Consider the following 132,019-nt stretch of genomic DNA (forward strand, 5'->3'; position numbering starts at 1 on the left):
CCTGCATACCTACCATACATTTTCATTTTGGACATGACATATTTACTGACTGGTGACTCCAAATTATTTAGATATATAGAATACATATCATTGCGTTATGTGCCGTTTACCCTAAAGGTAAAATCACTCCAAAAGTGGTATGAGGATATCTATTATAATTTGGCTTTTTTTTTTGTCATAACCGACCAACAATATTGTATAGAAAACATGAGTTATCTCCTGTAGATTTGGAGCTTTTTTAAACATATCACTAACATTGACGGCACTAGCCTTTATGATTATAATATTTGCACTTAACCTTTATGATTGTTGTATGATAGAATCTAGGTGATAAATATTATTACCTAAATTCTATAACTGCATGAATTATTCCTATTCTAATAGGACAAAATACGGCAATTCTTTTGGATCGAAGGGCTCTAGGTGAAAGCAAACATTTGTCGTTCCCGTATTTAAAGACACTACTAATATTGAAGTAAAAGAACGGAGAAAATTTAACTAGTGATATGCTTAAACTATTTACAATAACGTACTTACTTAGATAGTTTTGGATGAATTTAAATAATAATCTTACTTATATGTAAAAACAAATATTGGCTTTTAACAAATTTTATCATCGTTTGTTTATGATTCCTTGTTTTGATGACAGCCTAAATTCACCGAGTAGTCTTAGAGATGTAGGAAGTCCGGGGCACCAACAGCTGCATCATCCCCAATTCCACACAAACTTCCCAGTCATGAAAAAGCTTATATAACAACAAAAAAGAGCAAAATGCCATTAAAAATTCAAAACATGAATTTCCAATCAATTAAAAACAAAAAAGCTGACCTACTAGAAATCATTGATACTGTCAAACCATATATCATACTAGGTACCGAAACATGGTTAGAACCAAGCACTTCTTCTTACGAGTACTTTCCGTCAGACTTATATAATGTGTATCGCAATGACAGGGCAGCAAGTACCAACAACCAAAGCTATGGGGGTGTACTTATAGCAATTACAAAAGAATTCATAAGTTCAGAGGTAAAAGAACTAGAAACTGAATGTGAAGTAGTCTGGGCAGAAATCAATATCGCTGGCTCAAAAAAACATATTAATATCATCCTATTACAGACCACCATCTGACACAGGCTTGTCTCTAGAGCAACTCCATCAATCTCTGAATCGTATCAATAGTCAATCAAATGCAACCATCATCGTGGGGGGGGGGGGGGGGGGGGGGGGGGGGTGATTTTAACTTGGGACATATTGCTTCGTCAAAATCATGCACAATACCAGGCAAACCTGGCATACAACTTCACCAAAATCTCTTAGATATGATGAATGACACAAACGTACATCAAATTGTCAATACACCAACAAGAAATGACCGTATACTAGATCTGATAATGATTTACAACCTAACCTACATCAGCAAAGTAACCACACTACCACCAATAGGTTCAAGCGACCATGATATTGTCTATGCCGAAGCAGACATCTGGCTTAAGAGAATAAGAAAAACCCCACAAAAAGTATACAAGTACAATAAAGCCAACTGGGAGGAAATTAAACTTGACATAGGTATCATCCATAAAACAATCATTGACACCTATGATTCTCTAGACACCAATGAGCTATGGGAACTATTTAAAACTAAATTCATCAGCTCTGTCGAAAAAAAATATTCCATCAAAGATCCTACGAAACAAACACCGACTACCGTGGATATCTGACAAATTTAGACGTCAAATAAACAAGAAAAATAAACTGTACAAAAGGCGAAAAAACAGCAAATACACTGAGAAATATAAAAAGATGAAAGCTCAGGTACAAAAAGAACAAAGGAAAGCCTACTGAGAATACATCGAAAAACTAATCTGTGATCTTCCCATCAATGAACCAGATATTCAAAACAAAATCAGAACAAACCTAAAAAACTTTTTCAATACATCAAGTCAATAAGAACTGACAAATCTGGCATCTCTGCACTAAAGAAAGACGACAACATCATTACAGACGCGACAGAGAAAGCAAATCTCTTAAACGAACAATTCCGATCTGTAATTACCCCAGTAACAAATGACCCAATACCAAACAAAGGCATCAGTTCACATCCTAAAATCAGTAAATTACACATAACATCAAAAGGAATCGAAAAGCTCTTAAATAAGATCAACCCTCATAAAGCCACCGGCCCAGATAACATCAGTGGCCGCTTACTCAAAGAAATGCAGACACAAATCGCACCAATTCTGTGCCAAATTTTCAAAAAATCTTACATCACTGGTATTACACCTAACGACTGGAAACATGCTAGAGTCGCACCAGCATATAAAAAGGAGGATAAACATAAACCGGTCAATTATAGACCTATCTCATTAACTTGTATTTGCTGCAAGTTAATGGAGCACATAGTAACATCACATATTATGAAACATCTTGAATCAAATAACATCTTGTACGACCTCCAACATGGCTTTCGGCACTCTCGATCTTGTGAAACACAACTACTCTCCTTCATCCATGCATGCAAGAACTTCAATCCACAAACAATTCAAATACACAAACAGATCTTATAATAATGGACTTTGCAAAAGCCTTTGATTAAGTTCGACATCGTCACTTACTAATTAAATTATTTTGGCATTAACGGAAACACATTAAACTGGATCTCTGCATTTCTCTCCGACCGTACTCAGACAGTTGTTCTGGATGGAAGATCATCAAGTATAGTCCCAGTCACCTCTGGGGTTCCACAAGGTACTGTCTTAGGTCCTGTCTTATTCTTGGCCTATATTAACGACCTTCCAGACTACCTTACTTATAGCAAACTAAGATTATTCGCTGATGACAGTATCATATACATGACAGTTAAATCCCAGAGTGACTGCCTAAAACTACAAGCTGATCTTGATGCAGCTGCGAAATGGGAAGTGGACTGGCTGATGGCCTTCCACCCAGACTAGTGTAATGTTCTCTCTGTCACAACTAAACGTCAACCTTTACAACATAATTACACTCTTCACAATAATATTTTAGAAACTGTTACATCTGCTAAGTACTTAGGCATCACACTACAATCAAACCTAAAATGGAACAAACATATAGATGACAATATCTCGAAAGCCAACAAAACACTCGGCTTCCTTCGAAGAAACCTGAAAACATCTAATCAAAACATTAAGAGCCAGGCATACCAAGCACTTGTCCGTCCCAAACTCGAGTACTCTTGCTCGGTTTGGGACCCCCACACTTCAGAATCTATCTCGAAGATAGAGATGGTCCAAAGGAGAGCTGTTCGGTATGCCTGCAACAGGTATCATAACACTAGCAGTGTATCAAACATGCTCAATACACTCAAGTGGCCACAATTAACACAACGCAGATTACGTGCACGCCTGGTTATGATGTACAAGATCACACATCATCTTGTTGCTATACCATCTAGCACAATTCTCATCCCATCAGACTCAAGAACCAGAAAACATCATTCTCACACCTTTAGACATATTTATACATCCAAAGACTCGTACAGATTTTCATTTTTCCCATACACAATAACGCAATGGAATCTATTACCAACTACAGTTGTTAATTCACAGACAGTCGACTCTTTCAGAGAGCAGCTTACATATGCTGTTCTCTCCACTCTCATTTAAATATCTTCATCTCCTGTACTTAGTTTTAATCACTACGTCTGTTCTCTGCACAGTTTTTGTATATAACTAAAATATTAACTTGTTTAAATAAATAGGCCACGTATGCACCAGTTATTAATCATCTTTATTCAGATGGAAAACTAGAAAACTTAAAGAAGAAGAAGACTTTCAGTTTCAGAACCCTGCATGTTCCCGTAAAATGCTTATTGATTGACGTCGGGTAGCTCATTCATAAAATAGCATATGACGTGGGAGTATGATCGGCCAAAACATTTCATGACGCCGATCAGCTAACATGTACAATTTATTCATATTTTACCACGGACGTGTACTCAAAGCGTTTGAAGAACGTCATATTAGAATTTAATTATATACTATATTACGTTAAATTATCAGTAACAAATTCAAGATACACAGATACACGTATCCCGATCGTGCGAGACTCCCATGGATAGTCAAGGTCGTTAAATTCCCCATAGTAGAATAAGTCCCGCTATAAAGCACATTCCTCTACAGTGCGTGAATAGATGCCAAGTCTGATGTCTTACACCGATGTCAATTTCAATTCATTTAAATTCAAATTCAAATTACAATATATTTATTTTCCTAGTCACAAGGCCCGTCGATCATTACACATTTGACACGTTCATTCACACTTTCATACCACTCTTTTCACAAAAGAACATCATTGGTGTGGAAGAGAGGTCTAGCTTGTTGGATAAAGAGATATATAAATCTGTGATTATAAAATGTATTCGATGAACAATGACTTAAATCAAAGCATATTACTTTACTAGTATACTTAAATAATAACAGATGAAATGTATTATATTTTTGTATTATATAGTCTATGATATTTCAAAAGGAACATACTTAGACATACTTATGCTTCATTAAATAGCTATTATTTATATTTTTATTATGTTGCATTTTCAGAATTAAGTTTAATTGCTGGTAATAAAACATCAGAACCCTAGATATTAATTATAGTGACCACTATGTATTGTCTCGCATCAATGTATGCAGTAACCATGTGTGTTTGTTTACTTCCGTTATAATACAGAGTACCATGAAATGAACTATACCACGTGCTTATGTTTACCAACATGTCGACCCATGTGATCAGTGTCCGTATGCGTTTATTTACAGATTACTGAAAGATATCATATGACCGAATGTTCGTTATAGTAGCTTGACATTTTGGTTTTCCACTTTTAATTAGGAAAATCGGTCTTGTGTTTTTCTACATTGTTATATGTGCAATATTGTGATTTACTTATATTTTTGTGGAATATTGTTAATATCAAAATATTTTCTAGTTTACATAAGCATTATTTACTGAATACTACTTTGATACATTGAAAGTTTGCGAACACTTGAAACATCTACACAAATAGAGCTTTCTTACAATTTGACGAAAGGTATACGTACGGTTGACGAAAGGTATACGTACGGTTGACGAATCATACGTTAAACCCGTCTGAGGCCTAGGGGATCCTCTATCTTGGCTCTTTTCAAAATATAACATATCTATATATGTTATCATAATCAAGGCTGTCATGGGACTTAGATAGCGTTTTGCCTCAATGTTTGCCTTACAAGAACCATTACACTGTAAGTAACGACACAGGTCAAACTTGAATTTTCATGGGACATAGGAATTTCTCGATATACGAGGTGAAAATATAATACCACCAGCGGAAGGCGATAACTCAACAAAATTTGCTAAACAAAGGCCTCGTCAGAAGAAGAAATAATACCGCTGAAAACAAAAGATTGTGTTCGATCACCCCGAAGAAAATAACAAGGCAAATATATTGCTCCCCCCAACAAAAAGGAATAAACCCAAAACCTTTCTAATTTTTTTCCTGTGTAATACTGCTTGTCGCCTTGTGTTGAGTACATACACCCGAGACTGTAAGCTTACCTATGGAATCGTTCTTTCGGCTTGTATCTGCGATTTCATCCAAGCATGTTTACTGTTAAATCATCAGTATTGAAATTCAGAATATATGTAGTGCAAGATTGTTCATGCACCTTTCGTAAAAATGTAAGAAAGCTCTAATAAGAGTTGATTTTGAAACTTTACATATACCTTTTGGACTTCAATTCTTTTTCGGCGTTCCACATTTTGACTTTTTCATACAAAACATTATTACATGTCTTTCCAAGAATTACTTGCATACAAACATTCTCTGTGAGTGTGCATGTACACGTAACTTATACCAGTAATTAGTTATGGTGTACATGCACCACTTATAGTCATAATTATATTAGCATACCTATATATTATATGGCAAACACTTTTATATCATAGTTTTGTTTTGATATACAGTAATATTTGATTGCAATAACATTGTACTATGAACCACGTGGTATTGTTGCACTTCTCGTGTGTACGTAGCATTTTAACTGAATATATTAGATATCTTCATGTGTGTAATATTGCTCGTCAGATATTTAGTTCTTTTGTAATTTGGTACTTTCGTATATTTGACTTTGATACTATATTGTTGATAAGAATTATAATCTATTGTCATATTTCATTTATGTTAGACATTTACTGATATAGCTAGTAACATGTCGACATAGTTGATTATTTTTAGTATTGATTAAAATTTGTCATATGATCATTTAGTGTATAATGTATATAACCATAGTGGTGGTGAATACTTTTTGTGTTTGTCACACTTAGTATATGTGTGTATTGTTTTTGAAATTGAATTAGTGGAAATGATTTGAATATAAGGTGCGCTTCACATTTAGAATACACCTTTACTAGTAGCACTTACATTTTATTTTCTACTTGACTTACCCGTTTTACTTTACTGACATTGTGACTGAAGTTATCAATTGGACTTCGCTAATTCATAGAATCGTCGTTGAGGTTGAAGTTGTTATGTATTTTGGTTTAGAATAACCCATTGTACATTGATCTATTGATTGATGTTCTGCAGTCCATGCGTTTTGTTACCTCTTCCACTCAGATGTCAGTATTTTTACTGGGAAAAGGGATTTGAAACTGATATGTTTTATTTCATTTCTTGAAGTGAAATATACATTTGTTTCTTGACATAGATTACACTTATTTAAGATGTGAATATTATTACAGAAAAAAAAAAGTATTGTCTGATATATGAATCATACACGTTCCTGTTATATGCTGTTTACAGTTTAATTAAGACATCCTATCATGGTTATTAAGATGAAGGGACCAAACAGCGTTAACATTCATCAAATGCTGTCATTAAAGGTCTTTAGCACCAATAATGTTTGATCACTTGATGGTTTGGTCGTTTGATATTTTTTGTAGATCTCGTGTTGCTGATCATTTCGGCTGTTCATAGTTTGGCTGTTTTTGTAATATCAAGAAAATCAACAAAAGTCTAAAATCGGTCATTAATCGTCATTTAATTACGGAGAATAACAGACGAAGAAATTGATGATGAACGATTGAAATAAATTCATAAAACACATTTAAAGCTGACAAGTTGTTATTGTTGGCATTTGTTTATGTATAGACCAATGGAAGAAGGTTCTTAATACTAACGGTATTGAAGACTTGATGACTTTGATAGGCCACTAGTCTAAATACCATATGTTAAGATAGTCGGTAAGATCAATTCGTTACATTGTGTGCTAGTGACCTAATACGATATATATATGGGGTCAGTAAATTCCATATGGGGTGAGAGCGAAATATTATCAGGAGTCGTTTGGTAATTTTAATGACGATTGGGACGATAGATTTTCTTTATCCTGTCAGATTTTCTATCTCTCATCGATTATGGTTTTCAAGATAATAGACTTACATTTTATCCCCATGTTCTATGTTAAAAGCCAAGGTGCCCATTTTAGTTTGCTTGTGGGGACAAAACTCATTTGTATACACAATTTTGTAGTTTCAGGAGTAATACAATGACGACGGACTCCAAGTGCATAATGGTAATAGCTACAATGACCAAAATAGACTAAGTATGTTTATCAAATGTTCATACAATTTGTTTTACAACACAGCCATAACAATCTGTAGACTTGAAGAACGAATGGAAAACTATTTTCTAGTCGCAAGAATCCACCCTCCCCGAAAAAAGGATACAAAACAAAACAGACAAACATAGTTTTTGACATACATGTAATAAAGAAATGTTGAAATGGAAATGAAAGAATCAAATTTTATATTTACCTTTTTTTTTGGTCAAAATCCAATGCATGTAATAAATGAATGACAGAGACATTGACTCCTCAATGTAACTACGAATGCACCAATTAACTTTATATTTATGTGTCCAGATTGAAATAAATCGGTATTTAAAAAAACGTTGGAAAAACATACTAGCAAATTGATTAAAAAAGAAATGATTGTACAAGACCACAAAAATAGCAGTGACCCTTTGAATATAAAATAACAGGCTTGGCCGACAAAATGAAAATTTCGATTATATGGAAGCTAATAATACAACTTTTGTACTAAATTTGGATTTAGTTTTATTTATATCAATAACTGTGGCAACATAACAAAATAAAAACAGGCATATTTAAGAAATCGTCTGAAGAAATAGGTTCTTGCGGAAAATCGTTTTCCTTTTTACACTTATTTTCTCCATAAACACGCAGTTATTAAAAAGACATTCGACAATCTCAATAGTTACATTTTTGCACCCAAAAAGGTATAGATTTCTTAAATCCGGACATAAACACGACAGTTCTAGCACAGATATATTATTGATGGATGTGTGGCTTAGGTTCATAGATCTTATATGACTATGTTGATGATTGGATATTGAATCGAAGTTGTCGTTCGTAGAACGTTCATTCACAATCACTAAAGTGGGTAAAAAGGCGTCTTTATTATCCAATTTTCTTTTACTGTATGATATTCCAGTACGAGATCCAGGGAATTTCAATTCTGTGATTCCACCACATGAAGCACTGTTAAGTAGTTCGAGCCATTTACACGACTGTAAAAGCGAAGAAATCCCTTTAGAAGTAAATTTTCCGTTATTACTGATGTCTAACTTTCGGAGGGTTGTACATAACCTAGAGATGCTGAATAAACTTTGATCTGTTAATTGTATACAGAAATTTAAAATCAACACCTGTAAATGTTTGCATTTCGTAACCAATGATTCCACACCAGCGTCATCAATTTGAGCACATGCCATAACCGACAGCCGCTGTAAGCGTGGGCAACCTTTCGCTATCGCTATCAAGGTACTACCGGAGATCGTATAAGACCTACAAATATGAATTTGCTCCAAAAACGGACAATTTTCTGCGATATTTGCAATGCCTTCGTCTGATATATCCTCACATCTGACTACAGAGAAAAACTTCAGATTCGGAACGTTCCTTGCAATTAATTTTAAGCCTGCATCATTCACCCTTGTGTAATCTAAGCTTAAAGCATTAAGGGATAGCAAACGCTGCATCGACATGAACGTGTCATTCTTTAGATAAGAACTAGTTACATCTAGTGATTTTAAATTTTGGAAATTCCCCAACAGAAAACGGACGGTGTTATTTTGAATAGTGTTGCAATGAATTGATAATGTCTTGGAATATTTGTTTCGAGAAAGTTCTTCCAAAAAAAAAAGAAATTCAACGTCATCTCCACTATAGTTAATATGTAAATCTTTCAGATTTAACTTTGATAACGTTTTAAAAATGTCACGGAATAAAATGCTATCATCAAATCGAACACTTAATGATTCTAGATTAGTACATTCGGAAATAAAATCGGAAATGACACTCGTTGTTGCCAGATATACACTTGATAAGTCTAAGTTTCGAAGATTCGTAAAATGCGGCTTTGGTGTCCGATGACAAACTTTCACCAAAAATTCCTCATCTGTTAGAAGATGTTTTATATGGATACATATTATGGTAATATTCTGCAGATATAACGATGTCATTTCTTCACTGCGTCTAACGTCCAGTTTATACCATAAACGAGGTGCGTTTGCCAATAGGTTAAAATACTTGGAAACGTGTCTGATCCGTAAGAGAAGGTCATGTTGTGATACGTAGGATAAGATGTTTAATATTATTTCCGGTGGTAAAGAATCCATCCTGAAAAATAAATATATACAAGTGAGTGACCGTGTATAAATAAAACACGGATCGACAGATTATTCATGAAACAATATGTTAACTTTTTTTTTTTAATATTTATTAACAGTAACTCGTATATCATAGATTTATTGATTGTTGGTTGCTTAACTTCCACTGGAAAATATGCATGTTCAGGACGACATATATTATAGAATAATTGGAAGCAGACTGAAATGAAGTTTATAGAGCAAAGTAATTGTTAAAAACAAAAACAGTATAGAAACGTAGTGTACGTACGATGTATAAATGTCATGTGACTGAATTTCTAAAAACAATGACAATATATATGTCAGCATAATAAACAACTTCTTATAAAACTATTTTGTTAGGTAAACAAATGAAGAAAAACCAAGAAATTTAAAAAGAAATACAGAAATAACGAATCTTATTCAAAATAAACAATATTCTGTTCACTGCACAAACCTTGAATGACAAAGATCGAGAGAATTTCAAGTCCCAAATTCGAAGCGCAAATATACATTGGAGAAAAGACTGATCTCAACTGCAAAATAATGTGTCCTTCCTTCGAAACAAATATAAGATACATGTGCCAGTGTTGAGTTGTCTTTTTTATAGAGAAGGTTCAGTATCTTTTTTTGCTAACTACGTATGCTATATACGAAGTAATTGAATTAGATATTTACTAGACAATGGCGAGGAATTACGTCATTAATCTTACTGTATCTAGTGTAAGACATTGGTCCAATTAGGTTTGCTCTTTTTGTACTACAATTGGTATTTATTGTCTAAACTGATCAGTGGTTATATTCATATTCGTCATATCTCGTACTATACTCTTTATTTACAATTGTAGCCGTTGTGTTGGTGATCACTTGAGTTGTTATTCATGACCAAGTATTTATTTAAAGTACGAATTAATTTGTAGAACAGACATATTTACACACAATTTCAGGTCACTGTGGACTGATGCTATTCTGCTTAACTGTCAGATACAAATTCGAAAAGGGTTCCACGGAACCCTGTGTCTCGGCTGCAACTGTTGTTATCAGTGTATATTGTGTGTAATGTTGACTGGCGAAATTAAAGTCCGTTTATCATTAAATTACTTAAAAATATAAAAACACTTTAATCTACAGATTGAATTTCTTGATTTTGAAGAAGGTTCTGATCTAGTTTCATTACATTTCACGAAAGTTTAAAATAGCTATGGATGTCTGAAAGTATCTAATACCAGACTTTTTGAATAGTTAACTGCCAAAACTAAATATGTTTCTTAAAAAAAATAAACCCAGACTCTGCTAAAGTTTTATAAGTTCTATGAAGATTTGACAAAGTTAGTGACGTTTTAAAAAGGTTAAGCATCACCATGTAATATTAAGTGTACACAAAACTAAGTCATTGTATCAGTAAAATACGGAAAAAATATAGTTTTAAAATTTTGCTCTGGATGCTGTCTTTTGATCAGGAGAACACTTCCTCCTAATTTTTTTGACTGTTTAACAAACTAATTGATGTCTAAAAAAATTGTTTAAACCACATACTGACTCTAAATGTTGATGACGCCGACGCCACTTTTTATACTTTAATAAACATATATAATTATTACACTTATGGTGTTCCATAGAAAATAAGTTGCAAGAAGATTATATTACAAAATAAAACGCATCAATAAATATCATTGAAAATGTGTCCTTAATTGACATATATATTACACTGTATAAGTGTCAAATTAAATGGCTTGATAATACATGCAGCACTCACCTATTTAATGTGATATTTTACATTCTAAATGTACTAATATCTAAACCGTTCAGGTAACCAAAAGTCAACTGATTTTGAATAGTTTACGCTTCCTTGTTCTCGATACTTAGAACGGGTTTGATCAAAAACCGAATACAAGGAAGTTTGAAAATGTACTACCACGGTCTTATAAATCTATACAATCGATATTTGAACAGCATGAAAACAAAACGGATAGCATGTATTTGTTGCACTACAGGATAATTGATTACTAACATAATACTGATTGAAGAGATCTATAATAAATCTTCTTTCTATCATTCATTCACAACTATGAAATGATAGATTATTTTACCTTCGCAGAATAGATCTCTAGAGATATCTACAGTCATGCAGATTCCCGGAAATTTTACGCTTACATTTACAGGTATTAAAGTTGAATATCCTCGATTAATACAAAATGAAATAAAAATAAAAACTGCTCAATATATTGTTTTGAAACAATCTTAAAAACAAAACAAGTTAGTTCATTCTTATATGTATCTTTAGTAAATTTTAAACAAAATTAAAATTAATTGTAAAAATATAGATTTTGATGTGGCGTTAAAACTATAAATTGAGGGGAATATATATCATAGCTTCAAAAAACTATTTATTAGAAATAGACTTGAACATTGACATTGCTCGTCTCTTTTAAAATATTATAATGTCATACATGATCTTGTAACCGATGCTGGAATTCATATACTAAATTAGTTAACTCAATGACCAGTTTCATATCCCAACGAATAAGAGTATTCTTGAGATACAAGAATGCATTAAGATCTGATTACCATCAATTGTATGGAGATTAAAGCTGCTTAAATAGACGTCATTTTGACGTTGGGTAGATAGTTGTCTCGTTAGCAATCCTACCACATCTCATTATTTTCTACTGTATCAAATATATATTTGTGGTAATTTGATAGGGGTAATTATTATTAAAATCATTGCGCGTTATTTAAATATGTATATATATACAATGTATTCTCCTTATGTTCACTTACAGGTTGTAACCAGTCTGGTGTACTTTGATATTTTTGTTATATGATAACATGAAATATAACAAAGAAATATTGTAGACAAAAAGGGTATTAAATAAACAGTAGTTCAATGATTTTATGTAGAAGTTACTTAGTCTACCTTATTGTTCAGTTATTGTCATTTGAACTGAATTATATACAAAAATACACATTTTATATCGTGCCTGCAATGAACTATTGACCGTATGATGATATATATAATAATTTTATTTTATATGAACCTTACAGTCGTGTATAAACATAAATTATCTGAATTATAAATCAAATTTGATGTAATATCTTCTGCATACATGTTGAAAAAACATTCGATTCAGGTTCAGTGAAGGAAAACTTTAATGCATTTACAAAATTAATGATCTGTGAAGCTGCATATTGAAATCAAACACTATCATCTTAGATTTTCTTGAATCTAGATCTACATTAATTCTTCGTATATGAACTGATGATGATTTATACATGTCTACCAAAATGATTTAAAATATAATATATCATTATAGTTCAGACATTATCATTTGTAATGTTTTCTGTCCCAACATGTAAGTACATTAATGATATTATTATATATGTACAATCTAAAGTTGAAGATGGTTGTCGATAATTGTTTTACTCAATATCACCAATTTCTTTTTAATATCATGTTATATTTTAGATCAGAACATTGAAAATATGACAAATTGGTCTCTGAAAGTGAAGGATTTATGTATTTACATTCAAAACAAAACAAATGCATACTTCAAAATGTAAGTGGGATTACAACATGTGATCACATGTGTGTAAGTGTGAAAGTGAAAAAAAAATTAAATTACTTCAAGTAATGAAATCATATAGGAAATCATTCATATTTGGTCATGATAACAGATAAGGAAGTATACGAATCGAGCTAATTTTACGTTATGAACCATGTGCACAAATAGTCAAAAACATGTGATACATTTACGTTTTCCTTGTTTGGATAGTATGTCAATCCGGGTAAGATCTAATTATTGTTTTGTTTATCTAAATGCAGATTGATCTTAAAAAGCATCATTTGTTTCTATCTTTTATATGAGTGCCAAATAGTACGACTGTATCTCATCAAAACATTAAGTATAATGAACAAGCACAAATCGAGAAGGGGTCGTCATTTTTCAATTTTGTTTCCGTGTAGAGTTGCGTTAACATACACCAACTAAGTATACTGAGTGTCAATAGAAACGCAACACCCTTATTTGTTTTCTATAATTATGTACAGTCGTTTCGTCAAAACTTCTTTCTTTTGAAATAAACAAATCTGTCAAAGTTTTTGTCTATTCGAACAGACATAAACATAATTCTCAGCTAATTTTAGCATTATCTGATTTATAATTTTCCGTGGATAAATTAAGAAATTATAAAGAATCTAAGGTTTCAACTCCCTTAGGCAAAGTAGACCTTACATGAATTCGGCTATTTTTTAGGTGTCTTTTCTTAAGGATGTATTCTTCTGATGTATCAGTCTCGTTGAAATCTCGTTCGGGAATTATTTCCAAAACATGTGATACAAGTGGAAAATATTAATGAATCTAAAAAAATATTATAATCAAAATAAACTCTATGAAAAAATTGTGTACTTACAATAAGTAGTTTTTGAGTAATAAAATTTTCAAATTTTATAGCCAATCCGGTCAGTTTCATCAGCAAAAATGTTAAGAAAATGGTTGAGGGGTACAAAGAAATGGATTTGCCAAAAATATGTACATCCCATATCTTCTTTTAAAAATTCTTAGATATGTATTTTTTCAATCATTTATAACAAAGAAGTTGAAATAATATGCTCTTTGTTCTGAAAAAAGGAGAAAAATCCCAAATTTTAAAAAATTGACAGCATGGTCAATTTGACACGAAGAAGCAACAAAATTTTATAAAACTTTCTAATATTAACACCAACCTATAGTTTTTTTAAAGATATTGTTTTTCAGATTGGTCCACTTCTTCTTTAGTGAAACTATGAAAAAAGTTTTAAATGTGAAACTGTGAATTTTTTCATGATAATAGCCCAAAATGGGTAAAAATTGATAAAAATGGGAAAATCATTAAAATGGGGTACTTTCAAATGGCCTTAGCAAAAAAAGAAGTGCCCCATCATATGATGTTTTCTTCATCAATCACTTTCTTACAGTCATTTAAACCCAAAAATCAGGTTAAGAAAAAAAGTTTAATTCTAGAAATATTTGGCTCCTCAGAGGTGTACATCCTTAATATAGCTCCTCATTATGTTTAGGTCTGATACATCCGGGGCTTTCAAATGTTTTGGTTTGAGTGTTCCTGATGAAAGTAAATCCAAAACAAAAAGCGTTTTTGACGCAGGTTATTAATTTTAAAACTGTTATTTTCATTTTTAAATTCAAAGTTTTAACCCAAAAGTTAAAATTTAGTCTTATTCTTCTGATAAATTTTTATCATAAAAACAAACAAAAATGAGTGTAAAGATAAACCAATATCAGGTTTACGTGCTTCACCCTACTGGACAGCATGATCAATTAATCTGTAGCGTACTTTGTATTTTTACTTTGACCTCTTGGAGACTTTTATACGACTTTTGAAATTAATAGCAAACGAAATGACGACTTTAAATGTCAAAACTTTAATCAAATGATCGACGATAATTTTATTTAATAGGTTTGTCTATCTAACCATAAAAAGGAGATCGATATAGCATATGTATTATTGTTATAGGCACAAGAACGGGTAAACCAATTCAGAGACAGAGAGGTGAAGTGAAATTCCAACAAACATTTGTTATTAGTACATGTACCCCCAGTTGCGATTTGTACTTTCTATATCATCTTCTGAATTCAAATAAATGTCTACGATATCTTCTGATATAGTTTATGTCTTGCCAAATACATAATTATTAACTTCATCCGTCTACATACTATACTTATATTTAACTTTTTGTAAGTGTCTTTGACCTATTGATTGTTGGGATGTAGATAACCTCTAGTCTAAAATACGGTGTGTACTTTAAATTTTCTACATCATCTATATATTGTCTTTGATATATCTTTTTGTTACTTGCTATCTTGTTGAAGCATTTTCTTTTACAAGCGACTCTTATGCACAGGTTAATAAACTTTTCCTATCCCGTTTTCATCAATTATGATAATGAAAAGTGCTCCCTTCACCACTGATAAACCTAATTATTTACTTGTCTAAAATAGTTTTTTTTTTTTTATCTTTTTTTTCTCGACTGCAGAACATTTTGGTTTTGTTATTACTTGTTTGCAGCTGCGCTGTTCATCGTGTGTTTTAAATTTACGATTCTTCATATGCGGAAAGACGGTAAACAAAAGGGGGTTTGAGCGCATGCGGGATTTGTGACCGTGCCAGGTCTGATTATCTGAACCATGTGTTGTTCATTGCTAATTGTCTTATTTCGTGTTTTTCGGAAGAGTCAACTTTTGATGGTTGATGAGGTCAGCTATTGCTATGTGGTATCTTTGGTGATTCCTGTCATCCCAATGTGTCATTATTACCATTCCATTTCAAACGATATTTTCATAATGAATTATAAAGTGTAACTTGTTTTAATGATTTTTTGTTAAACATAAAGTAGTAGTTGTGATATCATTGTAAAAATGACAGCTATTGTAATATGTTTATATTATTAGTTACACAGTTTGCTAGTGACCTAATACGATATATAAGGTGTCAGTAAATTCCATATGGGGTGAGAGCAAGATATATATCGTATTATGTCACTAATACACTGTGTAACGAATTTATCTTACCGACTATCTTAACTTTTGGCATCTAGACTATAGTGGGCTATCAAAGTGATCAAGTCTTCAATATAAAGAACCTACTTCTATTGATCTATTCAAAAACAAATGCCAACAATAACAACTTGTTAGCTTTTGGTGTGTTTTCTGCATTTATTTCAATCGTTCATCATTAATTTCTTCATCCGTTGTACGGGTGAAACGTTTCAAATTTTTCCTCAACCCCTTGCTGTTTTTATAAAGGGTCGTAACACCACTACTAACCTTGTATTAAAATAAACCATGCCTATTAACCTCATATCAAATATACAGGATACCACGCGGTCGCTTTCAACCAATGATATTCCTAGAAATGTATATGATGTAAGATAAATCCATATATTAGGTCGGTACCACTGATAGTATCCCGAAATAATTCGAAGATAATTATCTTCTTTTCAATAGATTCTATGCCTAGTTGCTAATTTAAAATTGATACCCTTCAACTGAGATTTTCATTGAAAAATCATGTTCTTCTTCTTCCTGGTACGGGAAAGACTCCGGTGCCGGAGTGTAGAATATCCCGGAACCGTGGCGCTATGTACATGCAAACGGATGTCGAAAATTGTGTTATAATAAAATAAAATATTTGCCATAGTTCAATTACAATTTAAAATAACATTAGTTGGAGCTTAATGTTAAGCATATTAACATTAGGTACAGTGGCTTAAATACACTAATTAATTAGCCAGACTAGATCCTCCAAATGTTAAGGTGGAGATACCACCTTTGAAGGATTCTAGGGAGGGTGACATGCAAATTGTTTCTGGGAGATCGTTCCAGACACCGAACACACCAATAGTACTTGGGAAAAAAAGATGATTTGAAAAGTCTTTATTTGTATATATATGCCGAAATTTATGTAGGCCTCTAGTTCGCCTGTCAGATTGTGTCAGGACGTCAATAGTGACTTCGACCAACCCCCCATTAATTTTATAAATCAAAACAAGCTTAGCTTTTGTTCTACGGGATTGTAAGTTTTTCCATTTTAGTTTGTTTATATAACATGTTTCAAACATAATAAAATACACATCAAGCGTATGATCTAAGTAAGTACCGACACAGCAGACCAAAGCCAATTAACTAATAAAACCTCAATGCGTTGACCTTAATAGACCAATTGATAAGAGAATTACTAGCGTGAACAATGATTAGAGATATACAGCTAAATATAAATAAACCTTGACCGCAGATAATTGATAGCTATTAACGACCACTCGTATAAGAACGATCACAGACACCATACCATAATTACAAAAGTAGTTATTGTTGATATAAAGCCTTAAACGTCCAGCAGGAAGTATTTCAGATACCCAGTCTGATATTGTTGAAGTACTGAAAAAATATAAAACATGATAAAATAATTATTTTTATTATGCAAATATTTGGGCTTAAGGGCAACACGTTATGTTACAGAAAACTTCCTTGGCGTCATTGAATAAGAAGCGATGAATGTAAACTAACTGACGCCAACATTATACTTAACTATCCGAGCAGTGTGCGCGGCACACTGTGTGAATGCTTGAGGATATTTTTTCTCTAGTATCATGTAATTCACTCAGTTCTGTCATATTGTAAATCAAGAACAAAACAAATTACATGCTACCTGCAGTTGACACAAAGCACACAGTATGTACATAAAATGATAGTGTGTTCTCAGATAATTAAGGATAATGTGCCGCTAAAATACTGTGCCTGAGCTAGCCACATATCTTTGACAGAAATGCGTCACCATAGGGGTATTTGCATACACGTGTGTGTACGTCTACCAGTCTACTTGTCTCAGAGTACTTTAGCAAGCCGTTCCCGAGCGGTATAGCCTTACTTGATTTTCCACGTGGTACCGCATAAGAGTAAATCTTTGTGGGCATAGACCGACGTGAAATAGAGCTGTTGAGCAATCAAGATGAGACTATTCCTCGTTAAGGTACGTAGGCACCCTAACTACTCAGAAAATTTTGGGGAACGATATTATATTTGGCCAAAATAAAATATCATAGCCCAAAACGAAATATGTAACGTTATGTTGCCTGCCCAAGTTGCATATTGAGTAACCCCAAAATTTGAAGATGTTGTGCCTGATGAAGCCTTGTGTCTTGTTAAAATTAAAGTTGATCTAGAGAAAATTAATGTCAATATAAAAATCCTTAACCACAATATTGAGATCAACGTGAAAAGAAAAGACACAAGGCTAGGATGTAGGACATGTTACAAAGTCATAACCGATCGCGGATTTAATATCCGATTTAAATGTTCTACTGTAGCGTTTAAAACAATCTGATTTCCAAAGTCCCAGTGATTGTATCATGCTGTCCTCAATACCTTTAGAACTAGGGCTAGTGGCCGCACCTGATCGAAAGGAATGTCCGCTATAATCCTTTTCACAATATCCTAATGCCATGAGTATTGTTTTAAGCTTGCTTATAAAATAGTTCCGGGAAACTGGGTTTCCGATATTTCTTCAACGAAAAACGAATCATTATGCTTTGCGTTTATAGGTTTCGTCTTACACTCAGCAGCTGGAATAGCAATTTATACGAAAAAGCGATGTCATCAATCCTGAACAATGAAATTAATACCTTGTCGGAAAATATCTGTCTTTGTAGCTTTTAAATTTATAGTTACTTCGCTTTCTGAAACGAAACATCTGAAATAGCAATTAATACGGACAAGCGATGCCATCACTCTTGAACAATGAAATTATAATGCTGCTAGCCACGCCTGATTGAAAGGAATGTCCGCTAAAATCGTTGTCTAATTGTGTTACTGGACAAAATATCTCTATGCAGTCTAAATGGACTTCGGTCGGACAATAAATACTATTCTTGTAGTTGATACAATGTATTTGAAAAAATTACGTCGGTGAAATAGTAAGCTAACAATATGTCAAATGTAAATATAAACAGTGATGAAGATAATTTGTCAGCAAAAGTTCTAAATTGCAGTTTTTCACGCGATCGTATGTATTTAGGCCTCTTCAATAACTTCAGTTGATCATGATGTCAGTTCTTCACATAAATACGCTATAAGTATCACTTATCCAATTGGTTGAATGAACAACAGATAAAGAGCTTCTCCTCCATATTCCAAATATGAAATAAAGAAAAAACGAATGTAACTGTGTGCACAATATCTGGTATCATTTAACATACTAAACCTTACTAAGTAATAATCAACCAAATTACAAAAAAAAAAACAACAAAAAAAAACAACTACTAGTAAGTAGTAAAATAATAGTTTCAATCAATCCAACTATTACTGTATCGTGACATCTGAACTTGTGATGAGTTAGATGTTTGCCCTATGTTGAAGTGTCAGTGTGACTTGAGATAAAGGACGGCAATAAAAGCATATTGTGATATTGTGTTATGAATTGATATATACCATATCCTTTTCTACTTGCTCATAGTATGTAATCGTTGTCGGGGACAAATGTATATATATTAGGATAAAACGTTAAGTTGCATGACTTGTCTATCATTCATTGTGTCATGGAACCTTAATTTCGTTAATTTTCCTAATCTGTAAACAGATTTACGTAGGTAAATTGATAAGGTCGTCGTTGTTGAATACTTGAAGGTTAATTGTTTGATGAACTATAACAGACAGTCTTAATGACTGTTAGTTTAATGTACAAGTAGTTTTGTGGACTAGAGGTAAATGATATTTGATGGGTGTTACATGTAGAAAGTGTCGAAAACTTTCATGAAGTGAATATAATATATGACATGCGGGAGAGTCGAGTATGAATAGTTACAGCGAATGGACATGTATCTGCTTAACTATGTAAATTTGGTAAAGTGTATATATACATGTATGAACATACATTTGTAAAATTGTAAATGTGAAATTGCATTTTTAAACCAATGCATAGGAAGAACCCCGTGGCTTGCCCAATTGTACCGCGATTTCGCGGGCATCATCTAGTACCATATAATAAATGTGTTGTAGTCCGATGATTTTACTCTCATTCTCATGATTCTTGTGAATCCGTAGCATAGTGTCAAGTAAGAGCCTCAATGCAGAACGTAGTCTTGTTGAGTGTTAACAATAATAATGTATCATGATCTATAAGAGTATAGTGTAACGTTTACTAAATACAACCTGGTGTAACATCTCTGTAGTCATAGTCCATATGTACATGGTATACAAAATCTGAAGTCTATGTGCACGTGCTAAATCAGGTGATCACCATAAACATGTCAATGATAAAACAAATATTAAATAGAAAATTTCACATTCAAGATGAACCTATGCACTTGCGAACCTTGTGTAACACAACAATTCTTTAAAAATAAAAGATATATATATGTATATATAAATAAATAGAAAGTAATTGTTTCTGTCTCTTGCCTACAAGCGTACGTTCTATGAATGTCGAAAATATATATACAACATCGTGAACTCAATTAGGCGCAATAAATTCTCTTCTGTAGATCTTATATCGAGTGAATGTGTAGATAATTCAAATGATCATGCTAAATTGCTGCTCGTCAGTTTCAAACTGCACGCATAATTTGTTGTATGACCAAAATATGAAATGAGATGACATGTCTATCGATATTAATCATTTAAAAATATCTATTTTAACGATAGCTTTCAGAATCAATGAAAAATCTAGAAACTGAAATATACAATAAACTGACCTGTCTAGAAGATAAAGTTGTACCAGATTCTCAAGACACGTCTAAAAATGTTGGTATACCAGTGCAATCTTATCTGTAAGCCAATAAATATCCACTCCGAGTCATTAGCAGAAAATATCGGCATTGACAGAAACGCAAGCGTAAATAACAAACGTGAAAAATTCTGACGTACGTTTAGTGTTGTATACTAGATATATTTATATACATAGTTGTTACCATTTGAAATTTAGCATCCATTTCTATATGAACAAATAATTCCGTAGCGTCTAATAGAACACATCACTAGTAATCAGCCTACTCGTTTCCAAGTAAATGTAATCTCACAAATTGCAAAATAAAGCATTTATTCCCATCCGGATCCGTTTCGACACAATCTAAAGTGTCAAATATCGAGTATAATTCTAAATCTTCATACCTCTTGTTGAAAATGTTGCGGGTGTATAATATAAACACAATAAGTATACTGTCGTAATTCGTATAGTTATGTTGGCATTGTAAGAATAGTTATGAAATAACCGAAAAATTTGATTTGAATTTTTTGCACTGCTACTGCTACTAGGTAATTAATGCAACTGACTGAATAATCCTGACAAAGATTGAAAATTAACACGTGCACCAAGTTCATGAGACGGTTAAGAAAACATTGCCGTCTCGACCACAGACATCATAAATCTAGTAATAAAATGTGTATCGTCCACCTAAATAAATAATGGATTTTTGACAGAAGCCGTGTCGGACAGAACATGAAACACTAATATAAACATCAATTAAAAATTTCTAATTTAACATACCAGTGACAGCGCCTGGTGATCTATCGTTATAATCATTATACACATATCTTGCTGCCCTACGCTGTATCTGCTCAATTTGATTTATTTGGCTTTGTTTGTACGGATCCCAAACTGGTGAGGAGTACTCGACGGTGGGACGCACAAGTGATGTGTACGTAAGGTTTTTAACCTTACGTGTACAGTTTTTCATGTTTCTACGTAAAACTCCTATTGTTTTATTTGCCTTTGAAGTTATATTATTAATATGGGACCCCCAATCAAGATCATTGCTTATTGTAACACCTAGATACTTGCTGTATTTGACAGATTCAGTTGTTTAATATGCACATAGACCAAGGTGAGCGACATAGGCTCTTTAGAGCCTCTAGTTTTATGTTCGAAAGAAGTGGCATGTGTTGGTACAATGTAACTCATAAACCGTAAGTAATAGAGTCATAGAGGCTTTTTACGTGAGGTCCTTGGTCAGTTAACAGGAAAGTGAGGTCATCTTCTACATAAACCGTAAAAGTTATCGACATAAATATTTTAGCAAATTGTAAGTTGCGATATGTTGACACGCCAATACATGTACATATGGACCAAAGTGCTCAGGTGACTTTTTATCGGACTTTTCTCCGCTTAGATATTCAAAATAAACTTCTTGGTAGGATAACTTTTGATATGATTCCATTATCGTTGACCTTTAACCTGAGATCTAGGTCAAAACAACGATATTTAGATGTTCATTATACAATATTTACAGTAGATGTTTAATTCATACAGATGTGTTTAAAGTTTTTGCAAATGGCTGATATTTTTGTTCGAGCTTATTGTTTTTCTTTAATTGTTTAACATTTCTTACCGATATAACATGTTACTTTTATTATTCTTCCCTTAGTTTATTTATTTTGTATTTACATTGTGTCATAGGTCAAATTTATTTGTTCAGTGTATGTTCACTGGTGTTAATATGTCCTTTGATTGAGTTAAGCTATTTCAGTTGATATTTTATAGTGTGTCTTTCTATGTTGTGATGTAACACTATTGTTTCAGAAAAAGGGTGAAAGTTTAGTACCATTAAAACGTTTAAACCCGCAGCATTTGTTTGCACCTGTCCTAAGTCAGGAATCTGATGTTCAGTAGTTGTCGTTTGTTGATGTGGTTCATAAGTGTTTCTCGTTTCTCGTTTTTTATATAGATTAGACCGTTGGTTTTCCCGTTTGAATGGTTTTACACTAGTAATTTTTTGGAGCCCTTTATAGCTAATTACTGTTCGGTGTGAGCCAAGGCTCCGTGTTGAAGACCGTACTGTGACCTATAATGGTTTACTTTTATAAATTTTGACTTGGATGGAGTTGTCTCATTGGCACTCATACCACATCTTCTTATATCTAGATTCTTATTTTTTATTGGATGCAGGGACATGAGGAAGAAAAGCCTTTTTTGTCATATATTTTCAATTAATGATATAATAGAATAGAGTTATAAGCGCCTCCACCTGATTAATTGACACATTTTTACTGTCTAATGTTACTAGCTGTCGGTGACAAATCTACATGTATGTTTTTGTAAGGCATTGGTTCATTTCTTTGTTGTCATAAAACTTTGTGTAAAGTGGCAATTTTTGGTGAAATAATTATGTGCATGAAACATGTTTATATGACATCAAAGTGAGAGTGCAAATGACACTCTGTTGCTAACGTATACATATTATTCAAAATAATCGTACAGTTGAATATACTAAATGATAAAAACAGGAAATAACAATTAGAGAAAAAAAAACAATATTTCTATCTGATCGGTAAAGCTTACTCCACGTACTGAGTTACGTTGCTTTGCTTTCATCAGGACAAGCCATTTTAAATACCACAAAGCGTAAGAACTGTCTCCTTTAAATCATTCCAACACTCAACGACATGTGTTGAGCATATTTTCTGCATATAAAAGAAATAAACTATACAAACATGCCAATCGTGAGATATCTATGCAGATACATTATTCTAGTTCTGAAATCATTTATTATATCTAAATGAATTAAATATGATTTATTTCTGAAAAATAATTTTCTATTCTTGCTGTATTCTGGTTTTTCCGTACACAGCGAATTATTTATTTAGCATAAAAATTAAGAAAATGTGGTATGATTGCCAATGATACAACTATCCAACAGAGACCAAATGACGTAGAATTTAGCACAATAGGTAACCACACGACCTTCAACAATGAGCAAAACTAATACCACATAGCAAGCAATAAAAGGCCCGAAATGTAAAATGTAAAAAACAATTTAAACGAGAAAACTAACGGCATGGTTTAAGTACAAAACAATAAATGAAAAACAAATATAATATACAGCAACAATCGATAACTACTGAATAACAGGCTCCTGATTTGGGACAGGCACATACAGAATGTGGCGGGGTTAAACATGTTTGTTGGCGCCAAACCCTCCCCCTAACCTGCGACAGTGGTTTAATAACCCAGCACAAGTAATATGTGGTAACGAAATCCTTGACTTAATAATTTACCAGTAAGACATAGATTACTTTCATTGAAATCCTAAACGTCACTACAGACACTGGCATAGCAAACGAGTTGGGATATATAAACACCGTAAGATGGGACCGAAGGAACATCACCGTTCAAAAAAGAAAAAAAATAACAGCGAAAGAAAAAGCATCACTTTTGTCGTAAATTTGTATGTAGAGTTTCCAGTGTAAAACTGAAATATACAAATCAAAGAAACCTAAAGACAGTTATTAACGTTTATATTTGATTTCTTTAAAGTAATTTCCTTTCATAATGGGTAAATTTCGGCAGTATTTAGAGAGACTAGTTGATTCGTTAACGAAAAAAATATCATCAAGATAACGATAAGTGTTGTTGAATTTATTTATTCAATAAAATTTATACGGGTCTTTACTAAGTTTGGCCATAAACTGTGATTCATAACAGTACATGAAGGTCTGGAACAACTCTGCTATTAAGGTGGCGCAATTTGTGCTTATAGGAATACCTACAACATGTCTATAAAGTGTATTGTCGAATCGTACATAAATGTTGTCAAGGAGAACATTTACAGCTTTAATCATCTCATCACACATCCAGTAAGTATATTTAGCATGCATGTTTACCTTTATCATTAGAGAAGACGGCTTTATATGAGTTGCAGCAAATAATTTGCAATCAGAATTTTCAAATGACCATTTATAGAATAGGAAAACTTTTGTTTGATAAGATTATGTGGACGTGTAGTGTAAAGAGTTGAAAAGTCCAAACTGTCAACCGAATTAAAAGAGCCACCAAAAACACTTAATGTATCTAAAACATCAAAAGAATTGTTTACACTCCAAAAATAGTTAATTCCACTTTTTTCATAATTATGCTAGTATTATTACAGAAGTTAATGATAAGATCTTTGAAAGTAGTTAAGGAACAAGTTAGAAGCACTGAAAAAATAATTGTAGAACACTTACTTGAGGCCGAGATGAAACAATATTTTACAGGGTTTTTATGTAGTTTAGGTAACCAATAAAAGGTCAGTGCAATTAAATGTAAAACAATCTTCCTTTTAAGTAGTTAGAACATACAAATTAAACATTGTGACTTTTAACTAGTTTGAAGAAGTCATAAATGCATGGCAAAGGAAATGGAATCTTGAAATCTTTTTAAAAAAGAAACAATGTTTTCTAGGTTTTAAACTTTTTTTAAAGGAAGCTATTATGAATAAATCAATTTTCGATTAAACTGAACTAACGGCCATTTTAATCAGATATAACATACAAATTAAACATTGTGACTTTTAAAAAGTTTGAAGAAGTCATGAATGCATGACAGAGGAAATGGATAATAAAATATGTGCGTCTTGTCAATAAATAAGAATTTTACCTTATTATATGCTTCATATTTCATTAGTTTCTTTACCCTGATTATAAATGAACTTGTTTAAGCTATCGCTTTTAGTTTTCAAAACTTTCTATATTATTTACATAAATGTTATACATGCGCTAGCAAATAAATGCTAAACCCGCTGCATTTGTATGCACCTGTCCTAAGTCAGGAGCCTGTTGTTCAGTGGTTGTCGTTTGTTGATGTGGTTCATAAGTGTTTCTCGTTTCTTGTTTTTTATATAGATTAGACCGTTGGTTTTTCTGTTTGAATTGTTTTACACTAGTTATTTGGGGGCCTTTATAGCTTGCTGTTCGGTGTGAGCCAAGGCTCCGTGTTGAAGGCCGTACTTTAACCTATAATTGTTTACTTTTTGCACATTGTAACTAGGATGGAGAGTTGTCTCATTGGCAATCATACCACATCTTCTTATTTATATGAAGTGTAAGTTTATGTTGAGTATAAAATAAGTCAATTTTCCTGTTAGACATTTTCCCAGTCGACATCAGGTAATTTAGAAAAGTTGAAATATGGGTCCTTTTTCACTCTATTCACAACAACAAGTGCTCTTAAATCTAACACTATTTTAAGATTTACAATTTGGCATTTATATAACATATAACTGTCAATATTATAGACATCATTTACTGAAAAATGTATAATAAACGATCCGCGTGCAATATAAACGGACTGACAAAACTTATAGTAAAAATGTTTGAGACATGAAATTAATTACACAATATATCATCATCTGTTTTCATATTAATCAAAATTCTAGCAATACCCGGCGGTTTATATTTAAAATTTTAGTTATAATTTGTAGTATAAGTAAACGAGATGCTAGAAAGAGACTGATCTTCGAACTACAAAGGAATGTTGGTTCTTACTGATCTATGATAAAGAATATTGCTTAAATAACATGTAACATCAAAACAAGCTTTTTTACAAAGTAAAATTTTAAACAAGAGTCTCCGACTTTTTAATTCTTTTAAATACCGCCAGGTTAAAAAAAAAAGAATGTAAAACAGATGCTTAAGATATCAAATGGATATTCAAACTCATAAGTCAAAGACAAACTTAATACGCTAGGCAAAATTAGAAAAACGACGAAAAGACAAGCAGCAGTCTACGTAATACCTTTAGTTGGTATTAACTAGTATGTGCGTTTGTAATACGGGATTCCAAAATTAGTTTTCTTAAAGGTTGACGTATCGGGTTGGATTGTAAAAAAAATTATCTCGTATATATATATACTTATTCCTATAGTTGTTATGATTTGGTAAATAAAGATTATAATTTAATTATATATTGTCAACATATTGTCAGCATACTGATAACTTGTTTTATCCTCGGGTTGTCTTTACATCAAATCCATCGGATGCGTACAAATTGATATTTTGTCTTGTAAGATGCATGTTTTTTTATTAGTTGTTATTGGTTTTGAACTTATTTTCAGTAACTGCGAATACTCTTGAATCAGTACGTTGTGTCATCAGTGTTTTTGTAACTAGTAGTTGTTTTATGCTTTTCAATTGATTTTTATAGTTTGTTCTTATGTCGTACTGTCAGGTGTGGACCAACGATAGTGATTTTGCAATCGTATGACACAAGTCGGAATTTCTACTGCCTGTTATATCAGGTGTTTTCTTTGAGTGCAAACGAATGTCTATCATTTGTTCTGATGTTGCTTTGACAAATTGACTCAAACTTTACCAACTGAGATATAACATTATATTTATCTTCTTGTACATGGATGTTGCGTTTAACCTATTACTGGTTACATGAACAAATATATCAATAAACTCTCTCGTTAACGTGGTATGCACTATCAACTCTTCTACAGAGACATCTTTTACTTTAAAATTAACTGTGAAATTATTTAGTTTTTCATTAAAGCACTTGCAAAGAGAATGGATTTTATTTTTATTTGATTGTACAATTGACAGTTTTAACATTAATGTTAATATATTTGATGATTCACTTCCGGATTGAGTATTTAACTTAAACTGAATAATTATGTGTTAAGTGTCTTATTTCATTAATTTGTGTTTCGTTTGTGAAATGTATTATGTGCCTACTTCAATTTAAAATGTACATCGCATGAAAATACTCACGACTTGATTTTGTCGATACTTCTCAATGCCTAACGTGAGGGTACCCAAATTGCACCTATTTTGACAGTTTTTTCACCTACGTTTATTTATTATCCAGACAAAAGTTTCCATTCTGTGTTTATTTTGTAGATGTATCCTTATTTACTAGATTTTACTTTTTCTAGTGAATACATCATCTGTTGATATATACTGTGAACGTTTTGTGTATATTCAAATATAGCCTACCTATGTTGAAAGACGTGTATAATGTCAAATCATGAAAATACAAATTGTTTAGTCTCAAGGAAAACTTGTAAGATTCCCGCTGCTATTTTTGCTGAATAGGTGCAATTTGGGTACTCTGACGTTAAGTATGATCTTTACGCCTCGCATGTCGTATATTTATTCAACGGTATAACTTGAATCGTGTTTTGGTTGTTTGTGTCGTTATATTGCTGTCTCATTGACGAAAAGCCCACATTTCCTTTAACTCATATTGATTCCGGTAAAAAAAATTCCAACGCTTTCTACATACATGTACACATATGCACATAAAAAAAAATTGCTGACATAGCTTGTATGCGGTGTAGTATGTTTTAGATACACGTTGAGGGTGTTAGCCCGAATGAGTGTATCTAATTTACACCAAAATATGATTGTCATTGCAGAATGGTAGTTATCAGTTATTTAGAAGGAGGGTCTTTCAGCGATTTGATCATATGTTATTGAAAAGCATGATAAATGCAGATATTCAATTTCATCCGGGTGTAAATTGTAGATATTATACTTTATTATTAAGATTGTTTTTTTTTATTCAAATCATATTTCATCATAAAAACGCAATGCTAAAGCTTAATCTATTCCATCATACCAATAACTATAAAACATAATTAAGATTTAAATACAAAATGTGTTTATAATAGAGAATTCAATAACATTTGAAATCTTATTTATAATTCACATCTAAAGGGACAAATTCTATAATTTACTTGTGCCAAATCAATAAATATAAGGCATAGGCGAATACTTTCTTTCCGATTTTTATAAATTTTTACCGAATCGAATTTTGCAGTAACTGTTCCACAATATAATATGATAAAAAAAAAAATGCAACACTAGTTTGAGAAAACAAAATGTCTATCTCAGCGGATAAATTAAGTGAACACATTTTTTTTTGGCCCACCTTGTTTTTCGCACAATGTCAAACTATTTTACGGAAACTTATCAAGCAAAAACTTGATTCTTACTCTGAAAGACCTTTGATTTATTGTCTGTGTGCAAATGTTTGTTTTTAAAGAATACGAAACATTGACCTGTTTGGTGATTAGTTATCAATCTTTGCATTTAACATACTTTTCCTGGTCACGTTAAGGACAAAATAAACGGATTTAGTAAAATGCTTAACGTTTCAATTGAAATTCTTGAAAAAATTAGTATGAAAGAAGTAAATGGTCGAAACATGACAAATATTGCATTGGTATCATTAAATTAAGACGATGTGGTATGATGGCTAATGAGACAGCTCTCCACCAGAGACCAAATGACATAGAAGTTAACAACTTGTTTTTTACTTTATCATTGATATGTTATGCATAATCAGTAAGATACAAGTAGTGATTTTTTTCATTCTAAGGTTATCACGTTTGTTCCTTGGTTGGTTGTTGCGTCTTTTTTTTTTTAGCAACATTGATGTCGAACATTAATTTTTCGAAATAGTGATATTTGCATCGCATTAAATTCGGTATGGAGTAATTATGTATGATAAGTAATAAGTTGCTTAGACATTTTTTTCCATAAAGTATAAAGAATAAAAAATAAATAGCCTTAATTTCATTATAGTCATTAATGATTCGATATATTTAGAATAATTTCACACCCTTTTGCATTGATCTTTCTTTGGAAAACAAAGTAGTACCACAAGATTTTAAACGGCGTATACATATAGATTATGCGCTAAGTTGTTCATGATCTACGAGAAATAATTTTATATTGTTGCATTTCTTCTGTTACTTTTTGACACCTCGGTTTCAATTTCAATCGTACATATACTGACTTCAACTGTAGTTTGTTTCAAAAATGGTTCTTCGATCTCCTGGAACTGTGACCTTTAGTTGGCAAATCGTGTAAAAATATTTCCAGATCTAAAATTAAACGTTAGTAATGATTAGTATCAATAAGATGTGGATTGAAAAAAAGAATTCCAAGTTTCAAGCTTTGACTATTTTGCATTTGTCGCATTTGGCTACCTACATTTTGCTTGACTGTCACTGTAACTTTCAAACCCACGCTGAGGGGGCATCCATGTATAATTACACAGTCACGATTGAATTGGAGAGTTTAAAACAATGTATCGTAAAGGGAGATTAGCAATCTGCACGTTTAAGAAACTCTGATAAGTCCGTTGTAATGACATTTCACTTTTACGCCTTTCATCCCGGTCTAACCACTCTGAAAAACCTACTGATGAAATTTGTTGTACTCGTCATTAATTTAAATGAAACACCATCCATTTACCAGTCCTTTCTGTGAGATTCTTAGAACCCTGGTACGACTTGAAGCGTAAATAAAAACCACATTTGTCTTATTAAAGGTCCTTAAAAGGATTTCCTTTAGTTGTCATATATGGGCTTATTCCTTGAATGCCAACAACCTTTGTTCTACCGACAATTTACCTGCAAAATTATGTTGGCGTTCGATGAATAGGTGTAAGTAGTTATCACAACAAAAGTGCATGCTTATCAAAACAATCATACTAATTAAACAGATAGGTAAATTACAGGTAGCTAAATCTAGTTCATGTTTGTCAAGTTGTTGAAAATCATTGTTTGCTGTTACTGCTTGAAAAAATGTGGATTCTCTTAAAATGAAACTTTGAAAAGTGTTGCATCACAAAGTCAACATGTGCATATTGTCAGGAATTCCAGTTTGCACACATTCTACAATAGACTCTTTGGACTTTGATGTTGTTTTTTTTCAATATTTCTTTAGTTGTGTGTCATGTAATATCCTCCCATATTACTTGATGAAATTTGTATCTCGTGTTAGACTACTATGTTTTATTTTGTTCAGTTGTTGAAGATATTTTTCTTGGTTATAATATTACACCGTTTTTTATTGTACGGGATTCATAATATGCATGTATTGTTTAGGTGTTTGTTATGTTCGCAACTCATCGGAATTCTTGTTACCCTATTTATGGATTTTCTTGAAACTTTGTAGAGTTGTGGAAGTTATTTTCATACTTTTTTCATAGCATAAAAAGAAGAAAAAAATCAATTTTGAATAATATATTATTTATTTGTACACAGAGCACACAGAAAACAATACATATAACATAAGCAAACATTTAGCAGATTGACAAAAAGCACTACATATGTGATCTGATAACAATTGTTGAATAGTTTATACAAGCATTTTTCACATTTAACAGTCTATTACAAGTGTAAAAGATACGATGCTGAGTCTGCAAACTGTACAGTTGTCATCCCTCTGTTTGCGTGTCGCTGTTTCAGGTTACCGAGTCTGGTCTCAATTTCTCTGTATTTTCTTTTTCTAATGATTCATTTACCACCGGCGGCTTACTGCAGCATTTGACATCTGGAAGCAGCTTCCTGGCGTTGTAACAGCTCGACCAACTTGTAGATATTTTGGTGTGGAGTCTGGACGATTTTCTTGATCTTTGAGTGCCACCCCTCTAAGTTGTTGGTTGTTCTTGGTCCTACAGTGTTGTAATGGTTCCACAGATGTTAGTTGCCTTCTACCCAGTACTCGGTCACGTAGTCGGTAAATCTTGCGGTGTTGATATCGGTATCTGCATCCTCTAAGTCTTGGAGAGCTTGAAACCAGACGTCCTCCACATCCTCAGTTGGTATCATTGGAAGAACTGCTGCTCTTCTCACCAGTCTGTGGATGTCCTCTTTGTTCGAATATTGAACTTCCATTTGCCCTCTAAGTTGATCTCCTGTCTTGAACTTGGCAGTTGAGGTATCGTCTTACTGCTCTGGTTGTAGAGTGATGTCTTGCAGGTTGTAAAAGTGGGTATTCTCTGGACTAGTCTTTCAGAGTCGTTGTCCCAGTCTCTGTTGCGTAGTTTGACTAATTCGTCTTCATAGATTGTTGGTACTGGAGTGCTTTCAACAAGACATCCTTCTTTCATTCTTTTGAGTTCTTGATCAACATTGAGTTCGACTGGATCTGATGGATGATTATGCTGATCTCTGATGTTAACTGGTATTCTATTGAGTGTGTTGATGGTAGCTGTGCACTTAGACTTTACACATCTCCAGTAGCATCTGTCTCCCCGTTTAGTCTTTACTCTGTACTTGTAGTTGTTGTAGACCAAGTTTTCTTTTAACTGTGCATTAGCCATACTTGAAAAGTGAATGACATGACTTGCCTATCCCTCCCGTTTATGCGCATATTATTTGCTTGGACCTCTGCTCACTCAGTGTCAGCTTGGGCTGTGCTCATCCTCAAGCTCTACCCAGATTGGAAGTTATCAAATTTACTTAATTATTTCTTATGATTTTTAAAGTTTAATTAATTGTTCAATTGAAAACTTCATATAGTTCATATTAACTAATAAAATATTTAAAATGATTTGGAATCTCGAAATCTCTAATATCCTTTTTTTAGTTTGAAATAATTGTATTTAACTAAAATTTCTTTGATATTTCTTATATGTCTTATGTTAATAAACATTTCCAATCCCAAAATATCTTTTTTTTAACAGTTAAATACTTATAAAAACATTTAAATAGTTATAAAAACACCTATTGTTATTATATAAACATCTATTGAAATATTTTTGTTGGCGTTCAAGGAATAGGTAACATATAAAATGTTGGCATTCGAGGAAGACACCCATATTTGAAGTACCTAAATGACTAATATTCACGGAAGCCAGTTTGCTCTGAAGCCTTTTGGGGAATGCCAGTTACTTTTGAAAGCGGACTGATCAGAAAAAAATTTATTCGGATAACTATTATAACTTCATATGTATTGTATACTGCATTGGATAACCCGATGCATAATGAGTTAAAAATTCATTTACGAGGCAATTTCACCGAGAATATTTGCTAAAGAAAAAAAACATTCGTCTTCTAAACTGTCTTTTACAGTCTGGATTAAGTAAAGGATGAAGTAAGTCTTTTTTTCAATAATCGCCATAGGATTTTCACAATGGTGTTATACTGCATCATATGATTTTCAATATTAAGGTTAAAGTAATGAGTGTAAATTCTGAACTATGAACCTAAACTATGGTAAGCGGTAACGGTTCATCAACCACTATATCAGTTATCATATTATATATATATGTATCAAGTATGGACCCATAATTATATTAATACATTTATTAGACGAAACCAGATATCATGCTTTGTTTAATGATGAGATTAAGATCATTATTGTTCACAATATAAAAGAATTAATCAATAAACACACGTTGTCTAGTGCTGTCATCTGGTCCCACTATTTTTTAAATCATAAAATAATACATTTGTTGAAATTGTTCACAGTTAGATGCTATTAAATGTCAGCTTTGAATTAAACATGACTTTAAAAAAAAAGATGAGTAATGTATATGTTTTGAATGACTTGGTTTTGAATAAATATAAGTTCTATACTGTTCTGATGTCTCATACAAATACATATATATGACTGCTTGTTGCCTCGATCGTGAAACTTGTTTATTGTGTTGGTCTCTCGTAAACTTTTATTCCACATTCTCTATAATTATGTTCTATGAATGAATATACAATTTGCACTCAAGATTATACATAATGTTTTGTTTTCAAAGAAAAAAAACCTGACTACTAAATAATGGGAAGATCCGGTGTTTTGGATGAAAGGGTCAATATATCTAATCGGGACAAAAAATTGTTGTTTTGTGCATATTTTATTTAAACAGCCCTTTGCCATTTCCAAAGAGAGAGGGCGAATTTCGTGCAGAGCACAAAACCTGATTACTTCAAAGATAAAACAGCACATGTCATTTCATATACCTACACCAAACCTATTGCGTTTTTGAGTTTCAACAACATGAGGGTAATAGAGATTTTTATTTCAGGGATGTAAAATCCAATCCTACCGATTGCTCTTGTACTTCGTCCCTATACAAATATGGTCCCGCTTGTCATGTTATAACTGAGGACCTCGTCATCGTAAATAATGAACAACTTAGAGAGTTGTTGGCCAATGACCCTTCCCAGAGGCCCGATATTGTGAATTATTTTTTATCCTCTCTTCACGACAAATATGTCGTTGTTTAGGCAGACAAGGCCTTAAACAATATTGTTTTATACACAAAAACCAATATTTGGAATGGCTTAATTTGGAATTCTCAGCAAAACTGGGAATCCTACATATACCATAACAGCAATCAAGACAGAGGATATTTTATAAAATCACAAATCCATTTTGAGGAATTAATATTAATTTACTCATAGGCTCTTTGCATCGGAAATAAACACATTTGTGTCTGAAAGCAGTTTTTGGCATGATACGGGTAATGTTTTTCTCGTATAATTTATGATGGCACGATACTTAAGCCCTAACAGGCGGGATTGTGGTTGTTTTCATATGATAAAGACATAATCTTTCGATCAGTTTAATTGAGGTCTGGAGCTGGCATGTCAGTTACTGCCAGTAGTCCTTTGTTAATTTATGATGATCATTGTTAGTTTCTCCTGTTACCTATTCTAACATCGATGATTGATTGATTGTTGGTTGCTTAACGTCCAGTGGCAAATATTTCATGCATATTCAGGACGAGAACAAGTTAACAATAATTACAATAGGTAGGTTCCGTAATAGGGGCTTCCAGGATTAAGGTTGGAGAAATTTAGACTGCCACGGGAAATGAGGGTATATTGGATAGGGACAGAAATTTAGCCTTGTAACAGGTCACCTACGGACCCCTCAAAGAGTTGTTGCAAGGGTTCTTAACGTGCAAAGAGCGTGGCACTCTCTTTAAACGAGGCATCGGATTTAACGTCCCTATTCTGACCGGACGTGGCTGCAAATTTTTACATCCCGCACAGCCAAACGGACGCCCCACTTTAGCAAGGGTTTTACTGCCGGTCGGAGGAGACCAATGGTTACCATACTTCTATTCCCCAGTCACCCTTGGGGGTTTCTAACATCGAACTCAGACTTCTTTCACATGAGTTTTACTGTGCGTATTGCTGTTTGTTTGTTTATTTCACATTGGCTAGAGGTTGGCTAGAGGGGGAGGGTTAAGATCTCACAAAACATGTTTAATCTCACCGCGTTTTTGCGCCTTTCCTAAGTAAGGAACCTCTAGCCTTTGTTATTCTTGTGTGGTCTTAAAATTTTGGTTCATATGTATGTTTCGGAGTTTAGTGTGGCGTCCATTTCGCTGAACTAGTATATATTATTGTTAAAGGGCCAGTTGAAGCCTGCCTCCGGATTCGGGATTTTCTCGCTGCATTGAAGACCCAATGGTGGCTTTGGGCTGTTTTCAGCTCTTTGGTCGGGTTGTTGTCTCTTTGACACATTCCCCGTTTCCAATCTCGATTCTAGTCTCTACTTTGGTAAAACTATTAGAAAGAATGATGACAATCTAACTTCTTTATACTGGATTGTAGTAGCTAAACGTCACATAAATCTTTATAAAGAACGATATATAACCGTGACGTATGTATGAATATGAATGTTTTCATAAAGATACATGGTATTACTATAAATTTTCACTTCTTCGTTCTATGAACATCAAAATTATTAATTTTTGTAAAAATATTTCCTTTCTCTTTTTGAACTGTACACGTATACCTAACAACAAAATTATTTTCATTTACCTGTGTTTAAAGTAATTGCAAATGGCTGATATTTTTGTTCAAGCATATTGTTTGTCTTAAATTGTTTAACATTTCACAGCGGTATAACATGTTACTTTTATTAATCTTCCCTTAGTTTATTTATTTTGTATTTACATTGTATCATAGATCAAATTTATTTGTTCAGTATATGTTCACTGGTGTTTATATGTCTTTTGATTGAGAAACGCGATTTCAATTGATATTTTATAGTGTGTCTCTCTATGTTGTGATGTTACACTATTGTTTCAGATAAGGATGAAGGTTTGGTACCATGAAAACGTTTAAACCCGCTGCAGTTGTTTGCAACTGTCCTAAGTCAGGAATCTGATGTTCAGTAGTTGTCGTTTGTTGATGTGGTTCATAAGGTGTTTCTCGTTTCTCGCTTTTTATATAGATTAGACCGTTGGTTTTCCCGTTTGAATGGTTTTACACTAGTAATTTTGGGGCCCTTTAAGCTTGCTGTTTGGGGTGAGCCAATGCTCCGTGTTGAAGACCGTACTGTGACCTATAATGGTTTACTTTTATAAATTTTGACTTGGATGGAGAGTTGTCTCATTGGCACTCATACAACATCTTCTTACATCTATGTATATATTTTCATTAAAAGAAATGATGTAAAAGTAGTTAATTTTCCATATAAACATGGCATGATTTGTCATTTGTTTTATCCGGAACACAAGATGGCGATGATTTTTTGACGTCGCCGACCTCTCTAACTCAGACGAAACGCGCGTCTGGTTTACCAACTTACAAGCCTGATATCTTTGATGAATATATTTTCACTCAAAAAGTTAGTAAGTGCAAGTATAGAGGTTGCATCATTATACGTCTTTCGAATGCCATATGGTTCTTTGTTTATACCTAACTATTTTACCTATTCAAAATCGGTTTTTTTTGCTATTGTGTGAAGGGGTAAATACAGTGTATCAAGTTCATTGTATCGAACAAAAAATAGCGACAATTATACCGAACTATTTCAGAGCAAGCAACTTCGATGCAATTCTGAAATATAACAATATAATCCAGGTATAATAAAATAAGGTGTTGTATAAAACGGTAAGCATATTTCTTTTTTGATAAGCTTGTGTTTAATCAACATTCAATATATGCAGTGATTTAAAATATAAATCAAAACTTCTGCATTGTACATGTACTTCTTGATATTAACACATACGGATAAAAAGAAATGAAATTTGTTCCAACGTCCTGTTTTACTTTCGGAAGGATTAAGAAGTCAGTACTGAAAATATCTATTATATTTCTAATTATCTTTTTAAAAATTTTTAAGATCAATCTCTTCCTTTATCACCACATTTTCTTTCCGATTATTTATAATTTTCTTTTTACCACTGTTTTGCCAAGTTATCACATGCAAAAAAGTATAAACAAAAGTACCGAACTCCAAGGTAAATTAAAGGGGAAAGACCTCGTCGTGTACATAACAACTGATTTCAGCTACCAAATTGTGAACTTTCCATTTCTATAAAGCAACATTTCAGCAATCAACATACAAACGGAGTCTATATCTTTAGGTTGATGCGATATTCCAGGCCTTGTAAGTAATTACGTTGATATAGGGTTTTAGTTTATGTGAAGCTATTGAATCCAGGATATGCAATTGCATAGCGGTTTATGTGATTTTCAAGGACCATCACCAAAAGCTACTTAATATAAAATATTTTTAAAGACATCAGCAACACGACAGGAGCCACTAGTGGAGCATGAACCTCTTACCCTTCTGGAGAAGTTCACGTCCCATTTTGTAAGGGTTTCTGTCGGTCACTTTTTAGTTTTTGTGGTTTTTTTTAAGGACTATCGTTTGATTTATCTGTTGTGTGTATCTTTTTTATCTCTTGGTATAAACTTACTTAAAATTTCAATTGATTTTATTCGATATTTTTTTTATCTTATTCATAAAAAGTCATTTAATATCAAGGTTACAAGATACTTCCTGCTTTTAAATAAGATTTTATTACATTATACGGAACTTTTTTTCAGTTTTAAACTGTCTTTTTTAAGACAAAAGATTGGTAAATGCAGCTTATTTGTTTCCGAAAAGCATACGATTTGCTTATGAAATATGGATTATCTGTAACGACAAAGGTAAGTTTTGATGAGTAAATAATAAATCTTTAACAACATTTAAATGCTTCTCTATACATGTGCCATCTATTTTTATTTATTTGATGCTTTGATTACACATAGTATAAAATTTAAACTATGATATACACAATTTTGCAGTAAAGGCTATGTATATTATGAAATTGTTTCCTTCCCAATTTGGCGCATGAAACTTTTGTCTTCTTCATTTTGGATTAAAGCAGGTAGACATAATTATTCATTGCATTTATGTGAAAACTAAAACTGTGGAGTTAAATGTTATAGGGTATTGTCTATTACTTTTATTAACAATTTTTGTAGATTTGGGACAATTTAGAACTTATTTTGTTTGCTATAAGAATGTGGTTTTGGATTTTTATGTCGGAAGTTTTCGTTCTTACTTACGAATGCTTCTCAATTTTATATTGATATTGACAAAGGTTGATTTTTCATACATTTTCCACAGGGAGTATTGAAATCTAATGGTTAAGAAAATGAGTAAATATAGAGATTACATATCTCGCAGTTAAATATTCTTTTAAAAGGGAATTAAGAAATGCTATACTTATAAAATAGTTAAACAGTTTTTAACCATAAAGATTATATTCCCACAGTTCAATATTCTTCCGGGTTTAAACAGGTAATTGCTAGATTTGTATAAATTATTGTTCGAAGTCATTGTGTTTGACTTTGTATTGCATTTGTTTACTAATCGCAACATTGTCACGTTATTTGTATATATGTCAGTAGTTGTATAATACAGTCAAACTTTTAGAAAAATGTTTTGTCAGTGATTAAGGTGAAAACATTGTGCAAACACAGAACAGAGTAAAGTATAAAAAATACTCGTTGTCTTTAATATTTTTTATAAGGTTGCCATTTATAGTTTATATTACATATATCAACAAAATGTAATGCTAAAATAAATCCAACCATTTAAGCAGGGTTCTATAAGCCGTATATATACTTGTCCGTAGTTGGAGACCGTATTCGCGCTTTCTTATTTTTTAACTATGACGTTATATTTTATGACAAATTGATGGCCGATGATTGACTATATCAAATTATGTGCCCCCTACACCAATACAATTTGAAGTAGAGTGCATATACTATTCTTCTTTTAGTCCCCTACCGACAAAGTCGAGGGATACTTTAGGTTTGCACTCCGTCCGTCTGTCTGTCCATCCGTCAGTCCGGCAAATCAGTTTTCCACACTTTTTTTTCTTCGTGCTTGAAGATATTGATTTGATATTTGGTATATGGTTTTATCATGACAAGTTACAGATCAAGTTCGAATTTTGTTCCGGTCTGATGATTTTGTGCAGAGTTATGGTCCTTGAACTTAAAAAATTCACTCAAATAATCAGTTTTCCACACTTTTTTTGTCATGCTTGAAGATATTGATTTGATGATTGGTATATAGTTTTATCATGACAAGTTACAGATCAAGTTCGAATTTTGTTTCGGTCTGATGATTTTGTGCAGAGTTATGATCCTTGGACTTAGAAAATTCACTCAAATAATCAGCTTTCCTCATTTTTTTTTGTCATGCTTGAAGATATTGATTTGATAATTGGTATATATATAGGTATATAGTTTTATGATGACAAGTTACAGATCAAATTCAAATTTTGTTCAGGTCTAATGATTTTGCGCAGAGTTATGGTCCTTGAACTTAGAAAATTCACTCAAATAATCAGTTTTCCACACTTTTTTTTTGTCATGCTTGAAGATATTGATTTGATGATTGGTATATAGTTTTATCATGACAAGTTACAGATCAAGTTCGAATTTTGTTTCGGTCTGATGATTTTGTGCAGAGTTATGATCATTGGGCTTAGAAAATTCACTCAAATAATCAGCTTTCCTCCTTTGTTTTGTCATGCTTGAAGGTATTGATTTGATAATTGGTATATAGTTTAATGATGACAAGTTACAGATCAAAATCAAATTTTGTTCCGGCCTGATGATTTTGTGCAGAGTTATGGTCCTTGGACTCTGAAAATTCACTTAAATAATCAGTTTTCCACATTTTTTTGCGTCATGCTTGAAGATATTGACTTGATATTGGTTATTTAGTTTACATCAATACAAGTTAAAGATTAATTTTGTTCCAGTACAATGAATTTTTAACTGGTAGGGGACTATGTATTGCCATGCAATACTCTCAGAATGCTTATTAACATTAAAACTAAAGGCTTTAAAAAACACTGGGTATAAATTATTGTTTAAGCTCTACCATGCTTGAGGTATTTGCTACATTGGGTATTGACATGTATCAAAATAAAGGAAAAGGGTGCTAAGTGTTCTTTTTCTTTTTAACAAATGAAAGTTTTACGAAAAAACCTATTCGGATCTGTACTAAATACTCTTGAAATCTCCCAGGAAAGGGCTGGTGAAGTAAAGCTGTTATAGAACAGTATATATTACAGTTCTCCTGGAACTTTTAGATCAGTTTTTGACAGAAGCCGTTCTTCTTTAAAACATTGTTTGACAGGTGTACCCTAGAACAGTTTTTGCAGTTCATCAATAGAACACTTTCTATATGATATCATGAATTATCATTGATATGTCATAATGACCTGTTTACAAAACCTTTTCGACCCTAGGAATAGGAATAGACTACCTTAGATTTATTTGGCAAAACCTTTCGGTATTTTAGGGTCTTCTGTGCTGTCCTGAGTCAGGAATCTGATGTTCAGTAGTTGTCGTTTGTTGATGTGGTTCATAAGTGTTTCTCGTTTCTCGTTTTTTTATATAGATTAGACCGTTGGTTTTCCCGTTTGAATGGTTTTACACTTGTAATTTTTGGGGCCCTTTATAGCTTGCTGTTCGGTGTGAGCCAAGGCTCCGTGTTGAAGACCGTACCTTGACCTATATTGGTTTACATTTATAAATTTTGACTAGGATGGAGAGTTGTCTCATTGGCACTCATACCACATCTTCACACATCTATCTTCAACTTCGTACTTTAGTTGACCTTTTTAACCTTTTTATTCGAGCGTCACTGATAAAAATTTTGTAGACGAAACATGTGACTGGCGTACAAAATTTTAATCCTGGTATCTATGATGATTTTAAAAATAAGAAGATGTAGTATGATTGCCAATGAGACACCTCTCCACAAGAGACCAAATGACACAGCAATTAACAACTATAGGTGCCCATACGGCCTTCAACAATGAGTAGAACCCATACAGCATTGTCAGCTATAAAAGGCCCCGAAATGACAAATGTAAAACAGTTCAAATGAGAAAACTAACGGCCTAATGTATGTACAAAATAATGAACGAAAAACAAATATGATATCTAGCAACAAACGACAACCACTGAATCACCGACTCATGACTTAGGACAGGCACATACATAATGTGGCTGGGTTACACTAATTTAAAGGCGCCAACCCTCCCCCTAATCTGGGACAGGGGTGTAACAGTACAACATAAGAACAAGCTGTAAAAATCAGGTGAAAAGAGCTTAACTCATCAGATCGATACAAAGCAGAAATACATCTAACAAAAACACAGACCGGACGTGGCAGAGTACTAATAAATACCCACAACAAAAAAGACACTAAGTACAGATCTGAGAGTACTCGCAATTACTGACAGCAAGTTCAAAGCCAATAATAACTAACAAAAAATCATGCATCTAAAACTATAATATCAATCAGTACATATGATAATTTTATTTGACAGTTCACATCAAGAACAGTTTTAGATGCATATCCTGTCGTCGTATCTGGTTTCGCTCCTTTTGGAGTTCATATGATTCCCGCAATTTTTTGTTACCTTGATTTGCTTCATCTTAATCGATTTTAGAAATTTGCACATTTGTAAACTACCGTTTCCTTTATTTTCCCAAGAACTGATTCTGACAGTTTTACCCTAGAAAAAATTAAGCCCATACATAAGCTAAATTGCGGTACTTGGCGCACATTGTCCTTCATTATTGACAATAAAAATACACCATAAAATATTATCAGTAGTGAAACATGCTGCTTGTTGAATGATGCCCTAAACGCATGATAGTCAAAAAACAACAATACTAAGACAGTAGTTGTAATATAAAATATAAAGTAAGGTTTTTATTTTTACGTATTTATAAGCTATTATACATTATTGTTATCGATGTGAAAATGAAAAAATATTCAATCCGACTATACCATAAAAGATAGGACACTTTTCTGAGATTTTGTTTCCATATAAAGGTCAATTTCGTTAATGATGTATGAAAAAACTTACTAAAAGGACCAGCCGTTTGGTTTACTTTTTATTACGAAATATTTTGAGAAGAAATACGTAAAGTGACATTGGACAACAAATTCCGATTAAATTTCATTTCATGTATTTTACCGGATTTGTAATAACATAAGCAACACGACGGGTGCAATATGTGGAGCAGGATCTGCTTACCCTTCCGGAGCACCTGAGATCACCCCCAGTTTTTTGTGGGGTTCGTGTTGCTTAGTCTTTAGTTTTATATGTTGTGTCATCTGTACTATTATTTGTCTGTTTGTCTTTTAATTTTTGGCCATGGCGTTGTCAGTTTATTTTCGATCTATGAGTTTGACTGTCCATCTGGTATCTTTCGTCCCTCTTTTGAATCTTTTTTTGAAATTAAGATATACATGACATTGGAAACAAAAGATAATTTGTTTTTATTCGTCTTAAATTTAACATTTGAAAAATCGTGAATGTCTTCCTATTAAACAATGTCTGAAAGAAAATTTCAATATCAAAGAGAAATGGTATTCCGTCGTTCGTCTGTCCCTTCGTCTAAGTTCATATTACTAAAATAGATTTGAAGTATCTTTCCTCACGCAAAAAGGGGCGGAATAAACTGCGGGGAATAAACAATGTCAAGCAAAATAAAAAAAAAAACAAAACAAAGAAAAAACCGAATGACGACGAAACGACAAACAAGTTTAAAAACACTACATAGAAAACTAAGAAGACTATTGTAAATTCAGAAATTATTGCAAGGTTTTTATTTATTCGAATAATGCGACTGAGGGAGTATCGCAACATAAGGACGCGCGTTGTGATATGTGATACAGATTTTGCTGAAATTTCATAAATTAATTTTGCACTTTTGTCTAATCTTCAAATATCGCAATAATAAATGCACGCATTAATTTCGAAATTTGCACTATCCACTTTTTTCCTCTAATGATCTTGTTTTTTGTCTTTCGAAATGCACCTATCGACTTCAGTTAATAGGTTAACTAATCGATTTGTTCGATTTACTTTGTGTATGTTACACAATTGGTACGGGTAACCTTAAATGTATTCTGGGCATTTATAAAACTAAAGTTGCATCAATATTTCTCAATTATGCGGATGACTGGCAGATTTGTTAATGGATATACACAACAGCATCAATACATATCTTATAACCCGATAATCATATCTAATTACTGTTTTGATATTTGTTTGTGATGTTTATACCCGGATATTTAATTCTTAGAAGGTCAGTATAGACACTTGATATAAAAATATTTCCTATATTCATTGTGTGTTACAACATTGATAAATGTATTTTCATGTGTCTTTTTTATTTAATTTGTATTGTTTCATGCGAAAAAGGCGCCATGTAGGTACACGTTATATACGTCTAATATGATATGCTGTCCAAATGTATTGACCAGCTTTCTTTAAATGTGATTTTTTCACTGACAAAATGAAATGTTCAAAAAGATAAAACGACCAAAACAGATTTAAATTATACGAAAGAATTTGGACATTTATGCAATGTTGTTTTATATAGACTTGTATGAATTTTAACGCGTATTGTACATGTTTTATCATAACAAATAAGATCATATCAATCAAATATTTATTTGAATTAACAGATTAAATACTACACAAATATCCATGTATGATTAATTTGATTGATATATAGTTATCAAAGGTACATTTTTTTTGTACCAGGACTATAATTTAATACGCCAGACGCGCGTTTCGTCTACATAAGACTCATCAGTGACGCTCAGATCAAAATACATGAAATAGTTATAAAGCCAAACAAGTACAAAGTTGAAGAGCATTGAGGACCCAAAATTCCAAAACGTTGTGCCAAGTACGGCTAAGGTAATCTATTCCTGGGATAAAAAAATCCTTAGTTTTTCGAAAAATTCAAAGTTTTGTAACAGGACATTTATAAAAATGACCATATAATTGATATTCATGTCAACATCGAAGTGCTGACTACTGGGTTTTGTGTACACATGGCTACAAATAAGTTGAAACGTAGCATGTAAACACTACACCTTAAAGTCATATGAAACGTTTTCCTTACATTTTGATGTTATCGAAATTATCGAAATTATTGAACCAATGTAAGCATATATACTAAACTTAGTCTTGTATGCACGTTTGTTTTATAATTATTACGAATCTATAACGTATTAGCGACAAATAACATTTCATTCAGTGATTGTGGTTCTGTTCTGTACGTATGATCCTCTGTTGTATATCGGAGCACTCCCACTTGGGATATAGGGTTAACACTTGACAAATATTTACAAAGATATTTACATAGTGTGATGGGGTGCTAAAATTTAATAGTTTTATATACAGATGAGAACTGTGGATTTTAAAACAAGTATTTTTAATTATGTGCTATTAACATCATTTATAGTTCTACCTAGGTTAAAATTGTAGGAATCTTCAAGCTTATTTTAATGAGACAAAGGGAAGTTTATACCATTTGTTCAAAAAGTAAAATTGAGTAAAATATAAAAATAAAAACCGAAAAAAAGTTTAGTAAAACAAAGAAAGAAAGTGAATAAATTAAGTCAGTATGGTATCAACTTGAGACGAGATAGCCAAAAATAAAATATATCAGTAACTATAAATTTATTATATGTCGTAAAATTTGGAAATATTGTGACCCCTGTCAAGGTCTAAGCATATAATTAGATGCAAGCAGCAGATCTAGTCATAGATGGAAGCAGTTAGCTTAATATACATGTACCATGCAGACTGCTTGGTTCATCTTTCCTATTTTGTATATGCATTGTATTAGTATGTAAGCATAGGCATTAGCTGTACTATTGCTATAGGATAGTCCGATACAGTAATACTGATTCTGTTTAAATGTAAATTCACATTGTTGGGGGTATGGAAGAAAGGTACTTAGATGTTTCAACCGTTTCAATTCAGCCTCTGATTAATGTATCATTGTGATTGTGGTCCGATGCGTTTCTTATGAATTTGGTGACAGAAATTTTGAGAATGTTTTTCTATGTTTATAAGGTCATCTGTTGTTAAATGAGATAAGATAGTTGTTGATAACTTTGAGCAGTCCATTATAATTTGAAGCACATCCTCCTGTTTATAATTAGCTTAACCATCTCTCCCATTCAGCATGCTTAAAAATAGTAGTTTGTTCATGTCTTACACTTTCCAGAGATTCACATTCCAGCAAAAAATGCTTAATATCCTCTTCGGCTTTGGTACAGAGTTCACATATTCCAGATATTTTTATTTTAACTAAATTTTGCTTTAGATGATTGAAGTAGTAGGTTTCGGTTATTAGCCTACTTTTTGACCTCTGCTTTTCGATTGTCATTCTGATTGTTACTGACAGATTTTCAAATAGTGTGTTTGTTTTCAGTAGGGTTTTCTTGGATTGACAAGTATTTAATTGTTGTTTTTGTTAGCATTCCTGTTTCCATATATTTGCCGAAGTTTACCGGATCGTGACATTGATAATCAAACAACACAAAGTACGTGGAGCTCGTGACAAAAAAAAAGTGCAGTGAAAGAGCCATGATATTTGTTTTTTTTTACATTTTCCATGCGTTCCCATTTTTTACTTAAACTTTTCCTGAACAGTTGTTAAATGGTTTGTTGTATTAGATTTGTTCTTTCATATTCAGTTATTACTTTTTACCTTCCAGTACACATTTGTTTACATTATTTCATCATTTTTTTCCCTTGCACTTGCGCTGTGCGGTAGCCAAAGTTCTAACGAGAGGTCATGAAGTTAAAGTCACTGCATACGGGAAAATATCGGCGAAATAGTATACAGGAAGACAATAATTCAATATCAGTATATTTATGAAGAATTAAATGATATAAAGGATTTTTTTTTTACAAGAAAGTTAACGTACACTTGTTCTATAGTAACACTTAGCCATCCAAGAAAAAACTATATAAAACGTATTCACTTTTCTTAGTTGTTTCATATGACTTTAATTCATGGATTTTTGTTCTGTTGCATGTGATCGAATAACAATAAGTTCGTTGAGCACTTACGATAGTTTCATACATATTGTTTCCTTATACAAGCTGAAGCAATCATGTTGAAATGTTATTCTTAATTTTCGTGGGATAAGAAATGTGTCAAACTTTATAATCGACTAGGACTTTACTGATTTTGTCGACAACACTGCTGTTTATGAGGTAACGTCAAAATAAATATGTTACCAGATACTTCACTTGAACAATTGATAATTTTACACGTGCAATTTTATCATGCAGTATCAAGTTACATGAAATTATGCAGTAATTATGAATTGTTTAACTGAAAAAAAATCTGAAGTATACAAGGACATAATACTTGACAGAGATATGTGGTTTGAATCAAAAGGAACAGTAAAGACCCGTCTTAATTGCATTCAATTGATCAATTCAACAACACTTACCGTTATCTTGATGATATTTTTTCGTTAAACAATTAAGAATTTTCTCACGGGAAACTCCACACTAAAATTTACGACAAAAGGGATGATTTTTCGTTCCCTATTGTTAATTTTCCCTTTTTGGATGGTGATGTTCCTTTGGCACCATCTTACGGTGTTTATATTTCACAACTCGTTCGCTATGCCCGTGACTGTTGTGACTTTTTTGATTTTAACCAACGTAATCTATGTATTACTGGTATATTATTAAGCCAGGGATTTCGTTACCACAAATTACTTAAACCTTTACTAAATTCTTCCACAGATATAAAGATTAGGTTTTATAGTTTGGTTGTACCTGTAGAAAACTTATTTCAAACGGGATTGCACATCCTCATTTTTACGGCAATATTGTTTACCGTGCCCGGGAATTTAGAAACGATCCTGGTAAACTTATCGATCCTTTAAATAAACTTATTCTAAAAGGTTACCGATTCAACACTGTAATTAGATCAATAAATATTGTTTTTATTGGTACTAATATTGATTTTGTTATCAGTGAATTAAAAGCAAACTAAATATTATTGTTATATACATATACACATTCATGGATCTACAATCTGTCGATACCTGTATCTTGGCATTGCACAAGGTGTTGTTTTTCTCTGACTGTTTATGACGTCTTTACACTAAATCCATTGGATGTTGGATGTGTACGGATTGATAATTTATTCTTAGATGCATGATTTTTTTTATTAGTTGTTAGTGGCTTTGAACTAGCTGTCAGTAACTGCGAGTACTCTCAGATCTTTACTTAGTGTCTTTTTGTTGTTTGGATGTACAAGTACCCGGCCACGTCCACTTGTATTTGTAGTATTTGTATTTTTATCCATCTTATGAGTTAAGCCTCTTTCAACTGATTTTTATAGTTCGTTCATATGTTGTACTGTTACACCACTGTCCCAGGTTAGGGGGAGGGTTGAGATCCCGCTAACATGTTTAACCCCGCCACATTCTGTATGTATGTGCCTGTCCCAAGTCAGGAGCCTGTAATTCAGTGGTTGTCGTTTGTTTATGTGTTACATATTTGTTTTTCGTTCATTTTTTGTACATAGATTAGGCCGTTAGTTTTCTCGTTTGAATTGTTTTACATTGTCATTTCGGGGCCTTTTATAGCTGACTGTGCGGTATTGCTCATTGTTGAAGCCGTACGTTGACCTATAGTTAATAATTACTGTGTCATTTGGTCTCTTGTGGAGAGTTGTCTCATTGGCAATAATACCACATCTTCTTTTCTATATATACAATGAATTTAAGGTTGATAGGGAGCTAGATATTGAAAACTAAGTCAGATTTCTACTTCTTTAAAATTATCTACACATTAAACCATGCACCTATTTGTTCAATCGTGAAAATTGAAGCAATTAAAGGGATGTACATGACAATTGTATTTCAATTATTGTTTTTTAGATTAGATAAATATACAGCAAAAAAATGCCGTTTTTTTTTCTAAAATCATGAAACTTTGATAAAAATTTATTATTTCCAAAGAATTGTTATACAAATTTAGAGCATACTTATGTAGAGGAGATTTTCTAAATGTTTTTACAAAAATCCGTTTTGTTTATTTTTTTAAACAAAAAAGTTAGGTATGTCTATCCAAGGGATAGAAATGTCCAACAAACCGAAATATTTAGTAAATGTCTAAAATTTCGACCCCATTTATCTCTTATATTAGCACATGAAGGTATTTGTTTTATAACATAATTGAATTGATTAGGTGAAAAATAGCTTGTATGCAAATTTTCGTAAAGCAATTCACCGTGGGATCAAAACTGTATCGTATGCCCTTAATACAAGACTTGTACCAACTAGTTTTGTAAAGATGTTGAATAACATAATCTATTCACGGGACTTTTAAATTTTAAAAATAGGAAAAATTAAATAATACATGTATTAACCTATCAAACATTGTGTCGCCTTTAAATTGTTAAGAGATACAAAAGAGAAACATTTGTTTTGTCAGAATTATTTCCTTATTTTGTCACTGCATTTCAAATTTGGTGGCAAAAGAGAGGCGATATATATCAAAGGGCTATTCAAACTCATAAGTCGAAAACAAATTAACAATGCCATGGCATAAAATGGTAAATTATCAAAAGACAAACAGTATACAAACACAACTTAAAAAACTAAATACTAAGCAACACCACGAACCCCAGTATTGATCTTCATTTTCTCAAAAACCAAAAATATTAGCCTTTGTTATATTTTGGGATTGTCGAAAAATCTTATCTTGGTCTTTATAATGTTTTTAAATCACAGATATCAAACCGTATCAAATCACCATTACAAATATTACAGAAAAAGTTGAAAGAAAATTAGAAATTTGAAATAATTTTCTTTTAATAGTGCTTACCTTATTTTGCGAGGTAAAACATTTTGCTTATAAAAATCATTAAAAGTATCAATATTTTTATGGCTTAAACATCTCTTTAAATCACCACTAAAATAAAACAAATTGTAATCTTATATAAACAACCGTATATTTTACTATAAGAGCATTTACTACTGTAGCCTTTATTTATAGCGTCTATATTTAAATTTTGATATTTGGAAAAACGTTTTTTATAGAAGCATTTTGATACATTTGTCCGCTCATTGTTATTCTATATATTCTGATATTGCTAAACAATTATACTGCTTTAAGGTTTTCGTTAAATTGCCATTATGATCGTATGTGTTGATTTAGAACGGTCAAATCTGGTCGTTATCTCCCTAAAGTTATTTACAGTTTACGCCAACAATGAAATAAATCGAAACCCAAATGGCCGAAAACTACGATGATTATTAAAGAAATATCGCTCAAGTTCGAACTCTGAATAAGGAATTCGTTTTTGTCAGGTAACAAATTCGTAAGTAAAAGTTTACACGGTAGTCAGTGGCTTCTTGATAATCTACACGAAGGCCGTTAGGTTACCAATACTTGCTAACTTCTTCGTCATTTGGACTCTGGTTGAGTTTTTTTTTATTTGCAATCAAACCACATCTGTTTATTTTTATACATAATAGCTTTGTCCGAAAGCAATCGACCTGATGCAAATAAATATCAATACATCTGGTAACCTATTTTGTGCTGACAAAATCTCTATTCAAAGTGTATAATTGTTTGAAAATTGATAAAAGAACCCTACAAAACATACCAACATTCGTCTATAAATTTGTATTCGAAGGTTCCAAAATTAATCAAAGTCTTATACATGTACATGTAAACGTGCACTTGCATAAGGTCAATTTCTTTGCGACGCAGCTCATATATAACAATATACTGACGTAAGAGAAAAGGATTAAATCCACTAAAGACAATTTGAAAGTTAACAAGTAAATACTGCAAATGGGATTTCAATTTCATAAGTGTGAATGAAACTTCATCGTGCATATAGCTATCATGTCTGAAGCAAAAATGTCTTCTGAGTTCATAGACTGACACCATGTCGTACTTTTGAATACATTGATTGATCACAAACAGCAAAATGATTGTTTTATTTATGATATCCTAATTAATGTATGATTTATGAAAATTGATTGTTAAAACTTTACAATGCTGTATATTGTAACAACTTTTCACCATTTCTAAAGATGCAAAGTTCATTTGGTTCAATAAATGCAAAAAACCAAAATGAACAAATCCTTAAATTTTCTTCCCAGCAAGGGACAGCAAATGACGTTGCTATTTCAGTGATCGAGATGCGTAATAGGAGCATGTACATAAAACATCGCATATCATAGTCACGAACATTGTATGTGACTGTATTGAAACTATATCTTAGTGTATTTGAAATTTGGTGGTCATTATCTAGATATATGTTCGGGTTTTATCTAATTAGTAAAGTACACTGTCACATTAAGGTAACCCCTTCACATCTTTTTAAGTAAGCAATGAACGAGGTTGTTAAATGTAATATATGCTTTTTTGTACTTCTTTGTTAAATATTTGTTCGTTTTTGTTGTGATTAAGATTGTGACACGGTGTTGACTGCTGTACCCCTATTTTACATTTTTATCTATTATGTCTGTTTGTTTTATTCACGCATCGTTGTCAAGATAATGGAATTTGATGCAACTGTCATACAAGTGAGAGGTTTAGCGCTAAAAAACCAGGTTCAATCTACCATTTTCTACATAAGAAAATGCCTGTACCAAGTCAGGAATATGACAGTTGTTGTCTATTCGTTTGATGTGTTTGTGGTTTTGATTTTGCCATTTGATTAGGGACTTTCCGTTTTGGATTTTTCTCGGAGTTCAGTATTTTTGTGATTTAACTTTTTTTGTGCATATCAATAATTTGCTCTATGGAACAGGGATCAAACTATTTCTATATAATTTTATTATTTATCAACAAATTCCGTAGCTTGCATGTTCAGATGGTATTGTCATTCTCTACCAGTTCCTTGTGCCCTCTGTCCTTGTGTTGTAAATATTTAGAATCGCATTTCTACATTATTTCAGCTTACGTCTTTTTAAGTGAACGTGTTTTGTTATTACCAATGTATTTTGGCATTGAATTCAGTTAACATGTACCACCCTTTTACTCTTATTTGCCATCAGGTTGGAAAGATGTGGAATTTAAACATTATTCCGTACAACTGCTTTCCTCAGATATATTTGATGCACCATTTAGATTAAATCATACAGATTATAACATGTAGACTATTAACTTCAACACGTCTTTACATTTTGTTTATGTTGGTGTATGCAATGTGCTGCCACCAAGCTATTTAAGTCGCAAAAATATTAGTCAAGACATTTGTTGATGACTGCAGTAAAATGTCAGACGCCGCATGGCTTCGAATGCAATGCGCAAATTGATTAGGAATGTCATGTTCTTAGTTTTATGTATCCAGTACTTTCAAAATTTTGAACCCTTTTTAAAAAGATATGAACTTTTCGGACTGCATTCTGTGTTATTCTGTGCATTTTCAGATAGAAAACAGCAAATTCGTTTGAAATCTACTTCCATCATAAGAGAAATATACTTGTCAAAAGTTTAGACGGTAGCATCTCTACTTTGTTTAGATGAAAAATTGGTCATAGTTTTCACTTATTTTTGCTATAAAAATGTATATATATTCATGTAAATTAAGAAAAAAATAAAAATAGTACTTACGACTATAGTTGAAACAAGCTCATATCGGAAAATTCTTCTGCGTATTTTTAAACAAAACTTTAGAACATTACTATTGATTGTTTTATTGACTTTATTGCAGGTTGTGTCATTATTGGTAAATGCAGATTTTTGTGTGCCTTTTATTCTGCGAAACGTATTTTTAAAATGAGGATTATCGTTGTAACAACATTGTTGTTAGTTTGTGGTGAGTAAACTACATGCATTAACAATTTTCAAATGAATTTGTGAATTTGTTTATTTAAATTAAATTAACATTTTGTCTTGACTCGTAAGAACTATGCAATTGTATATTGTTGAAGACTGTAAGATAACCTTTATAACCTCCACATGTAGTTCGGTTCTTTTTTTTATTGATCTGCTGTTCAATTAGTCTATAACTAATATATTCTTGTTTATAATTTGAGAATTACACGTTTATATTCATCAAATTGATGGTTAAAGTGATCTGCTCTAACTTGAAAATGAACATAAATTTTAAAATATGAACAAACTGACAAACGGAGAAAAGAAACCTAGACCGAGGCATTATGTGGACGACTGCATAACACTTGTAAAATATGAAATATTTTCAAACTAAATCCTATAGTAGTTTTCTCTTGGTTACCTGGAATACAACTTTTGCCTACACTTCATATATATTTTGTTACTTCTAAATGAAAATACATTTAAAAATTCAATAAGTCAATAGTGTTTGCATCCTATAATTAAAAAATATAGGACACACAATATCTCAGAGAAGGTTTTTTCCGTTATCTCTAAAAATCTCAAAATGAAATAGTATTACTTGTTTTTGAAAAGTTTGTTTTCTATCTAAATGTTCTTAAAAGAGGTCTGTTGCATATGAAGAAATGACAGTACTAATAGGTTCTAATGGTTAACTTTTAATTTTCTTACATCATGACTTATTTCAAGATCGTTATTTGGCATATACAAACATGCATACCTTTTTGGAAAACATCAGTTCCACCTGGTTTTGTGCTATTCGTATTACTCAGTCTTGGTATTCTGTACAACGCTGACTTTAAAATTATTCATTTCTTCGTATTGTCTTATTTTTTATGCCTAGCCGAGTGTATATTTTGTTTATCTGCTTACACTTAACAGTTAATTATATACAATGTATTCCTCTTCGTGTAAACTTTAATCATTACCTGGTAGTGTATTCTTATTTCAGGTTGTTGCGTATGGTCAGATATAAACATATATGAAGTTCAAGGTTCCAATGTTTTATTAAAATGCCCACTTAAAGCAACTGAAACCTACAAAGTTATCTGGAAAGGACCATACAAAAACAACACAGTCTATTCACAGTCATGTAGTATTAATTCGAATTTGCCAGATGCTTTATCTAGTCGTATTTTCATTACTGGTAACCATAGTGCTGGGGAGTATGACTTGAGGATCGTGAAGGTTGAAATTAGTGATGCTGGTTTATATGAGTGTTCCGTGAACGATTTGAAAACAACAATTAACTTAAATTTTCCAGGTAATGATATAAAACATTACACATACTGAGTACTAATAGAAACGCAGCATGTTATATCCCAAGGTCCCTTTGGATACTACAAATCATGCTTTTAACGCATTCCTAGATCATTAGATAATACCCTTGTTGATCAGTATACTGTAAATTCAGAAATTATTGCGATGTTTTTATTATTGCGACAAATGCGACAGGGTTATAATCGCAATAATTTAAACTCGCATTTTGAAATTTTTTATATGAATTAAACAGGATTTTCTCAATATCGCAAAAATTAAAAAATTAAAATTGTATTTTAGTCTAAAATGACAAAATCGCAATAATAAATGCACGCAATAATTTCTGACTTTACAGTAATCTAAATTTGTCCTTTTTCAGTTCTGAAACTTGATTTCAATTTCAATGGTGCCAAAATCAAACTTCACAAATGTCGATCTAAATATGAATACACTGTATCAATTACAAAGGTTTAAGATAAACTGCATCAATTATTCATTTGATTTGCTAGAGGGGTTCATTATGATTTTATGATTGAAACTTGCCATCCACAGTGCCAACGTTATTCTATAGTGTGGATATTATCGTTAAATTACCACGACTTACATTAGAAAGTAATGCAATATATAGTTCGTCACAACCTTAAGATATCTGACGCATTCAGATACGAGCATATAAAGTTTAAAACAAACTATGAATCTTTATCAGGTTTTTTTTTATCATAGTGAAATTTAGTTAAAAAATGCACATAATTTGACAGAAAATAGTTGCAATTCTGAAAATTTAGTATATGCGCTTTTCTCTAAAGAATTAAAATATAAACTGCATGGTACTTAACTAAATGTATATATGTAGGACTCTAAAGTGCGGGTTGGATTATGACGTTAACAGTCGTTTACACAAACCAAAAACAAACATGCCGGAAGATAAATTAAGAATATTTGATTTACAGCTTTTGAAGCAAATGTCCATGACTTAATTTCAGACCTAACCGTGCTTTGTCGGCTGATGCAAATGTGTTTTTTTTTTGGATGCTGGAAGAAGGACTTGTATCCTGCAGTCGGCCATTTTACTATATAGATACAAAATAGTATACGCTTAAGTATCCTGTATCCTTCTTCTATGGAAGCGAAAGGATGCATTTTGTTTTAAAAATCATTGTTTGAGTTGCAGTTGAATTTGTTCTCCCTGTTAAAATATTGTCGATTTTATTGAAAAGTAACGTCGGAAAAAATAAAGGTACATGTTTTCCAGCGTTAATGCTAAATTGTCGCCTAAAGCTTAAGATTCAGTTTGTAGGAAACTATATTATATGTATTTGTACTCGCTACTAAAATGGGAAAAAGCTCGGCGACCATCGTCTTTTCTCTCGCATTTAAATATACAACTAAATTTTACACATTCCGACAATGAACGAATTTTGTATTTGTAATTTACAATGACGACTGTAACGGAGGTGTTCACATTAGTGATGTGTGAACTGCAAGCTACACCAATTATCCAAATATTTAATACGCCCGAATTGTTAAAAATTCATTTTACAGGAAATATATTATTTTGTCGCATCTAAATTACCTTTTTAGCAATTATTACGTGTTCGGTCTTCTAAATTCGGAAACAATCACTTAAGCTTCCGGTAAATTATGAAGCCTATCACATATGTTAAACCTTTGAATACTAGCTTTTGCAAAAAGTCTTTTTTTAACATCCATGTACTTTAACGTTTTTAGCCCTATATAGGACCTTATACTATTTGTCCATTGCACTTTTGCGTGATATACCATCGTACTTTAGCAAACCAATAACCATCGCACTTTAGCGTGAAGCAACATCGTACTTTAGCGTAGACCATCGCACTTTAGCGTGACCATCGCACTTTAGAGTACCATCTCACTTTAGAGTCCTACATATATATATGTATGACCTATGATTGCGTTGGATAAAAACCGCAATTTTTATACGTGTGCATGTAAAACAAATTTCTTGGTAGAGGGGTCTAAATTCAGCACAAACAACATTTTCCAAAAGACCAAAAAAGTGAAAAAGTATATTTTAACAAAACGCATTTAACTAACAGGTCGAACAACGGATGTTCTTAAACCACGCTGACTGCCATTGGCGATTACCAAATAAATTTATCACCAGATGTCATAAAATCGATCTTAATATTAATTTAATACCAAACAGAAAACAATAAACTTACGGAAAAGATGTTATACCACAAACATGAGGTGCAAAAATTGGTACACCATATCCGGATTTCGACAATTAATGTCTTTTCAGTGATGTTAGGGATCGAAACGGTATTTGGAAGGCCATATAATTTACCTCAATATATGATATACTCTTGAACTTAAAAGAGTCGAAATAGGATGAACGGATCACGTAAACTCGAAGGAAAATATAATATATATACATAGGTATTTTTACGATCGAGATAAAGAAGTACCTATAGCTGTGAAAAAGACATACACATAAGATATTATCAGGTTACAATCTGTAATGAATAACAAACTTGAAACAGTTTAGATCCATGAAGAAATGTCAATTATAACTATATGTCAAGAACAACTGTTATTAACAATTAGAGATACAACACATTTCGGTCTGTATATCTGGGACGGACGGACGACAAAGGGAGATGATCTATATAATACAACTTTTGAAAAGTAATTAAATTTGCGATACATGTATTTTGACATTCTTTATTACAAGTATTTTATTTTGTACTCTTTGAGATTATTGTTACACCTTGGAAGTTTAAGTCGATAAGATATAGTTATAGCACTCAAGCTATATGTCAGTGATATATACTTACTCATCTGCCTACAAAATCCAAACAATTTGACAGTGGTGATAATGACGCCTTCTTTACTTGAATCTATTTTTATTTATCTTGAAATTTTCATTTTTAAGTTTGATGATAGGTCCGTAATGTTTTCCTTTTATTATAGCATATATATATTTTTTTTGTTGGTTTTAGTTCAATTCCATTATTTGGTCAAATCAGAGTAAATATTTGTGACATCATGCATGCTGTTACCATAGTGAAGCGTCCTTTATAAATAGGTCACAAACCGAAATAATTACAGATTGAGCATCGCAAATCCAATAAATAAAATCGAGTTTGAACTCAGTTGATCCTGATAGTTCAGCAGTCTCTACTTCACTATTAACCCATGTCTTGTTTAATTTTGTAAATTAGTCATATTGGTAATTAGGCGATATCAAACTTAGATACAAGTTCACAAATATATTATTAATTTTAGAACCGGTGAATCATACAGTGATTTTACTAAAATGTTGGTCTTTGAATCATCAAAAGATCTAGAAACTGAGAGAGGGTTAGTTGGGAACTTACTTTTACGATTGTAGAGATGACTTAAATGTTCCTAATGTGAACGTTCTCTTTTTCATGTAGCAACATTTCAGCAGCACCATCATATGGAGTATTTATTTCAAAATCTTGTTCTGTATGTGTAGTAGAGAAAAAGCTGACACTACCTTAAGTCCTTTGCAAAGCCCTTAGACAAATTAAAATACCCGTAACAACACCCATAAAAATTCCCACATGCAGTATCATATGGCATCGCATCATATTATGTATCATCCCTTGCTTCAAGACGAAACGCGGTTTTACGTATTAAATTATAAGCCTGGTATCTTAAAAGACATTTTGCATGTGGATTTATTATAATAATAATTTTATTTGTTAAGGTTGGAATAATTTACTAAAACGAATAGAGAAAGCGGTAAAAAATATATAGTTTCTTGCATTTTCTTCTTCTCGCTTTCGTAAATTATTGTGTTGTTCGGTCAATCGTTGAATATTGTTCAGTGTTTATATTCTTGAATTAGCTATCCTAAAATTGTACATTGGTTGTACTGAAATGCCATGATTTACTAGACAATTACCCCAACGTATTATTTATGTTAAAATATTGAATCGCTGCTCACTTAATTTGTACGAGTTCTTTCTATATCAATTAAAAGAGGGACGAAAGATACCAAAGGGACAGTCAAACTCATAGATCGAAAACAAACTGACAACGCCATGGCCAAAAATAAAAAGACAAACAAACAAATAATAGTACAGATGACACAACATAGAAAACTAAAGACTTAGCAACACGAACCCCACCAAAAACTGGGGGTTATCTCAGGTGCTCCGGAAGGGTAAGCAGATCCTGCTCCACATGTGGCACCCGTCGTGTTGCTTATGTTATTACAAATCCGGTAAATAGTCTAATTCGGTAGGTAACATTCGTGAAAAGGGAAGGGTATTGTAGTTACGACATAAGGAACATATCCGATATCATCTGTGAAACGGTTATTCCATAACGGTGAACCAACTCGTGATGGCGTCCGTAAAATTTACGATGGGATGATTTCAACTTCACCATTTGGAACTCTTGGTTTAATAGCTTCCTTGTGAGCAGCATAAAATGTAGGTGTCTTGGAAAACACCATGTCAATCAGCATGCATAATTTAAGTGCATTTGAACACAACTATGTATTATCTATTACTAAAATATGTCCGTTGTTTTGTTTGCGGGTGAGCATGTGGGTGTTAAAGTTTATAAATCATGTACGAATATCTCTTAAGAATATTTGTTTGACACCAGTATTTACGAGATTGACCCGACGACACCTAGACCAACATCGAATACATTTCATGATTTCTAAAAAACCTACCATTCAAATGATACATCAATTTGATTATAACGATAAAGCTAGATATGAAAAGCAGGATTGTTTTTTTTTTATTCTTTTATGCAGATATATATTAATATCATGTCCCGATTGAAATTAATATTGTATTTCTTCTATTTATGGATTGACATGTTTATGTTATATTTGAATTATGTATTATTATACTTCCTGTAAGAAAGTCCCTTTATAGTAAAATTGCTCTATTTTTGCATAGTTTTTATAAGAAATATATAGCGTTAACTGCACTATGCGAAATTAGTATGCATTGCTGTTGCAACAGACTATTGATTTTCACGTCAATCATTATTCGATATCACGTGCAAGAGCGGAGCTTAAGTGCTTTGACAGACAAGTGGGTTAGACTTATTAGCCTGATCATATGTGCGCTTGAACTTACGATGTTATAAACCACTAATTGAAGTCGCTCAAAGACCAAACTGTAGTCTGCAAAAAACAAAACAAGCAAGATGTCGCGGTTTGGTCAAAACGACCCTGCGACGTTTAGGAAAGAGAATTTTAGGTCCAAGAAAACTGGCCAACAGACACATTTTGCTGTTAAAGTTTTGTCAGATTTCATCGTTGAAAGAGGTATGGAAATTGACATTTTGGAAGCCACAAAAGATATAATCGCAAAATTGTTGCAAGATTTTTATGCCAACATTAGAAATAAAAGTCATAAACAGATATCTGAAGGAGAACGACATAATGTTTGGCATAATAACCGACCCTGAATTTACACAGGCGCACAACAATTTTACTTCCCTACTCAGGAAAACGAGAGAAGAGGAGAAAGGCACTGTCACACACCACGAAGCTATATCACTCGAGGATTTGAAAATGCTGTATGAGCACCCATTAGTATTCAACACTTCTACTCCTCAAGGCCTCGTTAATTAAACTATATTTGAGACAATCTTATATTTCTGCAGAAGGGGTCAAGAAAATCTCTCACAATTGAAAGTTGACTCGGATCATAAAGGGCAGATGTGTGTTTGTAAACTTACAATAGATAACAAAAAAACACCAAGGTTCTACAAATGAAACTGAGGGTACAGGGGGAATGATGTATGCTACTGGCACAGATAGGTGTCCTGTAAAATCTTTTGTAAAAATCTCAAGAAACACAATAATGCAAGGAACAGATTATTCTTGCACCTAAAGAATTCAAACAGTGAACAAGACGATATCTGGTTCAGGAATGAACCCATTGGACCAAACACAATGAGACTTTTTATGAAGAATTTGTCGAAGTTAGCAAAACTATTTAGAGAATACACCAACCACTGTATCCGCTCAACATGCATAATCTTGCTGGACTATTGTGGCTTCCAGTCCCGTCACATCAAGACTATCAATGTACACAGACATGAGGCATCTTTATCAAGCTATTGTTATGATACTTCAGGTAAATGCAACACAAATATTTAAATAATGCTCACATTTTAGCACAGTAAAAAAGATATGACAAAAATGCCCAATTGCATTTAATTTAAATTCTGCAAATAGCCATTTTGACAATTTATGTCTCATCAGTTAAGATCAAAATTGAAACATAGAAGACCTAAACCAAAATAGGTAAACTGTCTGATAAGAGGACAACTTGAAGGGCCTAACAGTAAAGCCAAAATCAGCTAAGGACAGAGCTTAATTTAAATTAAATTATCGAAACTTCATTTATTATTGTAAATTTTTCAAAAATAATATCGGTTTTTACTATGGTCAACTTAATATGGACAGTTAATAAAGCAGTACATATAATAAAAGAATGTACATTAAATTACGACAATATTGTAAAACTATTTCTGTTTTTCAATTTTATTTAATTGAGTTTATCCAAAATTTTTATGTGAAATCTCAAAAAGGCACCATGTTAACTGTTTCAAATGATAATGGTATATTTATAAATACTTTATATTTTATTGTACGTGTTTGTAAATTCATTTTACTGTCCGTCATTTTCTGTATTCATATAAAATGTTTTCAATGAATTTGGTATAATACATTTCAGATAAATAGAAAAAGAGTATGTCAGATGCATTAAGTAAATGTAACTATGGAACATTACATCAGAAAGATAGTAGAAGTGTGACTAGTATGTATAATCATGTAAAACTACCCAATTGAACAAAAAATAATCACATAAATGCAAAGAAAGTGTAGCCTAGGAAAAAAAATGTATGAATTTGTTTCATTGGTACCATGAAATATAGCACACTTGCATTGAATCCCATCAAATATAGCACAATAAATTCCCATCACAAAGAAGAAAACTCTCCAATGTACATATAAATAAACTCTATTAATCGTATGCATAAACATTTTCATCAGTAGATATGGCATGTATTTTGTGTAAAATAACAAAGTACCAACATTATTTAAATTTCGCATATGACCATTCAGTCAATTGATGTTTAACCAGTGCTGATAAAATAAAGACATTCTTGATATGCTTCTGGAGTTAAGAATATTCTTTTATACACAATACACACTGCAATTCAAGCCAATTATGATAAGGCGATAATTTTATTTTAATATTTGCCACTAAACTTGGGCTCGGGCTGTATCAAGATAAGGCAAATTTTCATATGGCTCCTTATGTACATGTAGTCTTATAAAATAGCTCTCCTTACACGCAAGATAGTGAAAAGCCAAACTGAATTCTTTTTATTACAGTTAGTTTGTCCCAGGGAAAGACTGTTTCTAGCTGATGAGAATGCACAGCCAATACCAGTAGTAGAGAGTGTTTCGGCTGTTGAAATAGTAAAAGTCAAGGTATGTTCTCAGTTTTGTTGTTGTATACAGGAACTATCGAAATACTATTCAACATATATGTTGATGAGTCAACAACATGAAATAAATGACAAAAGGTTCGTTACCAAGCCTTCAACAATCAAATCTACCTTAAATTTGAACTCATAAGGGAGTTAATGAACAAAATGGCATTCAGGTGAATTAATTACACATTTTAATACATGTAAATACATCTTATCAAAGTTTTTCTTCAACACTATCACACTGAAATGTGGAAATTCAGGTAACCTAACATGCAATTTCAATACATTTATGGGATGATAGTATAGTTTTTACTTGCTTTAATAGTACAAGTTATATTAATGTTTAGATATGGTCAAGAACTATTTATGCAATAATTTATGTTCAACAATGAATAATTTAAACTCTAATAGTATTGGTACTTTGTACATACACAAAAACTAATATTTTTACATTATTTCAGTTGAAACTGCACCATATGATCCTGATGTAATTGACTTTCTGCGGGATGTTTTGTTGGACTATTTTCAATCCATAGAGAATTCGGAGCAGTCAACAAGTGCCCCAAAGCAAATGAAGACGATGCCATTGCGTCCCAGTTTAAATATTTCAAATTGTACCGTCAATATTAACTATTACAATTGAACAATAAGGGAAAATATTAGATATTTAAATTTTGCTGACATTTTAAGAGACTTTAAAATACCGTAGTTTCTGTTACAACATTTTTGTTATTTGTTTACTTTTGTTTACTGCCATTGAAACCAAAAATGTTTGACTACATTAAAAGTCATTTGTTACAGATAAATAGTTATGAATTAATTAATTTTAAGACGACCTCTAGCACAAGCTTAAGCAGTATTCTACTTATATGTCAATAATGATTTATATTCAGATACAGAGTTAAAAACAATCATTTCACCTCAAAATACATACTATTTAATATATTCCTTTGTCACTCTTCTCTTTAAGATAGTATATATATATATGCAGAGTAACATAAAAGGCTTCTTTTCATACTATGAAGCATTTTTGTACATAGAAATACACTAGTGGTACTATTCAAAATAGTAAACATTCAGTATATTAATGATATTAATGTTGTGTTTAACAGTGACTATGGAAATAGTCGAGTCGTGCACTATTGTCTCTCACCCTAGCTACTATTTATATAATAGTGTTGTGTTCAACATTGACTATGTGAAAATAGTAGCCAGGATGAGAGACAATAGTGTACGACCCATAGTCAATCTTAAACACAACATTAATATCATTATTATACTGACTGTTTACTTTTTTGAATAGTACCAATAGTGTATTTTGCACCTCATGTTTGCGGGTATACCATCTTTTCCTCAAGTTTATTGTTTTCTGTTTGGTATTACATTAATAAATAGGATCCATTTTGTTACATCTGGTGATTCGTTTATTTAGCAATCGCCATGACAGTCAGCAGTGTTTAAGAACATCCATTGTTCGACCTGCTGGTCAAATGCGTTTTGTTAAAATATACTTTTTCACTTTTTTGGTCTTTTGGAAAAGGTTGTTTGTGCTGTATTTAGACCCCTCTACCAAGAAATTTGTTTTGAATGCACACGTATAAAAATTGCGGTTTTTATCCAACGCAATCATAGGTTTGAACGTTGTTTTCAATTTAGACTTATTTTATATTTTTTCGTTTGGGCTTGTATTATATTTGCCTTCGGGTTTATATAATCCGTTCATCCTATTTCGTCTCTTCAAAATTCAAGAGTCTATCCTAAATTGAGGTAAATTATATGGCATTCCAAATACCGTTTCGATTCCTAACATCACTGAAGAGACATATGGTGTACCAATTTCTGCACCTCATTTTTGCGGTATACCATCTTTTCCGCAAGTTTATTCTTTTCTGTTTGGTATTACATTAATAAATAAGATCCATTTTGTTACATCTGGTGATTCGTTTATTTGGCAATCGCCATTGTAGTCAGCAGTGTTTAAGAACATCCATTGTTCGACCTGCTAGTCAATAGCGTTTTGTGAATATACTTTTTCTTTTTTTTGGTCTTTTGGAAAATATTGTTTGTGGTATATATATATATATCATAGGTTTGAACGTTATTTTCAATTTAGACTTGTATATAAACCTATATATATTAAAAAAGTCTAAATTGAAACAAAACAGAAAACAATAAACTTGCGGAAAAGATGGTATACCGCAAACAAAAGGTGCAAAAATTTTTAGTACACCATATTTTCTGTTTGGTATTAAATTATTATAAAGATCCATTTGTTACATCTTGTGATCCGTTTATTTGGCAATCGCCAGTGGCAGTCAGCAGGGTTTAAGAACATTTGTTGTTCGATCTGTTAGTCAAATGCGTTTTGTTAAAATATACTTTTTCACTTTTTTTGGTCTTTTGGAAAATGTTATATATATATATATATATGCATTGAATACATCCATCTTCCTTTACCATCTGAGGAAAAGAGGAAACGAGTACGACGCTTTAAACGTAGGCCACAAGAGACTGATTCACCTTCCAACATTGTGGTCAATCTTTCCAAATACCAGTTAACGGAAGCTGAAACATATCTTCTCTCGAGAGGCTTAAATTTCTGTCCTCTGCCTGCCCCTGTCAATGAAACCAAATTGTCGGAAGACTTTGACAATTTTGCCAGAAGTCTACGCATTAGGGAATATTTCGCGTCGAAGGAAAATAATAACATAAGCTAGGATAGTGACTCAGAAATTTCAGAAGACGAGAACAACTACAAATTTATAAAAAAAAAGTACTTAGATCCCTAAACCGAACAAAAATGCCACCTTGGAATCATTTATAGACAATTTTAAGGCGGACTTTATTAGAAATATCAATGAAAGAATTAAACCTTTTGACAATCTTAACAATGAAGAACGAACTGCACTGAAAAACTTACGATCTAAATACAATATCGTCATTAAACCTGCAGAGAAAGGCAGTGCAGTAGTTGTCATGGATAAATCTGCGATGCAAGGTTCTACCAAAAACTAGACTCTGATCCTACAACATCTTTTAGCAGAGAAATAACTGATAGTTTGGTAGAAATGCACGACGATGGTTTGAAACCAGAAATCCAAAACCGGGCAGATTTTATCTTTTACCTAAAATTCATAAGGCCAATAACCCAGGAAGACCTATTGTTTCAGCGAACGGTTTTGGGAATTCGTTGATTTCCATCTTCGTCAACATGTTGAAGACTTACCATCTCACATCAAAGACACAACCGATTATCTCAGAAAAATGCAGGCCTTAAATCCACTTCCCTCCGACACGACACTTGTCTCTATGGACGTCACCTCCCTCTACACGAATATTCTACATGCAGATGGCATTGATCCATGTACAGAAGTTTGGAATTCCCGACCAGTAAAATATCCACCTACTGAATGCCTGGTCAAAATGCTCACGCTGGTACTAAAGAATTACAACTTCACCTTTAATGGAGATCATTATCTGCAAGTTAATGGAACTGCTATTGGCACTGAAATGGCTCCATCATATGTCAACAAAATTATGGGGAAATTAGAAAAAAAACTCCTTGAATCTTCAATCGAAAAACCGCTTTCCTGGTTTAGATTTATAGATGATGTGGATATGAAATGGAATAAAAGTGACGAGGATTTAGATACATAAATCACTCATGCCAACAACATACATCAAAGTATCAAATTTACTCATGAGAAATCTAAATCCAAAATCAACTTCCTCGATACTTTCAGCTCCCTCACAGATGGCATTATATCCACATACCTATATTCTAAGCCTACTGATACTCACCAATACCTTTCCCCTAAGAGTTGTCATCCTGCTCATTGTACTGAGAGCATCCCGTACAGTCAGGCACTCAGAGTCAAGCGAATATGTTCGAACACAGAAACAACTAAAAAACAACTACGTCAACTCGAAACCCGCTTGAAGAGAAGGGGCTACAAACACAGAACGATTCAAAAGGTTTTCAGAAAGCGGAAACTATCCCACGGAGTAAACTGTTAGAATACAAAGATAAAAATAAAAATAAAAGGACTCCATGTGTTATTACTCACCACCCATCTCTCAAAAACAGCTTCGGTGTCATTCGGAAGCATGGGAAAACAGTTGAAAAGAATTCCAAGTTATCTAAGATTTTTCCCGAACCTCCCATGATAGCTTTTAGGCAACCCAATAGTCTGCGGAACCTTGTGTGCGGGCTGAAATGTCTGATCATAGAAGTACTTCTGGAGAACTTTTCACAGTAAGGCAACCGAAAATAACTATAAGAAATTTTGTAATGTTACCTGCAAAAGTATGAATGTTATCTACATTCTAGAATGTTCGGTTTGTGGCCTCCAATATATTGGTGAGTCAAAGCAGCCTTTCCACAAACGCCTCAATGATATCTCTAAGAAGCCACTTCTCCCAGTTTCTCAGCATTTCAGACACTCGGGTCATAAACTTGATGACTTTTACAACATGAAAATCCTAGTGATTGAACAGAACATTCACTGGACTGATGCCCAGCGACAGATTTGGGGGAGCTTTTGAATAAAGGAACTAAATGTACACCATCCAAACGGCATCTATATATATATATATGCTATCTTAAAGAGACTCGGTTTTGTCTTCTTGTCTGCTAAAAAGAGTTACAAAGGAATAGATTCCATAGTATGTGTTTTGAAATGAAATGATTTTTTTTAACTCTGTATCTGAATATAAATCATTATTTATATAATAATGTTGTGTTTAACATTGATATTATCATATAAATATTATATTATGACTCTCAGTCACCAAAATGCATGAGATGAATAGTGGCATGGATATATCACATGGGAGTCATTTAGAGCAGACTCGTCTCAGTCATTAACTCCGAAGAATTGATCCGTTGTGGGAGACAATATTGTCGGTTTCAAATGCTTTCGATTTGACACGTATTGTTACAGGCACTAGCATGCAGCATGTGAAAATGTGGTTTAGGAACATGGCAATTTCAAAAAGAGGTTGCTATATATATTTTTTTTTCGATAATATTGCTAAGTTTGAGGTAGTCTCCTGCATTTATTTTTATAGATGTATTGATTTAAGGGCTGTGCCTTACAGATTCAACTGTGCAAGTGGTAATTGTTATGTCCCACTTAAGTTCACAATCTCTCCGACCGAAACTTTTGTTGCCTCAATAGCGAGCATAGATTCGCTTTTTACCGATATACAATATCGATAAAGCTACTACTTTGGTGTGAACCTCAATCAAACATTCTAAAATATCGATTGTTTGTTATTTATATCAAGACAAAAACTGAAAACCCAAAAGGTCGAAAGATTAAGGAGTTATTTGTACGACCCTTGGGCAGGTAAAAATGTACCAGCATCACTCAATTGATGTGAATAATAAATGTTTGTCATCATTACGAAAATAAATACTATAACAGACGCCTCAATTATATTGAGCTCATTATCATCAGTTGCTGGAGAGCGAAGACGTAATAAAAGAGCAATGAATACGTAGAAATTTCATGCTGGTGTAGCAAAACGCTAAAATATTGTCACAAGATGTCTGCTGGCTCTTCCCGGCGCACAGTTTATCAGTCACGACAAGTGTCTATGTTAAACATCGAGCAAACAGGAGGTCTTGTTCAAGCGGAGAGCAAATGATATAAAGAAATGGAGCCAAGCAATTTGAAAGCAGAAACACATGACATCTTAGCAAAATTATTGAGCTTATTTGTTCCAATGACACAAATAAACAGTATGTTCACGGCGATGCTAAATACACCATCAAGTGATGAATAAGGGTACCCATGGATGAGCTAATTTCATTCAAAAGTGGAATTTCATGTAAAAATCTGTAGTTGAAAAACTTCAGAAGTTAAGTTTTTCCCCTTTGAACCTCATTCGTGTGTTTAAAATAGGCAAATGTACCATAGGATGGACATATAATTGACCTTGAATCATAAATCAACAATGCTTTGACCAGAGAGAAAGAATTCAGTTACACAAACTCTAAATAAAGCTGAATAATGTATACCCTGTGCATCAAACACATGCAATTGGCAGGAGATGTTACATCACTTTGACCCAGCTTGAGGTTAACAACTTACTGATAAGGTCATTACTCCGCCTCCACTGACCAGTCATGAACCATTAATTATAACAAGATGACAACAGGAACCCTTGATTGCTCAATATATAAATTATTCCTCTTTTTTTTAAAATTTTATTATTAGAAAATTAAATTTTAGTTGTATCAGAATATAGTTTCTTACAAAAATACAACTTGTTTCTGTTGATATTGAATATAAATGCTACGTTCCCTTTTATTAAATGGAATCTTCCATTAAAAAACAACAACTGAGAATATTTCCTTAATATTTTATTTATTTAATTTATAATTCTATTTAAAATAAAACACAATCACACAATTAAATTGATTAAAAATGCCAAAAGTACCAAATAGAAGACACAGTCATCATTTAATAGAAGAAGATGAGAGAAGAGCTTTTGTACAAGCAGTCAATGAGTGTGGGTAAGTTATGCATGTTACATAGGTTCAATGTATTGAGGATCCACAAAGGGAATTTGTTAAATATATTCAAATTTTCAATTTATATGTACAATTTTGTGGAATTAATAATTATAACTTACATTTGTAATTTATTTTAAAGGTGAAACCTTTTGTAAGATAAGATAAGAATATTTTATTGGTTTTAATTCCAAAAATATAGGATCGCTACAAAAATTTCACAATAGACATAAAATAAACATAAACACACACACACACACACATATCTATTAACACTTGTATAAAATTAAAATTAAAACAAGTTAAAGAACCTTTTTGAACACGGTCACATACCCCAAGCACCCACATTGTCACTGGACAAACAAAATCTCACCAGATTCCAAAGTTCAAAGACTCATGACTCTACAAAAGTCAACTGATAAAAATTTTCTTTACATATTATGTCCTCATTAACTACAACGTTTCATGAAAAAAATTATTTGTTTTACATGGCATTATTGAAGGTACGTTTTCTTCAGAACGCTTATCAAATTGTACTGAATATGAATGAAATATTTGCCACTGGATGTTAAGCAAACAACAATCAACCAATTTTGTTTATGTATAGCATTAGAAAGTCATCATTGTCATTTATTATTTCACATAGGTTAAATGGGGAGCAGTTTGCAGAATTCATTGGAGATAATGTTACTTCTCACAGAAGAAGAAATAGGGGTGACAGGAAAACTAGTTGGATTTTTTTATTGTAACTGGGCACATTCTATGAAGGTATGTATATAACAAATATTACAAATCATACAGACCATTTAAAAATATAAAAAAATATAAAAAAAATTTCCGTAACTATAGGACTACATTTGTGTAAAAAAAAAGATTACTTTAGATAATTTGAAATAGGTTAAGACGTGTTATAATCATAATGACATGTATAGTAACTTTATTTATAATTTTCTTCAAGAATTCTAGATCAACTTCTTATTTTGACAGGAAGCATAGATAGGCCCTGAAAATGCCCACTATGCCTGGCCAAATGAGGTTTTAAAATACATGAGATCATATAAGTACGTTTTGATGTGAAAGGAGAAATAAAAAAGGTGTGTCCTTATTTATGAATAATTTGTGATTGTTGTTTGCTTTACGTCCAGTGGCAATTAGTTCTTCTAAATTTAGGATGATTTTTTAAGATAAACAAATCAATGATAATGATCATTAGAATTAGTGTTTGGTAAAACTTTTGTAATAACTTCAATAACTAAATAAAATCATAAAAATTAACTTTGTCCAATTTTATTTATTACAGAATGCCTTCAAAATGTCAATGGTGCAGTTCTGTGAAATTGTAGGCAGGAAGAATGACATAACGGAAACCTGAACAAATAAACACCGATTAGACAAAACAATAAATATTTATAATAAGTAAAGGTTTTATTCTACAGTTGCCTGCTCACACGAACCCCTCTTATGTCCTTTCATGGGATTCCCACATTTCTTGCATTTCCGTCGTGTTTTGTTTTTACTATTGTTTACAGGCACATCTCTACTATAGTATTGTTCCTTTGAATAACTATCATTATACTGCAAAAAGTCATGTTTTGCAGCCTCTATTGCTTTCAGATCTGTCCTTCTTTGTTTGGCATTGTCACTGTGTTTGTATGCTGCATGTCTCAGCCTTGTTCCATCAATAACCGTCCATATTGATGTGTTGTTTATTCCAACTTTGAGATTAATTTCATGAAATAGCTGGGTGTTGAAATTGACCATTCCTTCGTTGAAATGTCCAACAGCAAGTGCAACTCCTGATATTGTTTCAGTAGGACTGTGATACTCCCCTTTAGAGAGATAACTCCATATTACATGATGTAATGACTCATTCTGGTTTTAAGTCAAACATTTTTCTGCTCCTTTTAATAACTGCAGAGAAGACAATTTATCAAAGACCGGTTTGATCATTTCAACTAGTACTGGACTTAAAGGATCAGGGGTAGGTAATTTCTTGTTCCTGAAACTGGATTTTTTTTATAACATCAATTATATATAAACATATATATATAAACTTAAATGATATTATCAGATTACTATATTATTGTATTTTTAGCATATTCAGAAATGTCCTCAAGTAATTTAATTCGATTTACTTTATCACATTTGTGTTTGTTTATTTTCTAATTAGTGTTAAAAGGACAAACATAACCAGTAATATTGATTGCAATACTAATCCTAATTGACTCCAGCTGTGTCAGGATGTTTTACATACAATATACAACATTTGTGTCAATAAATTAATTGATAATCTCAGCCTTCATCATATGCAGATATTATATTCAATATTATAAGTAGATCAGTATTTGAAATGGCAATCTGTCTTTTAGAAATAATTATACGTCAGTTAAAGATAAACATACCTTTGTTTTGGTCAACTAATCTCTTGAGATGTTTTCCCATGCGCCCTTGTATGTGACCAACACAATCCTCTGTATAATAATGGTTGGACCATAAGGATGACTGTCAACAACACTGCCATAGGCTGAGCTGTCCCCATCACCAACAAATGTTGTATACTGTAATCCATTCAAATCTTGTGACCTTCGGAATAACATGACAGCACCTTGAGCTTCCATGGTTTTTGCTGATCCCTCATGATTGAGAGTGCACACCTTGTCATGTTCAACAAACCATGAGAGAAATTATCTTGTGTTTGTTTTTCTCTCACGTTCCCATTGTTTACATCCTTTACATTCATTTGACAAAGTCACATAGCCAAGAACTTTTCCCGTATCAACAGATATAACACTAACAAATCCATTCCTCGAGCTGTATCCTACATGGGCCCATGATCCATCCACAGATACTGCACACTTGCATGGTCCTCCTCCATCCCATTCAGATGAATCCCTCTTGATGTTTTTCAATTCTTCAGCTGATTGTATCATTTTATCCCTACATATCTTTTCTGATGCCTCCTTTAGTGCTTCAGTGTGTTTTTAAAAGGTTTATAATTTACAGGAGCCGGTAAGTCCATGATAAAACAAAACTTCAACAGAGCATTTCGAGATTTCCCAATGGTTCTCATTGCCATGACAGACAGCCTGTTAATGTCCTTAGAATGACCAGATCCATATCCAGTATAGGAATCCGAATAAAATTCACATGTATGGTTACAGTTATCACAATTCCACTGAAGTCTTGAGCATAACCCACGTTTACCCGACAAGTTTTCAAGTTTAAGTGATCCAATATGACATTTCCGACACACTGCTGCTGAAGAGACACTTTCTTGCAAAGATTTCAAATGCATAATCAATCTGCCATGAATTTCAGAAATTTGTTCATCATCATCATCATCATCATCATCATCATCATCATCATCATCATCATCATCATCATCATCATCATCATCATCATCATGAGAATCTGATTCCTCATTGTCAGACTGTCTGCTTTCAGTGTTCCATTCGATGTTCATACCTAGATCACTGTCACTATCTTCTTTTTCATTTTCTTCTCTACTAATAATAGAAGACGAATTCAATTTTCTCAAGGACACACTTTGATTTCCAAAATCAGTGCTACTGTCTGTGTCAGAGAGTTCTTCAGTTTCCTCATTAAGCTGTTCATGGAGTTGTGCCTGGTTATAATAAGATCCTTTGTCAGATTCCAGCAGATCATGTTTACGCTGTAAGGGCATTGACTGTTTATCCTCTGTAGGTTTTTTTCCTCTTTTCCTTTTTTTTTTGACTTGCTATCCATCCTTTCTGATGCAGATTACTGACTTGAAAAATCTCCCACAAGGTCCTCTTTTATAAATGTTATCTGTGTTACTGATCACTGGTCATATAACTGTCCAATTATCTCATTGATAAACAGTTATAAGGATTGCCCATATGTTGTTATCTACTCTGGTCAAACACGTGTATTTGTTTACAAAAGTAATTAGCATCAAAAGTCATAAACAGTAAATCAGATTGGATATATTATTTCTTCTATAGGTCAAGTATGAAAATAAGTATACTAAAATGTTAAAAGTGAAATTTTGATAAAATAATCTATCTTTTGTATTGTGCTACCTTTACCAAACAGATGTACACTTTTTCATTGAATACGAGTATCAACGGAGTAAATAGACGGTTGATTTATGTATAGATTTTTTACATGCCTCCAAGTTATATTTAAAGTCAACTCAAATCGAACAAATCGTGATTAAAGTTAAAAAAAAAGCTTAGACAGTGAACGCTTCATGTGATCAATTCTCGCTACTTTGTATTTTACAAATAGTTACACATATATAGGGAAATTAATTTGGGATATTATAGAGTAAAGAGAAGCTTCGGGTTTTGCTCCTTTTGGGGTTCATACAACTTAATCTTAATGAATTTAATATATCTGAACAGCGGTAAACGATTATTTACTCTTAATAATAGGTCCCCCCTGTAAAAATGACCAACATTCCAAATTTTGAAAGATATAAGCCATATATTAAAAAATTCTCTGAAACTGACATTATCAAGATGCTTGATTTCTTGATTGACAACATATTTGTTACGTTTGGAGGACGTGTTTCTCAACAGACTGTCGGAATATTTAATTCCAATGGGAACCAATTGTGCCCCTATTCTTGCCGACTTGTTTCTTTATTATTATGAGGCTGACTTTATACAGGAACTTCTTAGGAAGAAAGATAAGAAGTTAGCAATATCCTTTAACTCTACGTTCCGCTATATAGATGATGTTCTCTTACAAAATAATACAAAATTTGGTGACTATGTTGAACGAATCTATCCCATCGAACTAGAGATAAAGTATACTACAGATACAGTTAAGTCTGCCTCATATCTTGACTTACATCTAGAAATTGACAATGAGGGTCGGTTGAAAACAAAACTTTACGACAAAAGAGATGATTTCAGCTTCCCAATTGTGAACTTTCCATTTCTATGTAGCAACATTCCAGCAGCGCCTGCATACGGAGTATATATCTCCCAATTGATACGATATTCCCGGGCTTGTGTTTCCTATCATGATTTCCTTGATAGAGGATTGCTGCTCACAAGGAAGCTATTAAACCAAGAGTTCCAAATGGTGAAGTTGAAGTCATCCCTTCGTAAATTTTACGAACGCCATCACGAGTTGGTTGACCGTTATGGAATAACCGTTTCACAGATGATATCGGATATGTTCCTTATGTCGTAACTACAATACCCTCCCTTTTCACGAATGTGACTTACCGAATTAGACTATTTACCGGATTTGTAATAACATAAGCAACACGACGGATGCCACATGTGGAGCAGGATCTGCTTACCCTTCCGGAGCACCTGAGATCACCCCCAGTTTTTGGTGGGGTTCGTGTTGCTTAGTCTTTGGTTTTCTTTGTTGTGTCATCTGTACTATTATTTGTCTGTTTGTCTTTTTATTTTTGGCCATGGCGTTGTCAGTTTGTTTTCGATCTATGAGTTTGACTGTCCCTCTGGTATCTTTCGTCCCTCTTTTAATGAATGTATTTAGAAGTGACGTAACAAAAAATTAATATATGACACATTGGAGTATCCTAATAAAATCGAATAACAAAACAAAACATATCTGTTGTTTCAAAATAGTGAGGGGCAAACATTATAAAAAAACTTCTCAGCAGCACATGCGCAACCAGATTCTTGGTAATGATCGTGATGACACTTATATGTTGCATAGATAGGTGGAATCCATCCACTGTTGAAGTGGACACAACTTCTAGATGGACCCCTCAGGCTTATATGCAATGTCTGGGAGTGACATGCCTGAAATTAACATTTCTGAAAAAAAGGTTATGAAGTTTTATCTAGAAACCAAGAATTTTAGGAATTCATAAAAAAATTGTAACTGTGACCTTACCATTTGATCTATTGGCGTCACTATCAACATCCTTTGTCTCGTTTCTGCTATCTACTATCTACCTCTTGAAAAAGTTTTACCTAATTCCAATTGTACAAATGTATCTGATATAATCACTCAGAAACAATTAAAAAAATCATCATATAAACGGAACCTTATATGTTATAATTTCAGTTTACTTTGTAGTAACTGTGACCTTGACCTTTGATTTTACTGTCGATAGGGTTCTTCATCATATCTATTTTTTTTTATTTATCTAAGTCTTGTTTGTAAACCAACAAAGAAAATTCAAGTTACATCTGGAAACTAGTTTTTATCCCAAAAATATCTGTTTTCAGTAACATTGACTTAAACTATGAAATATCAATAGGTCTTATCCCGATATCTGCAGTCAGTATAAATTCGTTTTGATTAAGCAAGGAAAACCTTGGATTTTTTTTCGAAATGCAAACTAAGATAATTTTGATACAGCATCTATTAACTTTGACATATTGACCTCCAAATACGTTAACGTCCTCGGCTTTATCTGTATAAGTTTCGTTATGATGAAACACGAGAAACTCAAGATGTTACCCGGAAAGCACTTGAGGTAGCACTCCACAGTTAGGTGTGTAGTTTCTCATTTTGGCCCCTGTGGATTTTTCAAATATGAGAGCTAGTGTGCAATAAAATTCATTTTTGGATAGCTGAAGATTAATATAGCCTTCATGGTGGGTTTATAGGAACATCTAGATTGTGAAATGCATGTACTATAGGCTGTTTTCTGTATGACAGTCCGTATTTTCATACCCATATCAGACATCGGTCCAGCAATTATTGCATTGTTTTTTTCTAACTTTTTGTCGCAAGAACTTTGTGATTAAATTTTACGACAAAATTGGGCGAAAGACAACCAATTTTTATTTGATCATTTGGTAGATTAATGTCAACAGTTTCAGCAAAGGTATCTCTCAAAGGTATTGAAATTCTAGTTTAAACCAAATTTTGGGGGAATATGTGATATTTTCATGCCCCTTTTTGCAATATTTTATGATAAATATAATGCAGAATGTTGCCATGGATACACAAAAAAGGAATTATTTTTCACCATTTTAACTTTTGAAAATCAAATCTATGGAAGATACTGATTACATACATATGCACATGTATGACACAAACAGTTGACTTAATGTATTAGAAAGCAAGGAATAGAAGATGATTAAACATTTTGTGGTTCAATTTTAATTTTATTTTCTAACTGTGGAGTGCTACCTGAAGAGATAAACAGTTGGACGGAGAAGCAACAACCATATGCTCCAGTGAATTTTTTCTGGTGATCTTTGGTAAACTAACGTTGTCATAACCTTGTGACAACTATTGTAAACTAACGTTGTTATAACCTTGTGACAACTATTGTAAACTAACGTTGTCATAACCTTGTGACAACTTTTGTTGACTCAATGTATTAGAAAGCCAGGAATAGAAGATGATTAAACATTTTGTGGTTCAATTTTAATTTTATTTTCTAACTGTGGAGTGCTACCTGAAGAGATAAACAGTTGGACGGAGAAGCAACGACCATATGCTCCAGTGAATTCTTTTCTGGTGATCTTTGGTAAACTAACGTTGTCATAACCTTGTGACAACTATTGTAAACTAACGTTGTTATAACCTTGTGACAACAATTGTAAACTGACGTTGTTATAACCTTATGACAACTATTGTAAACTAACGTTGTCGTAACCTTGTGACAACTATTGTAAACTAATGTTGTCATAACCTTGTGACAACTATCGTAAACTAACGTTGTCATAACCTTGTGACAACTATTTGTGACAACTATTGTAAACTAACGTTGTCATAACCTTGTGACAACTACTGTAAACTAACGTTGTCATAACCTTGTGACAACTATCCTAAACTAACGTTGTCATAACCTTGTGACAACTATTGTAAACTAACGTTGTTATAACCTTGTGACAAATATTGTAAACTAACGTTGTCATAACCTTGTGACAACTATTGTAAACTAACGTTGTTATAGCCTTGTGCCAACTAATGTAAACTAACGTTGCTATAACCTTGTGACAATTATTGTAAACTAACGTTGTCATAACCTTTTGACAATTATTGTAAACTAACGTTGTCATAACCTTATGCCAACTATTGTAAACTAACGTTATTATAACTTTGTGACAACTATTGTAAACTAACGTTGTTTTAACCTTGTGACAACTATCGTAAACTGACGTTGTCATAACCTTGTGACAACTATTGTAAACTAACGTTGTTATAACCTTGTGACAACTATCGTAAACTTACGTTGTCAAAACCTTGTGACAACGTTGATTGTTTGATAGGTAGCATTTTATTGCTTATTGTTAATGAAATTAACGGTACCAATTTTACATTTTACTGCATCAGATGCGCATTTCGACAATTAATTTCTCTTTGGTGATGCTCAAGTCCAAACTATTTAAACATTCAAACCCTAGTACAAACGTAAACAATCTGATGAATTCAGGGTTATTGTATGAGGACAAGACACCAAATAGCTGAAAATCTCAATGATATTCATTAAACGACTGATGAGCAAACCCAACTTTCCAATGGCCATACCTGCAAACATATTCGTTATTTTGCCTCTAAAGCCTTCACTCCCATCAATAACTTCATATATAAACTTAATATATAATTACAACTCGTTTTACTTTTAGCATTGCTAAATTCTACCGAAGCGACATATAACCGATTCTTGTTGGTGGATTCGGACTTACATAAGTTGTTTGTCGGACAAATGTAAGTACAAATGTGGAATGTTTTAATAAGTTGATTTTGAGAATTGGCGACCAGAAATGTGTGAATGTACAGTTTAGATTGTAATATTTTGTGATTGCTTATTATAAATGTCGTAGATAAATGTAAAAAATCCACCAAAATATTTCTTTTTACTCCTGTTATAGCTATAAGTTTCTAATGAAGAGTAAACTAATCAGTATGTCTGATGATATGCATACAACTAAGCTAGTTTACGTTAGTTTTCTCGTTTGAATTGTTTTACATTTGTCATTTCGGGGCGATTTATAGCTGACTAAGCGGTATGTGTTTAACTCATTGTTGAAGGCCGTACGGTGACCTATAGTTGTTAACTTTTGTGTCATTTTGTCTCTTGTGGAGAGTTGTCTCATTGGAAATCATACCACATCTTCTTATTTTTATATAGACCTATGAATACATTTTCATAAAAATTTCGTATATTCTTTAGGGGTTTCTCATAGCAGGAACATGGATTTCTTTTTTTCTATATTTTTGATTTTGCATGCAGGTCATCAAACATCCAAATGCTATAAGGCACCTTCACGGATATGACATTCAATGCGCTTATGCCACTATCGTTCTGAACATGCATGAAGTATTTGCTACTGGACATTAATCAACCAACAATCAATCAATGCACATATCAAAGTAAAGTCGAAACACATCGAATAAAAAGCATGTACACATATATCAGAGGCCGTATCAAATCGTAGTTTATAGAGACTGATTAGTTCAAAAAATATATTGCACAGTAATATAAATGCATGCTACTGACTGTAATTTTGACGAGATATAAATACCGCCTATTTGGCCTCGTGTTATCCTCGCTCGTAGTCTATAATTTATTCCATAGACGACTATTGAAAACCAAATGGGGCTTGTTTTTCAAGGGCACAACAGCTAATTTGTGTTAATTGTGATAAAATAATAATTGTGTATAATACGATTTTTTGTCATGATGTATAATAGTGTACTTATAATGTATATAAAGGTCTTCAGGATAAAATATGTTTAACTCAAACATCTTGATATTTTTAGGAACAATGTCAGTATAATAGATTTATCAGAAGGAGCAGTTAAAACAGTGAGTATGCAAACATGTCAATATGTTTTTAACATATTGACAGAAATCTGCTTTAAATAAATTGTGTTTCTACATCTTAGTTTCATGAAATTTGTGTATTGGTCTTACATGTTTGATTCCCTTTTACCTTATACACACTTTTTTCTTTCTCTATTACAGATTTTCAAATCATTATCAAAGTTACATGTATCAATATTTCGACCATGTTTGAAATCATTTAAAACTAAACGGGAACTATTGCATAAATTACAAAAACCATATATACCACTATCTCCCTCTGAACAAAACGTTTCTTGTTACAATGTTTACAGAACAGTTATGATATCTTTTCTGTGAAAAAAAACACGGACATATTAATAAAATGTTTTATCGTGGATGTGTCACATTTTAGACGTGTAGTTTTAAAATCTTCTGAATAACAATCTAATAATTCGCGATATTATTTCAATACGCCTTATTATAGATTTATATATTTATTACACTATAACATTTTACTAAGGTATAACAAGCACACGTAGTGATGCTCACTAAGAGTTTTGCTGTAACCATTTTCTTTTTTATGCTATCACTAACACAACCGCCAAACACGCAGAAAAGTGCACTTAAGTATTTGCCTGGAATGAAATGATTATACTTACATAAGCAACAAGACAGGTCTCACACGTTGAGAAAGATCTGCTCACCCTTCCGGTGCACCTGGAATCTCCGTTTTTGTTGGGGTTCGTATTGCTCAGTCTATAGTTTTCTATGTTGTGTGTTGTAGACTGTTTTTCGTTTTTTCCACGGCATTGTCACTGTGTCTTTAAATGTCTCTGTTGTATCTTTAGACTCTTTTTTGTGAATGACTGTATACACTTTTAGTTATCTTTTTTATTTTCAAAATATTTCCTTTACAATATGTGATTATAGGATGCAAACAAATGTTAACTGAAAAGTCTTTTAAAACGTGTTGACCTGCTACAATTTATAGAACTTTGAGAAACTGGGATACATTCATATGTTATGTCAATTTTGAACTTACTCAATTAAACTCTCTTAATTTAATACTTCGTGGTAGCGGTTACATATTTAGAGTAACATCGATGAAACAAGAATTATTGACCCTAATTATCAAACATAACTAATAGAAAATTATAATTTTGATGATGATATTACTTTGTTTATATTAATCTATGACGTTAATTAATTAGAATTACCTTCTCAATTCCAACGATTCATTTTGCAGTGTTTTGTTAATGTGTTTTTTCTAGGATAACATTGAACTTCTACCAGAAACAGATAAACTGAATTATTGTACCTTATCAAAACCAACGGTAAGTTAGTTAAAATACATACTGCGTGCATCATGTAAAACCTCTAACACGAAAATCTTAAATAAATTTGCTTCAAAACCAATGTCCCATACTCCCATAATTACAAAAACAAGATATATGATAGTTGTATTGTGCTAGATTATGTGTTTATTTTTGTAATTCAGATTAACATGGGTGTGTTTCACTTCTGGTATCTTAATTAGTGTCTTTTTTCTCTGCTTATGACTACCACCGGTTAAGAATAATCACCGAACTATACGATGACATGTGATCAACTAATAGATCAGAAACACCTGATTTGTCTCTAGGTTTTTGACAAGGTTCATAGTGTACAACTTTTAGTTTTCTGTGTCATATTTTTGTAAGGAAAATAATGTGTTACACTTATCAGAAATTTATTTAACAGAGCTTACTTATTCTTTGTAAAACTTCAAGCTTTATCATACTTTTGAGCTACCCATTTGCTTTTGCCAACTCGACTCAGCTTTCAACAATTGTTTGTTTTCTCTTGATTAAGGAACAGTATCAATTTTATCAATTTAACTTTATTTCGTATCAGGAGGTTACGTGCTTTGAGTAAAAAATATTCATCAAATATACCAGGCGTATAATTTGTATACCAGACGCGAGTTTCGTCTACAAAAGACTCTGAAGTGTCGCTCGAATATAAAAAAAATAAAAGTTGAAGAGTATTGCGGGTAAAACATTCCGAAATGTTTAGCCAAATGCAGCTAAGGTATTTTTTTCATTGGGTAGAACATCCTTGGTATTTCGAACAATTCATAGTAACTTCGAGCATTCTTCGACACGGTATAATATAATTGACTATTGTTTGTGCCTGTGATTTAGTTATCTATTTAACAGTTGTATGTTATATTTTATGTTCTGTTGAGTACTTGTACCTTCCGTTGGTCCGCAGATTGGAATTTGAAGTCGAGTATTGATAAGATCTCAAAACCTTGTTAAACGCTGCCACTTGTTTATATGGCTGTGCAGAGTCTGGGACTTCGCCCTTTGGTGTCTTATGTTATCTGTGGAATAAAAGTTGAAAAATGAATATTTAGCATGTTTTTGATAGGAATTTAGTATTTTTCCTAAATATTTAATTATGCAAACAAAAAGATGATAACTGTTAATTTACATCAACAAAATCATGGAATTGACAAATTCGATGTTCATGGAAAAAAATAATGTGTGGGGGATTTCTTCATATTTTATGTTACGAATGAAATTAAAACCAAGACAAAAAAGTATGATAAGAATGGTGGAATTGTATGTTGATAAGACAGGATAATATATTTTCATATAAAATTTGATGTTAAAATGATACAAAAAAAAGTCATATGCTTGAAACAATGACAATTAATTGCACTCATGAATAAAGATGCTGTGAATCTGATATAATGTCGAAATTATTTCATTTAATTATATCCGAGACGCTTTCTGTCCTTCAATATCAAATAAGGAGATATGGTTCGATTGCCAATAAGACGTAAATTGAAGCAAATATAGTCCACCGTAGGGCCTCAACAATGAGCCAATATATATGGTAAAGTCAGCTATAAAGGCCTCGACTTGACAAAATGTGAAACAATTCAAAAATAAAAAGCTGAAGAACTCATTTATTATAAAAAAAAAAAATGAACGGAAAACAAATATGACAGACAGCAACCAACGAAAACCTCTGCGGTACAGGCTCCTGGATTGGGACATGCACATATAGAATGTGGCGTTCGCCTCTAACTTGCGATATTGAAACAGTATAACATTAAAGCAAAATGTAAAATCAGTGGGAAATAGCTTGACTAATCAAATTGATACGAGGCACACATAAAAGCAACCAAAATAAAGGCGAAAGACAAAAATAATGATCTAGCAGAACTTGTAATAACTTAAAGCTAGATCAAAGCTAATAACGACTAATACATACATCATGTTTATTACAGCCTTAAACAAGAAGTATGAACATGAAATATAAGACATCAAAAATTATATACCTTGATTAATATGGTTCATTTCACTCTTGACTAACCTTCATCTTACTTAATATCAAAGAGAACCTCTACATTATGATCTTAAAGGTTGATAATTGCGTCCAAAAATACAGCTTTTAGCTTTTACTTAATTGGTATCCCTTGAAATATTACGACTGCTATCATAACACAAAACGTCTGTGAATTGTATAACACAGGTTTCTCTTTGACTATTGTGCCTTTGTTATTCTTCTTTTAATTTTTATACTGTAGGTTCCTGACTGTCAGAATCACATCAGATTTATTACAAAAAAGACAAAGGATAAATTGATGTTGTTTGGATCAAATGCAGATTCTCCAAAGGGGTTTGAACTCAATATGACTGACATGACTCAGAGTAGTTCAGTTGTTCCGTGCTCTAATGATCCGTTTCACAATTTTACAGTTTTGTATGTCCGTAAGCACTTGAATTTATTTTTATTTGATATATTTAAACGACATCATAAGATATTTTATTTTTATGCCGTTACAAACCATAACGTTCCAGGATGTAATTCTTGATCCGTTAAAGATTCACGAAATCACATCTCCCCGTAATACCATTTACCGTTCATTCCCGTCAACACTATTTACAAATAAGATTTTCACGTATTTATGTATTTCAACACACTACATTTCAAATGTTTGGTTTGATCTTTCCTGATGAGCGTAGATAAATATAAGCCCTTCATACGCACGAAATTTATAAATTGATATGTTCATTCCAGTTTCCCCATACACCAATTTCCCCATTGAACAATACCCATACCTCGTTCCTTTTTTCCATTTCCTTTTAAGCATAACCAGAACCTTTCAAAATTACCATAACATTTTGTTAACATATAGAATGAAAACACTTTTAATCTTATAATACCGGAATAAGAGACCACAAAAAATACATATACAAGTAAAAAAATAATAAACAATTCTTTATTAACTTTTGCATATCTTCAAATAACTGAATGTGATTGGTCCGTTATAATTCTTTCCGAGGTTTACACTTTGGTTGACGATGGTTTCGAATCTACTTATGTACCCTATATAAACACCATGTCGATAACACTGTGATATATGCATACGCAATAATGGAACCCTGGGGTCTAAAAAAAAACTGAAATAGAAAGAAACAAAAATGTCCTGTTCAGATTGAAATTATAAGGATCAATCACGTTTTGTTCTAGTGGTTCTAGTTGTTATCACTAAATTGAATCCCAACTAAAAAATATTGTTATACACATAGGTACATTCACAGTCCTACAATCAGCCGTCGACACCTATAATTTGGCATTGCACAAAGTCATGTTTTTCTCTAACTATTAATGACGTCTTTAAACTTAATCTTTTGGAAGTTGGGTGCGTTCTGATTGACATTGTAGTTTTAGATACATATTTTTTTTGTTAAATGTTATTGGCTTTAGACTTGTTTTCAGTAACTGCAAGTACTCTAAGATCTGTGTTTTGTGTGCTTTGTTGATTTTGTTACTTTTTTGTGCTTTGCATTGACCTGATGAGTTAAGCCCATTTCAACTGATTTTTATAACTTGTTCTTAATATTTTCATCTTATATTTCAGTTCCAGGTTTTTTTGTGTTGGGGGGGGGGGGGGATGTTTCGGACGTCAGCAAAAATGTTTACCCCAACACATTCTGTGCCTATCTAAAGCCAGGAGACTGTAATTCAGTGGTTGTCGTTTATTGCTGTATATCATATTTGTTTTTCGTTTATTGTTTTGTACATAAATCAGGCCATTAGTTTTCTCTTTTGAATTATTTTAGGTTTGTCATTTTGGGAACTTTTACAGCTTATTAAGCGGTATATGCTTTGCTCATTGTTAAAGGCCGTATGTTTACCTATTGGTATTAACTGCTACGTCATTTGGTCACTGGTTCAGAGTTGTCTCATAAGCAATTATACCACATCTTCTTATTTTATATAAAGAACTAAATATGATAACATGAAAGCTTGTCATACTACACTCTACTATCGACTACGTTATTTCCAAGTATATCTCATACAGTAGTGTCATTAATAGTGGAGATGACAGTCAAAAACCTGTCATCTATCAAGAATAAGTTCGTAAAGAAATTATAACGCAGAAAACATACGAGACATTAAAGACATTGAAAACTTTTATAAAGTCATAAATATGTGGATTGCAGAGAATATAAGAATAATGAATACATAACGGTGTGAGCCAAGACTCCGTGTTGAAGACCGTACTGTACCTATAATGGTTTACTTTTATAAAATTTTGACTTGGATGGAGAGTTGTCTCATTGGCACTCATACCACATCTTCTTATATCTATATAACGGTGTAATCATAACATTTATTTGTTAATCAATTAAGTAAAAAATAAAAGCTTACACTACAATAGGTCGATATTTCCTTTAAAAACTACTTTCTAGAATCACAGAATCCAAATGACGAGGAGCTAATGTATTATGCATCTACGTTACACGGTGAATCTACAATTCAAAGACCTATACCAGGAAGTACAGATTATATGAAAGGCGTAATAAGTGAAAAATGGATGAAAGGTGAGGAAATATTTAAACCGTTAAGTGTAATAAATACAAAAGCAAATATTTGAAAATTAAAGAAATTCTTAGGAACAGTACACGCTTGTATGTTCAGATATCGCAGATATAATCGCTCGTTTCAGTTAAGTTGTTTACTTATATATGCAGAGTAGAATGATTGTTTTTAATTTGTTTCACTGTTTGCATTGTTAAATAATGTATTAGACAAACATATTTTATGCTAAGTACATTACATCACACAATAAAACCACAGCAGAATCAAATAAAACAGAAAAAGGAAAACAAAAGAGTTCGATAAACAGATACGATTTTCTACAATATTTGATTGTAAGAAAGGAACTAATAATTCAATAATATTATGTTCGTTAATTATAGATCCACAGTTCGTTGCTTCATTTGACATTGAAGATAAGGTATATTTTTTCTTCCGTGAGACTGCAGTAGAAGTTGATCCTGCGGAAACAAAAATATATTCTCGGGTAGCAAAGGTTTGCAAGGTAAGCACCTATCTTAATTTGCATTCGAAGTTATAAAATTGAATTTAAAAGTGTTGTCTACGTTTATCTGTTTGATCTCTACTTTTCAGGATGTTTTAACCAAAGGGGACCTTTGTCACATTCTGTCTGCCATTATTCAAATAGAAAGTAATTATATCAAATATTATATTCATAAACAACGTCTTGTTGACCACATTCAAACAGATTTAGTAAAGATTATTTCCGGCATGACGGTCTTCAATGCCTATATAACATGAAATTATGAAATGAGCCAACGTTCTTTCGTCAATTTAATCAACCTTTTGATGTATTCAATGCTGTTCTAGTTGTCACAATGAATCCATATGGATTGCGCAACCATTTAAACCCATACATGATACTCGACTATTGAAAAAAACTTTATACACGATTCAATTGAGTCGTTACGTTGTCATTTAATGTTCCGAAATGTTAACTGTAATAACTTCTTCGTTTATTTTTTGAAATGTTTTTTTAAACATCATCGCATTCGATAGAATGATATCGGATAACAAACGCATTACTAACCAGATACCAAATGCATCGGTGCCGGCATGATATAACGCTGATATTTATACTTCTGAAATTCTTAGTTGTTGAATTCAGTTTCTTCCTAACGAGATTCGGGTGTTCATCAACTGGTTTTGCGTCGTCTTGAGATTTTGATTTGGGTTAATTGATCATTGTCGTATGAAACATTGCCTTGTCAACCTCAAAAGTCTCAATGTGTATCTTACAGGAAATGCTAACATGCTATGAGTTTTATTACGAAGTGGTTTGCTTTTAAGACAAGGCGTTTTGGTACAAAGGTTCATTTATGATGTAAATAAGTTCAGATATGCAGTAAATATGGTGCTATGCACATATTGTTCCTAATCTATTTATATTGACGGGATAATAAAAACGTTAAATACCTTTTGTTTGAAAACTAAAAAGTCGTGCGATTGTGTAGATAACAAAGTAGAGTGTACTAAACCGGTAATTCCTATTTGGTGCAGCTATATTTTAAAGTCATTTTCTCGTATTACATAGTACAATAAACTATAATAAATGTATAACGTTATACAATATTTAAATACCTCCATTTAACAGACAGACGCTGGTCTGGAAGCCATTGACACGCTACCTTTAAGTTGTTATTAATCTATGTTTATAAATATCATACAACTTAGAATTATTTTCATAACAGTGTGGACATGGACACCTGGTATTTAAATGTTATCGTGTTGGTCACTGGCTGCCGACAACAAAGACTTTACGCAATTACAGTATGTCAGGGTGTTTAATAATGACGAAGACATATTGACAATAACAAACTATATTAATTGACCTTCTATACAAGAGAGTCTCATATAACATAACAATAAAGTCTGGATCTTATCTGGTTAAGATATGTGATTATTACGGTATGTGACATCCCCCTTTTTCTAAAAGATGAAATGAAATGGATAAATGAATAAATGAACTTGAGTATTACGTTGAAATTAATACTGAAATAGTTTTGACTAGAAATTAATACTCACTAGATTAAAGTCTCTTTTACAATTTAACTTAACGTTTATATATTGTCTTTTCTGATAACTAACTTAAACTAACTGAATGCTTTCTAGCAACTACTTGACAGCTCAAAAGAAATTATCTTACATAGTCATTTAATTTGTTTGGCACTTTTATTGTTCTTCCAGATCTTGTCACGGGTGAATACTTTCATTATCCTCGGACGCAACGGTTTCAATGCGGTCTAATGTTTGTGAAGTGTTACAGACAGTTGAAGTTTTACGGACGGTTGTATTATTTTTGTGATTGTTCTTGTCATATACGTGTTCAACCGTGTTTTCTCGGTAAGCTGTTGGTCTTATATGCCTACGTTTTCGTCTATAACGTCTGTCATCTGACGTTTGCACTACATACGAGCGAGGAGTGTGGTGTTTTTGCATTGTCTGTCCTGGTTTCCATCTGTGAGCATACATGTACATTGTAACAACAGAGTCTCCTTGACTTAGCGGTTTCAATTCAGGTCCACAATGTTTGTCATAGTTCATTTTATTTTTCCTTTGGCGGGTTTCGAGTTTGTTGAGTATTTCACGGTTGTTGATGTTTTGTGGCATCAATAGCGGTAATGATGTCGGTAACGATTTTTTCAATCTCCGATTTAGAAACAATTGTGATGGCGAAAGATTAATGTCCAACGGTGTGTTTCGATATTCTAAAAGAGCTCTGTGCGGTTCCTCGATTTCATAATGAGCTTCTTGACGGTTTGAACACTTCTCGGCTTGTCCATTTGATTGGGCAGAGTGTGTGCTGCTCGTTGTATGTTTTAATCCATATTCGGTAGCAAATCTTTTTTTTTCTAACGAAGAAAACTGAGGTCCATTTTCAGGAACTAATTCGTCAATATATCCAAATTTTGACATTAGTCCTTTTAAATAGTCAATGGTTTTCTTGATTGTTTTATTATCAAGTTTCATCACTTCCGGTCATTTCGAGTAGACGTCAACTAAGAGTAGGTAGTGTTGTTTCTGATATTAAAATAATTCTACGGCAAGTTTCGACCAGGGTCGCTCTGGTATTTACATTAATTCATTAACATTGATTCATTTGCGTTAACATTCTGATGTTGAACGCAAAGTCCACATGATTTGACTTTATCCTTAATGTCCTGTCCCATATTGATCATCATTAACATTCTGATGTTGAACGCAAAGTCCACATGATTTGACTTTATCCTCAATGTCCTGTCCCATGCCGATCCATAAAAGAACATCACGTGCACGGCTTTTGCACTTTACGATCACAAGATGTGATTTGTGTATTTTGTCCAACATTTCATTTTGTAGCGCTTTTGGTACAATTGCTTTGTTTGACTTGTACATAAGTCCATTGATGACTGATAATTCATCACAGAAAGTCTAATATGGCCTCAATGAGTGTAAAAGTTCAGATTTTTCATTTGGCCATCCATCAAATATGACATCTTGTAATTCCTGAAGGTGCTCATCATTTGCGGTTTCCCTCTGAAATTTAGCATACATTTCAGGTGCATTTGGCATGTGTGATATGAAATGTCATTCACGTGTAAATCCGTTATTAACAATTCCTTTGTTTCATTTAAGAACGATCTACTGATAAGATATGCGAGATATATCTCTTTGCCAGGTTTGTAGTCAACTTTTAGATCATACTTTTCTAATGCTTTTAAAAGTCTTTGTAACCTAGGCGGAGTTTGGTAGAGCGGTTTCAAGAAGATTGATTGGAGCAGTTTATGGTCAGTCTCTATTTGAACTCGGCGTCCATATACATACTCATGGAATTTATTACATCCATAAACAATTGCATGTGTTTCTTTTTTGATCTGCGGTTTTCGTTGTTCTGTTTGAGTGAGAGTACGTGAGGCGTATGCAATCGGTTTCTGATTTTGTTTAGTACAGCTCCAAGTCCTTTTGAACTAGCATCAACGCAGAGTGTAATCGGTTTGTTCGAACCGTAGTATTTAAGCAGTGGTGCGTTTGTTGCCATTACTTTTAACTTCTGAAAGCTAAGTTCTTGTTGTTCATCCCAGTGCCATACAGTGTTCTTCTCTAGGAGTGTTCTTAACGGTGCACTGACTGTTGACATATTTGGCATAAATTTGCCAAGATATTGAAAAAATTAGGAATGTCGTCGATTATCTCTTCTGCTCCGTTATTACTATCTTTACAATACTGTTGCCTGTATTTACACATGCCCATTTATAAAATAAAGGATTGTGCATGAAAGTTTATAGGACTTTGTTTTGAATATATTTATAAACTCACAGCAAATAATTTCTTTTGAAAGAATGAGTATATTCAGAGGTAAAATCACTAAGTAATCGAGAGAAAAAACGTTATGCCTTTTCGTGCACAAACGGTCTGTGGCTCATTAAAAAAAAATACGAAAACATTTATTCGTAAGAGTTGATGTAGAGTAACATACGATCAAGTGCTTCTAACAAAAATAGTAATGTGCGATATGAACTGGTGTGAAATTTTAGAAATGTACCAGTTCATATCGCACATTACTATTTTTGTTAGAAGCAGATCTATGCAGTCCCTGTTGTAAATACCTAACCTACAATTTAATAATTGTACAAGCGTTGTTCGGTTTAAATTGTTTAAATTTAAAAATTGTTATAGTTCAATCAGAATAGATTGATATGACTCATTTTACATCATAATCATACTGATGAAGGATATCTGTTATCCGAAATATTTATACATGTGTAGATACTTACATTTAATGCTTCCTTTTTATATTGGTGTTGTTTTGTACACTTTTTGGGCGTTTATATAATTTATTTATGGTGTACAGGTTTACTCGCAACGATCAAGCGCCCTCGTAAGAAAGATCGTTGACTAAAATCTAGACCTTTTATATTTATAATAATATATTTTAGCGGCAATTAGTAAAATTAAGCATTAGGCTTAAATCCTAGGCAATAAGCTAACGCCTAAGCAGTAAGTCTATTGCCTAAATGATGCTAGGCATTATTCTTGAATCCTAGGATTTAAGTTTAAATCCTGAAAAATGTGTCCAGGCATTAATATTAATTCCTAAATGTAAATGCGAATAAATAAAAAGACATTTATTCAAAGTTTTGATACTTTTGGTACATAATTACTAATATTGTAAGAACAAACACAGAAACGAAGGATACCAAAAGGACACCCAAACTCACAGGTCTAAAAAAAATATGACAAAGCAATGACTAAAAAAGGAAAAGACAAACAACAGTACGCAAAACACAACATAGAAAATTAAAAACTGAGCAACACGAACCCCAACAAAAACAAGATGATCTCAGGTGCTCCGGAAGGGCTAGCAGACCCTTCTCAACATGTGGCACTTGTCGTGTTGCTCATGTTATTAAAAAAAAAGCCGGTGATTAGTCTTATTCGGCTAGTCACATTCGGGGAAAAGAGACGTTGTAGTTACGACAATTTAAACATATCCGTGTCATCCATTTTGTCAACTGAAGTTTAAAATGTCAATTACCTTACACAAAGTCACTAGTTTTTGGGTTGCTTTAATTTTAACTTTGGTATAACCAAAGCAGTTTATGGTGCGCAACAAACATTGTGAAAACATCAATCAAATCGAAAGTCACCTATGAAGCACATTTTGACGTGAGAGCTTTAATGGGACAAGCTTTTGTTAAGTGATTTTATAGAAACTTATAGTTTCCATCTGGGTTTGATTGAAAATCCATTAATTCAACCTGTCCTATACTGTTGAACTCTTTGGATAAATGGGTTTCACTACTACTACTCCCTTCCATACATACTTTTCCTTCATGTTACAATTTTTACAAAGTGAAAGAAATAGTTTGATAGAATCAGAGAAATATTTGCATAGCCATGGAATCACAAGAAAATATTTGCATAGCCATGGAATCACAAGAAATATTTGCATAGGCATTATTAATGTGGTTCATACAGTCTCTGTTGCCATGACCTGTTTAGTTGCCTTTCCCAAAATACCATACAGTTCTTCTAGGAAAAAAAAAAATTTTTTTTTTATTTTCCTCATTATTCTACTTTATTTAATGTTTACCTTCCAAAGCCTCCAATGCTAAAAATGCCATACCTTTTTTAATTGTAGTAGTCTATTGTTGCCACCTTTCTGGGGATTGTAAAAGGTAAAAGTTCAATCTTTGCCAAAAGATCACTGTACTATATATCTTGGGTATATGCTCCTTGTTTTCACTGATTCAAATTTAGACCGCAAAGATCCCAGAAATTTGTCTTCAGTAGACATGTCAATTAAATGCTAATAATACATATTATGAAGTGAAAAGACAAGATTGCATGGGGGCATTTTACAAAATGGTTAACAGTTATGTTTTACATATCCAATAAAAATAAATGGAAAAAAGAAATAGATGATGTGAGTAAAAAATTCATATCTACATGTGTCTGCTTTTGACCAGACCAAAACCAGCACGACCAGTGAAGTGCCAATTTTCTTCAATTAAATTTTTAGATAGAACCATCAATCTCTCTCCTTTCATAAGAAACACTTACTTGCTTGAAACATATCAATATTTGTAATACCACAAAGAAATACAAGTTAATTCTGTTATGGATATGAAAAATATACTAAATTTTGAAGATCTGTTAGTTTAATTTACATTAATATTCGGAATAAAATATAAACCATTCTTTACATCAAAGTTCACCTATTGCCTGAAATGATGTTTGGTAATAGGTTGAATAATCATCATCAGATTTCAGGAAATAAGCTTAAAGCCTGAAAATTTCAGGCAATAACTTAATGCCTAGGCGTTAGCTTATTGCCTAGGAATTAAGCTTAATGCCTAATTTTACTTATTGCTGCTAACATATATATATATATATATATATATATATATATATATAAGTCTAAATTGAAAACAACGTTCAAACCTATGACTGCGTTGGATAAAAACCCCAATTTTTATACGTGTGCATGCAAAACAAATTTCTTGGTAGAGGGGTCTAAATACAGCACAAACAACATTTTCCAAAAGACCAAAAAAGCAAAAAAGTATATTTAAACAAAACGCATTTGACTAACAGGTCGAACAACGGATGTTGTTAAACCCTGCTGACTGCCAGTGGCGATTGCCAAATAAACGGATCACAAGATGTAACAAAATGAATCTTTATTATTAATTTAATACCAAACAGAAAACAATAAACTTGCGGAAAAGATGGTATCCCGCAAACATGAGGTGCAAACATTTGTACACCATATCCGGATTTCGACAATTAATGTTTCTTCAGTGATGTTAGGAATCGAAACGGTATTTGGAAGGCCATATAATTTACCTCAATGTAGGATAGACTCTTAAATTTTGAAGAGTCGAAATAGGATGAACGGATCATATAAACCCGAAGGAAAATATAATACAAGCCCAAACGAAAAAATATAAATAAGTCTAAATTGAAAACAACGTTCAAACCTATGATTGCGTTGGATAAAAACCGCAATTTTTATACGTGTGCATGCAAAACAAATTTCTTGGTAAAGGGGTCTAAATACAGCGCAAACAACATTTTCCTAAAGACCAAAAAAAGTGAAAAAGTATATTTAAACAAAACGCATTTGACTAACAGGTCGAACAACGGATGTTCTTAAACCCTGCTGACTGCCAGTGGCGATTGCCAAATAAACGGATCACAAGATGTAACAAAATGGATCTTTATTATTAATTTAATACCAAACAGAAAACAATAAACTTGCGGAAAAGATGGTATCCCGCAAACATGAGGTGCAAAAATTTGTACACCATATCCGGATTTCGACAATTAATGTCTCTTCAGTGATGTTAGGAATCGAAACGGTATTTGGAAGGCCATACAATTTACCTCAATTTAGGAATATATATATATATATATATATATATATATATATATATATATATATATAGTGTAAGAAACTTCAGTTATTTATTTATATATATTTATTCCACATAGGACTATATTTTACGTTAAGGCTTATTTTCACTTACACCGGACTATATAGTCAAGCAGACCTTTCATGTGCACGTGATTGTGAACCTATTGACATTTCACAGGTGAGTTTCGAATCAGTCGACACACGCTTGTGCTGAGTTTAGAGTTGGCAAAAATAGCAGTTGGTATCAGGATTGTCAGTTCAGGACATGGACATCCCAAGGCTTATTATTACAACACTCCGGGATTTTTAGGCCCGCTTTTGGTGTGCGTAAAGAAAATACCGTCGATAAGTCGGTGATAATGGTGATGAAAATACAAATGGTCTCATTGGTTATATAGTATCAACTTGATGGTTGCTGATAAAAATTTCAACGTTTGGAGTTGGTTAAATTATCCGTTAGAACAAATATATAAAAAGTCCGTTAAAATATATGTCAAAGGAATCGAGTAGTCCGTGCAGTATTATGCAGTTTAAAGTCGTCATGGATCATTGAAGTTATCATTGCAGTAAAATTATATAATCTAGTGTTATTTTCATCAATTCAGAATCAACCAAAAATGTGTGAAAATAGTTATATTCCGTCCGTTTAATATTAACAGAAATCCAAGGGGAGTAACCCAAATTTATACTACATAACGTGCACTTTCAACCTTACCAGGAAGTGTGCAGAGTTGATGGAAGTGTGAAGACTGAAATCGTTTAGTTTTATTTTGATTATTTCATAACATTATATTTAGTACCGTTTCGTGTGTGTTTATTAAGTTACATTTGTGTTTATTCATTTCATTATCTCATTTGTGTTCAATTTACTTTACTTTTGTTTTGTTTATTTAATTTATATTTAAATATAGTTTTGTATAACATTGGCAACTTGACAAGCCAAAGAACTTACTTCGTTACATATATATAATGTGCTTACATTGCAAACCTTTGCTATCCGATATATGCATGATTTCGGATTTGTCTCAAATCAAACACATATGATTAAACGATGTCACTTTATAAATCACTTGTTCTTCCAACTGGACCACAAAAAAATGATCAGAGCATCTTCACGTCTGCCTTTGGCTAGGCATGATAACTTTCGTTGAAATTTCAGAGCTGATAAAAAAAATTACTAAGTCTTTTGCATTGATAACATAACTGGATTCAGTAAAACAGGTTCTCTAAATTTGTTGATACTTTTACAAGATGTCTGCAGTTCATTACTATTGTATCGTATACCATGACGTGTTAAGATCCCTCCAGTGGCGTATGCGAGCATATCGAATCAAAATTTCTAATGGTGACGTTAAATAATATCTCCATGACTCCAGCAGTGTGGTAAAATCGCCGCGGAATGAACATTTTTAAAACTGTCTAAGAATTGTACGAGAGATTCTTGTAAGTTCTATCCTCGACGTTGATCAAATTGATCATCTGGATCAAGTAGTCTTTTAGGTTTCTTTCTGACTCGAAGTTTGGAGCTGTCTCGGTCCTAGTAAACATTCACTTCCTTGAATTTTGTGAGCTGGTACGTATACATATCTTTTCGCTGTATATGCAGGATAACGATTTGTTGGTACGTAATTCCTTTGACTTCGTCAGCTGAACTCTTTTAACGATTATTTGAAGAATACATGTCTCATTACTGGTATAACTTTACACCAGTTTACTCCCGTACATTATTTCACGGTGTGTATGGATGACACTAGTATATCCGAGATACATTTGGCGATCTCAACAGCTAATACATGGGACTGCTTGTTGGTGCATAGACATGACATAGACATAGAAAACTTTATTTTGATTCGGCATAGCATAAAACATACAAACACATGAGCTTTTTACCGAATATAAAAACGTATACAAAACAAACAAAACAAAGCATCATGTGCATATAAAACATACAAGTGAATAAAGCCAAGTAACAACCAAAATTTCAGAATTCTGGCAATCTTATATAAATATTTATAAATTTATTTTAAAATTTAAATAGAACTGTTTGACAAAAAAACAGCAACAACTAGATAACAAATTAAACAATTCATATAAGCTAACAATTTGAATTAATACTTAAATATGGAAAGAAGTTTAATAATGAAAAATTTACAAAATGAGTTGCAGAGCTGACAATATAAAAGCGAAGATTCAGAAATCAAATACATGCAGAACATCGACAGTTCGGACCATTGCAACACTGAATCAAGCTTTTGAATTTAGAAAAGCTGTTTTCCGTCCTGAAATGGTCTGGGAGAGTTCCACAGTTTAACTGCAGCATATTTAAACCATGTTTACCATAAGTAAATGTTTTTACCCGTTGAACATCTAATATATTACTATATCTAAAAGAGTATTTTGTAGGTTTAATTTTTAGAAGAATGTTCAAACATGAATAGCAATATTATTTAAAATCTTAAAAGTTTCTAGAGCCATAGTTCTGCTTCATTCTGCGCACCAGAAGACTTGACAACTTAGCTTTATCCACAAGTTGTAAATATGTAGAGTTGTAGTCATCATTCACAAACCGGAGTGCTATTTCTTGCATTTTTTCGAATTTCATGGTAATTTTTTCAATGCAAAAATGCCAAGCTAAAGGGCAAACATTAAAATTACTCATAATAAAAGTATGAATTTAATAAATCTTGAAAGAAAAGGTTTTTTACTTTTCAAAATTTAAAAGCTACTGAGATGCCTTTCTACGCAAATTACTAATATGTAAATCAAAATTAGGTGGAAGTCAATGTCTTTGTCAAAGATTCGCAAGATAAATTAGAATTTTGAATATGTGTTGATGGGTTCTTCTCAAAAGTCCTTTTACCAACTTCTGTCACCTGGAATTTGTCAGGATTAGCTTGCATTTAGTTAAATTTAAACGAGGCAATCAATTGTTTGGATTCATCTTCTAATGTAGATATTAGCTCGTCAAAATCAGGACTACAGAACGATAATTTGTTGGCATCTGCATAGTTATATAATGAGCTCTGTTTGTTAAAATAAAAACATATCGTTAACAAAAATGTTAAACAAGCGATCCAAGAATAGAACCCTGTGGCACACTTTTCAGCTGGATGTCAGCTAAACTACTTAGTATGTTGCCAACTTTTATTTGTTGTTTTACTGTTTGATAAATATGAATTTAAAAGGGACACTGAGTGAAAAGAAACTCCGTAAAAGGACAATTTTTAAAGTAAAATTGTATGAGGTAAGCAACCAAAAGCTTTAGAGAGGCTATTTAAACTGCGGCCATGTAATGACTTTTATCAAGGGCCTCTCTCCAATACTCAAAAAGTTAAAGTAGTATGGTCTGACATTCAGGACCTCGTATAAACGCACAAAATTATGAATTAAAAATTTGACAGTTGAGTTTCTAAAACCTTTTCATATAACTTGGAAAAATTAGCAGAACACTGACTGGTCTATAATTAGTTTTTATTAATAGATGATCTTTTTATGAAATGGAGTTACTTGTGCCTCCTTTAGTCTATCTGAAAATACACCGGAGTCAACAGATGAATTTAATAGATCTGTCAGCTGTGGCGCAAATGCAGATTAACTATGTTTCACAATTTGAGCTGGAATTCTGTCACAGCCAGTAGCCTTTTTGATATTCATCTTATTGATATTTTTTTCTTCCTTCTCGGTGGTAATTCTTTTAAATTCAAAATTTATCCCTGGGTCTCTATGATTTTTTATCCCTAAGATGCTGTGATGTGAAGATTGGTCATATGTGACATTTTTTCCTATTTCCGCAGCTATAGTTGAAAAAAGGTATTAAAATGTTCTATAACTTGTTTTGTATCACTCACAATTTAAGTGTTTTCACTCAAGACTATTTGTTGTTGGCTTGAGTAACACTTTTTAGAGAACAAAGGTTTTATAGTTTTCCAAAAATCACAATCTTCTATAACTTGTTTTGTATCACTCACAATTTTATTGTTTTCACTCAAGACTATTTGTTGTTGGCTTGATTGACACTTTTAAGAGAAAAAAAGGTTTTATAGTTATCCAAAAATCACAATCTGTTAAGTGTAACTTATAACATATGTTTACGGTGAATGGCTTTTCTCAAATCACTATACATGCATGGGAGTGGATTTTTTCTAGGATATCTTGTTTTTAAAGGTGGATGTTTATCTACTATAGTTATGACATATAATTCGTATAAATCTATTTCATGTGCAGTTTTTTGTCAAAGTTTCAGATATTTCAACTTTTGTAAGTCAATGTTAAAATATTCAATATAAGCATTTCTGTAATTTCTGTAATTTATTTTTCTTTTTTCATGTAAAGGAAAGTCACCTTTTACTGTTGTTGATATTAAATTGTGACAAGCACTCACACCTGTTGGAATGTTTAGTGTATTATTACACATTGTCCTTTAATTGATTAGAATAACATCAACTAATGATCGTCTATAGTTTTTCATAAAATATGTTGATTCTTTCACAATTTGAATAAGTTGAAAATATCGTATACATCGTGCAAAGGTTGACATTTACTATGATTTAACATATCAAAATTCAGATCACCCAAAACAATATAATTATCATATGTAGTGCAGCTTTCCCTTCCCAAGAACCAAACTAAGACTTGGTGTACTTTATTTTATGGATGACACGTTTTCGTTTACACAGAGCCTAATTGATATAACTTGAACATGTCCATTTTCACTTTTAACTGAGTAGTTCATGTCATGGATACTTCTGTTCATATTATAGAAAGATGTTGGTGGGAACTCTCTGCTGAGAAATAAGTGGACCAGTTTTCAAAAAGCAAGACTGACCTGTAATGAAAAGCATGTCCATTATGATTCAATTCGTAAGTACTTTGCCGGAAAAGCTCACTGCTTATAAATTATATTACATTTAAATATTCAAACATGGACAACAGTCTATAATTAGTTTATTAGTTTTTTACGATAATCTTTTTAATTAACGCTCTAAGATGGGTTCAAAATTACAAACATTCATATACCTTTTTAGAAAAGGAATTCCTTAGAGAAATAATCGATCTGCTGAAGTATACAGAACGTTGTCCAGCTATCATACATCAGCAGCTATATTGCGTAGTGCATCTAACGAAGCAACACCGAACAGCGATGACCTGTATGTTTTTTGTTTTCTTTCTTCTTGTTTTGTCTGCATGGTATCTTAGATTTTGTTGGGTATTTTGTCGTTGATATCTACCATAACACAATACATAAACATAGGACACCGATTTTAATGCGCACAATCTCCGGAAATAGTATTGTTTATTAGTCTCGTTGCTACTGTATCCCTTTATAGTCTATTTTTTTTTTTTTGTAGAGGATGTTGTTATGAAAGATTCAACATTTTATGGTTTATTCATTACTAAGTAAGTATGTTATAAATATCCGAATCGAATGGAACAAATAAGCGTTTTTGAATATTATTAAAAATGGTCTGTCAAAGATTCATATAAAGCACGGACCCATTCAACAAAGAAGTCCATGTTTGGATTTTTATTATGTTTTTTTTTTATGTAGCAATTTGTTTTGTTGTTGTTGATTTTTTGTTTTGTTTGTTTGTTTTTGTTATATATTTTTTTTGTCATAGCCCTATTAAACATTCTTTTATTTTCTTGGTATTCTCGAATTTCCAAACCTATTTTGTTTCATTATACCATGTAAGAAAGATACAGAATTATCGAACCATTTTTAGCAATAAAACAATAACAGTTAAAAGTTTCGATGTCATTACATGTATGTTGTGATGAATTTTTAACAGCTTTTTAAGGAATAACAGTACTGTATAGTCGAATAGTTGCAGCCGTCGATTGACTTTTTTAATGCATCACAAAAAGAAATAGTATATTGGGGCTTGCAAAAATCAAATAAAATATCACGAAACTTCATGTTTGATTTTAACGACATTGTTTGTGATATCCTGTGGTTTTTGTCGTTGCTGGAATATGTTCGTTATTGTTCTGCGGTTTGCATGTTGTGTCGACTATTATATTATTTGTTTGTGCGTTTCTCTGTGGTGAATGTTCTTGCGTGTGTTTGTGCTGTATTTCTATCACGTAGTGTTGTCATTTTAGCGATATTTTTAACATTGTCATAAAGCGGGAGGTTTGGCTAGCCATTAAACCAGGTTCAACCCACCATTTTTTCTTAAAATGTCCAGTACCAAGTCAGGAATATGGCAGCTGTTATCAAATAGTTCGTTTCTATGTATGTTTGCGTTTGTTTTTGTTGCACTTCAGTGTTCCTGTTATTCCTTTGTTTTCCTCTTATAATTGATGTGTTTCCCTCGGTTTTAGTTTGTAACCCGGATTTGTTTTCCCTCAATCGATTTATGACTTTTGAACACCGGTATACTACTGTTGCCTTTATTTAGGTAGGAAATGTTTTATTATTGATTATATTGTATTATTTTCCAATAAGTTAACCTTTGAAGGGTCTGCCCATGCTATTGAAGCTAACTCCAGTCAAAACCAGTCTAACACCAAAGGTACCTTGAATCCTAACTGTTAACTGATACATTTAATTTGTTTGCATTTTAAACGCGCATCCGTTTAATCATCAGCAAACCTGTCTATAATGCTAGTCTATAGCATTACTTCTTTGAATAGACTTAGATCTGTCCGCAGGACTAGTTTAGAAAAAAATCCTTCAACAGTACTAGTCAAGAAGCAGATATGCACACGTGGCCAAGAAGCAGACTTGTCCACAGAACTGGTCGAGAAGCAGATCTAATTGCAGTACTGGTCAGGAAGCAAACCGATTTAAATGTCTAGTCTAGTCTGAAAAAGTTGACTAGTTCATGCCCAAGTCTGCTCTGACCAAGTTGATTAGTTGATGCCCAAGTCTGTTTCAAGCCTATGCTCAGGACAAGTCATGATACCTGACCCAATCCTGAACTGCTTTGAAGAGTTCTGAAAAATCTCACATAAATGTCGAATACATTTGTAAGGACTAATCTTAACATCACAGACTTCTCAGAAATTCAGGAATTTACTTTATGTACAAGTAATTACTGCACTCATCTGAAATATTTTGTATCTATAATCAACATCAAATTATCTTCTTGATAAAATTAATAAGCTTTATATACATATGATTCATGTTATTTTAAATTCAGTACATATTGTAGACAAGGAACACCAGCGTCAGCAATATGTGCCTTTAATTTAACCAGTATAGAAGCTGCGATAAATGGGCCTTTCAAAGACCAGGCAACTGATAATTCATACTGGGCAGAGGCTACAAACGTTCCAACTCCAAGACCGGGTCAAGTACGTCAATATATTTACCCTTATTTACATTTTTCTAATAAGTCACTTCCATACACATACATGTATAAATACACGCAGACAGTAAAGGAAAACGAAAGAAAGTATCAAATTAACTAAACATCTAGATATAGTTACTGTATGACTTACTTGACTTAGACCTCTTCATTACTTGTGGAACATAGGGCTGCCACAGTCGCTTTCCACCTTACTCTATTTTGTGCTATCATTTTTGCTTCGCTCCAGGTATATCCAAACTCCTCCAACTCCTCCAACCTTGATCTTCTCCAGCTGTGAAATGGTCTCTTCCCTGTCTCCGATGTCCTTAATGGTTCCATTCTAAAGCCTGTCAAGTGATGGTATCAACAGGATTCCTCAATGTGTGGCCAATCCATTACCATATTCCTCTCTTTAGCTGTTTAATTGCTGGTTCGTTCCTACAAGCTTTTATTACTAATTGTTTTCGGCCACCAAAATTTACAAATTCGTCACAGGCATTTGTTGATGAAAACTTGGATTTTCTGTTGTACTCCAGATGTAAGTCTCCATGTTTCAGCTTCGTTAAACAGTACTGATTTTACATTGGTGTTTAAGATGCAAATTTTGTGTTTTCTGTTATCGCCTTTGATTTCCAAACAGGCTTTAGCATTGCAAAGGCTTGTATAGTTACCTTATACTACTACAATGAAACGGTAATACATATGTATACAGATGGATTGTATATAAAAGAGAGTCGAAAGATACCAAATAGACATTCAAACTCATAAGTCAAAAATAAACTGACAACGCCATTGCTTAAAAAAGAAAACGACCAACAGACAAACAATAGCACACAAAACACAACATAGAAACCTAAAGACTGAGCAACACGAACTTATACCCTCATGTATCTAAAGAGACTTTAGTTTTTATCTGTTCAATCTACTGCAATATAACATTTAAGTTATACACATAAATGTATTACTAGAATTTTCACAACTATGCAGAATAGACTCTATATAGCAACAAAATGAATTAACATTGTTCAATGAATAAGGTAGGATATTTTTAAATAAATCCGAAAATTGACTATCAACATTACGGAAGCCCATTTGGGACCTTCCAAAAATATAATTTGAATTCGAAATCACGAATTGTATAATTTGTTATAACAAATTAAATTTGAAATTGAATGGCGTCACTTCTACGGTTCTTGAGTTATGCCCTTTATAAATAGACAAAGTGCTAAATCTGTCGTGTTCGTTCTCTACATTTAGTTTGCCTCAACCAAATGTTATTAAACTACTACACAATCTTTATTACTTCAAAACACAGACCAAGTTTGAAATTGGGTGGCATCACTTTTACCGTTCTTGAGTTATGTCCCTTTACAAAAACAAAAAACAAACAATATCCCTAATTAAGTGTCCAATCCCTTTTTCTAAATTTGCAAATAAAATTCGTTAAAAATAAATTGATTGCGGCCAACTTTGCTTCGCTTTGGCCGAAAAGTTTAAAAAAAAAGATTTTTGTAAAATATAATGAACAGCGACGGTAGCAAAGTGAGGATAAAATCTCACTTAACCCCTGTGGGTCAGGTGAGCTAAAAATCTGTGATAATAAATTTTAATCCGAAATCACAAATTACAAAAAAAACTGTGATAACGAATTCCACAAATTCGTTATCACGAATATAATCCATTATAACAAATTATACAATTCGTTATAACGATTTTAATTCATTATCACAAATTACAAAAAATTGTGATAACGAATTATAAAATCTGTTATAACGATTTCCACCAATTTGTTATCACAAGTTTAATCTGTTATAACAAATTATACAATTAGTGATAACGATTTAAATTCGTGATTTCGAATTCAAATTATATTTTTGGAAGGTTCTAAATGGGCTTCCCTACAACATACATGTATATGTTATCCTTCAAAAAAGTTTTGAAAGTTTCAGAAAAAATTAAAAAACCGAAAATAAATCGTAAAATATAATAGATTAAAAGAACTCAAGACATGAAAATGGAATACTTATTAGATTCGTTGTTAGCCCTGTATAACCACGGGTTATCCGATGGAGAACGTCCATCGTAAAGTTCATAATATATATTCTTAAATATATAAATGTTGAACCTTTGTAACGAAAAAAGTTTACAAATTTACATGATTTGCTGAAACAGTCAAAGATTGAGAATTTATTATGTATTGTCTGCCTTTCTTCGACTTATAGGTTTTTCTTGCCCTTTAGTATATCACCCTCTTTTTAAATTCCGGCATAAACGTTAACCTCTGTTCAGAAAAAGAAAAAAACCCAGATAGGTTATTAGCAAATTTAATCGGTACCTCATTGAAATATACATTTAGCATTAATACATTGAGTTTTATCATTGCAGTGTACAGAAGATTCGTTGTCACTTAGTGAAGAAGGTCTTCAGTTTATTGCTGATCATCCGTTAATGAACAACACGGTTGAACAAGTGAATGGAAAGCCAGTATTTCTTCTAGACGACAGAGAACTGCAACACCTTGAACTACATAGCAACATGTCAGAAATTGTGCTTTATACAGCTTCAAGTAAGCATTGTCTCTAATTTGTGATGTGATTGTGGAATAATCAATGACAAACAAAGAAAACGAACTAGTGATTTTATTAAAGGTGAAGAGGTAGGGTTGGTCAAAACGGGTAGTATGAATATTTCTCCACTGTATTTTGAAAAATGTCAATACATCCTTTGAAGATTAGTATATTCACAATATTCTTCTTTTCTTTACCTTTTAAATGCATTGTATATCTGCACGACCTAACTAGACAGAAACATGTGTAAAGAATTACCGCATCTGTGCAACAGCAAATATTCAGAACAATCATATATCATTAAAGCTATGAATTCATGTGGTTCTATGCAACCTGTTCAGCTTAATAAAAAGCGTTTATCGATAAACCATTTTACCCAATGTTTAAACGATAAAATCTAAAGCGCTGTCTGTTAGTCTTATTTGTTTTATTCAGAGCCTACATGTCCTTTCGAAAAAAAATGTATGATACCGATGTCCGTTTAGACCTTTGATAACTAAAATAACATTCACCGGGTACAAAACAATGTACGCTCGATCAGGTTACGTCTGAAAGCCAAACTTATTTTACATTTGAAAGTATGGAACAACTTGAACCTTATTTAAACATGCAAAAACCTCCGAGTTCGACATTACCTGAATGATGTGCATTCTTATTGACAATTATTCACACAAAAGGTACCAAAGTAACTTGATTATTTGGAGGAGGGTACCATCGGGGACTTTTAGTCCGCCAGTAGCTGTAAAGAACTATTAGTAATAGAATGAACGGAGCTATCAACATGATATTATATTTATTTTACTTTTTAACGGACCCTTTTACATTTGCTCATTAATATTGGGTTGCATAATATTGAAAACGTAATTGCAAATTAAATCCTACGGGAGGTGTTAACGATCTTGACAATCCACGATGGTCTCGCACGGTCTGTCTTACAATTTATGACCGTGAAACTTTATAACCATAATGCATGTTTAGTATTATATTGAAAACTTGTTATTCAGTTTTACAGTTTTAATAAGTCTTTATTTTGTCTTTGTTTCTTCACAGATGAATATTATTATGCAACGAATGTGTATAGGTCCTATATTCCGGTGTAAAGTACTTGAATATATGTGAAATGATTAAAGCATGAACATCATTTTATATTAAGACAAACATTCATGATATCGTTGACAACGGTATTGTTGCTACAAGGTTTCAATTGTCGTGTCACCCCAAGGGTTGATTGCGGTGAAGAAATGCAGTCAACTTTAGAATTATCCTGTCTGGACGTAAACTCCTATAGCTAAATAGGGAGGCTGTGCGGCGGGATGTTTAAATACCCATCAACGTCCAGTCGTACATGTAATAGGGACATTAACTCCGATGCCCTGTTTAAGGAGAGTGTTAGGCGGAATTATAAATACAATGACAATGATACCGCACTTTTAAAGACACTGGTCCTGTGAAAATAACTATACAATGTAAAATATCTAGATACATCTCGTCTCCTCTAAAGACAGTTTTAAATGAAAACATGAAAACGCATGATTTCTCCGATATGTTCACTTTCTAAACTTTTACAGTATTAAGAAGAAGGCCATATAATGTATTGCATAAGAGCGATACTAGAAATTGGTACTTGGGGAGGGTAAAGGGAGGATTATGAAGCGGCCAAAACTCGTAGAAATGTCGGTGCCTTCTGTGTATTTTGCAGAATCTCATCAATCATAATGACCTTATTCAGATTAATAGTTAACGATTTCTCACATGTCAACACATATGTATCTTTTACAGATAATGGTGAAGTTTACAAGTTATTTTTTAAGGATGGCAGCACGTATATTGATAGCATGTACTCACCACTGAGTAATGCAGAAGTCATTTGGGCACTCAAACAATATGTAAGTTGACTTAAAAATTACAATGATTTTAAACTCGGAACTTAATTACATTTGTTAAAGTTGTATGTCCGATTTTAATTTTGTTGATACAGATCTGACTGATTAACCAAAAACATATAAGAATACATTTTTGAAATAAGAAAAAAAATGGAGATTGATCCCTTCTGTTATAAAGTAAGGTTTTCAACCGACCCTCCATTGTCAATTTCTAAATGTAAGTAAAGATATGAAGTAAACTTAGCAGTGTCTTTGGTATCTTTTTAGTCAAGTTTAATTTGATAGATGCGATCAACACACATGACATAATCAACAAACTTGCAATATTCAGTGAAAGGACCTCATCTATATAGCGGAACTTGAAGTTTCTGTCCCACCCTTTCAGTCGTTAAGATTGTTGAAACATTGTTGCATTCAAACCTCATAGTTAAATGTATATCTGATACATTTGTAAATTAATGCATTACATCGGTTCAATAAGCTTAATTCTGGATCATTACAAGACAAATGAAAGATGACGGATCTTCGGATTTTTCTGATTTTAATAGCTTAGTCAGAATAATGGAATGCTGATTTATCAATCGATATCAGATTGCCATAAAACTTCATTTACTGACTCAAAACGTTTGATTAAGCACAGTCTCATAGAAATTATTTTACATTTTGATTCACATATATATGTTTTGTGGTTCAAACCACAATTAGTGACTTTAGAGTTTCCTTGTAGTTCCTCTGATTTTGAATATATTTGAACCATTTACCCCTACACTACAGTAGGTTTGCTATTCTTGGTACTTATATAAAAAAAACGGGAGTTTGCAATACATCCTAGTGCTTTGTTGAAGGAGAAATTATGACATGTGAAAATACAGCATAGGTCACAGTTAGTTATTCAAAAGGCGACTTTACGCCTAGGCCATGACACGATTTGCAGTAAATGATTCGAATCTAAAGAAATAAATCCGACAAAAGTTTACCAATTTCAGCATGTTAAACATCAATGTCGAGCACTACTAACGATAACTTGATCTGTCCGTTTGTATTATCATTTCAAAGTGGTGAGTGAAATGATAATGCTGTAACAATTGTCGACATTATGACAAACTTTGTTGATATTAATTTACCAACCTTCATTGTACATCTGCTCTAACAATAACGCTGTTTACTCCTTTCGAAAGATTAACTTGGATTGTCTCTTTACTAATAATTCAATAACAAATGATATCATCAATATAATTAAAGAAACGAATTTGCCATTTTGTTTTAAGAAAATGCGTGACTCAAATCGAAAGAGATATACTTAGTCTAGTAGTTTGGATAACACACTGTCAGGCTTTTTTCGCAAGTGCTAGTTTCTTTTTACAGTCATACATTTTCTTCATTTTTTACCAATGTATTTTTTATGCAATTTTGTGAAATTCTCCCCAGTTGAACAATTGCATATTCTGCAATATTTTTATGTCGCAAATATTTCTAAAGTATTAAGATGCAAAGATGAAATTGCAGTGAACAATTAAGGAATAAGAAACTACATTTGTTCTGCTTCTATGAAATAAATCAAGCATTCGAAAAAGAGAGGCGAGAGATACCAAAGGGACATTCAAACTCATAAGTCGAAAATAAACTGACAACGCCATGGCTTCAAAAGAAAAAGACCAACAGACAAACAATAGTACACAAAACACAGCATATAAAACTAAAGACTGAGCAACACGAACCCCACCAAAAACTGGGGTGATCTCATGTACTCCGGAGGGGTAAGAAGATCCTGCTCCACACGTGGCACCCGTCGTGTTGCTCATCTTAGTACAAACCCGGTAATAAATTTAATCGGTACATAAAGATATAATGTCATTTAAAAATTGGTGCCAAACTTTTCTTAGGTCCTCAATGTCTGGGGTAGAAAAACGTTAGTGTTATAATAGTACATTTGAAATCATGTGATTTTGTATAATATATTTTCATCATATTAATTCAGTCAATGATATACTTTCATATTCATTTCTTTTCCTATATGGTAGAACGACTCGGTTTATATAGGCACAGACACTTCTGTAAAACGTATACAAGTCATAAACTGTGAGCAGTACAGATGGATTGATACCTGTGTAAAAGATCCTCATTGTGCCTGGGTTAATTCGAGTGATTACTTAACTGATAATATAGATAAAGACGACATTCAGTGTTACAATAGATGTAAATCAGTAGAAGCAGTCATGCAAGATCTTGAAATGTAAGTTATTAAGTCACTATTATGTGCTTTCTCAATTGTTTGTTAAAAATTGATGTTTCGTATCGATCCTCCATATTTAAAATAACCTGCAAATATCTTCTGTCATTTGATTTACTTTAAACTGCTTCATTCCATTGACTATCTATTCTTCTCTTTTTAAATTAAGGGGATGTAATATGGTTGTCAATGAGACAAATATTCAGTGAAGACCAGAGGGGATAACAATTATAGGTCGCCGTACGTCCTTTAACAATAAGCAAAACCCATACTGTACAGTAAGCTATACAAGTGCGTAGTTCAAACAAAAAATTATGGTTTGAATGGTAAATAAAAAATGAAAATTGTCTCTTTTGTCGTACATTTTTGTATAGAGATTCCCGTATGAAAATGAAATATTCAAATTTAGAAAAGAACAATTACTGCTTTTAGCATTAGATTTATTCGAAGTCAATCCCTCGGGTAAATTGTAGTAGTACATTAAATTAGAAAATTATTGATTAAATCGAACAAACATATAATCAAGATAACGGTAATATTTACTATTCGATGGAATTTAGACGGATCTTTACTGAAGTTGGCCGTAAACTGCGATTCACAACAATACGAAAAAAAGTCTGCTATTAAAGAGGCGTACAAGAAATTGGTGCCATTAAGATAGGTGATGGTCTGGGAGGTCGGCCAAGCACTCCGGACAATTAGGCCCGTCCCGTAAAGCGGCGGTCACACATAACCGATTATGGTTCCCATTTGAGATCAGACAACGTTACGACACGAACAGTGAAAAAGTCGGATTACTATTACCAATCATCTGAGGTGTCCTATCATTGTCTGAACGCAGTCGTTTATGTTTGTAACAGAGTTCTATGAATCAGGAATGGTCCAGAGAGGACGGTCAAGGACTCCCGAAAGTTAGGTGCGTCCCGTAAAATGTAGGGAAACTCAGTCAATTTTGTCTGGTCGGATTACGATCGTGACTATCTCGTGACAGATTCTGCTGTATTGGATCAAAATTGTAAGAACAACCTGCGTCGGTTCACTGTCAAGTCACTGTCTGCTCTATGTCGGACCGCGTTTGAGAGAATCGGGGCGCTGTTGGGACAGATTATATCGTTATCTCTATCATGCAAAAGATACAAATCGGATCAGATTCAGATTGAGAACGGGATGATCGGGACGCTTCCAAAACAATATCTTATTGTTGTGATTAAATAAAGGGTTTTATAAATTTCCAGCCATGAATCACAGGATCTTGATCAAAGGTTTGACATATTTTAATCGGGAGTGGTCTCATCAAGGACGGCAGTAAAAACCAAGATGAGTGACTGAGGCTTAACATCCGGGGAAACTAAGCCGATTTTGTCTAGTCGGATTAAAATCGTGACTATTTAGTGACAGATTGTGGCGGATCAAAATCCGAAAAATGTTCTGCATCGGTTTACCGTCTTGTTTACCATAAGTGTTTCTCGTTTCTTGTTTTTTATATAGATTAGACCGTTGGTTTTCCCGTTTGAATGGTTTTACACTAGTAATTTTTGGGGCCCATTATAGCTTACTGTTCGGTGTGAGCCAAGGCTCCGTGTTGAAGACCGTACTTTGACCTATAATGGTTTACTTTTATAAATTTTGACTTGGATGGAGAGTTGTCTCATTGGCACTCATACCACATCTTCTTATATCTACTTACACAATGATTAGATTGGAAACAGATATTTTTGTTTTAACATTTAGGCATCAATGTTCGTTTTATGAGGTCATAATTAGCATACATCTCCATTTCCTGCTAAAACCAAAGAAAACAGACATATTTTGAAAGGTTTTTGAGAGAGACAACATATAGCGCAGGTTTCGCCAAAAATCTATTTTGTGACAAGAAGTTTCTTTTAACAAATGAACTATATGAGTTAAATGTTTACTTTGGTTAACCCATTCGTTATATGTTTCCTAGGCCTTAATGTGGTTAAAATCCAGAACATTTTATCAATTTTCACAAAAATCTCGATTTTGACGTTACTGTCCATGGGGTGTAACTCGAATCAAATCGACAAAAATAGTCCCGTTTTATTTTCTTATATATATAACATATATCATGTATATAGAACATTTTGACAAAAAAGCATTGTCCATTATCTAGTGCGATGAGATAAACATTCCAGTTTCTCAACATACACATTTATAAATGTAGCACAGTCGATTTGTATAATTTAGCACATATTTTCAGAAGGTTTGGGTTGTTATGCTCTTCAATTTCTTATTAGATTTGGTCTTTCAACTGTCTTGATTCGTACGACACTGATGAGTTTTGCGTGGACGAAACTCGCGTCTGGTGTACCATATTATAAGCATGTCATCTTCGATGAGTTTTTCAGTAAGATCTGATTGTAGTTGAAGTTTAATATTACTATTGTACTGTTTATGCATAATATGATTTAAATGAATTACAACAAATTTATAAAATACATAAACAGTTTGTTAAGATATTCCTTGAACACCATAACGTTTACTTACAGCAAGAAAGACGATGTTTTTACGTATCAAAACTATGACCTAACAAAAGTCACACTTTTAACATGTAAGTATTTCTGTAAACATTATACGAATGACTTTATTTTGTTCATGGTAACGTAAATTAATAATTATTCCATAGTAATACGATTTGTATCAGACGATCTCACAGACAATGTAATGTATAGCTTTCAAAGGGTAATTTAATATCTGGCATATTTGAACGTCGGTTTACATCAAACCACTACAGCTCCTTCAAAAATTATTATGGTTAATTAGAAATACATGTTGCGATGTGATCCGGTTGATTTACTTGGACAGTATTATGGCCGCTGTCATTACAGTTTTATGGCAGACAGAGTAATTTTTTCAGAGGCATAGTTTGAAATTCTACTCAGATCTATTTTTCGTTTGTTAAATAACCGAGCATAAGAGATTTTCAGGTGACATTTCACCGAAACGATTACATTAAACCAAACTATATCATGCACTGTATTTACTTACAAAATATTTAAGAAAGATTTTAAAATATCATAACCACAGGAGGGGCAGGAGTGCCTCTTATTATATGACGGTATACACAGACGTGTATGCGGTGCAAATTCACGGAGGTAAAATAACAATGGGTATAATTTAAAATACGTCAATGGATTATACATGTTCATCTGTTCTGATAAGATGTTTGTAAAAACTGTTCTGATCTTTTTATCTCATAATATGTATCACGGATCCCATTTGGTTAATATCTGATTGAAATAATAAGTTATGATAGCTGGTAAATACATATATATAAATGAGTTGTGATTTTTTCAATAAATATATGAATGGGTAGGGATTTTCACATAAATCAGTATACGAATGGGAGGGACGGGTCTGTACCCAAATTTGTAGGTCGAGACCCCCGTGATCATGAACTTATCTTGTATTTCATATGTCTTTCTGTATTGTTGCTTAGGTCCTCCAAACAAGCCAAATTATATGAGTGTTGTATTTACATCGAAATCTTCATTGACCTTTCAATGGACGCCTAGATCGAGCGGTGATGAAGTTTATGATTATCAGACATTTGTCATTCAATACAGAATATGTAAATCTGAAATTTGGCGATCTACAAAATTTGACATGACTGGTGCCAAGAATGATCCTCAAACCGCTAGCATATCGCAATTGACTGAGGGAAGTCTTTATGATATCAGAATGATTGCAAATAACACCATCGGTAGAAGCTCATATACAGATATAATAGTCGTTTCAACATTATCTGAAAATGATGGAGCAGCAGCAGGTTTGTTAAATAAATGTTTCTCATAATATAGAATGAAGACAGGCAAAAATTACTGTAAAAAAAGACAGACGTTCGATTACAGAAAATTATAAAAATAAAAGCATAACGACAAATAGCAACATACAGAAAAATGATTGAATAACTAATGAGTATCACGAATCGCTCTTTAACCTGGAATAAACTCAGGAATGGGGTATGGTAATTTGTCTTACTTCTAAGTTCAAATCAGCAGTGTAAACTTTGCTCATGGCACGTGAAAATTCTTCTTTTAAACATTTAAGTTAACTTTAAAAGCCTTTAAGTAGCAGCTTTCACGTTATTAAGTTCCACTAACAAATTACAAAAAAACAAGGTAAAGAATATCGTACAATTGAAAGATATTCATGCCAGAAAAAAAACATCAATTTCTGACTTAAGAACCGGGTTTCAAGATGGGACAATTGGAATTATTTTTGTCGCTCTTCAAGGTTGGGTTTCATCTTCAACCAGCATTGACCGTTGATTTTATTGCGTATAAAATGTCAAATTTTGAAGCAGATAAGTTTTATCGATGATATTCCGGTCTAACCATAGTCAACAAAACTAAAAGACCATTTGTGTTACAAAAATGTTAAGGTAGATAAGGGGTCAAAATTTAAATTGTCAGTGATATAGTTTGATTATAATATGCCAAAATGTAGAAATATATCGTGCTTTTTCAAAAATATAATAAAAAGTATGGGTCACGGGGCTTTTTTTTCAAGCTACATGCTGTGCAAAATTGTCATATCTTATATAAACTATACATGAACAAATTACAACAATTATGGGTGATAAGAAGAACAAAAAACAATCGAGTTTTAAGATAAAATATGAGAATGAAATTCGTATAATGTGCTAAACAGACTTATTCAGAAGGGATATAGTTACGATACTGTTGTCAGGTCATTACAGATGGTATATTTTGGAATTAATATTGATTCACTAATGGGGTCTTTGCATCGGAAATAAACACATTAAATTTTTTTCTTCTCATGTATTTTATGATGGTATGAAACTAAACCCCTAACGGGAGTGATTGTGCTTGATTTTCATATGATGAAGACATAATCTTTCAATCAGTTTAATTGAGGTCTGGAGCTGGCATGTTAGTAACTGCTAGTAGTCTTTGTTAATATATATATCATTGTCATTTTGCTTAGTTTCTTCTGTTACCTATTCTGATATCAGACTCGGACTTCTTTTAAACTGAGTTTTACTGTGCGTATTGCTGTGTGTTTGTTTATTCTACATTAGCTAGAGGTATAGGGGGAGGGTTGAAATCTCACAAAACATGTTTAACCCCGCCGCATTTTTGCGCATGTCCCAAGTCAGGAGCCTCTGGCCTTTGTTAGTCTTGTATGTTTTTTTTTTAATTTAGTTCTATTGTATGTTTCGGAGTTTATTGTGACGTCCATTTTCACTGAGCTAGTACACATTTTGTTTAGGGGCTAGCTGAAGCCTGCCTCTGGGTGCGGGATTTTCTCGCTGTGTTGAAGACCCTTTGGTGGCCTTAGGCTGTTTTCTGCTCTTTGGTCGGGTTGTTGTCTCTTTGACACATTCCCTATTTCCATTCTCAATTTTATTACTATGTCTTCATATATTTATGAAACAAGTCTCAATAAAACAGCTTACATAATATTTATATCCACATAAATTTTACATGATTTTTTAAAGGAAAAACCAATGATGAAGTATGGAAGATAGTATTACCTGCAGTCATCGCCGTTGTCTCATCTGTCATCAACGTTATTTTGGGTTTTATGGTGTGGACGCGCTATGTAAATAGGAATTGTAAGTTTCCTTCAGAAACATACAGTAAAACAAATATAATATAATTAATTTCACCCGATCATAAATACTTTATATTCTGTTTCCATTTTTTTGCACCGGTGACAAATCGTAAAAGTTATCCTCCTTATTCATTGCTTTATGTATACCACTTTTTCATCACATATACAGTTTGAAGTAGGACATATGTATTGCCAAATTCTACCCGGACATACAACAGATAAACACCAAATTTCTGCTGGTAAAACATCTTTTTTCATAAGTACAAAATGCAGTTTATAGAATTTTCATATAATGTTAAGCCCTGTTGTCACTGTCAAAGTGTTTGATAACAAAAACTTTGTCAAAGAAAACTTTAAACGGGAAAACTTTGTCAAAGTCATCTGTTGACAATTTCACAGTCTTTGCTGGTGATTATTATAAAAATTTTCAACAAAAATACCAGGGTTATAATTTATTACGTCTTACGTTCGTCCACATGATCAGATTCAACTGTGACGTTCATATCAAAACAGAAAACATGTATGCAGTGCTTACAGGGAGTGAATTTTATTCACTTATACCTAAATTGTCATTTTCTTTGTGTCTTTTTTTGTGTGTATATTTTTTGTATTCTCTTTGTCATACTGTCTTCTAAATATCTTAAAGAAATTTAAACTAGTGTTATCAAAGAAATTTAAACCAGTGATATATTAAGACGGTTATTTCACCCATTCTTAAAATGAGCAATGAAAAAAAGACTTTCTAATACATTTAAAGAAAATGTTCTCGAAAATAAGCATTTCAATGTATTAAAATCAAAATTTAATGTTTTAGGGTTTAACAATACAGTGAACAGTTCTTCTGGTGGCACAAATTCACTTGATAAAAATCAAAAAACAAATAAATACATGTAAGTTAGCCCTTAGATATAGTAAAAGCATAATGACCAGCTGGTAGTCATCTCCGATGGAAGGTTCATGGTATCACAATACAATATACTCTTGGACCCTCTGTACCAGTTCAATATGCAATATATGTACCAGTGAAGTTGAGAGGATATTTAAATATGAGCAATCTGGGCACAAATGTTTTTTTCTTAAACAAAATATTACGGGAAAACTCTAAAATGCATTAGCAATATATTGGTATTAACAGTAAATCAGTGAAAACACTTAGTATCGCATCTTAATGCACAAGATTTGCCACGAAAACAAATATAAATCGTATGAACCAAAACAGAAACAAAATTGTTTTTTCTAGTATACTAACTATTGTTTGCCTGATTTCAAGTTGCATAAAATTCATGAATATTCCAGATGGAGTAATTTTAGTTTATTAAGGATATGCACTTGCAGATATGGCGAGGTTAAAATTTTATGTGGAAACTATTCTCCTTATTAATTGAGATCAATGGAATGAAACTGAACTAAAACAAAGTCAACAGAAACAGTTTAAAAAAACTTCTATGAAACCCATATATGACATGTTTGACGTCAAAAGCGCACATGTGAATTCATGCAAATTTCATGTACAGACTTCATTGTTGTTATATACATTTAAGTCACTATCAAAAGTGTCACAAATAAATATTGCAACCTCCAAACTTACAAAATAAAAACAATGTTTTTATTCTTTAGGGATATTGTATTGATCCGTTTCAGATAAGTCGAAAGAAACAGCATATTACTGAAACAGATGAAGAAAGAAACGTATGTGTGTTCTATAACAATAACTAAGCGAATATTGCTTTCTGTGCAATGTTTTTGTAAACTAAAACTCCTGTAAAAGTGTACCACGTGAGGTTGCAATTTTCTAAAGCCAATGATATACAATTATATTCTTTGATGTCTTTTATTATGTGTTCTCATTCAAAGTTACAATACAAAAAGCTGTGAGATCAGATGTAATCAACAACATATAATAATGGTTGTATGTTTCTTTAAAATATCTGACGTGATATAAAATCACGCAATATTTCGTTTTATTTAACTAGATGCACCAAGCATGCAGCTCTTCGTGTGATTTCTTGAAGATTGATTTGAAGTTTCGTCGGCTTATCTTCCACTTATACGTAGATTAACTAAAATAATGAAGCTTAACCTGTTTAACGTTTATATAACCAAGTTGAAAAAAAAAAAAAAAAAAAAAAGTCCGAGCTTTGTATATTTCAAAGTGAGATAGACATACAAAGTTTACACAATATGCAGTAAAACAGTATTCTAGGAATACTTCTCATTCTTGTTCCAAAATATATAGGCTATACAGTTAATTACTAACATACATGTACTATTTAATTTAAGAATCCAGTTAAGGCATATCAATGCTTACCCGGTGTTCGGCTTAAATATGTACAAACCAAAGATATCAGAATTGTTTGATTCAGGCCGACCTATATCAACTTTCAACACCTTGCCAGAAAAGCGCTTCGGACGCACGAAATTTATGAAGTATTATTTATAATCCATACATTGGTCATCATTTAATGATAATGATTATTTCATACCTTTTGAGTTGTTTTAACTTTGTCAAAACATTTCCAATCGAAAGTCTCGGATATTATCAAATTTTATCAAACCGTTATAATTAACACTTTTTATTGGTGAATTTATTGCCTATAGCTATAATCAAATGATTGTGCCTCATTAATGTCAATGGCATATGAATCGAAGCTGAAATGATCAAAATAGTTGCATTTTTCTGGAGAATTTGAGATTACTCCCTATTTTAATGGGTTCTTGTTGATCAGTCTTAACATGTAGTTCTTTATGTAGTGGTTGTTTCCTGTTGGTTGTCTTTACGTCTTTGTTTGATTGTTTTTTGCCCGGATGTTGTCAATCTCTCTTTATCTTATGAGTTTTGAATCGCACTTTGTTATCTATCCTCTTGTTGTATCAAAAAGCACACGCATCGGTTAAAATAGTTGTTTGGCAATATAAAGATCAATTCAAAATATGATTACTACGTGAATACTGGTATTGTTTTCTGGCGACGGCTCTGCTCTATATTATTTGTAAACATAAATGTGCAAGTAACAAAATAAAGAATTTTAGAAATTTTGGCAATTTACTTAACTGTCAATCAATGTATAGCTGAATACCCCATGAAAAAGCATAAATTATAAGCCAAATTCGTATAACAATATAAAGGTAATATATTCAACTATTTCGTTATGCAAGTAAAAGACCGTATGAAATATATGCAAGCGATATACCAACTTCACCTACGTATGGGATATACATCTCCCAACTCATTCCGTATTCAAGAGCTTGCACTGCGGACATAATTTTTGTCAATCTAATGAACAATTCCTTTGTAGAACATGCAGATGAGCCGGCAATGTACCGTAATGTAAAACGTCACCAGTGTCTGAGCAGAAAGTTGAACCACGGTTATGTCAAAGAACGTCTCGTCCTTTTTCTAAAAAAGTAAAAAAGTTCATCGGAAGATACCAAGAGCTTGTTTATAAATATTCCGTATCAACTTCAAAAATAATACATGATATTCTTGAAGTATAGATTCAAGGTACTGACGTTGTTTATCAACTTAATCACGTGTTATAGTGTTCTTTTATTTGTCTTTGTAAATTATTTACCTTTACAGTTTTGTCCATTTTTTTTGTAATATCCTTTTGGCTTGGCTCGGTACTTATACATCCCGCCATTCTGTTATTATGCTATGGTCACTTTTTGTATTCTTGTCTTTCATTTTTGCTTATGTGCTTTGTCTATACACCATTTTGTTTTTCGTTGTTGACATATTTGTTTATTTTTATAGTGATTAAGATTATAACACAATGTTGACTGCTGTACCACTATTGTTGACCTTTTACCTATTATGTCTGTTTGTTTTGTTTATACATTGTTGTCAATATTATGGAATTTTATGCGACTGTCATACAAGTGAGAGGTTTAGCAAAATATTAAACCAGGTATAATCCACCATTTTCTACATAAGGAAATGCCTGTACCAAGTCAGGACTATGGAAGTTGTTTTCTATTCGTTTGATGTGTTTGAGCTTTTAATTTTGCCATTTGATAAGGGACTTTCCGATTTGAATTTTCCATGGAGTATGGTATTTTTGTTATTTTTCCTTTTTTCTCATCGATTTTTCCCAACCATTTAGGTAGTAGGGACGACACTAGTTAATTATATATAATGAACTATGTATTTAAATATAAGTTTAAAATATAATGCATGATATATTAAAACCATCATATGTTTTCTTTTGTTAACAGATACAAGTCGATCGTATGATATGACACATAAATGCTTACTACTATACATCAACAGATTTTTGTGTTTACCATTGCGAATAAGAGCAAGCTACCCTGGCCAAAAGAATTGTTTTGTAGATATTTTTTCTGAATGTTATTTTGTTTTTGCATGATAATATTATTGAAAGTTGTTCCATCCCGTGTCACTTTTATATGTATATCATCCGTTTCATTTGACTGTGTCGCATCCAAATAACAGGCAAACCACATTTTTATTTATATCATATCATGAGTTATCTTTCCTAAGAAATGTTTTCGAAATTTACTAATTAGTATTAACTTTGTGTTAATTGTGTTTATCTTATTGACGATTGTTATTGATTCATAATGCTATGCCATTTTTATATTTGTATTGTCATTATTGATTATGGGGTTCGTGTTCATAATCATAATAATAAAAAGGAATGCAATATTTAAACTAAATAAACATAACTAAATCATCTGGTCATTAATGATTAGTATGATATTCCTAAAAGACAGTTAGCTAAAATTTTGAAAATAACCTCACAATTCAATATAATGATCTTCAAAATACAATTTTAATGAACAAACTGTGACTGTAAAAATTATAAAGAACTACGATATTCTGTGTTTCAATGAGTGCTGGGTCAAATTCCCTGGTGAATTTGATCTAAAAGGTTACGACAAAAAGTGTTTATATAGAGAGAAATGTTCCGGGGGTGGAATAGTAGTGTTTTATAAAAAATGGATTAGCCCATTTATTTAAATTGTGAAATGTTGTGTGGATTGTATGATTTGGTTTAAGATTGATAAAAGTATAACACCTGATAATTTAGATTTATACATATGCTCTAAATATATGCCTCCAGATAAAAATGTGCTTTATCGTAAATATAACTGTGATGTATTTGATATTTTGCAAGGAAAAATAGAATCTCTGTATAATATTGGTACTGTAGCTGTTTTAGGAGACCTAAATGGTCGTTTTGGTTTGAAACCGGACTATTTATTGAACGATTTCTTAGATCCATTTTTACAAGACAATATCTCATTTATTAATTATGAAAATGATAGGCAAGATTTTGTGCAGAGACATCTCGAGGATATAAAAGCGCCCAACAGTTTCGGTCAAAGAACTCCGGGTTACGCATCTGTAACGGACGTTTTGGAGAAGATAGTGGTAAAATAACTTTTAATAATAAAAATAGTTGTAGTGTAATTGACTATTTATTATTATCTGAGAATATGTTTAAGATTGTAAAGAGTTTAAACGTAGGAATGTTTACTAGTTTTTCATGTCACGCTGCATTGTCAGTTCAATTTTACCTTAGGGACAATACTGTAAATTTGATCAAAGATCAATGCTCATGTAGTAATCATGTTTATAATACTTTTAAATGGAGAAACGAGTGCGAAGATGACGTCAGAGAGAGTTTGTTGTCTAACGCCCAGCAGTTTGAGGATATGTTGAACAATATAGATGAAAATAGCGACACCAATATCTGCGTGGATGAATTAAATAAACTTTTGTCTGATATTTTTGACCAGTATACAAAGACAGAAATTAGACATAAAAAACCCTGTAATATATGTACTGATGATTATAAACAATTAAAAACTGCAACAGATAAACCCTGGTTTACAGATGAATGTAAAAACGTATATAATGCTTACCAACAGGCACTTGGAACTGTTAATAAGTACCGATCCAATGAAAATAGACTCAGTCTTAATTTAGCAAAACAGAAATATAAGTGGCTCGAAAATAAATTGAAGAGACAATATAAGAATCAAAGAGGTAACATGATGGCTTCGTTAAGAAGGACTAATCCGAAACAATTCTTTAGGAAATTTAAGAAACGTAAAAAGGTTATACATCATAATATAACTTTAGAGCAGTTTGAAGAACATTTTAAGAAATTAACTTCCAACCCAGATATACATCCGCAGGATTTACCAGGCGAAAATACAGGTACTGTTTTCGATGAGCTTGACTCTCCATTTACGGAAAAAGAACTTGATGAGGGTATTAAAAAGTTAAAACGAGACAAATCTACAGGATACGATAATATGATGAACGAGTACATTATTATGAGCAAAAATTTCATTAAACCTGTGTTGTGTAAAATATTTAACTGTATTCTTACAAATGGTGACTTTCCTGAATTGTGGGTAAAAAGTATTATTATCCCTGTATTCAAAAAAGGTGATGTTAATGAGCCTGGAAACTTTCGTGGAATATCTCTTGTGTCCCATATTGGAAAGCTGTTTACAACTCTCATCAACGCTCGACTTACAAAATGGAGTAGAAACCATGATGTACTAACAGATGCCCAGTTTGGCTTCAGACCTGGTTATGGTACTACTGACGCCATCTTCGCTCTCAATTCTTTAATTTCTAAATCTTTGAAATCTGGTAAAAGATTTTATTGTTGTTTTGTAGACTATAAAACGGCGTTTGACAGTGTCACACATATGAAATTATGGTTACGACTTATTAGATTAGGTGAAACTATTAAATGTATTAAAATCTATGTATTCAAAACTTAAATGTTGTGTAAAATTTGATGGTAGTTTCTCAAATTTCTTTAATAGTAATGTTGGTTTAATGCAGGGGGAATCATTATCCCCATTTTTATATTCATTGTACGTAAATGACATGGAAATAGAGCTTATTAGTCAAGGATGTCAACCTTATGAGTTAAAAATGTTGAACTTGTATTTACTTATGTATGCAGATGACACAGTATTGTTCAGTAAAAATATTGAAGATTTACAAAAGATGATTAATTGTTTAAATGTCTATTCTAATAAGTACAATTTATTTATTAATTGTTTAAAAACAAACATTGTTGTGTTCAGAAACAGAGGTCAAGTTAAAGCAAATGAGAGATGGTATTTAAATGGAAATTCAATAGATATGTGTGATGAATTTGTATATCTGGGTATTTTATTTAGATATAATGGTTATTTTACATATACCCAACAATCATTAGCAAACCAAGGTCGTAAAGCATTATTTAGTTTGTATAGTAAATTGCAGGATGACTGTTTTAATTTTGAAACTATGCTGTCATTGTTTGACACGTATGTAGCAAGTATTTTGAATTATAGTTGTGAATGTGATGATATCGAACAAGTTCAAATGAAATTCTTAAAACGTATATTAAAGGTGAAAGCATCTACTGTTAATTATATGGTTTATTGTGAGTTGGGACGATACCCTATGTTTATAGAAAGATATTGTCGAATGTTAAAATATTGGTTTAAGTTCTTATGTACTTATAACTATATTCTTAAATGCTGTTATGAAGAAATGCTCGAGAGATGTAATAAAAAACCAAACGACAAATATAACTGGGCCTGTCGAATTAGAGACATATTTTACATGTATGGGTTCCATGATGTATGGTTACATCAGGGTGTTAAAAATTTGGATTTGTTTTTAATTGAATTCAAAGATAGAGTAAAGGGTAGCATTCATAGTGAAATGAACTCATTTTTTGAAGATTCGCCAAAATGTTTGTTGTATAGATATGTATTTGACCCCAACATGTTACAATTTTATTTAGATCATGCTGTAAATTATATTTATAAACCATTTATTTGTAAATACCGCATATCTGCTCACTGTTTGAATATAGAAACTGGTCGATTTTATAATATTGAGAGACATCTGAGACTTTGTAATATGTGTGATAAACAAGTAATTGAAGATGAATATCATTTTATTTTAGTATGTGAAAAGTATAATGAACTTCGAAAGAAATTTATCAAACCATATTATTGGAGAAAACCTTCGAATTTTAAACTCGTACAGCTGCTATCTGTTCATAATGTAAAGGAACTTAACAATTTAGGGAAGTTTTCATTTCTGGCCGAGAAGGCACGTAATTAAATTCATTTATAAATGCTTAATATGTGTTATATTTTATCATACTCTGCTGTACTGTTATATGGGTATACCTACTTATATGATTATTTGACTAATTGTTTAAATGTAAATATATTTCACTGATGTAATTGAATATTTGTAATATTTATATTCTATAAGTTGTATTGCTTACGAATAAAAGATTATTATAATTTTTTAATCGTTGATAAAACTGAAAGACTGAAATAAATTGTGTTTGGATTTTTTTTTAACAATAGCAGTTGTTTTCCATTCGTTTCATAGGTTGATTAGTTTAACTTTTGATTTTGTCAGTTTTTATGAACTACGTTCCCTCCCTCTTTTTGAATTTCTCTTGGAGTTCGGTATTTCTTACAAGAATTTTGCAAACATTTGATAAAAAAAAAACAATTTTACCCCTTCTTTCCATAGTGACAAACCAATATAAATTTATGTCTGACATTATTTTTTATTTAGCTATAATGATCTGCATCTCAGGCCAATTTCAGCATAATTGGTGATTTTATGTGCTACAAATGTTGAAGTGATTACAGAGAATGGGTAGTGATTGTTGAAGTGTTAATCTAGTTGAGTAGAATTTGTACCGTTACTATAATTATTTGAACTACTGTTACCTACAATATATGCACTACAATAGTAATAATTGTGTAATATTCTGTTCCAAATTACTTTTGGATTTTGTTTTTGTAACATTTCCAACTAATTTATAAGATCATACTGGAATTTTTCATTTTTTCTCTTTTTTAATTTTGTAAATATTTCATGGTGATTGAAGAAGAAACTTACTCATGTCGGGTCATGGTTAAAGTTTTACATAAGAGGGTATTATTTTATCATATACATCTTGTTGTTACAAGTATATTATTAAGATCCTCAGAAACAGAGGTTATAGTTTCAGAATCAAATGGTATTTTATTGAAATTAGAAATCAAATTACATCTGAGCAATATTTATTGAGAGCGAAAATAACAGAGGGAAAAATATCTTCCGAAACCATTATATTTTTCAACACCACGGGTAGTAACGTCGTCATATCGAGGAGCGTTTAGTACAGTGATTTTGTCATGGTTTAGTTAGGCTACTTCCAAGAAAGATCATCTCAGTTCTTTTCAAATGAGCAAATAAAAAGCAAATAAGATGTTTGAATCTATATTGTAAGTCAAACGATCTACATTGAAATCGTTGTTTTTGAGAAATTAACGCAGGATAACCATAATATCGAAATTGCTAATGTTTGGTTAAGCGATTGGCATGGTTCAGTTAAGTGTCTATATATTCGTCATGGTTTTGATTAAATTTGTCATGGTTTAGATTCAATTTTCTACATATTTGTTTCACCTTAATATTGATAGTTTGTTTGAAGCACTTGTGAAAAAACGAAGTTATACAATTTATCAATTGACTAAGAAGGCAAAAAATCCTTTTTAATCATATTTGTTGGGCGTAATCTACAAACCGTACAATATACAATTTTAATTTTCGTGTGTTTCCTAAGAAAGAATTGATATAGCCACTCCTATTTTTAACTGGCATTCGATGAAATAAATTACAACAACAGAAAGCATTGCTTCTGTTTCACCAAGAATCTCTTCTCCGTATGTTCATGATGGGCTCTGCCGGGGATATCGTGAGCGGCGTCAATAATCAAATTGTTAAAGACTTCTACCTTAAGGGCATAAGATACAGTTTTGATCCCACGGTGATTTTTTTACGAAAATGTGCATACAAGCTATTTTTTACCTAGTCAATTCAATTATGTAATAAAAAATACACCTTCATGTGCTACTTTCAGAGATAAGTGGGGCCGAAATTTTAAACATTCACTAAAATTTTCGTTTTTTTGACATTTCTATCCTTTGGATAGACATACCTAACTTTTTTGTTTCAACAGATAAACACAAGAGGATTTTTGTAAAAACATTTGGAAAATCTTCCTTTCGTAAATAAGTTATTCTAAATTTGTATAACAATTCTTTGGAAATAATTAATTTTTATTAAAGTTTCAGGATTTAATAAAAAAAACGGAATTTTGTGCTGTAAATTTATCTAATTTAAAAAAATTTCATCGGTGACGTTTTGCATAAAAATTGGTACAAATAATTCTCATACGTAATCAAAACTAATGTCATTTTAAAAAAGAGGGGTCCATGAACTCGTTTTCAAGGTAAATCAGTCTGAATGATAACAATCAGTCGAAAAATGCATCTGTTCCCGATATGTGACAGTTTGACATCGCGAAAAATAACATTTTACGTTAGCAAGCCATTACCTCCCCTGTAACTGAATCCTATACCCTTAAGTTGCAAAACGTAGCAGCTAGTCCAAAAATATTTTTTTTCAACATTTTTTTCTAGCAAACTATACATCCTTAGTTTTTATTTTTAATCAGATTATGTCTATGATGAATAAAAGAAGATATGGGGGTTGTACGGCTATGATACAGTAACCCAACTACAAAACTATCCAAACGATATCGAAAGGGTACCATACAGTCTTTAACCCTCAACGGCACAAAATTTTAACATGGAAAACAGTTAAAACTTATTTTGTTAATAAACTATAAATGAAATTACTATTAAAACTACTAACAGAGTTCGAAATTTAGATATATGAAAAATCACTGTTTCGATTTAGAATTAGGTCGATATAATGTCCATTTTTGTCAATCATTATTACGAATGAATAAAAATGATTATGATTTTTCTATATTGTATAAATGCATTGTGTAGTATCACTTAACCTGTTTAAGATTTATTTCTTTTGTGCAATAAAGTTTCGATAATATCAGAAAAAACTTTGTCGATCTAGTATTTAGTAAGGGAAATTTTACGTTATTTAATGTGATTGAAAAAAACATAAATTCCAAGATACGCTTGTTATTTTGTTTGGTACAAGTACATTTAAACTGTGTACGACCATTCGACCCAGACAAGACAAGAAATCGTCGTTCTTAATAGCAGAGAATAAGATGGATGAAGATGAATATTTGCAGCAGTATTTCATTCTGAAATTTAAACAAAGTAATGTTTTGGATTGGATTCATGATCTTTTTATTAGTTGTTATTAGCTTGGAACTAGCTTCCTGTAAATGCGAGTAATTAGAAATTATTGCAAGGATATCAATGCAAATAATGCGACTGGTTGAGTATCGCATTAATAAGAACTCGCATTCTGATATCTGATACATTTATATGTATGCAGTTTTTCATGGAATCGCAATAATTAATCTTACATTTTTGTCCATTCTTCAGAAATCGCAAAAATAAATGCACGCAATAATTTCTGAATTTACAGTACTCACAGATCGGTTCTTTGTGTCTTTGGTGTTTATGTTACTTGAATATTTTTGCTTTGTTCGATCTGATGAGTCAAGTCCTTTTCAACTGATTTTTATAGGTTGTTCTTCTTTGTTGTGCTTTTACACCACTACCCAAGTTAAGGCGAAGGGAGGGTTGGGAGCCCGCAAACATGTTTGATCCCGCCATATTATGTATGAGCCAGTCCCAAGTCCAGAGTCTGTAATGCAGGGGCTGTCGTTTGTTACTGTATATCATATTTGTTTTTCGCTTAATGTTTTGAACATAAATCAGGTCGTTTTTTTTTCTCATTTGAATTGTTTTACATTTACTTTGTCGGAGCCTTTTATAGCGTTCTAAGAGGTATGGATTTTATTTGTTATTGAAGCCCGTACGGCGACCTATTGATGATAACATCTACGTCAATTGGTCTCGGGTGGATAGTTGTCTCATTGGCAATCATACAGCAACAGCTTATGATATATTACTATGTGCGTTCTTAGGTCCTTTTGTATTCCAAATAAAACTACTTTTAAAGAAATTGCATTTGAAATGCATTAATACAATTTTCCTCGTGATTTCTAAATACATGCGTGTTCTATAATGGTGACTATGATTATAACATCTTGAATTTACTGTTGACGACTTATTTAGAAGATCAGCGTAAATACTCGTACGGGAACAAAACAACAACATTAAAAAATGGCGACAATATATTGCCTCGAAATAGGATAGAATGGGTTAAACGCGAGAACAAATTTATCGGCCAAAATAGTATTTTAACAGTATTTCAATACAATGTCTATTTATTTTGATCGTTACTCTTCAATCATACACGACAGGAATCCCATAGCTGAACCATGTCGAACATGAACATAACCATGACACTACTGAACCAAACCATGACATCGTATTTTCAGTTATCTTAATTTGTGTGCAAATGTATCTATTTTTCGGAATAATTGACGGCAGTTTTATATTATAACGAAATATGCGATGTAATAGACAGTAAACAAATCAGTACGGTCTTCAAAACCCATTTCGTATTGTAAGCTATAATAGACCTCGACATGACAAATCTGAAAAAATTAAAACCAAAAAACTAACGGCCTTTTTAATAAGGAGACAATAAACGAAAAAATGGTATAACAGACAGCAAACAACGCCAACTTTTATATTACGGACTCCTGTCTTTGGATTGTCACATACAGCATTTTGAAGGGTTAAGCATTTTTGTTAGCGCACAACCCTCTCGATAACCTGGGACAGTGTTGTAAACAGCACAACATAAAAAAAAACTAAAAAATGAGTTGGAAATTGATTGATTCATCAGATTTGCACCAAATGCATTTCTGACATGACTTTGATCTAGATGTGAATATAACAAGCGTTTTCTGGACGATTGGTTACTATTTTTTTCGTCTTTTTTATTTTATCAATCAAGTTCTTATGTATTAAGTTGGTCAATCAAATGTTTTTTCACCACTACTTTTGTCGCGATTCCCGACCGATTTTCCTTATATAATTTAGAAAGTGGCGTTCTCAAAGTTTCTTTGGACGTAGAAGCATTGTGAGGAGACATGTGTTGTTTGTTTTGTACCTAAGTCAATACCTATTCAAACGAATCATATATTGGACCCTCGTTTACAAACGTACTGAATATTGCAAGTATAACATGTTAAAAATATTTTTAGTTTTCAGTTTTACAGTTTTAATTCACGCAGATTGTGTCGTTTTTTTTTTATTCATTGTCCTGTTTAAAAGGGTTCTGATACCGATGGCATATTCCTCCTTACATATTTTGGATAGTAATCTAGGTTGATTAGTTTAACTTTTGATTTTGTCAGTTTTTATGAACTACGTTCCCTCCCTCTTTTTGAATTTCTCTTGGTGTTCGGTATTTCTTACAAAAATTTTGCAAACATTTGATAAAAAAAAAAAACAATTTTACCCCTTCTTTCCATAGTGACAAACCAATATATATTTATGTCTGACATTATTTTTATTTAGCTATAAGGATCTGCATCTCAGGCCAATTTCAGCATAATTGGTGATTTTATGTGCTACAAATGTTGAAGTGATTACAGAGAATGGGTAGTGATTGTTGAAGTGTTAATCTAGTGGAGTAGAATTTGTACCGTTACTATAATTATTTGAACTACTGTTACCTACAATATATGCACTACAATTGTAATAATTGTGTAATATTCTGTTCCAAATTACTTTTGGATTTTGTTTTTGTAACATTTCCAAATAATTTATAAGATAATACTGGAATTTTTCATTTTTTCTCTTTTTTAATTTTCTAAATATTTCATGATGATTGAAGAAGAAACTTACTCATGTCGGGTCATGGTTAAAGTTTCACATAAGAGGGTATTATTTTATCATATACATCTTGTTGTTACAAGTATATTATTAAGATCCTCAGAAACAGAGGTTATAGTTTCAGAATCAAATGGTATTTTATTGAAATTAGAAATCAAATTACATCTGAGCAATATTTATTGAGAGCGAAAATAACAGAGGGAAAAATATCTTCCGAAACCATTATATTTTTCAACACCACGGGTAGTAACGTCGTCATATCGAGGAGCGTTTAGTACAGTGATTTTGTCATGGTTTAGTTAGGCTACTTCCAAGAAAGATCATCTCAGTTCTTTTCAAATGAGCAAATAAAAAGCAAATAAGATGTTTGAATCTATATTGTAAGTCAAACGATCTACATTGAAATCGTTGTTTTTGAGAAATTAACGCAGGATAACCATAATATCGAAATTGCTAATGTTTGGTTAAGAGATTGGCATGGTTCAGTTAAGTGTCTAGATATTCGTCATGGTTTAGATTCAATTTTCTACATATTTGTTTCACCTTAATATTGATAGTTTGTTTGAAGCACTTGTGAAAAAACGAAGTTATACAATTTATCAATTGACTAAGAAGGCAAAAAATCCTTTTTAATCATATTTGTTGGGCGTAATCTATAAACCGTACAATATACAATTTTAATTTTCGTGTGTTTCCTAAGAAAGAATTGATATAGCCACTCCTATTTTTAACTGGCATTCGATGAAATAAGTTACAACAACAGAAAGCATTGCTTCTGTTTCACCAAGAATCTCTTCTCCGTATGTTCATGATGGGCTCTGCCGGGGATATCGTGAGCGGCGTCAATAATCAAATTGTTAAAGACTTCTACCTTAAGGGCATAAGATACAGTTTTGATCCCACGGTGATTTTTTTACGAAAATGTGCATACAAGCTATTTTTTACCTAGTCAATTCAATTATGTAATAAAAAATACACCTTCATGTGCTACTTTCAGAGATAAATGGGGCCGAAATTTTAGACATTCACTAAAATTTTCGTTTTTTTGACATTTCTATCCTTTGGATAGACATACCTAACTTTTTTGTTTCAACAGATAAACACAAGAGGATTTTTGTAAAAACATTTGGAAAATCTTCCTTTCGTAAATAAGTTATTCTAAATTTGTATAATAATTCTTTGGAAATAATTAATTTTTATTAAAGTTTCAGGATTTAATAAAAATAAAACGGAATTTTGTGCTGTAAATTTATCTAATTTAAAAAAATTTCATCGGTGACTTTTTGCATAAAAATTGGTACAAATAATTCTCATACGTAATCAAAACTAATGTCATTTTAAAAAAGAGGGGTCCATGAACTCGTTTTCAAGGTAAATCAGTCTGAATGATAAAAATCAGTCGAAAAATGCATCTGTTCCCGATATGTGACAGTTTGACATCGCGAAAAATAACATTTTACGTTAGCAAGCCATTACCTCCCCTGTAACTGAATCCTATACCCTTAAGTTGCAAAACGTAGCAGCTAGTCCAAAAATATTTTTTTTCAACATTTTTTTCTAGCAAACTATACATCCTTAGTTTTTATTTTCAATCAGATTATGTCTATGATGAATAAAAGAAGATATGGGGGTTGTACGGCTATGATACAGTAACCCAACGACAAAACTATCCAAACGATATCGAAAGGGTACCATACAGTCTTTAACCCTCAACGGCACAAAATTTTAACATGGAAAACAGTTAAAACTTATTTTGTTAATAAACTATAAATGAAATTACTATTAAAACTACTAACAGAGTTCGAAATTTAGATATATGAAAGATCACAGTTTCGATTTAGAATTAGGTCGATATAATGTCCATTTTTGTCAATCATTATTACGAATGAATAAAAATGATTATGATTTTTCTATATTGTATAAATGCATTGTGTAGTATCACTTAACCTGTTTAAGATTTATTTCTTTTATGCAATAAAGTTTCGATAATATCAGAAAAAACTTTGTCGATCTAGTATTTAATATGGGAAATTTTACGTTATTTAATGTGATTGAAAAAAACATAAATTCCAAGATACGCTTGTTATTTTGTTTGGTACAAGTACATTTAAACTGTGTACGACCATTCGACCCAGACAAGACAAGAAATCGTCGTTCTTAATAGCAGAGAATAAGATGGATGAAGATGAATATTTGCAGCAGAATTTCATTCTGAAATTTAAACAAAGTAACGTTTTGGATTGGATTCATGATTTTTTTATTAGTTGTTATTAGCTTGGAACTAGCTTCCTGTAAATGCGAGTAATTAGAAATTATTGCAAGGTTTTTTATTAATGCAAATAATGCGACTGGTTGAGTATCGCAATAATAAGAACTCGCATTCTGATATCTGATACGCAATAATTTCTGAATTTACAGTACTCACAGATCGGTTCTTTGTGTCTTTGGTGTTTATGTTACTTGAATATTTTTGCTTTGTTCGATCTGATGAGTCAAGTCCTTTTCAACTGATTTTTATAGGTTGTTCTTCTTTGTTGTGCTTTTACACCACTACCCAAGTTAAGGCGAAGGGAGGGTTGGGAGCCCGCAAACATGTTTGATCCCGCCATATTCTGTATGAGCCAGTCCCAAGTCCAGAGTCTGTAATGCAGGGGCTGTCGTTTGTTACTGTATATAATATTTGTTTTTCGCTTAATGTTTTGAACATAAATCAGGTCGTTTTTCTTCTCATTTGAATTGTTTTACATTTACTTTGTCGGAGCCTTTTATAGCGTACTAAGAGGTATGGATTTTATTTGTTATTGAAGCCCGTACGGCGACCTATTGATGATAACATCTACGTCATTTGGTCTCGGGTGGATAGTTGTCTCATTGGCAATCATACAGCAACAGCTTATGATATATTACTATGTGCGTTCTTAGGTCCTTTTGTATTCCAAATAAAACTACTCTTAAAGAAATTGCATTTGAAATGCATTAATACAATTTTCCTCGTGATTTCTTAATACATGCGTGTTCTATAATGGTGACTATGATTATAATATCTTGAATTTACTGTTGACGACTTATTTAGAAGATCAGCGTAAATACTCGTACGGGAACAAAACAACAACATTAAAAAATGGCGACAATATATTGCCTCGAAATAGGATAGAATGGGTTAAACGCGAGAAAAAATTTATCGGCCAAAATAGTATTTTAACAGTATTTCAATACAATGTCTATTTATTTTGATCGTTACTCTTCCATCATACACGACAGGAATCCCATAGCTGAACCATGTCGAACATGAACATAACCATGACACTACTGTACCAAACCATGACATCGTATTTTCAGTTATCTTAATTTGTGTGCAAATGTATCTATTTTTCGGAATAATTGACGGCAGTTTTATATTATAACGAAATATGCGATGTAATAGACAGTAAACAAATCAGTACGGTCTTCAAAACCCATTTCGTATTGTAAGCTATAATAGACCTCGACATGACAAATCTGAAAAAATTAAAACCAAAAAACTAACGGCCTTTTTAATAAGGAGACAATAAACGAAAAAATGGTATAACAGACAGCAAACAACGCCAACTTTTATATTACGGACTCTTGTCTTTGGATTGTCACATACAGCATTTTGAAGGGTTAAGCATTTTTGTTAGCGCACAACCCTCTCGATAACCTGGGACAGTGTTGTAAACAGCACAACATAAAAAAAACTAAAAAATGAGTTGGAAATTGATTGATTCATCAGATTTGCACCAAATGCATTTCTGACATAACTTTGATCTAGATGTGAATATAACAAGCGTTTTCTGGACGATTGGTTACTATTTTTTTCGTCTTTTTTATTTTATCAATCAAGTTCTTATGTATTAGGTTGGTCAATCAAATGTTTTTTCACCACTACTTTTGTCGCGATTCCCGACCGATTTTCCTTATATAATTTAGAAAGTGGCGTTCTCAAAGTTCTTTGGACGTAGAAGCATTGTGAGGAGACATGTGTTGTTTGTTTTGTACCTAAGTCAATACCTATTCAAACGAATCATATATTGGACCCTCGTTTACAAACGTACTGAATATTGCAAGTATAACATGTTAAAAATATTTTTAGTTTTCAGTTTTACAGTTTTAATTCACGCAGATTGTGTCGTTTTTTTTTTTATTCATTGTCCTGTTTAAAAGGGTTCTGATACCGATGGCATATTCCTCCTTACATATTTTGGATAGTAATCTAGAGGTCGAAATAAACCATAATTCTCAAAAAAGGTTTACTTTTAAGAAGCGTTCAGTAATTATACAATACAATACGGTACTTACTTATTAAAAAAGTTAGAGGCAACATGGGTAAAGCAATGGGTATTAAAATCTCAAACAAATCCGTTTCGAACATACAAAACAAGGTAAAGACAATAAAAAATCGCATGAACTCTAACAGGAGCCAGACTGATGCGTCAACAAAATATTAGTGTGTTCTGCTATGTATGAATCGCAAACCATACGAATCCATACACAAGATGTCACAATAAGGAATAGAACACAATCGGTAAATTAACAGATCAAACGATTATTTTGACATCTAAAGACCTAGGACTGCGAAAATATGTTATTTGTGAATTAAGACACAAATATATCTTATTTGTCAACTAAAAAATACAAACATTCGTGAATTTTCGGAAAACACTTATTCTTCATTACATGCGAAAAAACAGTCTTGATGTTCATATAAAGCCCTTTTGAAAGTTATATTATTCTTCAGCCTTCTAACAATAAGGTTTATTGCACACCAACTTTCTTATTGGACAAATTCACCGGGGCCGAATAGCAAAACCAAACTCCTAACTGTGTATTGCTACCTAATACCTACAGCGTTTGACTTTACATCTACATCGCTAGACCTTACATCTTGAGCGCTAGACTTTATTTTTCCAGCGCTTACTTAACAGCTTCAGCTCTTCAGCGCTAGACTTTACATCTCGTTTTCTAGGCTTTAAAAACTACTCTTTAGTATCTGTATTTATAGACCTACAGGGCTTGATCATACAAAACTAATGTCAAAACAAAAACAAGCTATAATGACAACCACTATACAGAGGGTTCACGAATTTCGACGGACGTATCTGATTGACAATTAGTTAGTTGGAAGTTTTATTTGACAGAAAATCTCAACATTGTTCCAGATTATCACAACCGATACCAGACAATCTCAACCTGACATACTTTACAACATATTTAGCTTAATGAAATTATCTTCGTAAAGAAATAGAGAAAAACTGTTATTATACGTTTAATGTGACAAAGAAGAACAATTATATACTGATATATACGCTACGTATTGATGAACTCATTGTCATTTTGTCAAAAACTCAGAGCTGGCCGCACTTGACTGCGGGAGAAAAGTTATTCCAATGTCATTTTAAATCACATTGGTCCGAGTAATAAACGAGACAAGCTCTCATTCAGTAACCTATGGCATGACATTCTCCTATTTAACAAAATATTTACAGATTGACAATAAATTAAGGAAAAGTCGACCTTCCTTATCTATATTTTTGATATTTTGTACCAGAAAAGCTTAACAGGTGCTCAACAGGAAGTGCCAGTAAACTTTTTTCTCGCTTAACCATTTGGTTGAGATTTGATGGTTTACCAGGCGTGTGTATGCACTATTGACTACAAATACTTTTTTTGTTGGCGTCATTGTCAGATTCATTTGAATGTTTGTTTGTATTTTTTAGTCAGTTGTGTTGTATGTCTATAATGTAAGTATGATGGTTTATGATTATACAGTTTTGGTTACTGTATCCCAACTATTGTCACATTAACCTATTATGTCTATTTGGGTTGCTCACAACATCTTGTCATTATAAAGGAACTATAAACAACTGTCATGGGAGGCTGAGCTAGCTTTAAAACCAGGTTTAACCCACCATTTGTTTCGGTAAATTCATGTTTGGAATATGACTTATTTTTCATCCGCTACTTTGGCTGATATTGTCTTACTTTTGATTTTGTCAGGTCAGGTTATGTGGACATCATCCCTCTTTGTATTTGCCTCTGAGCTCGATATTTTTGTTAATACTTTTTTATCCAATTATATCGTTTTAAAGATGCTTGTAGTTACTGAAAGAAAAACCAAAGTTCTTAACCTGCTCATTATGAAATTAATTTTTAACACTTATTAAAAGAATTAAAGTATATATTTCGTTTATTGATAGGCAAAGGGAGGTTTAATCGCATGTGAAACTGGTTAAACAGCATGTTTTAACCCAGGTTCTATTGTTGTTCGTTATTGTTTGTCTTTGTTTGCATGCTTGTTTAATTTCGGAAGAATAGAATGTTGCTATGGTCAGTGCGGTATTTTTGGCGATTCATGTTATCCCCTTAAGGTTATCCCCTTAAGTTTTTACCAAGTGAATTCTCAATATCAAATTTCCGTTTCAAGCAACATGCATTACATGGTTTAGGACTTTGACTGCAGATACAGCAACATCTTTTTAAGAAAGGTAGGAAAGGTGTTAAGCAACATTTGCGCATAAGTGCATCAATTTTAAATGAAAGTACACAGACCATTTTAGTTTATAAATCATATTTGTATCTGACCTCGCAGCATTACTTTCTTCTAGTCGTTCACTGAACGGCATAATCCACAACACAATTTGTTGTTATTTTAAAGATGCGTTTTCTGTTTATAGACCTTAGATCACAGTACATGTATTTCGAACTATGCACATTTTGTAGAGAGGTACTATTGTCATATTTAATATGTGAATAAATGACTTAGACAGGTATACACTTAAAGTAGTAAATATTGATAACCTGCAGGTCGTTTATTAGAATACATGTACCTATAAATAAAATAACACATATACCAGGTTTATAAATTTGTTACAGCTGTCTGCTTTAATTTTACAGCTGGTTGATATTTTACATTTGACTGATTTATGATTTAATATATTGCCATAAATAATTAAATCAAGACAATTGTTGGCAAATAAAAGGAAATGTTAAGAAAAGAACAATCATTTATTATGTATCTTTATAATGCAACGATAATCTAGTATATTTGAAAATGCTGAAAACGGCAATTAATCCACAGTTCCCTTATTATATCCGTAAATTCCTAGTATTTAATCAGCAATAACTGGAAATAGCAGCATACCAGAAAGTTGAACACATGAATACCGATATTCTCGACACGCTACTGTACAGATACATTGCGACCTAATTCAATATTTCTGTAATCTCAACTCTGCCTTATAAGAATTGACACCAAACGTGCGCTAAATTACAATTGGCAAGGGTTGAATTTGTAATAAAGTAACTAAAACTTATTCCTATTTCGATATAATATATGTAATATCTTGTACTTAAACAAATTATTATACCTAAAAGATAAAAACAAAAGTTAATTTGAATATAACTCTTCTCAAAGTAAAAATTGAAGCATAAAGAAGTCAAACATGCAAAAAAATTAGCGTATGGCAGAAAGAAAGATGTTCCACTTATGTCGGTCTATCGAGTGTCCCCATTACACCAGTACAATGTAAAACACTCAAATTCAAAATGACAGTATGCTATGTGTAACTTAACATGATGGCAAACTATCCTACCGAGTATGAGAGCTTTCTATCTAACAGAGGAGTGGCGTTAACAAGGTATCATTTGATAGGATAGTCCAAACAAAAGTCAAAGTCTCATAACTTCCGTACAAATGGTCAACTAAAAATGACGGTGCTATATGGTTAATTGCATATGACGGCAAATTTAACAAACCTGCCAAGTATGAGAGGAGTTGCATTCACAAAGTGTCATTGCTTTAATTCTCAAAAACCGGTCACAGTTCTGTTACTTCTGTAAAACTGCAGCCTCAAATTGGCGGTACAATATGGTCAGCTACACAGAATAGCAAGGATTTTTTGGCTTCTAGATCATATTTTGAATTATCTTCGTTGAGAAACCTTTAGTACCTCATGATTATAAATACAACATTTAGGTGACTCATGCATGAATACATAGATATATATACAAAATAACACCTTTGAACTCGGATACTCCTAGGTGACACCTTGAATTTCACACGTGGGTTTGCATGTATTGGTAGATATAGATTGACGCCCGTTGACTGTGTCGTTGCTTGTAGTAGTATTTTCTGAAATGTCACATGCTTTTAATCGAACAACTGCGTATCAAACAGAAAGTATAA

At 32.4% G+C, this 132,019-nt stretch overlaps 2 protein-coding genes and 1 long non-coding RNA gene across 9 annotated transcripts; 1 reads left to right on the plus strand and 2 right to left on the minus strand.

The window, feature by feature from the left end:
- Nucleotides 1-7,936: 7,936 nt before the first annotated feature.
- Nucleotides 7,937-12,584, minus strand: LOC127734018 (uncharacterized). Its single transcript, XM_052243558.1, has 2 exons — nt 11,482-12,584; nt 7,937-9,717 (listed from the first exon to the last, which is right to left on the minus strand). The coding sequence occupies exon 2, from the start codon at nt 9,714-9,716 to the stop codon at nt 8,184-8,186; it is 1,533 nt and encodes a 510-aa protein (XP_052099518.1). The 5' UTR covers nt 9,717; nt 11,482-12,584; the 3' UTR covers nt 7,937-8,183.
- A 613-nt stretch (nt 12,585-13,197) lies between these two features.
- On the plus strand, nt 13,198-118,368 carry LOC127734019 (semaphorin-2A-like). Of its 7 annotated transcripts, none has more exons than XM_052243561.1 (22): nt 13,198-13,511; nt 37,558-37,662; nt 51,556-51,660; nt 52,651-52,962; nt 75,525-75,606; nt 76,663-76,708; nt 77,959-78,021; nt 80,268-80,451; nt 82,441-82,572; nt 82,951-83,072; nt 95,249-95,348; nt 95,837-95,885; nt 97,646-97,787; nt 100,169-100,349; nt 102,130-102,236; nt 104,255-104,466; nt 106,974-107,035; nt 107,924-108,253; nt 109,949-110,065; nt 110,879-110,954; nt 111,682-111,753; nt 113,361-118,368. In XM_052243561.1, the coding sequence occupies exons 3-21, from the start codon at nt 51,621-51,623 to the stop codon at nt 111,707-111,709; spliced, it is 2,385 nt and encodes a 794-aa protein (XP_052099521.1). In that variant the 5' UTR covers nt 13,198-13,511; nt 37,558-37,662; nt 51,556-51,620; the 3' UTR covers nt 111,710-111,753; nt 113,361-118,368. The 7 variants fall into 7 exon arrangements, with proteins under 7 accessions (XP_052099521.1, XP_052099520.1, XP_052099519.1 ...); XM_052243560.1 differs by having other exon boundaries at nt 114,280-118,368; XM_052243565.1 differs by having other exon boundaries at nt 13,199-13,511; nt 111,706-111,753.
- LOC127734021 (uncharacterized) lies at nt 66,797-73,119 on the minus strand. Its single transcript, XR_007997356.1, has 2 exons — nt 69,366-73,119; nt 66,797-68,968 (listed from the first exon to the last, which is right to left on the minus strand). It is a non-coding gene; the product is annotated as an uncharacterized LOC127734021 (long non-coding RNA).
- Nucleotides 118,369-132,019: the final 13,651 nt, after the last annotated feature.

This window comes from Mytilus californianus, unplaced genomic scaffold (genome assembly GCF_021869535.1).
Source record: "Mytilus californianus isolate M0D057914Y unplaced genomic scaffold, xbMytCali1.0.p SCAF_3, whole genome shotgun sequence".
Lineage (NCBI taxonomy): Eukaryota > Metazoa > Mollusca > Bivalvia > Mytilida > Mytilidae > Mytilus > Mytilus californianus.

Coding starts and splice junctions, on each gene's coding strand:
- LOC127734018 (XM_052243558.1), bottom strand. CDS start 9,716: ATGGATTCTTTACCACCGGAAATAATATTAAACATCTTATCCTACGTA.
- LOC127734019 (XM_052243559.1), top strand. CDS start 51,621: ATGAGGATTATCGTTGTAACAACATTGTTGTTAGTTTGTG. Junction 76,709..77,958: donor CAGAAGGAGCAGTTAAAACA/GTGAGTATGCAA, acceptor TGTTTTTTCTAG/GATAACATTGAACTTCTACC. Junction 95,886..97,645: donor TATGGTTTATTCATTACTAA/GTAAGTATGTTA, acceptor TACATATTGTAG/ACAAGGAACACCAGCGTCAG.